The 117,592-nt window shown below is 29.4% G+C and overlaps 9 protein-coding genes across 10 annotated transcripts; 5 read left to right on the top strand and 4 right to left on the bottom strand.

Annotated features, from left to right (window-relative positions):
* Positions 1-26,233: 26,233 nt before the first annotated feature.
* Positions 26,234-29,153, top strand: LOC106679222 (uncharacterized). The gene is made up of 4 exons (XM_014418235.3): positions 26,234-26,285; positions 27,287-27,360; positions 27,443-27,546; positions 28,656-29,153. The coding sequence occupies exons 1-4, from the start codon at positions 26,277-26,279 to the stop codon at positions 28,844-28,846; spliced, it is 378 nt and encodes a 125-aa protein (XP_014273721.1). The 5' UTR covers positions 26,234-26,276; the 3' UTR covers positions 28,847-29,153.
* Positions 29,154-34,180: 5,027 nt separating this feature from the next.
* LOC106679216 (uncharacterized) lies at positions 34,181-39,829 on the top strand. Its single transcript, XM_014418230.2, has 5 exons — positions 34,181-34,265; positions 34,810-34,883; positions 36,346-36,551; positions 37,478-37,657; positions 39,641-39,829. The coding sequence occupies exons 1-5, from the start codon at positions 34,257-34,259 to the stop codon at positions 39,721-39,723; spliced, it is 552 nt and encodes a 183-aa protein (XP_014273716.1). The 5' UTR covers positions 34,181-34,256; the 3' UTR covers positions 39,724-39,829.
* A 1,610-nt stretch (positions 39,830-41,439) lies between these two features.
* Positions 41,440-63,819, top strand: LOC106679240 (uncharacterized). Its single transcript, XM_014418259.3, has 6 exons — positions 41,440-41,565; positions 43,023-43,105; positions 54,613-54,860; positions 57,826-58,005; positions 58,900-58,972; positions 63,320-63,819. The coding sequence occupies exons 1-5, from the start codon at positions 41,557-41,559 to the stop codon at positions 58,965-58,967; spliced, it is 588 nt and encodes a 195-aa protein (XP_014273745.1). The 5' UTR covers positions 41,440-41,556; the 3' UTR covers positions 58,968-58,972; positions 63,320-63,819.
* Positions 63,820-65,162: 1,343 nt separating this feature from the next.
* On the bottom strand, positions 65,163-72,253 carry LOC106679239 (uncharacterized). 2 transcript variants are annotated; one of them, XR_001342915.2, is made up of 6 exons: positions 70,471-70,521; positions 69,876-70,045; positions 68,574-68,653; positions 68,281-68,453; positions 67,474-67,641; positions 65,163-65,380 (listed from the first exon to the last, which is right to left on the bottom strand). XR_001342915.2 is itself a non-coding variant. In XM_014418258.3 (5 exons), the coding sequence occupies exons 1-4, from the start codon at positions 72,118-72,120 to the stop codon at positions 67,499-67,501; spliced, it is 456 nt and encodes a 151-aa protein (XP_014273744.1). In that variant the 5' UTR covers positions 72,121-72,253; the 3' UTR covers positions 65,163-65,380; positions 67,474-67,498. The 2 variants fall into 2 exon arrangements, 1 of the variants encoding a protein (XP_014273744.1); XM_014418258.3 differs by lacking the exons at positions 69,876-70,045; positions 70,471-70,521 and adding an exon at positions 72,061-72,253.
* Positions 72,254-73,721: 1,468 nt separating this feature from the next.
* On the bottom strand, positions 73,722-77,787 carry LOC106679238 (uncharacterized). The gene is made up of 3 exons (XM_014418257.3): positions 77,229-77,787; positions 74,438-74,558; positions 73,722-74,356 (listed from the first exon to the last, which is right to left on the bottom strand). The coding sequence occupies exons 1-3, from the start codon at positions 77,626-77,628 to the stop codon at positions 73,915-73,917; spliced, it is 963 nt and encodes a 320-aa protein (XP_014273743.1). The 5' UTR covers positions 77,629-77,787; the 3' UTR covers positions 73,722-73,914.
* A 6,708-nt stretch (positions 77,788-84,495) lies between these two features.
* LOC106679236 (histidine-rich glycoprotein) lies at positions 84,496-87,127 on the bottom strand. Its single transcript, XM_014418255.3, has 2 exons — positions 86,026-87,127; positions 84,496-84,792 (listed from the first exon to the last, which is right to left on the bottom strand). Exon 1 carries the CDS (start codon positions 87,044-87,046, stop codon positions 86,066-86,068), a length of 981 nt encoding a protein of 326 aa, XP_014273741.1. The 5' UTR covers positions 87,047-87,127; the 3' UTR covers positions 84,496-84,792; positions 86,026-86,065.
* An 8,383-nt stretch (positions 87,128-95,510) lies between these two features.
* Positions 95,511-97,452, top strand: LOC106679237 (uncharacterized). The gene is made up of 2 exons (XM_014418256.3): positions 95,511-96,097; positions 97,102-97,452. The coding sequence occupies exons 1-2, from the start codon at positions 95,728-95,730 to the stop codon at positions 97,116-97,118; spliced, it is 387 nt and encodes a 128-aa protein (XP_014273742.1). The 5' UTR covers positions 95,511-95,727; the 3' UTR covers positions 97,119-97,452.
* Positions 97,453-100,645: 3,193 nt separating this feature from the next.
* Positions 100,646-105,437, bottom strand: LOC106679219 (uncharacterized). The gene is made up of 2 exons (XM_014418231.3): positions 104,625-105,437; positions 100,646-100,774 (listed from the first exon to the last, which is right to left on the bottom strand). Exons 1-2 carry the CDS (start codon positions 104,986-104,988, stop codon positions 100,668-100,670), a joined length of 471 nt encoding a protein of 156 aa, XP_014273717.1. The 5' UTR covers positions 104,989-105,437; the 3' UTR covers positions 100,646-100,667.
* A 3,569-nt stretch (positions 105,438-109,006) lies between these two features.
* Positions 109,007-111,258, top strand: LOC106679220 (uncharacterized). The gene is made up of 2 exons (XM_014418232.2): positions 109,007-109,521; positions 111,080-111,258. The coding sequence occupies exons 1-2, from the start codon at positions 109,083-109,085 to the stop codon at positions 111,151-111,153; spliced, it is 513 nt and encodes a 170-aa protein (XP_014273718.1). The 5' UTR covers positions 109,007-109,082; the 3' UTR covers positions 111,154-111,258.
* Positions 111,259-117,592: the final 6,334 nt, after the last annotated feature.

Genomic DNA, 117,592 nt, shown 5'->3' with positions numbered 1-117,592 from the left:
GGATATTTGACTTATTGGATAAAAATGTTTTGACCTGGGCAGAATAGCCTGTATGAAGTGTTTGGAATGATTAAATAATATGTTTCATAGTGAATTAAGTAGATTGTCCCTGAAGATGGCCGAATTGGCCGAAACGTTGGACGTGTAAAAACAATAAAAGTTTTGAGACTATAATTTGGATAATGTTTTGAATTATTTAGTAAAAGATTTAATGGTTTATCAACTAATTCTTATAAATTAAAATTGAAAATTAAATATTATCATGGATTGATTATATAAAATATCCTCAAAAAATGTAATATATTCCCAATGTTTAATTATTACACTTTGAAGAATATATAAAATATTACAATTATGTCTATCATTATTATTCCTTCATTTATTTGGCTTACCATATTGATCTTTAATTTTATATTGTTTAATTCTGTTTATTCTGTGAACGTCAATATTTCTTTAAATAATCAACTACTTATGCTTGTTTTTGAGAATTAAAGCAATTAATATTATAAAGCTTAATTTGTTATAATGTTTGTGTAGGGATGTTCTAGGTAATTGCAATTTTTTTTTCTTGTTTCTTAACTCCTGGACAGTGAGAAATCTTGTGTGTCGGTCCACCCCTCCTCTTCTCATGAAGTCATGTAGTTGGTGATTTCTTGATTGGCTCAGATTTTTCAACACTTCGCCCTTTCTAATTAAATAGACTTCTTCCATATTTAATGATCATGGATATAATCGATAATGTCCCAATCCCTCGTTAACTCGTGGGACAATTTTTAATCTTGGACAAACTATGTCCATTTGATCCCATCACTTTAAAGTTAGACTTAATAAATACTTTTCCGAAATGGAGGTGCATACCTGCTAGTTAGAACAAAACCTTTTGAATAAACCTCCTTATTTTATTTAAATGGTTTAAATAAACCTAATTGTTTATACAATACTCTCTTTACATAATATTTGTTATGAAATAGCTGAAATAGCTAATGTAGGTTTATTATTGCAGCTTTAAAAAATATTTAATTCTCAGTTCGTGTGTGTGTGTGTGAGTGTAAGAAGCTAAGGATTGCTATTCGAACACATATTACCGAACACGAATTTTTCGAAAATTATGTTACTTCTACTAGATAACATATATCTGCTTACTAGTATTGTGTTAACGACAAACAGCTCCTAATCAAAACATCAGCGAAAAGCTGAATTCCTGTGTAACGAGATAAACTCTAAGAGTAGAGATGATCTCAGAGGTTCATTAATATTCCGCCCGCTCTTCTGGAATTCATATCGGCAACAGTAAAATAATTCGGCATCCTTTGGGCTATTAACATCAGATGGCCGTTATTGTAGGTGATAAAGAAGATAGGGTCGGTGCCGTATAATATAATATCACGAGCGGATGGAATTCGTGTCAGAAATATCAATGTCTGTAATAATGGTCATTATTCATTCATATCTCCAGGATCAGATAAGACAGGGGGTGTTCGAGAAGTTATTATTGGGTTTTACACCTGAAGTATTAATTACGCGCATTAACCAGTGGCCGAGAAAATAACCCCATTCACCAGGGGCTATACAGTCCGTGCTTCTTGTTGACCTGCAGTTTTGCGTCATACCCCTAACCTTTACATTAGAACCTGTTTTGACCTGTTTCTCAATATAAAGAACGGAAGGGCCATGGAACAAGGGAATACACCAAATAATAAAGTTGATAGTTTATTTAAATTAAGATAAGTTGCAGTTTATTAGAAATGTAATGCTAAAAGCAACCAATGATTCATCTGATTCCATTGACTCACTTATTCATTCAAAAAGTACGAAAAAATGACCAATATTTTTTTTTCTTTTTAAACAAATAGGAAATAGTGGATAGAACCTATATTTAACAATTATCAGCAATAAAACAAAAAAATAAACTTCACGATCCTCACTATAAATAAAATATAACAGAAATTGAAATTTAATTGACTAAGCTACTTCGGATGTACGATTCACAGACCTGAAGTATAGTGAAATTTAAAAATATTACAATCCGAAGTTCCAAAATTTTGATAAGTATAAGTACTGCACCACAATGTACAAGTAGAACAACACCACGTACCAACTCATATCTTTCAATGATCGTCGAGCTTATACAAAAACATTGCTTAAGATTTCATTATGAATAAAAAAAAACAAAATTAATGTCTCATCCGAAACCTGAAAAGAACTCTCAAATCTATTCCTCCTAGTTAAACCGTTTAGTCTGGGAAGCGGAGTGCCTTCACTAATTACCGAATCGAAGACACTACAACAATACATGATAATTATTTTTTTCAGAATTAAGTTTTTTCCTTAATACAATACACTAAAATTAAAATTTAAAATAGAAAAGTGGAACTTGATATATGAACCTAATGACGTAAACGAATTTGGACATCTGAATCACAGAATAGTTATTGCAAAAGTGGATTAAGAAATAAACCTTTCATTTCAATTACTTTAATAAAGTATACCACAAAAACCCATCATGACTTTAGTACTTCGCAAGTAGGAAATATTTCTTTAAAGATGTTTATACAAGGAAGTGATGTCAGTATTGTTGACCTATACCTTAATTTATATTTTTTAAAATTCCACCGTGTTACGTAAGCAATACACCATAATATTTCAATATTCTATAGTTGAGAAACATATATTGTACACCATTAACGACTACACGATACATTAAGTACAGAAGAATTATGAGAAAAAAAAAAGAAACGTAAAGAGAAATATCCAATTCTTATTAATGTGACTAAGCTTTCTTTTTATATGAAATCATATTTCTTTCTTTAATTTTCATAAATGCGTTTTTTTTTTTTTTTCAAATACACTTAGACTGTTGTAAGTGTATCTTGAAAATTAAATATAAACTAATAGGATATTAACATATTTGTGGCGAATAGAAATAATACAAGAAACTCCAATAGAATAACGATGATGTTCCGATGTTGGTATTTCAGCGGCACGAGTTCGTTAGTGGTATACAAAAACAACAGAAAACGCAGAGACAACAAAGTAAAGAGTGAAATACAGACCAGGATGGGCAATGGGAAATAGCTGTTATTTCTCATTGCAGAGGGCCTTGAAGTTTAGAGCACTCTCTAAAAAAATGAAAGTCGTCATCTACAAAACCATCATGAAGCCAGTGATTATGTATGGATGCAAAACAAGGTCCTTGTCAAGCAAATCAGATCCTTATTTCCTGGGAGTAAAAGGTATTGAGAAGAATGTGGGGGAAATTTACTAAGAATGGGATTTGGAGAAAATGGGATGAAGAACTGATGGAACTGTTTGGGGAATCCAACATTGTGGCATTTGTCAAAAGTGTCCAAATAATATGTATAACATATGTGAAGTGAGTGTCCGATCAAAGGATACATTCGTATGTAGAATCAGATGGCTTGATGATTGGAGGAGATATTCGAAGATTTCAGGTGAAGAGGAAAAGATCGTGGAGATTGGTTGGCTGTAGTGGAGGAGGCCTGGGTTCTTTTAGGATCCGTAGTTCCATGATTATAATACTGATATTAAACAAAAACCTAAAGAGAAATTAGCTTCTATTGAAGATCGTCTTTGAAAACATGTTATTCAATGCAAGAACGAGATTCCTGAATCCAATAAAAAATTTCAAAATTTCCTTATGCTCACAGTTGCTGAAACTTTTTAACATGATATTTGTACTATAAATCTAAAAAATTGAATCTCATTGTTTCTCCAGTGAGGCATTAAATAAAAAAATATTTTGAAGTACCGATAACAATAAACATTGAAGTGTTTTCATAGTGATGGAATTTAGAAACAGTTTATTGAGTTAAAAAAAAAAGAATTACTAACATCAAGGATAAGTAAAATAGAACAAAATGATTTAGAAACCCATTACCTGTTCACGATATTTACGAAAAAGTTTCAGATGATTAAATACGTTTTAATACTGCCAAGATCAAGGTGAACAACTACGCTATTTAAATGCCTTGCTCAAAGTCGTAATATCCCCAGATGCCGTAACCACGGTAAGGACACCGCAGGGAATTCCAATAAGTGCGATGGGCAACGGACGGAGCGTATATACAGATAATTGAGGGTACGGACAATGGAACTCTGTCCAGTGTTTTATTTGTAATTGGACAATAAACAAGGCCTCATCCACAGTGCCATCAATAACTCCCCGCTGTTCGTATTGTCCTCCCTCTACTTATACCATCGTTAAAGTCTCCCCGCTATCCTTTGATCTCTTCTATTGTTTAGATTGCTATCGGCAAATATGACTCACATCCGCCAAGTAGGTTCAAACTAAGTAATATTTCAAGGTGTAGGAGAAAATGTCAGCTGGAACAACTCTAAACAATCTTGACACATGAATACAATAGTATCTTGGTAAGTCGCATGCATTTGTCGCTTAAGAACAGATATAAAGAATAACATACTAACTTCTGATACAAGAGGAATCCTTACTCAAGACTAGAACAGAGTATTTTGTACAGTAAAACATTTTTCAAAAAAGTTTTTTTTTTCTTCAAAAAAATTTGACCATAATCAGCAATATTATTGAATGTTGTATTGCGGTATAAAACTGATCCAATACTTTCAATACTTAATTCTTCATAAAATTAAAAATGATCTATAAAATTAAGATGGAGTAAATATTATCTTAATATTGATATGATAGGACGAACCAAGTGTATGATTACGGGATTTTACTGGGTACGTGTATTTTTAATGAGGTGATTCCTTGAAGCCAGTTTTCTAGAGTTTAGTCGATTTCGGTAGAGCTGTGAAAAAAAAGTATAATATAGAGAGGTCAGTCGATTTTATCGAAAACATTGCTGTCTCACTCCAGCCTTAAGTATGTAATTTCAGTTTCGTACGACTTTTCGTATTTGAGCAAAGCGCTCTTTGTTTACACACACCACAAGCACGCACGCACGCACACATGCACGAACGCACACACGCATGCACACACAGGAAGAAGACCGGATTACCTTAATTCTTGAATCAATGAATGTATATGATTCATGCAAATCTCCGGTTTAATTTTCAATACATCAGCGCTAAATCCCGAAAACATCCCAATTGTCACGTTGTATGCCGAACATTAGAGATCCTAGTCGTAGAAGGTTTTTTTCTAGTGTTATCCCCTCAATTCAGTTCTACGAAGCTCCAATTCAGAAAAATGCGATACTTATTAAATCATATAGGAGACAGAGTTATTGAGGACAATAGGTGCGCTTCGAACTGTTTCTTATAAATAACTGGAAAATATGAGTTCTAACAATCTATCTAGCTAGATTTTTTACTCAAGTACTGACAGATTTCGGCAAGCACCTGCTATCCTCGGCTGACTTTTATTAACAGTGTTGAAGTTGAGAGAAAAGTGACGTCCAAAGTCCTGCCTTCGCATGTGGGGGACAAGATCTATTCGGAGTTCCCCAGGGTGAATGTAAATATTATAAATAGGAATACAAGTGTTTAAGATTATGTTGTTTGTTAGTTTTGAAAGGGCGTTTAACAGCCTGGTCATCAACGCCCTTTTATGTTATTAAGATTATGTTATTTTAGTCTAAGTTAAATTTTCTTTCATTTTTTTTCTATTCCTTCTTTTTTTATCCCTGTTACCGTTGTCTGTAAATGTATGACAGTACCTTATAGATATTACAAAATTAAATAATAATAATAAAAAATATGCATATAGGTAGTCTTATCATATCAATATTAAGATGCTATTACTCCATTACTCCTCTTCGTATATAAATGTCTTAAAGATGAGGTACAAGAACTAAATCGAATAAGGTCATAAAAGTTGAGAGAATCTAAGAGCTGGAGTAATAACTCGATGTAGCCGTTGGAGCGGGTAGCAAATTCTAGGTCTTGAACTGAATGGCCCTCGTAGTTATTCTTACTCTACCAACATCTCATTTCCTTTTTAACCACTAGAATATAACTCATTTCTTTTTTTGTTCTCTTTTTTTTTTCATGATACTTTCTATGAGATTATACATCCTTAGGTAGTTCGAGCAGTAGTCAGTTATAGGTTTTTGTGGTTTGAGGTTATTATTTTGCGCTGGGTGTCTTTACCGACAGTAAATGATACGAATGAGCGTTATAGAGCTAGATATTGAAACCATTTTACAGAAAAATAGTAATTAACTATATTTTGAGTATACAAATAGCAAATAAAACTGACATAAGTATAAATTAATATTATAATATTATAGTCATGTTTGATTTTACAAAAGTTTTTATTTTTAGAAAAATTGTTTAACAGATTTCATGTTTAACGTGAATTTTTTTTTCAATATTTAAAACTAGTGTTATAGAAGTGCCCAGAACAGGATAGCCCCCTAGCCCCCTAGCCCCCTAGTTACATACAAATATATATATATGTTTTTATTTGGTTTTAATTTTTATGGAATTGACAATTGTGAAGGAAATCATACTTTGGGGGTTTTAGTTTTAGGTGACTTACAATCAAGATAACAAGGAAAAACACTTAATTAACTCTCAATAATTCAAAAAACTTAAAATAACCTTTGACATTCATCCGAATAAAAAAACATTCACAAAGCTCAGGTTATTATACCATCTGTCGAAATAAATGATGAGCAGAATAATATTTCACGGGTAACTATTCCATAGGAACGTATAAACAGGTCCAAGCATAAACATGAGATGAGAGGAATATACGCTCAAAGCTGATCATATATTGTCAGTTTCTAGTTAGAAAATTAATAAACTTAAGTTAGAAGAAGATCGAAGCTTCATTGTGTAATGAATAAATCGTTAAATTAAGCAATGGAACTCAGTTAAAACCTACACCAGAGTGAACTGTCAACTGTCATCAACTGTCGGTAAATGATCTTTAATAATTTCATAAAATTTCTATGAGCTGAGTTGGTATCCGAGACTTCAAAATGCGGCTCCAACTTCACATATGCCCGTATTGGCTTATAGGGTGTACCTATTTTCTTTTTTATCTTAAGAGGAATTTCTTTAAAAGAAAAGTCTTTAAGGAAACCATTAGTGACTTTATTCAGAATAAGCACGTACCTACTTATATGATACTGTTTGTATTCACAGAAAAAAAAAAAAAAAAAAAAGAAATAACTTAAGGCTGTTCAATACAAGTTTACAACACAAAAATTCTAAAACTTGTAAATTATTTCTAAAAACGGAATATAACAGTAAATCAAAGATGACTTAACAATCAACTTTAACACCCTGAAAAACCTGATTGCTTCTTTGGCCACATTTTTTTTATGTATATTGTAGATAATTCAGGATATGGTCACTAAAATAATTATATGTTGATGGCTTAATCAACAATAACAATATTTCTACTCCAACACCAACCTACAATATCTTGTTTGCCTTGAATAGTTACCTGTTCGTACTGAACAGAGGTTTGATAAAAGGAGCAAGAAGTCACGAGAAAGACATTTCAACAGAAAAAAAAATTAGAGAAATGAACGAAAAATTAATTATTTACTGGACTTTTACAAAAATATTTTAGAAATGGATCGAATGGGTTTCTATCCCTATAATATTTTGTATTTGGCGCCTTAACATAATGTTATAAATTGCCGAGATAATCAATAAATTAATTACAAATCAATACCAGTTGTTTTTCTATTTTTTTCCACGACGTATTAACCATGCAAAAAAAAAATCTCTTTGGTTCGATCACATCCAGGATACTTTTCGAGATATAAAATATGTTTGAAACTAAAAATAATGATAATAAAAGAGGGTAAATATTAAAAAAAAAAAGGAGACAATATTTGTTATTTAGTATGTTGGGAAATTTCAAAAACAAGACGTTATGTTCCAAAAAAAATAAAAAAGAATTATAAATAATAATAAGTATATAACTTACCAGTCTAACCTTACATAAGATAAGCAAATATTTGAGATATAATTAAGTGGTGTTCTCTCTCTAATTAATGGGCACAATTAGACTGTTGATGTGAGATCTGCTGTACCAGGCAACATTTAAATTATATTGTGTTTTTCTACCATTATATTTCCCAATTTGGTGATACGTTCACTGGTAAGTTTTCTCTCCCTCTTTGTTTTTAGATATTTTTTTTTTAATCAATCAATTATATTTGTAACAGTTCATGTATGTTTTTTATTTTCGAGTATTTACTTCGTAATAACTGTTATTAATTGTATAATTAAAAGCTAAATTCACATTTTGAATAACACCATTAAGAAATATTTCAAATAATGAATAACTAGAGGACGCCAGGAGAACTGCTGCTGACGCCGATCTCTGCCAATTATCGAGATATCTTCAGAACCAGTCTAATCCGAGCAAAATCATCAAACAACTACTCAATCATTGAAAGTAGACTCTAGGTTCAATGGAGATCCCTTCTTGCCGGCGCCATATTCTATTAAAACCAAGAACAAAATCGTTCTTCACCATTAGAAGCAACGATATCATCACGCAAAACAATCGCATTATCCAGCAGTTACTTTAACCTAATGGGTCTTCTATTCACAGTGGTACTCTGTATTTCTATCAGTTTTATTCACTCTTTGTAAGGACATACAAGGATAAGCTCATAGAAACAATATTCATAATGCTCATATTGCAGAAGACCTTTAGAAGAATAAAAAGTATTTGAATAAAGAGGTTTACTTCTGTAATTTCTCTAAATATAAACTCAATGATACAGAAGAGCTCTGGCTTAATATTCGCTATTGTCAGATCTGAAATGCCATTATTACAGCGGCCAAGACGTCAGTCCATAAATTGAGGGTCAATTTTATTAAACCTACTGGTGGGTATGGATAGAGAAAAAAACATTATCAGCAATGTTTTTTCTATATCCTTTATGGATAACCAATAGGAAGCTATGTTGATCTTATCAAGGGAATGTACATGTGTATATATAACTAATCCTACATTTTTTATATAAAAAATGTCTACATATACCAGTTTTTTATTTTGTTTTGCTACTAGACTGCAATGTTAGTTTAGTGAAACAAATAAATTTAATTAAAAGGAATTAGAGTGAAGAAAAAAATTGAGAAAGTCAAAATGATCTCTGTTTATGTTATTTCGATTATTCTCAAACAATTATGTTTCAATAAGTGGGCGTCACTGTATATGCTTATTAAAAAATAAACAAATGAAATTTAATAAAATAAAAAAAAAGGAGCATTACATTAGGAATTGTCTGCATTATCTTATGTGCAATGAGATAATAATTTTGATCTGATAAAATATTTTTGCTTGTTTTATAAATTAAAGAAATGTTTTTTATAATTAGGAATTAAAACACGACTTAGCCCACCTTGAAGAGAACGCCGAACTGTAATGAGGGCTTGGTGGAACTCAGCCCCTTGGCAACTGGTAAAATACTCCTAATATTTTATTAATCTTAATACTAGACCATTATTACATTGTAATTATTATATTGATAAGATTTAATGGTAACCGAATAAATAAAATGGAGCAATGCTATAAGTTACATGCCTTTAAATATAATGCCTTTAAAAGCCTGAATTTTTTTTTAATAAAGTACTGTAATTTCACTAAAAAAAGAAAAAGAAAGAAAAGAAGAGTAATTTTCAAAATTTGGTTTTGATATGAAAAAGCATTTATTTTACCTTCATTACAACTTGCTCGCATACTTCAGCAGAAACTTCAAAAATCTTTGGTAAAATAATCATCAATAAACAATTTATGAAAATTTCGGATGAATCAAAAATATCATCTGACTATAATATTAAAATTCAATACTAAAAAAATTCATAGTATAAAATTTAAGAAAAAATACTTTATTAATATTTTCTAGCTTACGTAATTTTTAGATGTTTTTATGTTCACAAATAAAACATTATCCTTTTTCCTATTCTTCGATCGGCTGACGTCTTGAAGTATTCCAACAAGTGAAATCAGTCCATCTTGAGTGATACCAATCTAGTCTAGACAGTGTGTAGACGATTTGACTCATAAAATGACGAACATTTCATCAAAATTCATAGTTCAATGTGAGTTTATTGGATTTTCTCATCAATATGTTTCTTATTATCAGGTTTTCATTAATAAATAATTAGGAAACAAATTAATTAATTATTTTGACTGAAAAAATGCAACCTGCTAACAGCCCAACTTTAGGGATTATTCACCAAATGATGAACTTTTATTAGATATAAGTATCTGGACTCAATAGGTCTGCCGACTCACATCATAAAGCAACAGGGAAGAAGCTCTGAGAGCCAGACCTAGGAACCGAATCCTGTGGGAAATACAATCAGTTCCTGAAGGAGTTAATGAATGAGTCCGCGAACAAATGGAAGAGGCGTACAATAGTAGCCGACAAAGGTCCGCCCTCGGGGTATTGCATTGTTTTAAGGCCACCATCTGAATCATAATTATAGCAGAGCATCAATAATCTTTATAACCCATCTATGTTTTAACGCCCTCCTTGTCAGTATGAAGAGGAGTTTCTAAAAGAAGTCCGCCGCGTCAGGACGACAGACAAATAGATGATTCTGAAACGCAGTTCTGTGAGAGAAGTAAAAAGACTAAACAATAAGCATTTCCATGTCCGAACAAAGCCATATTTACCGAAAATAAAATGTTGAAAAAAATGAAATTCATACCTTATTTTTTGATACATGGCACTGTGTGGAATTTCAGTGACCAAGGATAAATTAAATATTTTCTCAACTACATATTAAATCATATGATCCTATATTATACCTTCCATTAATAGATTCTTTCACAGTTTTAGTCCTAGAAGGGTGTTCCCTCACATTTGGATAGTGGACATGTCTTGTATGAGTCACCAATTACGTCCAAGTAATTTGTCGTACAATCGTTTAAAGTGGGTTCTTATATAGTTGAAATGTTTAAGACACTAAACAAATGTTATGTTGCTGACGTGCGTATACGCTTGTATGATTGTTCATAATATTATCGAGAAATCCTATTTAACACACACAATTAGTAAAGTTTTGCTCCACTGAAAATACCCCTTCAGTTTTACAGTTAATATTCACTATACTTAAACTTATAATATTAGCTCTGAAACGTACTCACTGAGACGTCATAGCCGTATATAAACGGAAGTTTTAGGCGAGCTACGAATTTTTGGTAGGAACCTGTGGATCTCAATACTTCCAGACATAAAATTTGGAAATCAATTTTGCCGTTCGCTAAAAAAAAAAAAGTTCATATTTAGAAACAAACTAAACATACTTTTGAGCTTAAATATTTTTAAACATTCTTGGAATATCACTAAGCAATTCAATAAAAAAACAAAAAACAATGATCTTGTTAAGTTTTTGGCTCAAAATATTGTTATATAAGCACATATAGACAGGCTAAACAATTTTGATACAATAATTTTCAGGATCTTGAGCTTAACATAATCCAGAACATTCACCCCAGTTACCCAGTTGAATAATTTGAGCCATCAAAGATAAAAATCAGCTAAGCCGTTCATTCAATCTTCACGTGAGTATCTAATGGGAACCATGGATGGCGCTGCAGAATTTTGGCCCGTGCCTTATTCCAGTGCTATCCAAAAAATGATTTATTTTGGGGCTTTAAAACAAAGGCCCAACCTATGTACCATAAGATCGGTCTTGGACATTAATATCCGCGTCGAAATCTTTAAAATTCATTTATCACTGTCTAGATCCGCTAACTTCACTCTGACAGAGTTTTGAAACCTCTAACATTTTTTAATATCGTTTAAATTAAAGTTTCAGTGAGAATTTAAGAATTGAAATTGTAACTCAGTACTTCTCCAATAAATTTCCTTTCTTTTCATATCTCATTCGTAAAAATCCATCGCTCCTGAGAACCAGAACAAGAAGCAATACTACCGCATTATAAATATATTTCTGCTCAAAAAATAAAGTTTGAAATAGCTGGTCCTTAAATGTGTTTAAACTTTGGGATCTTCCCTCAATAAGTATTTATTGCGTATCGTTAGATAATCTAGGCGTTTCGTAATGTAAATACGCTAGTGCGAGCACAATAGTAAATTAAAATAAATTTCATACCAAATTTTACAGAAAAAGAGATTTGACATTTATACAATTTATCTATGAAAATCATCACAATTCAGCAGTGAATTTGTATGCTTCCACTTTTATCATTTCTTGAGGGTTCATATAAGTGAACCACAAATAACCATTCATTTGTTTCTGTGCTTATTAAAAATAAATAATTTATTCTACAACTTACCTCAGTCATCAGAGTAGTGTAATATAATATAAAACCTAAGTTTTTCGAAGAAATTTGAAATGACAAGGGCGGCAGTTTCCTGTAAGCCTTTTTGTCTTATCTCTATCTAGCTTCAAAATATGATGCTAGTAATTTGTAAACAGTCTAAAATTGAGAGAACCAAGGCATGCCATGCTGTCTCAGTTGTTTATAATTCAGAAATATTCAACACATCTCTCAGATCTGAACTATATTACTAACATGCCTATAAATGAGAGTGATATCTTTGCTTACAGGCGATTTAACTAGATTATAAACACTTCATGAAACATCATTAGATAGTTTCCATCTGGACCTATTTTTTTTCCTTTTCATTTATTGAAATTTATAATTGTATTTACATAAAAATACATTTAGTAAATGTGATATTATTCTATTACAATGGCGTGGTACAGATGTGTATAGAAACTACCCATTGGTAGAACTCTAAACCCGACCAATTTGGATATTTTGTTAACTTTAAATATTCCGGTTTAAATCCTGAAACTTTTTTTTTTTTTTTTTTTTTTTTTTTTAATATCTAAGTATCATTAAGGTTATATTTAAATAGATATGAACAAAATGTACTTTGAGCAAAAATTGTTTTCCTTACGTACTTTGGATAATATTTGGAATATTGAGAACTCAGTCAGTACCTACTTCAGTTGTTGATTGACCAATTCGAAAACTACTCTGCTCTGAGTTATTTAACTTTGAATATTTTCCTGAGTAATAGAGTACTTCATCCTACAAGAGTACAAGAGAGTACAATTCATTACATATTAAACACTGGTTTAAATTCTTGTAAAAGAAAGATACTAAGAGATAAAAAATATTAATTCATAGGTATAAAATTTAGATAACGTACTGAAAGTCTGATTAGATAAAAATTGCTGATCATTTTAGTGTTTATGAATGCACATAAACTCTGCTATTTATGTATTATAACTTTTTGGATTTATTCAAAATTAAGATATATTCTATGCTGTATTCCTAGTTTCACACTGAGTGAACTTAAAATCAATAGAGTTTTAAAAAAGAATTACCATTAATAGACCGTAATACCATAGAAATGTGTAAAGCTTAAGTAATGAAAAAAGCAAGTAAGCAATCTTAAAACCGATAATATTTTTAAAAATTTTGAACATTAAAATTTACCTTGACATGGTAGACATTTTTAAATGTTCAAATTAGTCGATACGCGAGCTCACTATTATAAAATTGTTGTGTATTAAACATTGTAATATTATTAAATAGGTTTCGGCTGAAACATCTTGAGGTGGTCTTAGACTATGGGAGACAGTAGTTCGTTAGAAAAACTATTGACACCTATTAACGCATAGGAACCTTGCGAGGCTTAATTGAATGGTATCACAGGTGTTGTCAGCCATGAGAGGGCTGCCTTCAAGCAAATCCCAGGAGAAGTCAATTATGGTTTATCACAAATACTTTTCGGAAAGTTTTTATCATATATTCTTTGAGGTGGAGCAACGAGAAGCCAATCAGAAGGACGAAAGCTGCAAGGATGACGCCCACTACGACAAAGCGGATAGCCTGACGAATGTGCTTGAAGATTAGCAGCTAGAGAGCTGAAGGAGAAGCAGGAGACATGACTGCCTCAAATAGGGATAGAAGGAAGAGATGACAGCCAACCACATCACTGCTTGAACATTACCTCATACCATGGTATACATCACCATCTACAGTTTCTACTCACCAAGAAGCAAATAAAATCAAGAGATATTTTATAGCAAGACCATCAATCTGAAACATTTCAATGTATTATATTATGCATGTGTTTATTAAACTGTTAATAAATACTTTGTAAATTTATAAAGCGTTGACGCTTATATTACCCACACCCTAATATATTACGTATTCAATGGTAATAATAATTTGTAAAGATATCTAATTCGTAAGTGGTAAACATGCTAAATGTCTTTGAAAAAAGTAATCAAATGATAATAATTTTTTAGGACTCAACTAATTTGAATTAATATAAATTATTTTGGATATTTACCTTTATATTTCTTATTACTTATTTCCTTTAAAAGTAGCTACTCAGGCCATGGAAGGTATCGACTACTGTCAATCTCTATATTTACAATATGTATAAAAATAAATATAAAAACTGTATATACATTAATTAAAGTATAATTAATTTTTGTCATATTTTTAAAACAGAGAAATAAAAGCTTAACATAAAGTTGACTGTTTCTTTTTCATAATTAAATTAATTAATTATGTTTATACTATTAATAATTTTTTATTTTAGAATAAATTTGGTTCTAGCGTTCACGGAGCCATATTTTTTAATAAACGGTGAAAACGACCAACCCCATGTACTTTATTGGCGGGCGAACCACAAAAAGGCAGCGAGATCTGAAGCCCATGAATAAGTGGTTAAGTCAGCACACAAAGCTTACTTACGAACATAACTTTTGTTTTACGACATTGTGTCAGGTTCACTTCCTTTTCCATATTTATTATTCTTCAAAGACTTTTTTTTTCTTGTCTTTAACTGGAACTGGAGATTAAATAATGTTGGTCTCTTGGAAGAGACTGACTAATGTTGAGCTCATTGGTTCCACGAATGTAACCCTCGCGCATCACATCATACTCACAAGTTCATTATAAATTCCAGTATTCTTCGTTTTAAATATTGATTAACTGTTTGAATTCATTTATTAGAATCTTAGTTTGTTGAGAAGGTAAAAAAAATGTAAAGCAAAAGACTTTATCATTTCTATTTTGGTAGAAATGCCAGATTTTAATAATACAATATTGATATATAATGTTGAACAGATTACAAAGATAAATTATTTAATTCTTAAATGACAAATTTTAATAATAATTAGTATGTTTTATTCTCTTTTTTCCTATCTTTATTTTACCCTCCTCCCCCACCTCTTTCTGTATTCTTTTCTCAATTTTCCTTACCCACATAATTAGTTATGTTCACCATATATTATTATTGTTACGTTTTCTATTTTTTCTAACTAAACTTCCTATTTTGTTTCTTTATCTAATATTATAATTACATATTTCAGTAGTTTCATATATTTTCTTTCTCTAAATTTTATTTTTTCTTTCCATAATTTTAATTTTTAAATTATTAATAAACTAAAATATTCATATTCCTTAGCATTATATAACTTCAAATTTTTATTTTATTTCCTTAATTATGTTATTTTTACTTTCTTATTAATTTCCTATATGTACATTTTATTTTCCACTACTTACATCACTTTAATTTCATTCTGTACAATTTCACCCCCCAAAATTTTCTCCTCATATGATTCATCCACAGTCAACTATCTCTCATCATTATAAATTATTCAATTACTATTAATAAGCTTAATATTTTCCATCATGAAGTAATTAGAGTAAAACATCGCTTAATGAAAATGCTTTCTCAAATACTTGTTCACTTACTCGATGAGTTGATTTATATTTATCTGTTTTGCTAAATATTTATTTTCTATTTAAACCTTTATTCCCTTTTGTTTTTCAAAATACCTATGATTTTCGATAAAATGAGGATTGTGCATGCAAAAATCGAAATAAATTGTCGAAGTAACAGCTTACAGGAGAGAAACAATTTATTTTTAAATCTTATTATTCATATTTAATAATAAAAAAAAAAAAATTCCCTCAAATAAAGTTAAGTAGTTAAGAAAAAAAAGTTTGTAATAATTTTTACACCAGTTCTAAGGGATTGTTGCATGATTAAAAAAATAAAATAAATACAACTTAGCATAACAAAAAAAACTTTGAAAACTTTATTTTGTTTCTAATACCGTAGAGGTGTTAACTAAATACACCAAAAAATTCACAATTTATCTGATTATTAACTTGAATAACGAAGAAAATAAAATAACACTTTAGACTGGTTTTTATTTACCGAATTATCATCATGCAACCCATCGTTAAGTATTAAAATCAGAATGAAGTACACTATTAATTCCATCACCAAAAATATCATTTTATTTAGAAAATTTTAGGCATTGACATGGTTATTTTTTCTTTCTGGTTTTAGAAGTAATAGGGCTGTCGGAATTATCTAATAAAGAGCGTTCTACATAGAAATTCAGGTAAACGAATAATTATTTATTTACAATTTTTTGAAATTTCACCAGTGTCATTTTATTAAGTAAAATAAGTTCCATAATATTCACTCAGTTCTTATGTGCATCTATGTCAAAAAAGAAAAATTTGCCTTTTCGTTTTCTTAAAAGACTATGTACAATAAAATCTATCCTTCAATAATTATTATATCAAATATTGATGATTGGTTTACATGATGACAGCTAAGCTTGATGTAGGACTAGACAGAAATGAACCCGGAAGGTATGTTCCATGTCTGCATCTTATGTTTACTGTTTACATATCGTAAATAGATCAAAGGCGTAACAGTTCCCAAATGGGGGACTATTAAACGACTGCAGTAAAGTACCTACTTATTAACATCACAGAAACCTATAAATCAGCGAGTATAAACACACAAAATTTTGAACCATTATTAATATTTACCTTTAGTAATAAAGATTCTTAAATCACAATTTCAATTTTAATGATTAAAACGGGCTAAGAAGGACAAAACCTTTATCATACAATATAAAAAGTTATTTATATCTTTATAAAAGGTCGAGGTGTAGGATTGACGATGATAAAAACCTAAAAGGTTGTATTTGTTAAGAGCCTGTTCTTAAATAAGTTATCTTAAAATTAAATTCCAAAATCATATTAAGCCCTAATATCTTAGAAATATTTATTCAGTTGCATGACCGAGCCAAAAACTTAATGGAAATTTTTAATTTTATTTATTTCAGAATTTGATTTCTTATTATGATATTATTATTTGCTAATAAAATTACATCACAAAAAATGTCTACCAAATTTGGCTTCCTCACCATTTCTGTATGGTACATAATTACTTGTATTTCTAGGTCAATAATTTGTGATTTGAGAATAAAAACTATGGAACAAGCAGTTTTTCAAGCATAGATGAAATGAAAATAGTTCGTTCATGTTTAAGGTAAAGAAGCGGATGCCTTTTGATAAAATTGTGATAGTATCATTTATACTACGACAGATAGCTTTCCTCCAGCTTAAGGAAAAATCCACTAGAAAGTTTCGATTTTGTCGATAGACATTTTTCACTTTCGGCCCGATGATAAAGGACCTACCTTCAGTTACGATCGATGCTCATGTTTGTTATTTCGAAAATTTATACTAATATTCTATTATCTAATATTATAGACAAAAACACCTATATTTTTCACTTCCTGCAAGAATACAAAGCTTCACTGTATTCGGTAATTAAGGTGTAAAATATATAAATAAATTAGATATAAATATTCAAAAATCTTTTTTCATTTATAAGACTGTCAATTAATGATTAATTTTCATTAAAAAAAAAATCTGGATACCTGATTAAGAAGAAAATTTGAGGCTTGTTATGAAGCACATTAGGTTTTTAGAAATTGTTCAAGTAGTAAAAACTATTTAATATTAACCAATGTTACACTCCACTTCACAGGGCTCTGTCAGCGCTAAATGAAAACAAGATACAAACATTGTAAAAAGTGACAGAGCATTAGAATAAATATACAAAGAAAGTAAGAAAATAGGCAAAAAAAAATTCTTTATATAAATATAATAGGCTTAAAGTTAAGGAAGTATAAATATAGGTGAATAGGAAGCTAATTACTAATAAATACAGCCAAGTGTGATAGAATTGTAAATAAAGAACTAGAGCAATAAATTGTTAAACAATATAACAATTAGCCTCCTATCCATCTATATTTATACTTCCCTAACTTAAGCTAATTTTTATTTTAAAAAATAATTTTTTTTGGCATATTTTCCTACTTCCTTTGTTTATTTATTCTCATGTTTTGTCACGTCTCACAATGTATCATGTTTTCATTTAGCCCTGACGAAGCCCTGCAAATTTTTTATCTTTATTGATACCTTCCACTTCTTCTTCTTGCTTCTTGTCACAATTTCATAACACTAGGTGATATATTTAAACATTTTAATAACCTTAACAAACCAGCTCTTTCTAAGCTTCTTTCTGAGCTCCTTTTGTTATATATCTCAGAAAGAATATTACATATTCTGAGATAAATGATACATAGTGGTAAGACTCTGAACCAAATAGTATTACTTCTAAGCCTTTTTTACCGAGCTTATATTGCATTTGATCCTATCAGGTTTCAGTGTCCACAATAGTGCTAGCTTATTGGCCTTCACGAGTTGTTTAAGGGCATAAAGAAAGGTCCAGACTAGCCACTTTCTGATTGTCTAGGAATTCATTGCTTTCATGGTAGCTATCTGAAATTGTGCAAATTGTCCTCTTACAGACCCATTAATACTGCCAATTGATATCAAATGTTCAAGCTAAAAATATATACATTATAAAGTTTTGCTAAATGTGTGAAATAATATTGGTTGGTGGTTTGGATATTAAGAAGTAAAACCTATTGATTATCAATACTTGAAAAAATATTATTCATGTGATTATTTTGAGGTAAACAAAATAAATGACCAAAACATCAATAAAAAGTAAACATTAAGGTTAAAAATTAAAATTGTAAATTAAAGTATTTTAAGTAATAATTATTACCTCATACCATGAAATGTTACATAACTTCCATTTATGTTTCTACTCCAAGTCACCTTTTATTTAAAATAATATTGAAATTTAAAAGTTTCTATTGGTATAAATATTTTTCAACTCGCGGAATAAAGTTGTTTAAATGTTTTAATTTGTTCAAGATATTTGAAATTTGAACAAAATTCTTACATCCTAAATTTTAATATTTGAATCAAATTACCAAAATGCCTCTGATATGTGTTATATATAAACTAACAAATTTAACAAGTAATGAATCAGTAAGAACATGTGTTGGCAAGGTAAAGTGATAATTAATAACTATTAATAATAACTAAAGTGATTTTTAGTAGTGTAAATAAAGGATTTCATTACATTGGCCAAGAGGGAGGGGCAGTAAATTACTGAAGTTATATCCCTGAAGTTATATAAGTGAAATAACTTCACTCAATTACTAAATCAATAAATTACTTTGCACATCATTTCTCCATTATCCAGAGTTTAAATATTACAAAATTCTCTCAACAATAATGGCACATTTAACTTTTAAAATAAGTCTTACTACACTACTATAAAATATCATTTAGAATTTACTCAAAAATGTATTAATTCTAATTAACAAGTAAATTACTATAAAAAGACCTTACTACTAAACTCATAAACTTTGATATTTACTCTAAAAGGGTACATTACTGTGTAAGGGGCTGAATATTTTCCTTCAAATGAACAGTTTGAGTCCTGTTTTCTTGTTAATTTCCAACATTCTGAGCCATAGATAGATTTACATAAGTCTGATCAGTTTCTTATTGATATTTACCTTTCTTCACTGGATACTCTTCTATTGAAATGCTTATAAAGACCAAAATTGCATTTATTAGCAGAAAGGAGTCTTCTCCAAGTTTCTCCATAAAATAGTTTCTGTTTGCTGTTATCATTCTTTTTTACATATTTTATTTTGTGTCATCACCATTGTCTAGAAGTGAACCGAAATATAAAATAACTTTAATATCAGAACATCCACCAACAGTGATTTTGAATGAAATTTATACTTCTAAAACTGATAGGTTAATAAAACAAATCCCAGGAGAACATTTAGGCCCAAATTTAAATAAATGATGATTCCTCAAACACTTTTTTCATATATTTTATGATCATATTTTTACGTTGGCTATTCCTTAAACTGTTACTAATTGAATTAAAATATATGTTGTAGAAAATTAAAAAGAGCTTCTAATTCCAAAAGAAAGTTGCTATCGATTTTTAAAGTAATTTAACTTTGTATATCTGTATAATTTAACTTTGTATAGCTGAACCATATTTTGTAGGTTTTCTAGCAACCTGAAGATGGGGGATAACCTATATATTTAAATAAGGAAGATTGTTTGTTTCACCAATTCCATATTAGTATATTTTTAAGTATATTTTACAAATGTAGTTGAAGCATATTTTTACAACTTGCAATCCTTCCTTAACTAAGCGGGAAGGATCTAATAAAGGAGGTCTTCGTCTAATGCCCTTGTTATCCATATAGTTGGTCTATTCTTTTGATGTTTAAGGGGGAAACATCTATGTGATTAGTTCTCAATCTAAAATGTCATTCAACAAAAGCCAACAAAAAATCACATTTTTCCGGTCCATATTTCACATATGTTTCAGTAAATTTGCCATAAGAAAAATATTACTTGATCAGCTCTTCTATAATCGTTTTTTAAGGCCATCAAAAGGTTCTGTAGTATCCCAATTTTGTTTTATTTATGATTGTATAATAAACATTTTTAAAGTTTTGACATATTTTCAGAGTATTACTGCAACTATAGTATCTTGTTGGTATATGTTTTGTGATTGGAATGAGTCGATTTTGAATTTCCAATCCTCCTTAGTCTTATTAGTATTTCAATTAAACAGAATTAAAAGAATTTTATGTCTAGCAGAATGTTAAATAATCTATTCTACATTTTCTTCATAGTAAATAAAGTTTTGCTAAACAAATTCCTAAAGCATTAAAAAACATTGCAAACAGATTGGATGACTCCATCTTTTCTTCAATCTATATAAATTGACAATTTGGACTTAGGGTTGTCTAACTTTCAAGTACTGATTTGTTTCTAATTACTTTTTTTAATGCTATAGAAATGTTTTTAGTAAAAGTTTATTTTATTTACTTTATTTTTTGTGTAGAAAATCTAAAATACATAAGTGAGCATTCTGCTAGATGTAAAATTATTTTTATACTACTAATTGAACTACGGCTTACTGGACTTTGGACTGTTAATTATTGTAGAACATAGATATTTGAATCAGGACATTTTCTGGTCTTCCTATTTTCCCAGGATTCTGGACTAAACAATATTAGTATGAGAATTTATTTTGAGTATTAGTAAGATTTAAAATAATTAACAAATGAGGGATTATATTTTCAAACTACAAGAAGAAGCATTCACAAGATTTGTTGTGATTAACTTATTATTGCAATCATAAAATTAAAAAATTATAATTAAGAAAACTACAATATTATTAATTTTGTTTTAAGTTGTACTAAGATGGTTTTCATTCTCTTCAGAAATGCCATGAATAGAAACCAGATTTTTAAGCAATTTCATATTTTATTCCATAGCTTCAAATTCCACCAAACCTCGATAGAAATTGAAATCATGGAAAAGACATTCAAATAACATTAATTTTATTTTACATAAAATTGCAAGTGTTGGAGTTTTTCCTCAAATTTGTATGTTTTATTTGTCTGCACAAAACAAAGCTCCTTTTGCTTTTTAACTAAATTTTTATTTTTGTTGCATCATGTTTAATACTTCATCAAAGTTTCTAATATTATACAAATTTAGGTGTATGTATGCTAATATTTATTCATTTATTTTTTTCCCTTATTTAATTTATACTTTAGAATTAACAAATTTGAGGAAAAACAATTCATTGATTTAATGTATCAAGAGTAGAATTCAATCTAAAAAAAAACAACAACTCATAAACACAACAGACGAATATTCTAGAAAGAAACCTGTGTCATCACATAGCTATGAAAAGTCTCCTTAGAAAAATCTTGTTATAGAGAACCTTCAGTGTTATTGTTTTTAACTTGAACTCCAAATCTGCCTCCAGCCCTTCATTCTTGTTTTAGAAAATAGGTTTTATCATTTTGTTTTATTATATTTTCTTCTAACTATTTCCCCTTCTACTGTAACATGTTACTGTTAGTTATTTGGTAAACCAAATGTGTATTCTTATGTAAATACACATTTAAAAAGCTAAGCATAAGAAAATGTTATGTGAAATTTTAGAGTGAAAAGGGCATTTTAGTTGGAAAAATATTTTTAAACATTCCTTTCTACATAGTGCTTTGCATGTTTTTTTCAAGAACTTACAATTAAAGGAGTTGAAAAATTGAATTTCAGTCTTTATAATAGGAATTTAAAACAATTATCTTACTCGTAGCCTTTCAATTATGGACAAAATTTTATTTTACTAAGGTTTTTATACTAGTTGTAATCAGTCAAGTTTAGTTTTTTATGCATGTTTGTATAAATGTATAGAGCATTTAGCAAGTTTAATTTGACCCAAACAAGGTTAAGTAAGCTTTCCATGTATTAATATTATAAATTAAGCAATAAAGTTATTCCAGGATTTGGATATTATATAAACATTTTGGATTTTTCTGTGCTATTTCTGGGTTGTTACTGCCCATATTTTTCATTTTTTACTTTCACTCTTCCTTTCATTTCTATCATACAGGATGCAGCAGCAGTGAGGTAGAACGCTTTAGTTATTTACTGTACAAAAATTTGATTTTTTGTCATAAAACAAGGCATCTGTTTTCAAATAATTAAAAAAAAATAATTATAACAACCCCCCAGAATCGCATCAGATTTTTATACTTCTCTTTGATAATTTCCCAAGTTAAATGTTTGATTGCTGGAATCATATTAGAAAGTTGAAACAATTTTCTCTTGTATCATTTAGTTCAAGTTCCTAGAAGTTATTGTTTAAAGTCCAACTTTTTCGATTAATAGCACTCATTGTCTGTTAAAAATGGAGTTACAAGGCAATCTTTCAAATCAGCAGTGAAAACAACACAATCATTAACTTTTTTTTTTTCGAGGAAGTTCTACAATAATGAGGAGTAAAAACAGATAAGATTATTATGGATTATAATCAAATTATTTTTTTTTTCAAAATTGCATTAAAAAATACTGCAAAAATATTCGATATGTCCATATTTTCTCCAATTTATATAAAATCGATAATTTGGACTAAAGATTGTCTGACTCTCAAGTAATGATTTGTTTCTGCTCAATCTTCAATAAATCTATTGACAATGTCTAACAAGTGCGATAAAATAACAAATGCAACACAAATAAGTAATACGATAAAATATTCAAGGCCATTTAAGTTACCTTAAAAGTTTTAGAGCCTCCTCTACCTACAAAGCTACTTCTTGTCCCGAATTACTAGCAGAATACAATGGCATTCACAGAAAAAAAGATAAAAACAAAGAGAAATGCCTAATGAGCTATTTGAAGATAATATATCTAAACATTCACAGGAAGAGTACTTCAAGATGTCCTGATTAGTAATAATTAAAAGAATGATATTGGAGTTAATACATTGAAGAAAGTTAGTGAAATGTTTGGTATTTTTACTAGTGCCCACATTCAAGAAATAGAAGTGAAAAAAATAAAGGCTAAAGCAGAGTTATTGACAGATATCTATATAAAAGATCTTAAAAAGAAAGATTTTCTTTTTGAAATTAAAAGCTTCAAATGATATGTGCTGGATATGGAGAGAGCCTGCCACTGCAGCACATGCATTAAGTTTATTTTACAAAAATAAAGTTGTAAAATGTTATACCAATGTAATTAATTCCTTCGCAAACCATTTCTGTTTCCTTTTTCAAGAATAGAGTTTCAGAAAGTATAAGTTAATTTTTGGAGATTATTTAAAATTTTATGGGTTTCCAATCTGTTGATATAGACACCTGTTTTGAGAGGACAAAATCATATATTTGAAGCATTTTCATTGTTTTATAGTGGTCACTATAATTTTGTTTTTCCCTCCAGAACTGTCCTAGTTTTACTTCATATTTGATTTGTTGTCATCACTTTCATTATCACCGATGGTTTTTATTATTATACTATTACTTTTATTTATATTTTATACTTTTTATCTCATTTCTACATTATATAACATTCTATCCCTTCTGATGTATAATCTGTCTTGATTGTATCACCTCTGTGTTAATTTTCTTATTTTTAAAAAAAATTTATTCTCTTTTGTATGTTTTATGTTTATAATATTATCTAATTATTATATACTTAAGATTGTACATAAATTTTTTATTTTTTATATATTCTTTCATATTTTTTATTAGTTTCATACTATTGTTTTAATCACCTATGTTCTTAATGCAAGGTGTCCATGTTAATCTCACTTAAATAAGGTGTCTTCCCCATTAATTTTGACATGTTCAGTGGTGAAATTTCGTTTTATTTTAAATAAGATCGTCAGTTATTTGTTGATGGATATTTTTTAAAGCCACATATATTACACCAAGAAATGATGTTTATTAAATATTCTAATAATGTATCGTAAATAAACGAAGTATGTTTGCCCTTATAAGTTTAAACCAGGTTGTTGTTTGGAGATCTTAATTCGATAGCGACTCCTTTAATTGCAAAGCTAAATAGGACTGAGTACGCTACTTTGTGCAACACTTCTTATATTCTTTTGAGACATTACCGAATCTTACATAAAATATTCTGTCTAAATTGAAACATTTCACCGGATATCCCGATTTCAAGATATATTTTTTTCCAACAGAATTGAAAGCTATTCCACTATACTGAAAAGTTCGTAACCAAGACGATTTTTTTTATTTAAAGGTTTCCATTATTCCAGTTTCTAGTTTAATTACCTAATGTGTCTTTACGACACATTTTCCAACCATCCTCACCGACTGGTTACAAAGGCAACTAGTTAGCGCGATTGGTCGGTAATTTGATGTTATTTCTTTTGTTTCATTTTTTTTATTTAAAACTAATCCTGATTTTTAATAGTAATTTTAATCATAAATTTACTGATGGATATTTCGTTATCGTAAAATAAATTTCTCAGTATAGTGCAAGCGATAAGATTTGATTCTGTGGACCATTCTTTGCCTGACTTAAGGGCTTTAAAGGGGCCTCTACATGTTGGCCAAGCCAAGGCGAACTCGGACATGCATGAGCATGTGGATAGGTGGCTTGTACGAGTTGGCCTAAGCTCGTTGCCGATCCGTCGAGAGTCGGTTTTTTGGACACAGATCAAAGGGGTTCGTGAGAGGGCTCGTGTAGCATCTCCACCATTGTTCTTTGTCTAGTTGCAACTGAGAGCTGTTAGGAGATCAAAGGTGTTTGTTGGTACTTTTTATGATAAGTTTTATATTTAATCTTATTCAGTTATATTTAATTTTCTTTTTTTGAAATAAAAATAATATAATCCCAGTTCAATAGCTGAAACCTCTTGTACGTCCGCCATGCTTGGCTCTCTGAATAACACTGACATGTGGATGGTCCACTCTTTGTTTACCGAGCATTTGTATAAGCCTCCGATTTGTGGCGAGCGGCCAACATGTGAATCCACCTTAACATATATTACTGGTGCAACTATAACTATAATTAAATATATTAATTTTTATAAAGTAAAGAAAGTAGAAACCTTGGATGAATGAAATTAACGTTTTAATACTTGTGACTTATTTCCAGTTAGAAGAAACATCTATTGTAAAATATAAGACGCTATGATAGTGCTATGTACAAATACGAAATAATGGATTTTTATAGTTTAAATTTGTTGTTCAGATTAAGTATTTATTCCTGAAAACAAAAAATCTGAAACATTTTCAATTTGAGTTTAAATCTGAGTTAAATAACACTGATTTTATACCAATTGTAAAAAAACTTCGTTAAAGGATAGTTTTCTTACTTCAGAAAAAAAAAATTATGAACCGTCTGTAACTTCCATGTTCTATTTAATATATAATAAAATCTTTAACATTGAATACATAATTGAATTATTTAAAAACAAAATAGAATGTAAAAGAAAAATTGTTTTGATTTTTTGGATAGAAGTTATTCTTAGAAGCGAGGAAAGAACCTTGGAAATTATTTGTAATTGGCCAATTAATTTATTGAAAACTCAGTTCTTATTTTGTGGCTACAAACACAATTTTTGAGAAATGTATTTATTCATAAAAGGATATGAAGCAGCTGATATTCTTAATACTGAATATAAGAGGGGGTCCACCTGAGTACAGAAGCTGCTATTAAATGTAAGAGGTAGGATAAATATTCAGAGGATAGGTCCGTTAGATGTTGGGACAGGTTTGATCGGTCAGTCGTCCGGTTGGCTTCTCCAAGAGTAGTCATGATTAAGGTAAGGCTTGAGTTTTACCTAATCATTTGTTTGAGTTTTATTTTATTCACATATTCTAATGTTTTTAATCCGTTGAAAAATATATCTATTTGTGCATGTGTAGAAAATTTCGCTTACGGCAAAAAACAAAAAAACATCACGGTACAGATTCCAAAAATATGATGCATGAGAATCATCGATTAACTGCATTCATCGTTTTAAAACATTCGTTTCGATCGTCGAACTATATTCAGTCGAACAAGTTTCAGAAAAATTATTAGTATTTTCTTTTACAAACTTTTCATGATTTTGATATTGCTGATACATTGGAGGTAGGATACCTCTTGCTAATAACAAAGCTCCCTCTTCCGTTTATCCAAATCATTGTAGTACTAATTCATGTTTATTGTACTGTATTTAAATGAAAGACAATTGTAGTTAAATCAAAATTAAGCGATGGAGTTCAAGAAGATATGGGTTTGAAATCGGCGAATTTCAGAAATTGTTACCACAAATCTTCAGTTGCTCAAAGTTGAAGAAAGAAAGTATCAGACAGCTCAAACGACAAAACAATGTTTGTATATTTTATAAGAAATATTTCGGTTATTTGCAACAATTTATTGCAGGGAAGAGATGTAAAACCATTTACCAACTTAGCGTAGGTATGGGAAGAAACCCCTGATATTCACCCTTTTTATTGTAAGCTCAACAGTGAAAATTTACAGTTCATTTTGGGGACGATCAAAACATCAACTGAAATAAGTAGATGTATGTACGTATTTTTTTAAGTATTTTATTTCAAACATGAAAATATTCAACCATGTACAAAAATTAATATTCTATTTTTGTAATTCACATTGAAGGTTTTCAAAAAATGCAATTATATATTACACCTACGAATAGGGTGTATAATAAAATGTATTTTTAGAACATATTTTTTCTATAGTCTGTGACATATATCTTGAGAGATAATTTAACAGAGTATTTTTATCACATGTAATCTCATTACAATTATATTTCAGGTCACAATATTACTGACCGCAGCCGTCGTGATATGTCATGGTAGGCCCCCTACGGAAGGCAGCCTCCACGTCGTGTAAATATTTTTTTAATCTTTATTTCAATTGTACATATTGTACAAATGGATAATATTTAAACAAAACTACTTGTCCATACAGGTACTCCAAGATGCTGAGTGAAGTGGGAACGTTGCAAGCAGAGCCCAGAAGTGGAGTAGCTTACGTATATTCCATCACAGCCTCTGAATCGCCTTCATTAATTGGTACTTTGTCATTTGTAATATTAAGCAGTCAATAATATAGTTATAATAACATTAAACGGTAAAATATGTGAAAATTGTCTCCAATAGTACTAAAATCTGTAAAGCAATGCAAACTTACGGAGAATCATGGGTGTACTAAGGGGCGTATGGTTCCCAAGGAACACCTTACTAAAAGTCTCCTTTAAACGTAAGGGTGAATTTAAAAATTTCCCAACAGTTTCGACTGAATTACTGAACTTACCGTTTGTCTGGGGAGTATTCACTGAAGTTTGTCCTAAACATTTAAAAAAAAAATGGCTTCATTGAATGACGTTTGTAAGAATTTTGAGTATAATAACCTCTTTGAATAAGTTTTACCACGATTGCAATATGTTTTACCACACACGGTTTCAAGAAGCTTCACATATATTCATATTCTATATATAATATATATATATTCACATATATGAACGTACATGTATTCATACATGTACGTTCATATATGTATCACAAATATGATATATCTCAAATTTCTTAGCTTTTAGTTTTCAAATTACTGGGGGAGATGAAACTTTTCGTTCCTTTAGACCTTTACTCCCTTGACAAAATTGTATTTAATAAATGATCCTATACGTTTTCTTAATATAACAACGAGGTACATAGTTCTTATAAAAAAAATTAACAAAATTTATGATAAACTATCATATATCGCTTTTCACAACATATATTGCCAACCACCAATATTAAGTTACGTGTACTTTACATATAGCACAGTCACAACGAAGGACAGAAAAAAATCAGAAGTGAAAGATACTATCTTGACCAAGCACTTCAAAACATTCTAATCTAGATTGACCAACCTGTTCTAATGATTCAGGATTATTGGTGATTAGGGTTCCCAGTTATGGTCAAGAATTTATGCAACTGGTCACTGATATCAGCAATAACCAGGTCAGGCTCAGCTGGAAAAGGTTATTAACCTCTATTGTAGAGAATATATTCTCTTTGTATCATTTGAACAATGATTATATAATTTATTTTTCTTGACGATTTATGAATAAGAAAATTTACACTACTGTTTCCTTTACGAAAACGTGTATTTTTCATTATACTTTAAATTTTTTTTTCAGAATCTGGCTCCTTAATATCTTCAGATATATTATTTCCTCAAAACATTGCCCCAAAAGATTTAGTGACTGGTCCAAAAGTGTTACAGTTTAAGGATAACCTGCCTTCTTCAAAACAACTGAGAGAGAAAAAAACTCCATTTCTAACCATTGATCCTCTAGACCCGAAAGTCAATGAATCAGGAATTAGCTAAAATTTATTATTTAGTTTTCAAAGCAGAAATAAATAGCCTGACTGAAGTTTTATAATTAAAATTATAATGTTAAGTTATTTTATAAATTTTAAAGTTATTTATTCTATAGTTAAGTATTTAACCTATTCCAGTTGTTGGAATAAATCTACTTAATAGTTGAATCATTAACATTTTGTAGTTAAAATATTGTATCAGTTTGGAACTACTGTGAAGTTTTTTATACAATCTTTTTATTAAAAAATAAAGATAAAAATTATTCAATCATTTATCTCCATAATTATCAAGTTATCAGTGTTGATAATTCAGTTTATATTTTTGGACCTTTTTAGTGCTTTAAGCTAGAATCAATACTTTATTTATCCAAAGAATAAATATTGTATTATAATTAAATCAATATTTTATAATTATAAGAATATGAATTGTGCTTTCATAGATATAACTATAATTATTTTTAAATGCATTAAATATTAATGTTTGTATTGATTAAAATAAAATTATTGTTTCTTCAAATTTATAAAATTAACCAAAACCAATAAAAGCATTATAACCACCTCTAACCAATAATATAAAAGCATTATATTAGTGAGTGAAATATTTTTTTCTTTATCTATGCTTGGCTTATTCATTAACATTTTCTCTAATCTTTTTTTTTATACATGACCATAGAATTTAGATGGTACCCTTACTACAGGTCAAGTTACCAAAGTCCAAAAATATTTCTGACTTTTACCTTTCAAATAACAAACCATTTGTAATTCATTAATACTTGTTTTAGTGTGTACCAAGTTTAGTCACATTAATGACAGAATTATATAGTTTATTAATAAATAAACTACATAAAAAAAAAGCACAATTTTTTTCAAAGATCCTTTACTATAGTTGGCAAAATAGTGGAAATGAAGGCTTTGTGGCATATAGTATTTTTAAATTTTCTTACGTATATATTTATCAAATATTCTCATGAAAATATTATCTTTAGACCCTAGAGAAAGATTCCCAAAAGATCCCAACCAATACCAGTGTGTAGAAAGAGATTTTATTAATTTTTTTTGAATGAAGGAATGAAAAAATAATTTTATTCTGGGACATATGTCCCCTAAGAATTGATACTTGGTTCATACATAATGATTTTTATCTAGCAAGCATTTAAAATTTTCCAGGAAGCAAAATGAAATTACATTGAGATCTTGGCTTAACTACTGTTTATATTGTTAATCAATATATACTTAATTATATTGTTTACATTGATGTGGAGGCTTGGTCATGCAATAAGTGATGGAATAGGTGTTGTTTAAAGGAAAGAATGGATGATGATCGGCGAATAGATATAGGGAGAGAATTCTAAAAGGAGGTTGCATGTATGACGAAGGATTTGCTGAAGAAGGCGATTCTATAGGAGGACACATATAAATCAATTGGTTGGGATCTGGTATTTAATGGGGATGGATGAACGAAGGATGAGGAGATCAAGGATATAGGTAGGTTTTTCTATTTTAAGAACTTGGAATAGGAAAACACCAAGGAGGTATTGCCTTCAGGAGGTTGGATAGAACCACTTCAACCAATGGGAGACATGAGAGTGTCTTGGAAACTCAAAGATAAACCTTACCAAGCAATTCATGAGTCTCTTTAGCCTCAACTCTAGACCTGCAGATAGCCCTCCATAGACCAAGGAACCATTGTTGAAGTGGGGGAAGATGAAAGAGGATACTAGGAGCTGAGGGGTGTTCTGAGGAATGGAATTATGGAATCTTAGGAATTGTAAATGTGGTGTGAGTAATGCTCTTGTTGGTTGCAAGTTGTCTTCTTGAGCCTATTCTCTTTAAGAACCCTAATGATGTTCATTAAACTTCATAGTTCCATTTTTTACCAAAATATATATATGTGATAAAAAAGGGTATCCTTCCCAGCCAGACCCGACAACTAAAATACCATGGCCCTACAAATGTATTGCAAGCAGAAGCAGGCGAATCACCTCTCAAATTAGAAGAAATTGGTTGGTAAAAAAATTTCTTTTAAAAGTGGTCTCTAGCAGTTACCACCCTCTATATCAAGCTATTCGAAATGGCACTTAATACATTCCAAAATTAGGAATAATAGCCAAGAAACAAAACATCTACTTAACACACTTGCCATCAACCCCGGACCACTAGACCTATGTACTCCCATTCCAAAGTCACAAATTAACATAAAGACCAATCCCAAACTATTCCAATCAGATTTGACCAAAATACACTATCCAACTTCAGTTGGACACAAACAGAAAACACTAGAAATATTGTATGAAAAGTATAAAAAAATTTATACAGACGCATCTAAAGATAATATTTTATAGGATTTAAAATTTCTGAAATACTCAAAATTTTCTCTATTTTTTACAGTTTTTTGGAAATTAGATTTACATGAAGATGCACTACTTATACCCTATTAACTTTCTAGATTTTTGTTTATCTTTTGAAAGTTAATAGGGTATAAGTAGTGCATCTTCATGTAAATCTAATTTCCAAAAAACTGTAAAAAATAGAGAAAATTTTGAGTATTTCAGAAATTTTAAATCCTATAAAATATTTATTTCATTTTAATTAATATTTAAAAAATATAAATATGATTAATAGTAAAAAAATATCCACAGAGGAGTTCACACAGATGACTCCTCAATGTACTATTTGGCATGGAGTGGTAGGACTGGAGTGATTGTCATTAGCTGCCTAAAAACCTGAAGAATTACAAAAAATCAAGCATATTTTATTTACACCTTCTAATATAAATATCATGACTTGTTGAGTAAGTAAGGTTATAGTCAGTTACAAAATTTCTTTCCAAGATGGAAAAGCAGCAGATGAAAGAAAAATTGTTAATTACAGCCTTTGAAAAGTTCATTATGTATGGTCCAATTAGTCATAAATAAAATGGTTAATAAGAAGCAGCTACCAAATTTTAGCATGAGATTTAAAACTTTTACAAAATATCAGTATTAAAATAATTACAAAATTAAATAATAAGATTCAATTAATAATAAACTTAATGGAATAAGGGATTAAAATTTCATCTTCTTTCTTAAAATTACACAAAATGAAATACTTGATTTTCTGATTAATTAAGTGCTTCATTTTGGATAATTTATAAGCTTTCAAGCATATTATATAAATTAATTAATATGAATTTATATTGAACATATGAAATAATTGGATCAAACTGTTATAAGACCAAAATAATCACGGTGAAAAAATATGTAACTCAATTTAGTATAAGTAAGTAAACATTTAACTTTGTAAAAGCCAAAGGTGAACCACATTTATGGTGTAAACCATTTAAATTGGAAGATAATGAGCACAAATGAACCTTATCTACCTATGTCTTAACAATAATTTAAATAGTTGTTAAATAATTGTAAATGCAACACAAAGTGTTTTCCAAATAAATCCTGTTTTAAATAAATTCATATATTATATATCTTACTGCATTTTGTATAATTTTTTCTCATCTAGTAAGGTTATTTCCCATAGATATTTTTTATTTGCCATTTACAAGTAGGCAATACTGAAAAAAATTAGTTAGTAGGCAATACTAAAAAACTTAAATTTCATTCATACCTAACTATTTTTAAAACTTTTTTTTTCAACCATAAATTTATATCTTTGACTATTATAAATTAACTCTACGCCAATACACATATTCACTTAAATAGGTAAATCATATAGCTAGGGGACATATCACAATTTCAAATCCTCCAACTGGTACTGGTACTGGTATTTGGTGGAGAGAACAAGTCCGGCAAGTGGGCCTAGTGGTCCTTGTTGCCGACCCCTGGTGACTACCTGAGTTGCCGCTGCGTACTAACCAAGGTGGGAGTGTCAAGATTCATTTTTCGGGACCGCTGAAAAATGGATGTTAAACTGCCCCAGATGGGAATCGAACCCACAACGTTCCGAACCGAGCGCACTGGGACCTGTGCCCCAACCCGCTCGGCCATCACATCCCAAATCCTCCTAACCGTATGTTTTACGTAATTAGGAACTTTTGGAATCCAAGTCACAATATTTTTGTTGGAATCCATATATTTATTGAAGAGAAATTCATTTTACTGATAGAGCTTACTACCGAACAGTAATATAAATTTATTCGTAATTTTTAGTGATATTTTCTTGTAACAGATACATTTATTCTTTGATATACCATTTAAAAATAGTTGTAATTTCAAGCTTTGAGAGAAATACTTAAGTCCATTTAACTTTGAATAGAGGGGATAAATGAATAAATTGATTAAAAGAATATTGTCCTTAATTGTTAGTGTTCATAAGAATTTAATGAAAAGAACAGGTAGACTTAACAAGCAGTAAATTACAACAACATACCTTTGTTTCCACATTGTTTAGAAGCTTCATTCATTCTCTCAATTCTTGACATTCAAATTTCATTGCTCATGATCAATGCATCAAGATGAGTTTCCAGTAGTTCTATATACTCTTCGTAGTAAAAGTTGCTTTGAAGTTATATGTTTCTTAACTGTAGTTATTCTATGGACCATTTGCTATTACTATAGACAAGCTGACCTGGCAATGTTATGACTATTGCTGGATTCGAGCATGTATGTATATTGATTAAATCAATACAACTGAAAGTTTGATATTAATTATTATATTTAGTTAGAATTAAATAACCACATACACTGTATTTTATGTTTTTATGCTTCAGTAAAATAATAAATTCAGTTTTAAGTTCATTTTGACACTCTTCAATATTCAATGTTTTTTGTAACTTTATTTGGCTTACATACAAACATATTCTTGGATTTTCCAAACATGGGATGTTGGTTAGTAATACTCAGTAACCATATTGGAACCACAAAACAAAGTTATTTCAAACTGTGTTCCTGAATAAGAGTAAAAGAGGCACCACAGAGAATTTTTATTATTGGAAATTAAATGATATATCCTATACCAACTCAGTACAATTGAGGATTACAATTTAAAGTTTACATTATTTGCATAAATAATGTACACTGTTATATATATATATAACTGTGTACAAAATACAGATGAATCCAAACTACTAATATTTGCTAATACGTTCCTATTAGATGATTTTAGTTTTGTATTGTATAGAGTTTCATTTTTACACACTTATCATTGATATTATATATAATGAACCTAAATTTTAATTTTTTTAAATATTATATCAACTTTAGTTGGTAAACTTTGGAGTTTTTTAAAAGACAGACGATTGTTGAGTAACATTTGATCCAAGTTGGTCTATTGACACAGTGACCAATGGTCTACCAATCGATTTTCTAATTTTCTAATTGGTTGGTATTTTTCTCTGATCATTGAGCTATATTAAGGCCCTTGGGACGTAGTGGGGTACCCAGTAGATCTTTAAGTAATTGACAGTTAAAGAACAGCCTCAGACCATGCTTTGGGTAAGATTTTAACATTGACATAATAATTGTGGTACTGTAACAAAATAATTAGTGTTTGCAACTGATGTGAGGCCAAAATATTATCAAATCATATGATATTTCATTAGGATTACTAACAATGTAGAACCTAAAATAGATTATCTCAAAAGAGACCCATATTCTCCTTTTCCGTGTCAGTAAACCAAAACCAGATACAGAAAATGTATTATTTCCTTCATTCAACAAAAACAATGTTTATTACTTTCAATATACTTACGAAATTTAATAATTTATTGAATTGCTGTAAATTAATTTAGCCTCATATCATCAAAATGAAAAGTTTAAATGTTGAGACTGTACCAGGGAATCATATAGCCAGAATTAGATAATAGAGTTAATATTGTATTAAAATTTATAAAATATCAATAGTCTTTACATTTTTCCAACATAAGTTTCTATCGCAGATGTTATACGTACACATATTTATAAGTTACATGAATGTTTGGAGTTTAAAACAAAAACCATAAGATGGTCAAAAAAAATTCAATGACTTGTTTTATTTCAGGTTTTAATGATCCTTCTTTCCACCATAATGGTTCTTATAGTTAGAAATAGTGATGCAGCAAGTATAAAAATCCCGTAAGTATTTTTATTCAGAAATAACCTTGACTATTTAGGATTTACATTTATAAAATTAATATTAATTTTTCAAAAATTCATAAAAGTGTTAATAATTTTTAAGTTCCATCAAGAAGCAATGGTAAATTGTAAAACATGGACCTTCTTCAATACAGGCTTTCTTAAACAACCCTTAACTCCATAATTAACTTATAACACCAATGATCTACAGTCTTCTTAAATATCATCCTAAAGTTATAAATGAAATTTTTATTTTTTTTTACTTTTTAGATGTATATTGTTATTTCTCTGTTATATAAATAAAAAAATATTTATATTTATAAAAAATCTACATATAACTTATTGGTGCTTTGCTTCAACATCTGACAAACATTTTTTTTTTTTATTTTGTGTTTAAAGTATTCCATAGATTTTACTGTAGACCAGAGTTAATTTGTAACAACTGTTATACTTCAAGAAAGTTTTCAGGACAACCTCAATAAAGTAAGTAACCGCAGTCTACGGTACTATTTTTGGAATATGTTCAATTCTAAATAAAATACATTTAAACACATTTTTTTTTTTTTTTTAAGATATTACATTATTCAAGCAAAGCAGCAATAGGTAAAAAAAGTACTTTTTACGTTGCTTTCTTGGCATAAATCATTAATATATTCACTTTTTTCTAACCGAAAAATGTAAGAAATATATATATGGGAATTTTATTATTTGTTGAGAAATAACAAAGCAAGAAGAGGTGTTTCACAGGGCAAAAGCTTTTCACTGAGATAGCTCTGACTGTTTTGAATAAATTTGAATTATTAATTATAAGAAAAAATATAAAAGTTTCATGCTCTTATGTTAAATTGCTCTGAATAAGGATTGGAGTCTACTTGTAACAATTAAGATCAATCAATGTGCATTGTGCAACATGGTACTGACTTCATCTTTCTATCTGTTGAATAGATTCAATTGGTTAACTAAGATTTATGTATAACAAGAATGATATGCACTTACTGAATTGTCTTGGAGGCTAGTGAATACATTAGTTTTCTACCAATGTGAACTGAAATAGCTTTTCCTTAAAAAAAGAATAAAATGGACATTGGTTCTTCTTTTACCAAGTTATAAAATTAAAGTTCATAATCTCTTGAGGTTAATGTTGAGAACTGATATTTATATTGAATTCCAGGAATATTCTTTTATCCTTAACAATTTAAAACAGGTATGTTTTTTTAAATTGTCTGTCACGTATTGAGTCTTGACTTCTTATTTTAAGTCTCTTTGTTCAGCTCTTTTTATCAGAACCACAATTTTTTTTTAATGTCCAGGCTATGTACAAGAACACCATTAAGAATTTTTTTAAAAATGATATTCATTTTGCTAGAAATCTCTAAACAGAAAAATAAAGTAATATAATAACTAGATGATATAATTTACATATTTTTATTATTAAAGTAAAGGTTATTAAATAACATTTCAGGATGAACACAACTTACATTTTGGATTCCACAACCCAATCTTCTTTGATGAATATCACCAAAGATGAACACTCAATTGGTATTATAGTAGGGGAATCAAACCAAACATATAATAACAACTATGGAAATGAAGGGTTTATGATTCCTGAAATTAGAGATCATGACCTTAACCTGAATATCTCCGATTCCATCGTGCCGAGTCCACCAAGTAACTTTTAATATGTAACTTTTCAAATAACATTACCCAATATTATATATTCTCTGTATAATGTTTTTAATTTCCATAATTTTATCTTATGGTAAGTTTCCATGCTCAACCATATGGTTGTTAACCAACCATTGGTTAGCCATCAGACTAGTTACTAATGATGTTTTCATGCTTATAACAGTACTTGTACCAGTATATAGATTTTGCAAGTAAATTCTAGGTATTATATCTTAACAGCATGCTTCATCTAGTTCCCTACTTAGACTTTTAATTTGTTAAATGAATAACAAATTAATTTTTTTTTTCGCTGCATCAGATAAAATATACTTGTTAATTATGTTTAACAACATTCTTTCTTAATATTGTTTTTTTTATAATATATTTTATATACAACTGACATTTTAGCGTTCTATGCCATCTTAAGGACCTCACTCTGTTCATTGTTACTCCCACTTTTCAAAACCTATTCTTATTACTTCATCATTAACTAATGGAATTTATTTTATATCTTGTAGAAGTGTGTAAATCTGAACTATTTTGTAATGTTACGAAATTAGGTAAAATTACAAAATTGTTCAAATGTAGATATTCCTCCAAAATGTGAAATAAAATATTAATTACCAATGATGAAATAATTGGAAGGAATTTTGATAAGTAGGAGTAATGATGATACGGAGTAGAACCCCAAAATTTCAGTTAAATAAGGAGTATATTATAAACAAGACAATATTAAGGAAAAACATAGTTTTCATACCTAATTAATATATAATAATATAAATATAAGATAACCTTTCAAAATAATTTTAAATAATACTAAAACATCAAAAAATTACTACTAGGAAAGCTAATTATTAGCTAATCATGTAGTCAGAAGTGCTTCTATTATTTTTTTATTACAATGAGTTTATTTTATTTTTTGACAACAGATATAACATGCATCAGGAGAGATTATGATGAAGATGTTGCAGCTGTCTTCAAAGAAGAAGTTGGTCCGATCAGTGATGCATTCATTGTCTTCAATACCACATACAATAAAATTTCTAATGGAAGGATATTCAATATCACAGAACTTCCTGAGTTGAAATTGCTAAATGAAACTACAGTCGGTCAGTATAAAAGTTCAAACATTACATATATATTAAAGATTTATTCTTCATAATATTTTAACGTGTCAGTTTTTAAGTGATTCAGTGTCCTCTCTTTTTGCATTCTCTGAAAATTTAAAGTGTATTCACTTTAACTGGGTCCCTAATAGTTTTGTATCTTTGCTAAGTAGTCCTTGGAACATTGTTTTCCTAATTATTCCTTTGAACATTGTTTTCCTAATTATTCCTTTGAACATTGTTTTCCTAATATGTAACATAATATGAAAAAAGTTGACACGAGACATCTTTCCTTGAAATCAATTTTATTAAAAACCATACAGAAATAAATTCTTATACTGGTGCACTTATCAACCAATCCAAAGTACTTTTTTTATGGATTCTGATAATAAATCAGATTTTAAGGCAAATTCATGTCAGACACTTTTTTAATCTAATGCGTCCAGAAGGCTTAAATTGCAAAAAAAAAAAAAAATGTAAAAAATGTTTTTTCAGTTCTCAACAGATAAAGAACTTAACCACGGAAAGAACTTAAAATAACTTTATTGGTACAAATGTTACAAACAAACACTACTACTACACTAATACTACAAATAACAAAATAACAACTCTAATGACTAAATGACTGCCTTAGATCTGTAACAGGAGGATATAAATACAATAATGGTGGATAATGGTGTCAGATCTATAGGGTTAGTGCACATTAACTGATGATTTGCGCAAGTTAAGGAACACTATTGTTATTAATAGTATTTAACAACTATTATTATAAACAGCCTACAATGGCTATCGTTATAAACTACATAGTTGTTCCTCTGAACATAAGGCCCATTTAGGTAAACTGAAATGACCACAAAGAAAGTGATCTTTTCTCACTCAAATCATATAATTCTACTTTATCTCTACTGAATGTAATGGCATTAGGCAAGATCAAAAATTTCATTCAACCTGACACTGATATCTCTCATACATCTTTATGTTCAACACATATGAACAAGCAAGGTTCCCACAACCTAACATTCCACCTCCAGGCTACGCCTTTATTCTTCTACTTGCCTAGATCTCATCGGTTAACCCCAATATTCTACCCCTGAATCTACACCAGATTTTAGGGTGTCCAATTAGATGAATTTTCTTTGTCCTCCAACTCTTGTCTACACAAAGTTCGATTGGACAAAATTTTCCCCTTTCAGTTTAGCATCCCCTTCCTATTCCTCTTTTTATGTATATATTTTGGCCTGAGGGCAGATGATTAGAATAGTTCTAGGCTTAAGAGATTAAGTACTTAGTCTTCAGGTGAGTTCTTCTTAGTTTGTAAGAAGTTGGCTTAAATGTTTATGTAACATTGTATTATACAATAAAAAGTAAATCTTCAAATGTTTATTCGATGTAATATCCTTTAATTTGCATATACGGTGTGGAAAATCAAGAAAGAACTACAGAACAAAATTATTTTAGAATCCCTCATCATGATTTGAGTATTTTTGACCAGCCAAAAAGACGAACTAAAATGACTGTCAAGGTCATGGTGATGGTGTATCAATTATGAAGACAGGTTCTTAAGAGAAATTGAATTCTGCAAAAATTTTGTTCTTTAGTTTGTCTATTTTCCATACTATTAAAAGCAGTAAAAATAATTTACAACGGTTTTTGGGAGGACCTTAAAAAGTCCTCAATACAAATTTGTCTTAAAATCTGATTTTCTATTAGAATAAGTAAAGAATGAACTCTATTGGGTTCATTTTTTTAAAGAATAAGAGGAGCCATTGCCAAGATGATTGGGAAAGCTATCTAATTTATTTATAAAAATAAGTTTTTAACTCGGTAATGGTATTGAGGAAGGAGAAAAAAAAAGGTGATTTAATTTATTTATAATGTTTTCATGGCTATAATAACTTTTAGAAAAAAATATTTTTTATAGTTATAAAAAAATAACAAATAATATGAAATATAAAGTTATCTATAATTAGTGATATTTATTTTCAGATTGCATGGAATATTTTTTCCCAACAATGAAAAGGCGGTTAAAATTACTGACCAAGCATAGTCTTATTGGAGGAAGAAAATGAATACACAATAGAAAAAATGTTTTCAATCACAATGTTCACAATTATTATCAATTTTTCTCCATAATAATTTGAAATAAAACTTATATTTTCTGATTCTTGAAACCAATATCTTGTATTATTTTTCATCAAATAAAATATTTGCAGATATTTATTTTACTGGCTGAATTTTCAGACGTTCTTGAATGTTTTTCAGAGACTCCTGCACAATGGAGAGAGAAAAGTGAAGGAAAACTCTCAACAGGTAGAATCAAGCAAATAAAAATCTTTTTCGCTATTTATCCTTTTTAATCCAGTTCACATCATTTTCCCACAAATATTAAATGAAATAACTCAAAAAACACATACAGTTCTTAAATTAAAGAAAAGTTATGTTAAGTTCTTCTTTTCTATTACATGTAAGTTATGAGGTATATTTGTTAGTGGGGTAGCTCATTGAGTAAGGCACTGTGCAGGTATTTTCTTCCTGGCAGCCGGTATGAATTCTGCTGTGACATATAATTATTTATTCTGTTGAATCATTCATTAACCCATCATTAGAGGAAGAACCAGTTGGTTGACCATTATTTGAAGAAATCACCTCCTTCGTCAACCTTTGTTCTAGAAATAGTACTTCTTTACACGGCATTGAACCCATGACAAAGGACATTATTTTTGTTTTAGTACAAGTATTATTTTTTACACACATTTCATCTAGTATGACCATAGGTTTAAATAGCACCAAGGTGATCATTTATCTATTAAGGTTAATTAGTTAAGATATTAAAAATTAATAAATAAATTAAATTACCTCAATATAATTCTGAGGAGAATATTTGAATGTAAAAATATTAGAATAATTATTGGTAAAAATATAGAAATATTTGTTGAAAGTAAATGAAAATGGAGATACAATAATAATAAAAGAATATTAGTATCTTTTCGTTCATAATCCTAGCTCATACAAACTATCATGTAACATTCTTCTAGTTTCTTTGTATTTCTGTCTGTCATTTGCCCTCCCTTCATGTCTTGTAGAATTGTTATGAACCACACCAAGTTATACTTTGAAGTAACAACTCGGGAAGAACAAGAAGAGAAATATCTCAAACTTGTTTAAAAAAGAAATTTGTAGAATAATTGTAGAGTCTGCTCAGGTTTCAGCTTAGCAAGCTTAAAACTGCAGCTACCCCAGTTCGATTCAAGCCTGGGCATTCTTATGTATAAGAAATGGACAGGAAGGGAGTAAACAAAAAAAATAATAGAATCTGTTCAAGGTATTTTTTCAGTTTAATTCTTTTGTTTCTAATCGTTTTAACTTACGCCATTGTCAATAAATATATTTATAACACTGCTTATAAGCCCATCATTGGGCATTAACAAAATAATTATAATTATCTTTTTACTACCTTAAAAAAGGAAACCTGCCCTACTCCCACCTCCCAAAAAAAATTATCTTATATAATTCAAAAATTAGAGATGTTGCATTCTACAAAATCAGAGAATGATAAAAGTACGAGATTTTATTAGTCATAGATTTTTTAGTTAAATGTTATTGGTCCCCTCTCTTGCCCCTCTATAACGCCGGACCTTCAATCCATACAAAAGTAAATATCAAGTCACTCCAGGGAATTGGTAGCATTTAGGCCCAATTAGAGCGGTCAGTTAATCATTGTTGGATCATTGAAAAGTGCTGCGCTGGACCGATAAATCTTGTTAACTTTCTCAGAAGAGACGCTGTACCGCTGTAAATGGTCCGGCAGTAGTGAAAGTTCAAGTATGTGACAACCATCGAAGGTAGTGGGGTACCGAGCTTAGCGCAGTGTCTGTTCTTAAGTCGTCGGGCGACAATCGGCCATGGACAAGGTTGGTATAGTTTGTCCTCATCTTAGTAATTTGTCCAAATAAACAATGTTTTTTATAATTTGTGACGATCAACCCTAGGTAATGTGAACTCTAATAATTCAAAATTCGATTAATTATCATTCACTAATTAATCGCATTTTTTTTTTAATGTTGTGATTTTTCATTCCTAGGTTTTGAAAATACGTTGAGGACATATGCAATTCAATCAAATATTCATCGCAAATATATATATATGTATTTACATATTAATCTCATTATATAAGGATACATTAATTATTTAAGACTCTGGCAGATTGTAATATTTATTAATTAATAAAAAGTTTCTAAAAAAAAATATTCAATTTATTCAGAAACTCCATAGAGATTCACTTCCCCTACAATATTAAGATTTATAGAGGATATATCTTTCCTAACAATGTTACCTTACAGCTGATAAAAACTAAGTTAGTAAGCAATTCCCGAATACCTTAAAAAGGATTTACCAATTTCCTCATTCATTTAAAATATTGAAATTAGTTCGGTACGAGTTAACATTCATTACATAGCCATCTTTGTAGGATATATGGTGTGGTCCTTCAATCTTGTTGACAAGCTAGGATATGTTCGTAATTTTTAGGATAACCCGCTCTTTATATTCTCACTCTTGTAAATAAGGGCATTATTTAGTAATGAAAAACAACAAATGCAATTTCTCAAAGCATTTAGGAAAGATATGTGGTTTGTTAAAAAAATAAAATAAATATTTGCATAAATTTTGGTTTGGACCGAAGAAATGTTTGTAATTGAAAACATGAGTGGATAGAGGTGTTTTGTTACAAATTTAAAGTATTAAAAAATATATAAATAAAGTTTTTATTTATTTTGGGATTGTGAATGTAACGCATAATGAGACAATATTTTGACCGAATTAACCGAAAAAATCAATTTTCGAAAATTCGCTTTATTGTCCTTTTTTTTCACTCAGGTATTTTATTTACAAAAATGAACTGAAAAGTTCTATTAAAAGTCTATTTACTATCACTTTTTTTGTTTTTCCTAAATGGTTTGTTGCTTTTACAAATCTCTAGAATTATGAAAAAAAAAAAGAAGTTCTTTAGCTCACTATCTACACTATTTTTTGATCAAAATTCCCTTTGCTACATTAAAAAAAATAGAATAAGTTGATGTATCATTAACTTCACTTCAGTGCTGGAGAAACAGTAATTGCAATTACTAACATGCAAATTCAGTCGTACTTAATTGCTATTACTTTGGTTCAACTACTAACTGTAATTTTGGAACATAATTACAATAACAGTGGTTCATCAAATAGTTCAAATTAGTAATCAAAATTGTAATTTCATTTACTTGTTTTTTTAATGAAATCAATTTTAACCCAACTCTGCTTGACTGGTTGTAATTTTTAGTACCTAATTTTACTATGATGTATCAATGCAAGTTATTTTAACGGTTTTCAGATATTACTACCTCTGTTGGTTGTTGCAGCAAGTACGTCTTCAGTGTGGTGTAATTCGACTAGAACTCCGAAACTAGAGATACTGTAAGTTTTTTGTTTTGTTTTTTAACAAGACTGGATTTATGAATGTTTTATTACTTTTTTTTTATTAACAGCGGATATGTATGCTCAGAAAAAAAAAATAGGTTTAAATATTTCTTTTTGTTTTGATTTTCATCCGAATTCGCTTGTAAAGTTTTAGCATTTTTTAGCTATGTCGAAAGCAATTGGCTTATAAACGAACACATTGCTTCCTGTGGCATGGTGCTAATGATCTCGATCACCTTGAAATGAAACTGAACAATTTATTATAGTTATGATTCATTCTTATTTGTTTTTATTTGTATAACAGTTATATTTTAATGTCACTATAACTTGTATTTACTTAAACAATTTATATTTACATATTAGATGATGTTGATAGCCACTTCAATGGTAATTTCCTATTTGAAAATGAATTTTCTGGTTCTACTGAACTATGTAGATATTTTACTAAGTAATGTTTTACTAAAATCCCATAATCTTAAAAATCATAGCTTCATATTTTATTGTGCAATAAAGCTTTTTAAAAACATTTTTAGATGGGAATATTATTTTTATGTACTGATAAACTGGGGTTACTGTGACCCTACTCAAGTTTGGGACAGACAGTTCTGAATGAATTTAAGTCCATATCACTACCACTATATTTAAGAAACAAGAGGCGTTACTCTTAAAACTTTTAGTTAAAGAGAGACAATCGCACTTTCCAATGGAAAGAAATATAAATATTATTAAATACATTATTCATTATCAATTATTATTCTTTGTTTTATAATGCTTCAAATTAAATATTCGGTAAAATAAAATGTTATCTGAAAATGTAAAGTTAAAAACAAAAAAAAAAAAGAAATATAATTTAAATATGTATTGAGTTGAACTTATGTTTTATTTACAGTATTAATAACGACATCATCCTTTATCTGAGTCTCTCGCCCGGGTAAAATGGCGGGGCCCATCCCATTATTTTCGTAATAACATTAAAATATAAATTTACTATACATTTTTTATTCAACTGTTTTATTGGGCATCTTGAATGCTAGGACCCAAAAAATTTTGACCCTTCTATTTCTTCCTGACGGTGGACCTATTAATAACTTTTATTTTTGTTTTAATCTATCATTGTTGTTAACTCGTCTTTTGGAAACATGTTTTTATTTTTAAGGGATAAGAGATAGGTGGAATTATTTTTAAAAATTTATGCCAAGGAGTAAAAACATTTGTTAATTTAAAAATAATACGAATTAAAAATATTATAGTAGTCATTACTTTCAGTTAGAAATTTCTTTCTTGCGCTTTCTTTCAACACGAAAGCCATATGAATCCCTACAAAGCGGAGGCGAAACGTTGCTAAATAAATAGAATAATAGAATAAAATTTCAAAGAAACTTTTCGTTTCTTCTTGATCGCACCCTCGACCATTACCTTGAGATTCACTTACGGTTATTCATTAATATTATATATAAAATGCATTTATGTTGTATCTAATAACAGAGTGATCTGTATGCTTTGCTTTGTAGCAGAGGTTGCCAACTTTTCTGTACATAAGATCTAATTTTTATCTTATAAGCGTGTCGCGATCGACTTGTTGTCATAGGCGTAGTCAAGGGGGAAGAAGGGATGTGAAAAGCATACTATGTTAATACACTGCGTTTCAGTATCAGATGCATTCCAGCGAGGTATAGGTGCATAAGTAATATATATGCTCAAAAATATTTTTTATTTTTATATCACTTATTAAGTTTCGAGATATAGGCTTATGAAGAAAATAAAGTTCCAGACCCAATTTTGATAGAAGCACTCCATACATTCGTTACCTAAAAAATTTGATTTTCCGACACTTTTTCAAGATAGATTTTTGCTAACTTAAAATGGAATTTAATTTTTTTTATGAAATGCAATATATAAGTTATTGTACTATTTGTTCGTAAATATGAAAATGTTTTTATAAAGCTGCAAAGTATGGCTGATAATTTGGTTTCAATATTTCACTTTGGCGATTTTTTTTTGGGGGGGGGAGGGGTCAGGAAAATGTATTATGAAAGAATAATATGATTACATTTTGCTAATCCATCAATAGCTCGCTGAGTATACATCGCACTGAAATACAGATAAACGGCTTATCTACCAACGTAAAAAACAACAATCATAATTGTTTAAAAGGCCAAAAAACTCACATCCAGGGAAATTAAAAGAATATGGATAATTAATAATTTTTGATCCATAACAAAAATAGGTCTGAAACTATTGCTAGAAAGTAATGTCTTCTACAATCGTTTCAAAGTCCATTGTACACGGAATTCCACCCCAGACATTGCGAGCGATCGACGATCAACCCAAATTGTTGGCCACCCCTGCTTTATAGCAAGTCAATATATTTGGGCAACCACTGCTGGCAAAACAAAGAATTTCTTTCTTCAATAACTTCATAAGTACATTTTTAACAATTACAGAAGTTCTATAGGAAATTAAATGTTCACAGACATTATACTAAGCCACCTGTAATCGTATGATATAAGCCTAGAATAATAAACGTATTCATATTAGTCCCGTCGGCTGGAAAACTTCGTAGCTTTTCATTTGATATTTTATGTTTCTAAGTTCCCTTAGTAATAGCGTTAATTTTTCATTGTAACTCTATACGTGTTTGTACATATGATAGGTACTGTTGTATGATATGTGGTGGATATGTTTGAGTAATTAGGCCGATTTATCAAATGAAATCCATTTTGTACTAGATTACGAATGTCATAAAATAATTTTTTAAATGAATATTAAAGACATTTGATATGAAGGTTGAATTTAGCAGTACCTTTGGCAACAAGGCTAGCTAGTTCATCCCACTCTTTTCCTCAATGCTTCTTTAACCAATTTGAATTAATTATTTTATCCAATTTCGAATAAATTATATCTACTTCCCTCAATAAGATGGTCGTGCTTATCTTTATGAATATGGAATTTATCAATATTTTATTGTCATGTGTCTGTACTCTATCCTTTTCAAAACTGCTAATTATTCTCCCTGAATCTTTGAGCAGTAGTAGTCTTGTTTGAATTTATTGTTGTTTTATCTATTACTTTATTATTTTAAATATTTTAATATTTGTTATATAGGGGGGATTTGTTGATAAAATGAAATAGGGGTTGTGAAATAGAAGGGGGAAAAAAAAAGGAATAAATTGAGAACTTATAGTTAGTTTGTAGACTGGTATTCATTGTAAAAGAAAAGTAAAAGAAAACTGTGAAAAAAAAATGTTATCTTTCTATTATATTATATCATATAAAAATATGTAATTTATACATATAACTTACATGTGTCCTGACACGGATTGATCAGTATGCTGTGTAATGTAGCAACCCGATGTATTTGGGCAGCATGAATGAATAAAGTATTTCTTTCTCTCTCTCTGTTCTCTAATGTTATCTTACACGAATATTTATATAATGAATAATATTTGTGAAAATATATTTAAAATATTAATAATATTTATTAATGAATATTTAGGCGCAATTTACAATTTTTAAAAGATCCTTCTATCCACTAGTATAAATTGTTAAGGTTATTCAATAAAATTATCCAGTGCAATAAAAAAATACATTTATATTAATATGAAACCTAAGAATATTCGATTTAACACAAAATAACTCATTCGGCACAACGACCGTATGCCTCACTCAGTGTTGCCTTCACATTTTTAACAATTATTATCAACTAATGTCACAATACGCTCATTATTAAATATAAATACAAATACTTATAGTATCTGTATTTATCCCCCCATCAGGGATATGAATTAAATAATTAGATTCTTAAAATAAATATATTTGGAGTTTGAGTGAATATGGTTATTATTTATATATTAAAATATGTGAAATGAAATTATAGATAAAAATGTGAAATGTAGCCAATTCTAGCATTTACAGTTCCTACAAGATACTTTTCGATGAATCATCTTTTTGCATTGTATTGTTTTTGGTATTGCTTCGAAAGCAAATCCAAACTTGTGAACGTTAATAGACTCGGATTCCTTCACGGTATATTCTGTACGGTTTAGTGCAAAACTAAAGGACGGAAAAGGAAATACTTGCCATTATTTGTCGACACGCCCTTGAGGAGGTTGCTGGAGGTGGACCAGGTATGTCGCTAACCTTGTTCAATAGGAGATTGCCCATACTAACGTTGCAGGTTTATGTTATTGCAATCGGCTATGTTACCTTATCGTCATTACGTAACTTCATCCGAGCATGGCGCTCATCTACACCATACCGGATTTTGTAAGTGCATCTCCAAACCACCAATTCTATTTCGAGGAGCATAGCTAACCAGCGATCAAGGTTAATGTTGTGAAGAGAGAGAAATGCTTTACATTACACACAATGCTGCCAAAATATTTTGGGTTGCTATAATACACAGTAATTCTACACTAATCAATCAGTTATTCAATATAATATAAATTAATTTTTCTAATTTTTTTCTTATAACTGAATATTACAATATAGTGTTATTTTTATAGCTACATATGATGTACTTTTTTTTTCTTTATCAATTTCTTTTTTTTTTTTTTTTTTTTTTCAAAATCGTTTATATTTTATCCCCTCACATTCCTCTCACTTTTCTCCCTTCTAGTGGCCCATCACAAATATTCAAATATTATTCAAGGTTTATTTAAATTTAATGATTGATCAAATTTTAAATATTATAGAACGTATACATAACAAAAACAAGAGCACAAAGTTATTAATGAAGTAATAATAAATTAAAATAAAATAGTAGATGGTTAAAAACAAATTAAAATACACTTAAAATAAATAAAAAAATTAAAAATACTTAACGGTTCATGACATAAAATCTTGAGTACATTACCATAACAGAGCAACGGCGATGCCTTGAAAAAATGGACCAATCCAGTAATTTGAATGAGTACATATATAAAAATTATAGTTGTTTGATATTCATCAGATCCTTGTCACATTTATTTCTTAAGTACCAAAGATCATGTCCCTTCTTTATGATTTTCTTTGGTTGGCTAAACATTCAAAAAGAGCTCACGAAAAAGATCAGTGTTGATTATCAATAAAACTTAATGTTTTAAATCCACTCTAATTTAAATGTCAATAAATTTTATTTATCTTAGGATTGACAATGATTTTAGAATAATTTACTGTAGCGTAGGTAAAGGAACCGGGAGCAAAGTTCTTGGAAATCCAACTCCACAAAAACAGTGGGAATGATAACGTCCGCAATCCACCGCCACTGTATGATACAAATATTTATATTTTTAAAAAATACATATGCTTTCAAAATTATGAATTTTATTTTAATGATATGCATAAACTTTTATTTAAAAATTAATCAGTTTTAGTTGTTTCTGCCCTGATGTGATGGATGTATATAATTTATCATTACCAATAAGCAATAAACCATCATTTTTCATGTCGACTTCGAACTCTAGTGTTTTAGAATATTACTACAAGATTCTAATCCACAACCGAAACACATAATGGAGCATCGAAGTATTTTTTGCCACAATCCTCTTTGCACTGGTATGTGTAATTATAAAGCTGGAGTTAGGCCACCAATATCCTCCTTTCACTTTAAATTGAGGACGTCTTTTTCATTATAAATTCAAAAATATTTCAAGGAACACGAGAAACGATAATGTGATTTCCGCTATCATTATTTATATTTTGTTTGTAGCTTGAAAATAGCAACTCTTTTATCTTAAGCATTACTCTCACTGTAAATAAATAAGATGTTTTCAATAATATCTTAGCTTTGAATGATATTTATGGGTAGAACACACCTCCCATTTTATCTCTTCTACATTTGTAGCTCATTGTTTGTATCAGTCATCAAAATAAGAATATTAATGTCATCTTATATATTTGAAAAATGGCATTTTGTTACAATTGGCACATTTTCATAGACCCAACTGCAGAAAAAGGGAAGATTGCTATAGCCACTACAATTTCCCTTGTGACACTGTTTATGCATGTGAAGGGCATTTCTATAAAGTAGTCACGATATTATCGCTTTGCTAAAGCTGCTACAAATACTAATTTCAAATAGGCAAGCGTATCAATTAGGATGAATGCAATTCAATAGCGACTAAACTCAAGTTTCATGATTAGGAGCCTTTGCATAAAGAATTGCTGCTACGAAAGCAGCTTCAGTGCTCCCTTTCATGTCATTGTGGATTCAAATCCTGCGCTAATACCCAAAAATTGAATTCAACATGGAAAAGACGATTCAGAAGTTATACTGCATGGTGTTCCAAGATATAAATTGTATACATTTTTAACTGGGTCAAATAAACAAGACCTGATGAAATTGTGATATAGATCGTTAAAATAAAATTCAAGATCAATTTTCAAATTATATTTTATTGAATTAAAATATTTTTAAATTGGACAATCTGTGTTTTTTTTTTTTCTTAAATTCCTCCACCCCATTTAGGAACAATAGGTACTTATTCCACAATAGTATTTCTCCATTAATTTGGGGTTTTGAGTTATCTTCATAATCGTATTCTTTAGGATCTGTCCCTAGAGCAGTAATTAATGCTACGAAATTGATAATTTACTAATCAATAGTATCTTTTTTTTTAAATTCTTTTTTATTTACTTTTTTATTACCCTCTTACTGGTCATAAATATATACATTATTATATACGAGGAGGAGGGGTTATTTACAGGTTACCACCATTTAGAATAGGTTATAACCGTGTTGGGGGGTCAAATTTATATTTCGTAGGACCACCTGAAATAGAAGTCAACCTCAACTCAAACTCTTATCAAAGTTGGTACTCCCTCGGCTATGAACAGCCCTAATCAATAGTATCGTATCCCAGATAATTCAACAGCTATTATTTAATATAACTAATAAGAATAACATTTTCCCTGTTAAAAGCAAAAATATTAGTATTTTCCTTTTCACAATAATAAAAAAATATTATTTTTTCATATAATAATCAATAAAAAGAGAAATAAATAGCATACAATGAGAATAAAAGATAATCATTATTCACAAACAGTTTCTGGACCCAGGGACGAAGATGATCAAGTTTCTTAATTAGGGGGGGTGGAAAGAGACGGAATATAAGTACGAAAAGAGCTGGAGCGTTGCAAATAAGGGTTTGAATAGAATTCTATATCCACTTGAAGTGTAGATAATGAAAGATTTTCAATGTGCAGCAGGTTTATGAAAAGATATCAATTTCGAAAAAGTGTAAGCATATGATGAAGTATTGTACTGCGGAACATCCTATATCTTTGTCATTTATGCATTTACCACTGTGTTCATTGATGGAATATCATCATCCATAGGCCCAGGAAGCTTCTTCCAACCATGTAATTTTTTTTCTCTTTTTTGTGAACTTTCCTTCTTCTGTGGTGAACAAAGAACGAAAAGTATACTGTGAATTTTAATAGAACACGTTATTGATACATCTATTGTTACAAAAAGCGACTCTTTAGAGTCTCTAAAAAAGACTTTCTCTCTTCTAGAAATTAAAAAAAGGCCTACCAACCAAAGGAAGTAGCTGTTACATCACACCTTAAAATAAATTTTATTTCTGACTACTCAGTGAAAATAAGTGTTATTATGATCGAATTGCAACTGGTAAGTAATGAAGGTTAATCAGGTACTACAGGTAATGAAGGTTAATCAGGTACTACAGGTAATGAAGGTTAATCAGGTACCTTCATAGGAAATTATGTATTAGTAAAAAAAGCTGTTTTCATTTTTGCCCAATAGATTAGATAGGTGAACTTTAAATAAAAAAGATTGAATTTTTCTATAGTAATCATCAGAATTTGCTTCTCTAAGGACAATTACATACAAATTTTGTTACAGGATTGCATTTTTATAAAGTGTATACGACAAATCCAAACCAAAACCAAACAAAAAAAAATCGCACAAAAATAAATACATATTTACAATATGCTTAAGAATCGTACAAGAGCCGGGAAGAAAAAAAGGCAGTTATTTCACCCCAATTATTGATTACTTTAATGAAAAGTATGTATAACTACTAGCCAAAACTGATGAGTCTGCCAAGTATAGATAGGGGAATAAAAAATTATGGCTGTTTCAAAACTTTAAAAACAATAATTAATTCGGAGCTCTACATCCTAAAAACTACCAACACTAGAAATTCTAAAAGAACATTATTTAAAGGAGAGTAAATTTGCTGAAGAAAAAAACTGCTTTTTTTTCTTCCCGGCTCTTGTACTACTACCACTATAATGAAGAAACAAAAGGCGATACTCCAAAATCTTTTAGTTAAAGAGAGACAAACGCACTGTTCAATGGAAAGAAACATAAATATTATTAAATGCCTTATTCATTATCTATTATTATTTTTTGTTTTATAATGCTTTAAATTAAATATTCGGTAAAATAAGATGTTATCTGAAAATGTAAAGTTAAAAAAAGAAAGAAATATAATTTAAATATGTATTGAGTTGAACTTTTGTTTTATTTACAGTATTAATAACGACATCCGCCTTTATCTGAGTCCCTCGCTAGGGTAAAATGGCGGGGCCATCCCACTCTTTATTTTATTTTTTATTTTTGTTAATGGCATTAAAATATAGTTATAAAATATAAGTTTATTATAGATTTTTTATTCAACTGTTTTATTGGGCACGTTGAGTGCTCAGACCCCGAAAATTTTGACCCTTCCTATTAATAACTTTATTTTTGTTTTAGTCTATCATTGTTGTTAACTCGTCTTTTGGAACCATATTTTCATTGTTAAGGAATAAGAGATTGGTGAAATCATTTTTAAAAATTTATGCCAAGGAGTAAAAATATTTGTTATTTTTTAAAATTTATTTATTGACATTTATAACTGTATATAAAATACAGCAAACAAATTTGAAGTAAGATCATAATGATATAATACAGCATACAGAGAAACTATCCAGTAGTAGACCTCTAAAAACATTTTACAATATAAGGTCAGGAGGCCATCTTCTTTTCAGGCGCCTCGGAGGATTGCCAGGAATAGAAGAGGAAGCAAGGTTAGAAATTAGTGGGTTTAGGTGGTTAGGGAGTTTATAATGGAGGGAATGATATCGGGTTCGGGCTAGATCGGTTACATAAGGAACATTCAAGTCTTTATGGATTGTTTTATTAGTAACAAAATAAGGAGCATTGCGGATCTTACGAAGGATTTTGGAGTGTAGGGATTGGATACGAGAGGAATTCTTTTATTAAAGTAATAAAAAATTGGGGTGAAATAACTGACTTTTTTTTTCTCTTGGGCTCTTGTACTAGAATGACCGGAACAAGCTTATCTCTCCTTCCCTCTCCTAATATATTAAGATGAAAATTGAACCCAAGGAGATCTCAACGATTCTCATCGATCAAAGGGTGATTGATTAATTAATTTTTTGAAGCCAGAGAGCGCAATAGCTGTGAATGAGTAGGATTAAACAATTTTGACAGTTAAAATGTTCCATTATCCCTTTAAGCCTTAATTGTGGGCCCATGAAATATTGATATTAACATATTAATATTCCATCATCTTGTTGGAAATGCATTCTGTATTTTCTGTTTTCTCATTGAAATCTTTCTCCTCATATATTTTGTATTTACAAAATTTTCCCAAGAAATATTTTATGCAAGGTTTTCATGTCTCATATCGCCTGCGTTTTTGAAAAGAGCAAAGCGAATACTTTTCTGGATAGCATATTTTTTATTTCACCAAATCTGTAAAATTCTTTTTGGATCTAGAAATACTAGAAAACGGAGAGAAACTATCTTTTCAAGTATAAAACGTCTAAACTAAAAGAAAGGATAGAATTTTCCACCATTCTGATATCGCTGTGCAATCATTGGGAAACTGTTATTTGCAAAGATGCTTTGCGCGTAGCGAAACTGATACTTTATGGATCTCCCAAGTCATATTCGACAAGAAGGTAGAAATTCTAATCATTTCTAGCTTTCGTTTTCATGATACAAATCACCGCGGTGAGTGTGTTGTTTGTTCTTTCAATGAGTTAAGAGTGTATTATTAGAAAGCAAATATTGGGAGGGAAAGTTTCAAACAAAACGAATTCTCATACTTTGTTGAAAGGAAAAAAATATTTTGAAGTAAGTACGATGAATTACAAAGAAAATTAAAGTTTTTGACGGGAAAAAAATAAACTTTTTGGTACTGCATGGGAGAGATAGTGAACATGTATCAGACAGGAAGTCACCCGAAAACTAGAAATCTTTTTTTTTTTTTAATATTTATTTATTGCTATTTACAACTATACATTATAATACATTTAGTAAATCTGATCTAAGTTAAATTGGAGTGTTACAGATGTGTAGAGAAACTACCTATTGGTAGCACTCTAATGACATTTTACATTAGCTGGTCTTGTGGCCATATTCTTTTCAGGCGCCTCGGAAGATTGTCTGGAATGGAAGAGGATGCAAGGTTAGAAACTAGGGGGTTAGATCGGTGTGGGGTAGAGTGGGGTTCGGGCTAGATCGATTACATAAGGAACATTAAGGTCTTTATGTATGATTTTATTTGTGACAAAGTAAGGAGCATTGAGAATTTTACGAAGGATTTTGGATTTTAAGAAATAATTTTAAAGTTACATATATACATTTATGGTAAATAGTCATCAATAATTTACAAAAATGTCAGAAATTTCCGTCTAATACTTTACACTAATAAGAAAGTATTCAGATTTTACAATTATGTTAACAAAATGCGTAAATGGAACTTATTTATAAAATATTCACAGTTTAAGCAGAAAAAAAATCATAAACAGCTTCCTGACAAGGTTCTCATTTTCTCCTAATTTTTGTTTAGAATGCTCAAAGCAATGTAATTGTTTCTTTAATTGTCATATCCGTTAAAGTAATGATATGAATAGGGAGGGGAGGGAGGGATGTAAAATTTGTTATTCAGTTGTTGGGCCAAGGTTTCCCGATCCATCATAAAAAAAAAAATTGATTGCATTCTTCAATTTGAATCGCAAATGAAATTTTCTTTTCTTCATACATTTTTTTTTTTTGTTTTTTTTCTGTCAGGGATAAATTCTATGTAGAAAATCTTAAAAATCTTTAATGCGAACACTTCAGACAAGTATTTTAAAAATCCGTTTTGGCGGATGATGAATCGTTTTGAAGAAGATGAAGCCGTTTTGGCACTATATAGTGATAGTTATTTCTCTGCAAGACACTTCGAAAGCTTGGAACGTCGTCTTAATATAGATGTTTGTTATTGATTGAACCTCAAAACCCTACAAAACAGACATTATTAACTGTTAACAAAAAATTTATGTATATTTTTTAAGAGAAAAGAAGAACTTATTTATTTTTTTCACAACTGATTTCGATTTTCAACATACTTGCTCATTTCATTAATCCATTTTAAGAAATTTTATTTTGAAAATTTTGTTATAATATGCATTCATATTATCTTTTGATAAATTATAGTTTAGGAATATACCTTCTGTATCAGTCAACCCAACAAAGTTACACTAACGTACTATACTTTCAGGAGAAGCCCAACGAAAGTTGCAGTTTGGAAGCCAGATCCTTACCCAATCCTAAGGAGCTATGGTGACGAATTGCCAGCAGCCACTGTCTTGACAAACAGTACCTCTTTGCCGAGAAATGTAACAGAGGAAGAAGTTACAAAATCCGAAAACGAAACTATCAGTGAGTCTAGTAACAGCACTGCTATACTTAACACAACTGAAATCAACAACTCTACGAAAGAAGAAGTGTTGGACTCATCACTAGCCAGTAATTTTTTACTCATTTATTTAATTTTAATATATAATTTAACCTTGAAGAATAAATAAAACGTAGGAACTACTACTTATTTACTTATTCCATATTAGAATTACCTACGTGCTTAGCTACTTATTAATTTTAATAATTATTTTTATTAATATAAAATAATTTGAACTTTAAAAAATAATTCTCGATTCTTTTAAAAAATTAAAAACTTCAACTAAGTAAAAAATTCAAACTTTTATCATGCACTAGTTTTAAACAAAGGTTATATGATTCACTTTATATTTTCGTTGAAGATTGCTGTACGAATTTCCAGCGGGCTTATTTCATTAATTTATTAAAAATAGTTTTTATACGATTTTCGTAACAAGATCTGTAAATATTGTAAAAACCATATCATTGTTTTTGATTTAATACAATTGTGTTTAAGTCATTTTGAGCTACTTTTTTTCAACATCACTTGTTCACTTTTACGATGTTTCTATTTTTTAAAAGATACCGCAGGATATACATTTGATGATTAGCAAATTAGACTTCTAAAATTATATGAGAATTAATTTTGTCAACTATGGGTGAGAGCCTCCTCACACCATAACATTATGTAAGGTGTCTCCTTAGTCAAGCAGTTGATGGTATTCTACTTACGTACGAGGGTGAATTTTTTTTTGTTTTATGAATAAATTATTTATTTATTTTTCATAACACATGATGAAAGTTATTTAACCTCTAAAATAAAATCGCCGGAACTCTTGCATTGAGGGCCACGTAGTGTTACAATAATGATAACTCTTAAGTATGAGATTTTTCTATTTATGTTTTAGAGTAAATCCAATAAAAAGAAATAAACAATCTAAAAACAATAATTATAAGAAATCAGGTTTTCTCCTCTTTAATGTAAATTATTTAATGAAGTATATATGGTTTATGTTCAGACCTCGATTTACTTTAGAAAATTTAAATATTAAAGAAATTGAGACATGGGGCAGGAGGGGGCAGCTGGCCCCCTCTCCTCCCCAGAAGTGGAAAAAATTATTAATTTAATAAAAATTAATTTGTTTTCAATAAAATACTAATTGTAATAGCTAATAAAGTACTGCGACTATTATACATAATTATCTTTAATTTTTGATTTCATTCGCCTTTTCAGCGCTGAAATGTCGCAATCTGATTGACTATGGCTTTTTTCACCTAGTTTTGTTCCTGGATACGCTGTTGAGTAGAAAAGCAAATAGTTGTATGGGCGTTGATGACCAATGGGTTTTACGTCCTAAAGTCCCAACGAACAACAGCAACAAATAGTTACATTTACATACATGTAAATTGATTCAAACAAAAAATAGAATAGAGAAAAATAATTGTTTATAAACTTTTCAGTTAAACTTTGCTAGCAGGTAGAAAAGTAAATGTGATATTGCATTTCTTGGCTGTGAAATTTGATATAATAATCACATATAGTGTCAAAGTATATAAATAAGAATATTTGAAAGTTTATTACTATATTATAGTATACTCATAACTCATAACTTTTTTAAATGATTTTTGTGACAACAGTCGTTCGATTTTATATCTCCACAGATTTATTCTGGATCAGCAAAACTCTCTTTTACAATTCGCTAAACCCAAATCGCAGTTATTTCATAAGTAAATAAGCGAACGAATCGTAAAATACAGCCATTATTCAAAAGAAATACTTAATTTTCAGTTCTTACGCTTTTACCTGACAGGTGGTTACGCCAAGATGTCAGAAGTGGGTCAGAACTGTCATCGAAATCATAATATACATTGAATTTAGTAGGAGGTGAAATGTATAAAAAGTTATATGTTTTTCCTTCTTCTCTTAATTCATTCAAAAACATAAGCGATATCATGCCCATACTCATAAAAAATATAAAATTATCAAGAAAGTCTACTCAACACACACAATTGGTAAAGCTACATATTTTATTATGGCTACCTACAAGTAAAAGTGTACGTAATAAGTAATGACGTTAGTCCAATGGAAAATTCAACTACAGTTTATGGTTAAGATTAAGTTATCCGTAAACTTATACTAATCCTTAATTGTACCCACTAAGACCTCGTATCTAGGCCGTACATGAACGAATGTTTTAGGGAGGCTACGAATATTTGGTGGAAAACCATAGATCTGAATAATTTAAGACATGAAAATCGGAAATTGGTTGAACCATCCACTCAAAAAAAAGTTACATATTCAGAAATGAACAGACTAAAAATATTTTTTCAATCTTTTTAGCTCTAGGAATATCAATGTGTAATTTGAGCAATAAAATCTATGAATTGGTTTAATCTTTAGCTAAAAAACAGACATACTGTACACATTTGATATATAATTTTGAGGATCTTGAGCTGGACTTGATCCAAAACATTCACGGTACCTAGTTAAATAATTTGAGCCATTTAAGGTAAAAATCCTACGAGCTCATCGTCGGTTAGATAATAATTACTACTTAAACACTTTATTAACTCTGTTTGTGGCTAAAAGCTGGGTAAAATTTTCAAGAAGATCTGTAAAATTAATTTTATAATGTTTATTGATGACAATACCTTAGTAAGTTAATAGCATCTCATTGAATAATTAACAGCCAAGATCCAACGAAAAAAGACCAATTGGAAAGGTAAAGAACGTAGGATAAGGATCCCATGGCAACCATGGTGCTGTGGAAACTGAACTAAGAATAATGTTTGACCCATGCCTAGTTCAAGGGCTGTCTCAAAAACACAGGGCCCAATCAAGATTCTAAATGGACGTACATGGGATTTAATATTCCCGTCAAAACCTTCTAAACCAAAATCCGCCAACTTAACTTACAGTTTTGAAGCTACTTACTTTGTCAATAAATTTTATTAAACATCCAGTAAGAATTCAAAGGTCGAAATTGAGATTCGTCACTTCTCCATAAAATTATCTTTCTTTCGATACTTCATTATAATTTTTTATATTATTCCATAGAGAACAATACGTGTGTGAGGCGAGATTACGAGGAAGATGTTGCTGCAGTATTTAAGGAAGAAGCTGGACCCTTGGAATCTGCATCACTCGTCTTCAATTCTACCTTTCAGTTCTTGGATGGGAAAATATCCAACGTTACAGAGCTTGTTAATCTACGAGTCCTCAATGAAACGGTAGTGGGTAAGTGTATTATGAAATAAATGTTATAACATAGAAGGTTAGTTTAAATTATCTTAACGTTTGTGAATAAATACGTAGCACAGAAGGAGGAAGCTGGCAGCAATAAACAACGGTATTATAGCGACTGCCTTGTTGCTGTCCTTCAAGGAGGGCGAGAAAAAGAAAAAAAAACCTTATAAATTATTATTATTATTATTTTATTTATTGACATTTACAACTGTATATAAAATATAACAAGCAAATTTGAAGTAAGATCAAAATGATATAATATAGCATGTAGAGAAACTAGAACTCAAAATTTACATTATAAATTAATACTATAAATCAAAAACCCACAACGAGCATTCCTTTATGTTATTTACTTGAAATCTTTTTATTTAAATTATTTTTAAAATTGGGAAAATTTATATAACATAATTATATAATATATATCATCTATGATTTAATTTCTAGACAAAAAATTGTATTTATATGAAATCCAATATTGTCTTTTTTAAAATAAAATATGGATGTTTCGCTGTCCTTCGTTTTCAGGGTTTTATTATCTTGTACAAAAACAAATTATTATTTCACATATTTTCGTTGGTCCCTGTTTCTAATCCATATATTTTGTCACTTTTATAAAACACCTCATCTTGAGCTATCTTCATCGGAAATTGTTGTTTTAAGACGAATGAGGACTAGGAAACGTTGGTTTTCTTATATAAAAACGGATAATAGTGGAGCTCATTTTATAAAAAAACTGTTTTAGAAAGTACATTTCACCGAATATATATATTAAAAAAATTGAGCCTATCCGGTATAGGATTGTAGTACGTAATTCGAAAAATAATGAAAATTATTTTCGATCTTGGTTAACTTATTTTGCTTATACAGTAATTTTTTGTCTAACAGATTGTGGAGCGTATTTGAACCTAAATGAGACGACGGAAACCACGACCAGTACTGACATCAAGACGTAAATAAGGTGAGTTTAATATGAAATGAATATAAGTCAAAATAAAATTTAGTAGCGATTGTTGTTGACGGTTTATTTTGTGTGCTTTTTGTGACTAATTATTATTTAATCTCCACTTGTACCTTTGTACTTATTTATAACTTTCGTTTTAAAAAATGATAATTGTCTAAAGGTCTAAAACTTGGAACAAAAATACAAATTCATATATTTATCCTCTTCTTGGACTTCTCGGGGATACTCAGTTCCCCTGTTCAGTATAATATAACTCACTGTTTGTTTTAAAACACTGTTCCCTGTTTGCTTTTTTGAATTATAATTTTTAACAATATTGGTCATAAAATTAATAAATTTTCATTCAACTTTTACTATAATAGACGATATGGAATCTTAATTTTTCCAGTTCCAGCTTAGGATAATTGGGTAAAGTAATACAGGGTAGTATCGTTTATGGTATGCTCTAGGCTGGTAACTACTTGTTGATCAGTTTTTACTGATTTTATTTTTTATGAAATGATCCTTACAAGTTTTTATATGGGCTATAACCATATAAAGAGTATATGATTACATTCGTTATACTAGAATGTGAATTTTAATGAGTTTTAGAAGAGAGAAGGTATGGGGGGGTAATCACTACTTTTGAACAGTGAGTCTTATTATCTAAGATTTCTCCCATGTGCAGAAGTGAAATGACGGATGAGTAACGACTATCTAAGCCCCTTCGTTGCCTCAATACTTTCCTGGAAACTAATTCAAGGTATAGGTGTACCATTTCTTATTATGGCAACTTATTCAACAGGTTAATAAATCTACAGCAAAATATAACTTCCAGCTGTTTCGAGGTACCAAATGTCGATTGTTTTTGGCCTCCAACTATAGGTAATTTATGCCTTATGTTCACTGAGGTAAAAATGGTACATACTTTCTCGACACCACAGTCAACAGTTCATCCCTTTCCAAAGGAAATGCATTATAGACCAAATAATGCAATTCCTCTTCCTGTTAATGTCTACCGTAGCTTTCAAAAATGGAAACAGTTAGTTTCCTGTACGCCAATTTCATTCTGTGTGGATGATAGGAACCAACTTTGTTTTGGTCATTTCTGACATACGGGAAGATTATCTATAGGTAACCAACGTATTCTAAACTAAGTGAAAGGGAAAAAGAAGATTAATCCCTCCCGGCTGAATTCGAATCGGTGCTGCTATAGTTAGTACCGCTGCTGTAAGTAGACGTCTCGACTGGGCTCGACCTACATTGGATGATGTCTACTAATACATAAATGGAATAAGTGAATAAAAGACAATATGTGAAAGAATAAAGGGATTAGGGAGTAAAATAAGTCATAAACTCTGTTACCGCTCAGTTTCGATACCTCATGGAACACTAGCGGATTGCACCGTCTCATTAGAAGCTCCGAGAAACTGCGTTTACATTAGAAGCCGTGAACACAAAAAAAATCTGGAAGCTGCCGAGGACGATCACGAAAAAGAGAACCTTGGTGATACTCCTGGACGCAGAAAATCTTATGACGCCAGAGGAGCAGGTCACAAAGTTATCAGATCACGTTACAACTTACTTTGCGGTTTTTCTTACTTGCTGTTATTGTCAAGTTGGATCTTCAAGGTCTTTGCCGTCCCTAGGAAGTGCTGCTGGTTGCAAGGTCACTGACTACACGGTATGGGTTGTGTGTTTTCTGTTTCTTAGTTGATTATTTCCCCCCAACAACTCAAGTTAGTCCAGAAATCATTTAATTAAGTATAAGAGCACTATTATTTAAAACAGTAATAAAAAAAATAATCGTGATCGCCTCCTAAGTATTTTAGAAAAAAGCATTCTCCTCGCGATCTAATGTTTTTCGTGTGAAGTTTATTTACATTTCTTCAAAAGGCTTATTCAGTTTAAACCGGTTTGGTAATCCCAAAGAATGTAGAACTGAATAATCAATGACTCTCTCCCATATACAACTCTTCAAGCCGACTGTTCGAACACTGACATCACCCCATTCCTGTCATTACATAATCTGGACACAGCGAAAGTTCAAGAAATCTTCGGGTTATTATAAATACAGGTCAAGGGAGACTGGTCTAGCTGTGAAGCTTCACTGTTCAAATCCTAGTGGGAAGGACTAGAGCCAGGATTTGATTTCCATAACTGCATTTTTATGTTTCTTTCTTGGTTCTTTTTGAGCTACCTAAATTAGTTAATACCATCTTTATGACCAATGTTATCTGTTTAAATTGTGTTATCCTCTATAAGCATGATGTATAATATAATAATAGGATTTCATATATTTTGATTTTGAATGCTGACTTAGTACAGGGTGTAGTCTTGTTATCTTTAATCCAAAGAGGTAAATAAAAGTTTCTACTTCTATTAAAACCAGAATCTTTTTAGCTTTCTTTATAATTTATCTCTTGTACATTAGTTATTTCTTTTGCTAATGTTCAAAAATATAATTTTGTTGTTTTCACGATAATACAGTAAATAAGTAAATATATTTCTTGTCTCATTCGTTCTAGAAGGTCTCTTTCATAAGGGTTGCGAATTTCGGTATTTTGGTATACATAAAGGGTATTCAAGACTCAGTTGTCAGTGAATTTTAGAATTTAGGAATTAAACTCGATATGTCTTAGTATTTGTGAACGAATTTTCTTTTGGTGACGTCAAGTATATAACCTCTAACAGCTCACATAACTCTGAAATCTTCAGCAAAAAGAGGTATTTTCAATGAACAATTTTATATAAATGATTTTTCAGATCTAGGGCGTCATGAAGTTGTAAAAAATATTATGCTAAACGGTGCATAAATTTGAACAAACAAAATCTTTTGAGAATTCATTTTCTTGCAAGAATCCATCATCGTAATTATTTATCCTGGCAGGTACGCGATAGGTCGGCCAAGGATACTCAAAGTATGAGGTATAATTTCAATCTCAAATGTTTTTTGTTTTCAAAAAAGCTGTCAAAAAGCCAGAAAATGTTTGTTTGAGGAATTTGATAATTTACGCCAAAGTGATACAAAATTAGATTCTCATTGATGAATGAACCTCTTTCTAGTAACAATTCCAGGATCAGGGGCGCTTATGAAGAACTTACAACATTGGGCATGAATACCTACCTAGTTTCATTTAGGAATTTTCTGAACTGTTGAAACAAAGGCGTGTTAATCGAGTTTTGTTGTTGTTGATTTTTGCTTAAAGGCGTAAAACCCTTTGGTCATCAACGCCTATGGCATGATAAAATTAATCGAGTTTTAGACACCCCGTATATGTATGTTATATCTTTTTCTTTCCAACTTCCAAACATGATATTTAATACACTAGCTTGTTTTGTATATATTTATACTAAAACATAATAACTGAAGATTTTCTTTCTTTTAACGTGCTAATTTTAGGAACTATTAGTCTGATTTCAACATTTCTTTTCTTATATTGAAGATTATCGCAGTCTAGGCTTTATAGTTAGAAAACATAAATTCTTCTCAATAATTGTCCATTATTTTTTTTTATTCACGATCATTGACTGAATAGTCCCTCCCATTTTCCGGCGTCCTTTAAGAAATATGTTGAAGTAGTCCTTTATAATCTTCCACCTGTGGTATATATGCTTCAGTTCTCGTACGTTTTTGTAATTACTGATGGAACTCTTCAGCTGTCAGAATATAAAATTCTGTTTCCCTCAAAAAAGCGGCCATTCACACTTTCTTTCACTCACACATGCTTCGCTCGTCCTACGAGGCTGAAACACCGTTCAACACCTTGTTTTAATAGAGCTCTACTGTCGGTGGCAACCCCGACAGCCAGTTCATCTACGTAAGCAATTACAACAGATTCAGTCCTCCCCACCTCTGCTCCTCACTTACTCTATCCTTTTAATCAAAGATAAACTCCGACTGTGCGAGCCTGAGGGCATAGCCTAGGGGATAGCCCCTCTCATTGCAGACAACATAAGGATTTTTACAGTGAAACCTGTAGGACTATCTACCTTCAGGACCGTCTGCTAATAAGAGTAGTACCTTTCCTGCAAGTATTTAAGGTGAATAACCCTAAAACTCGCCAATCTTTCAGTCAATTCATCTCCCATCCAGCTTACTTTACCTATTAAGTGCATTGTCATGGCCTTCTGATGTTAAAGTTCCTCACCTTTTAAATTGTTGCTAGTACCTCAACAGATTGATTTTTTTCTATCTTTATTCCAGTAATCAGTCAGATAAGGTAAAAAAGTACTTTTCAAAATGAAAAATCGTTTTGTTAAATTTCTTAGAAGTGTTTTATTGGAGCCCTTCAAGTATTCATCTTCAAGTAAACCATGGGAAAAAAGTCAAGGCATTATATTATTAATATTCTAATTTTTCAGGACCAAGATTAATTTGCAACTGCCTGGAAGCTATCTCTGTTTGAAGATAAGATTTTTGTAATAGTAATTAGATATAACTTTATTGTCCAAAGATGAATTTTCACTACTGAATATGAGATTTAGATGATAATTTCATTGGATTTCAGAAGAAGTATTTAGATTGTTATTAATATTTTACTAAAGACTGTAAAAGTAGATATCCATTATTAATTAATTAAGTAAATAAAGCCACTGCCATAGTTGTGAATTTTGTATCATGTTAAGGTTTAGTATCTTACAGTACTTAATATAGAACTTATTATTATTATTTTTTTTTTTTAATCAATAAATAAAACTAAAATAAGTTCATTTAAATTATGTAAATATAGTTGTAAATATTAAATAGTATAAGTTAATAATGAAATGAAATAGCCTTTTTTTTAAAGTTAATAATGTATATTTATAAAAATGTTAAGAAGCTATAGTCAACATTTTGTATATTCAGTCTCTATAGTTAGTATAGCTATCAACATTTTTTGTATGTTATTCTCTCATATAAAATAAAAAGTAATGATCTAGAACCTCTTTTGTCTCGCATTTACTATCTTTTAGATTTTCACTGAATAGAACACAGGTGAGGAAGTAGCAGGGCCTGTCTCCATAGGCAGGTATCAGAGCAGTTTATTTTCTAGCCAATAATTGGTGAGTACAGGCTGGCAGACTGCTTTGCACACATTATTTCGTCATTTAATATTTAACTATGTGTTGTATTTCCTGTTTTTTTTTCTAGTTTTTCCTCAAAGACTGTTTAATTTAATACATAGCATTTACTCTTATCATAGTTCTAAGAGTATACATAACAGTATATTTCCATCCATTTCTTAAAAGGATCCTTCTAAAGTTGATAGTAGTCTTTTGTACAAAGATCAATACCTTCAACTCAAGGCGAAACATTGAACCCTTTTGAATATACTAGTAATTAGTGTGTCTGGACTGTTAAATCAGAATATGAGGAAAGCAAAACAGGAAGAACGCTAGAGGCTCTCCTTTTTAATTCAGTGGTATATCTATATATATTCTACAGGTTTGGCAAAGAATACCTGAGCAAATCTTTCAAAAGAAATATTATAGGAGTAGATGAAATATTGTAATAAGAATCCAGTATAAACTCCTCTCCCACATTAGGGACTCCTATATCACTTTTAAAACATTTACTTACTGCAAGTAAACAAGTATATCAAACAGAATTCACATTTTTTAACCACATATTTTATTAATAACCCTTCATAAAACCTTCAGCCTCTAAGGCAGTGGTTCCCAACCGGAGTTCCAGATAATTTTTAAAATAATTTAGGAATGGGTCATCCCACGTGAACTCGATACAGTTTTGAACCTCATCATCTAAGATTTTTTTTCAATTTTGCATATGTTTTATGTAGGTATCCTAGTCCTAAGCATTTGTTGAAAATAAGGCATTTGACACTGTATTTGTATAAAATGATAATTTAAGGGTTACCCCATTTATCTACTTCTACCAAAAGGGTTCCACCATTTTTCTACTAGTATCAAGTGGTTTCCAAGAAATTAATTTCCTAGTAGGTAATTTGTATCTTTTCTTTTCTTTTTTTAATTATTGCAAGGAAATATTTGGAGCTAAATTATTCCAGAAGAATTTCAACAATTAGAACTTCAATTTTGAAATTTAAAGCCTAGAGTTTCTTCACGTTCCTTCTCAAAATTGATAATCAATAATTGTAACAGTTTGAGTTTTCATTTCAATATTAAACATTGAACATAGAACTTTAAACAATGTTCAACTTTAAATAATAATTGTTGATTAAGGAATTAATAATCGATTATTAAATATGTTCAAAATTTATTAATACAAAATATGGCAACAGAAATATTGCAACCAGATGCTTAAATTTCTATGTAAGAAACTGCTTTGAAGAATTTCTTTACTTATAATAAAAATCAAGAACTTGGCCACCTTTTCATTTCAAGAAAATGAACCTCTTCTTATCATACCAACTTTAAGGAGAGACAACAGAAATTGGTCTAATGAAGAAAAAGGATCCCTTTCTGAAATAGACACAAGATAAAATAAATCGAAAACAAAATTGAACAAACTCCAAAAAAAGTTTCCATTGGTATGTATGTATGAGGCAATTTGTTTGAAAATGTTTTTACTTTAATGCACTACACCACCTGGCAAAACCACATTGCGTCACAATTCAGTGTAAAAGTGTCTCAATTTAAACCCCCAAGAAGTTACCTAGGCCAAATAGGACACAATCATTTGTTTTTAGTGTCACTTGTAAAATGTTCGAGCCTCTATAACTAATCGTATCATTTGAGCCGTTGAGAGTAAAAGTAGTGTACTGTTTTCATCAAAATTGATTTTTGTAAAAAAAAAAAAAATGATTATTTAATTAATTACTGAGTGCATTAATTTAAAATGCTTCTAAATATTTAGAAATGCTTTTGACCGACCAATTCTAAAAGAAAAAAAGCTGTTGTTTTTTTAATTGCATTTTATTGAACTTCTCCTTAAGTTTTAAATATCTACAGGTTTGAATTACACCACTTTTGTACTCAGGGGCTTGTATAATATTAGATCTATTTCATTAGTACACAATGATTTTTGAAATTCTTTTAAACTACTGTAGAAAGTACGTCAAAATTAGCTAATACCCCAAAACAGGCACTAGTATAATGTTTCAAATTAAAAAAAAAAAACAAAAAAAAAAACATAAGGTACAGTAAGATATGAGACTAAATGTATAAACATGAAATAATATAGAATTGATAACCTAAAATATTAGTTCAAAAGAATGTGAAAAAAAAGTATAATTAATATTGGAAGATTATTAATTGACCGTATAATTATTTACTACAAAAAAAAAGAGTATAATTATTTACTACAAAAAAAAAAAAAAAAAAAATTCCTGTGAAGGTTTTGACCAAAAAAAAAAAAAAAAATAGGCTCAATAAAAATAGTATAATTACTTACTATTTGAGTTTTTTTTACTGCACCCGGACCATATTCCATTCATATAATTAATATTATTTTCTCTTTGTGAATATGTGAGACATATAACTATTTTGGATAGCATGATTTGTTTACACTATCATCAGTACTCTTGTAAAACAAAACTACTTTCATTCTAGTGCTCATTGGTAAATAAAATAATTAAAAATTATAATTAAATATACAGTATTAGAAAAAAGGAGGTATCCAACCCAGCCCTCAGACAATAAACATTTTTAGAATTGTGAAGGGGGTTTTTTTTCGAATACTTAAGTGATGTGATTGAAGGTGGCTAAAGAAAGCTTGGGTATAAGGGCTCCTCAGAGAACCTTAGTCAAATCCAGGCATCTCCACCAAACAGTGGAAAACATCTGAGATGGGTATTTTGTTGCATTAGGAGCATAGCTCAAAACTCAGGGGCAGTTTAATGGTGATTTATCAATACTGAAAATGTGTAAATTGATCATCAGATTGAGTTGTGGCCATCAGTCGGCAATCAGCCAGTCCTCAGCTCGTTGTTACTTGTCTTCCAGAATTGTTGGTGTGTATCACAAATAGTGGGCTTGCTGCTATCCTAATAACTCCAAGGGTTGGTACAATGTATCTCATGTTCCATCCTTCTCTAAGTCTAGCCTTAATACAGATGAACCATTATCTATGACTAGAATTGATTAAGGACCTTAGTTGATGACAACAAAGTGTAGTTGAAATATTAAAAATGTTAAGAGGTACAAAAACCTATTAACAGTGGAGGAAAGGCAAGTTCAGTAAAGCAGTCTCATGACAAATGAGCAATTATTTCCTCCTCTTTTGATCCTGAAGGGAGTATTTGAATACAAATAGTCCCTGCCTACACTGGACTAGTCAAATTATCCATGCAAACAGACATATTATTCATAATCGGCCTTTAAAAACAGAAATATCAAGTGTCCATTTTATTTATTTAGTTTTTTTTTTGTTTTTTTGCTGTTAAGTGCATAAGTTAAAGTAATAAATAGTCAGTGTTGGTAGGGCAGAAGATACAAGATTGGAATTAAAAATTAATACTGATAAGATTTAAAATTAAAAGAAGGGCATTAAAGATAATAGTAAAGATAACAGATAACTACTGTTACAGTTGTCAATATAGTAACTAAACATTTACCTTTATCTTTATTTTCCTTTTTTCCCTATCCATTAGTACTCCTTCCATTTTCAAGATCATCCATTTCACAAATATCTCCTGAAATTGTGAAAATATCTTTTGAAGATGCTGGTTTACTACGGAATAATAAAAAGATTCGGGAATAAGAAATTTTCTTCCTCTGTTGTTCTGTAAAATCATTAATTAAAATAATAGCATATTTACAAAGTGGTCTATTAGGCAAATGGACTAATAAGTAATGAATATATTTATAATTTTAATAGTAAATTTTGTTTGTAGAATATATATGTTTTTATATTACTTAGTTATAAAATGGTTTATTACTTTTTATGCATTATTGTATATTTATTATACAAATGTTCTTAAAATGTTGATTGATATCATTTTTTGGTCTCTACCAAAAATTTTCAAATAAAATCATAGAAATAATGGAAGAATAATGAATCAGAATAATGAATGTTTAACAAAATCTCTTGAATAAATTCTTCAAAATGTCCTTGGAAATCAAAGTGTTATAAAATGAAAATTTATGATAGCATATATTATTTTACACTGACAAATAAAAAATTGATATAACCATTGAGAAGGGGACAGCAGACAGCAGACATAAAAAAAATAGCTTATGTTTGAATTTGAAAGTTCTGTTTATTTAAGTATACACCTATTTGCACAAGAATGTTTTATTTGAATTTGATGAAACAATAATTATCATGATTTATTGAGAATGAGCATATGTTTTTCCCAACCAACTGATCATTTTTTTTAACACAACTACCAAGTAAAAATTATTTTACTTTTTTGCTTTACCTTTTTTTGCTAATGTAAAGTCTCTAATACAGACTGCTGTTTCATCAATCGATGATTGTGTTCCAAACATTTCTTCTGATGACATTATTTTTTTTATAAATGAGATTCTATGCCGCTCCTTTTTTTTTTTCTTTTTCATTCCTGACATAAGCAGTGGAACAAAACCAAGCAAACTAAAAACAAAAATCATTTAAATTTTTAAGATCTATACTTATTTTTTAATATTTAAGAGCATCTTATATCAAACTTTAAAAAATACATATGCAAAGTTCAAAGATATAATTTAATAATACCTCATGATGGCACCCTGGCTGAGCCCACCATATATAACAAATACTGTTGCAATCACAAGCAGAAATAAGACTACTGCAATCTGTAAATTAGAATTATGTATTTCACAAAAATATATGTATAATATATACAACATATAAAAATATTTTTCAACATTTTATTAATAGCAAATATTCTTTTTATTGTAATGAATTTTGTTTGTTTATTTTTTTAATAGCAGACCTTTGGTGTAAAATAATTTTACACCATTTGGAGTTCAAAAACTATTTTTTAAATTTAAATCATTAAAAGTTTAACACTAATTAAAATCTGACTCATAGTAATAACAGGGAATTTAAAATTATCAATTTCTAATCCTTAATAATTCATGGGTAGTTCTTCAAGTTTTATTCAGTTGCAGAGTTTCTTAAGAATGAACGACCATTCATTCTCACATTAACCTTCTAATTATTAATTGCTATATAATTATAAAATATATCGATGGTACTGGTTTTTATGCAATAAGTCTAAAACAAAAGGTGACTACCATTTTCTGAGTATCTTTTAAATATTGGTGTAAAAGATAATTTGAATTTTAGATGAAACATACCAATCACTATAACATTTTTTACCTTTGTTACACAATTTCTAGTCACTCCCTTGCCCATTTAAAAAATGCCCACCAATATACTCTCACAAAAGAATATTTTGTGCTGAATAGTAATCAGGATAAACTAGAAGGAAGGAGGAAACAGGTAATATCTTTTGTTACCTCCTTTAACCAGTTGGCTCCAGGACATGAAAAAGAATGTAAAGTATGTGAGCATTTTTATTGACCCCTGGGTTTTACAGCTTCTTAATAGGTATGTATTGTTAGTTATTTTTATCACTAAATGTCTCTGATGTTTCTGAGTAAAGTATGTGATAACATTTATAATTTGATCTTGAGGGAGGAGGAAAGAAGCGCCAAAGAGGCCAGCAGATAAGGAAGAAACTGAAGAGGTCGGTTACATTTCCGGACACTAGTTGAAATAAGAATTAGAATAAGTATGGATATGTAGCGACACGCTACCTGCTTGTCTATACTGTAAGTACAGCCACCAAAATCCACCAAGGCTCGGCATGGCGCCAACCTACCACCTAACATGGGAACTACCACTAGTGACAAGCAAAGCCGTATATTAAAATGTATGCTATTCATTGCAAATACCTTAATTGTAACATGTATATAACTATATCAGAGATAGTAATATATATATAAATGTATCATTTGAATAAATAAAGATTCCAATAGAATCTACTGAAAGCTAACATCTTACACATACCTCTCGAAGGCGTTTAGTGACTCAGAGACAAGAGTAGGCAAAATTTGAAAATCTTCGCGTTGAAGCTCGCTTCACTTTAACCCTAATGCCTATTAAAGGAATATATGATATCTTTAAGGAGGATCCTCACCCCTAAGTGTTCATAATCAAATCCACATTGAACCAACACACTAGAACACCAGATAAGAATCTCAAGGTTCACCTTCAAGTTCCGTTGGTAGATAAACATAGTTACCACATCGAATAATGTAACCATACATAGAATATTTTAATTTAATTTGTTTTGTGTTATAGAGAGTTCAGAAAATAAAAAATATAGTATCTTTAGATTAATGATTTATTATAGTGATTGTTTGAGAATGGTTTATTTCTTTATTAACACATACAATTTTGATCCAAATATACTCTCAATTTTTATTTTAAAAAACTCTTCAACGGTTTTGCCCTCAGACCATTTTCAAGGAGACAACCTAGAATATTGATGTCATATTCTTTAAAATCTTTTCTACAGGCTATTTGCCCATGTCATATATAACTTTTTATATTTTAAATCTAAAACTTTTTTAAATAAATAATCTTCTCTTTTTCCACTTACAAACATCATTTATAGCAGTAATCTTTAGAAGATAAGGGCATTTTAGTGCCTAATGTTTGGAAATGTATATTGATTATACTTTCTCTGCCTTCTATGCAATTCTCCTCTTTCCTCAACCTTTAATCCTTTCGCAGGACTCAGCCAATGGCTACCCTCTGGGCCTACATACCCCTTTGTATCCTCAGATATAGTTCCCGGTAGAACGAAAGTTACCCGATGGCTGGCAACCCTCCCGGCTTATATTCTTTTTTGTACCTACAGGAATAGTACCCTGCAAGACGAGGTTACCATTACTGGAGAAATTACAGCCGCATTCGTAAGTATCTCCCTAAACAACAACCTTATCTTAATTGAACAAGCATTGTCGAGGTCTTCTGGTCTAGAGTAGGGATGGGATATCGATATCGATATCCTAGAGTGCATAATATTATCAATTGGAGTCGGATACAATACAACCACCTCGATAAACAGAATAAAAGGAATTAATAAAGTACTGTAATTGAAGTAGTGATAGTCAATACCTAAAAAAAAGGTAAGGTGAAAATAAAATAATAATACACTTAATTTATTAGTATAGATGTATCTGCACTATTTTTTTTTATTGGATTCAAAATTGTTTTAGAGAACATTTTAATTATACTCCAACATCATACAACGACCTCCCTACTGGAGTTATAGCGTGGGGTTTCATCCATAAATGGTGCGTAGTAAAGTTCTTTCACTAAAAAAAAATTGCTAGAAACGTGGTAAAAATGCTTTCAAGTATGTGACTTTGTTACAAAATCTACGTGCCCAGGTCCTCCATAAAATTTTCTGTCATTTATATACTAGCTTTAATTTACTTTATTAAAATGTATTTCCTCCGTTTAGTTTGTTTGTTTAATTAAATTAAGGAGTTATAGTTTTGGTATTTAAGTTAACTTTTAATTTATATTTAATTTTTAATATATAGAATTATATTTTCCGTTTTATTAGTAAAGCAATATTTATTCATTTTTACAAATTAATTAACATTCTAAGCTACCTTAATAACTTAGAAGTTAATATCAATATATTTTAAATCATCGCTGAGGATCAAGTCCATTCAGTTACTTTGAAACGTAATTCAATCATTATTAGATCCTTTGCCCTACTATTATTTCAATATTCATCGTCTACTGAACATGTAGGAATAACGTTTTTACATGTTACTTATTTTTCAAAAAGGCGAGACGTATAGGTTTTATTGTTTATGTGAAATTAATTTTTGTTTGCTTTGTTCATTGAATGTTTGCAGCTACCTTTGTAAATTGTAGTTAGTTTCATAGACTGTAAAAAAGGATGTCAGAAGTTAGATCATAACGAAACAGGCGTGTGGTTGACTATCATTTTACAATTTAGTTAGAGTGACTATGAATATATAGTGTAGGTCTAATGAAAGTTTTAGTCAAGCACAATCGTTTCGAAAAAATTGAAACTGTAACTGAAGTATTCTTAATCAAACATACGATTACTTTTTCGATTTCAATCTCCATCAATTGGTATCTTTTACTTTTGTATAACTAATATTGATTGCTATATCAATAATGCTAAAGAAAAGTTTAGAATTACTTGGCATTGAGACGGAATATCGCCGGCAGGCCACCTCTCGTATCCCATTCTAGTTCCCATTTTGCAATAATGTCTTTCTAAAAGTAACCTCACTGTTTTCAGCCACTATTTTGTATAGTACTGCCAGGCTCACTAAAAGAAGTTTATGCTAATAGCTGGAAAGAAATACTGAGATATCCTCCAAGGAACGTCCTTGAACTCACTACCTGATTGCTTAAAAAGATAGCTTGGAGCACATCCTTGATTTTGTGGTATGGGTTTCGATTATTCTGAGGTCACGGGTTAAGGTCATTGAAGAAGTTTTCATGACCAATCGTTTAACTTTTTTTTTTTTTAACTTCACGTTAAATTTAACAAACTTAAGAACTAACTTCAGTTGTGGATGGCTCCAAATTGTGTGAAATAGGAACACCTGAAATTCCTTTATAAGGAGAAGTCACAATTGGCTCCGAGTTTTTTGACCAAGTAATTTGATATTTTTCTCTCTAGAAAGGCCTCATGAAGTAGGGATAAGATAAATTTAATTATTCGATGAATAAATAATATTTGTCTCTCTACAACTACATTACATTGCTGAAGAATTCTCTTGAAGTTGGAAAATTTCAATGAAACCATATGAATCATTTTAAATGCATGCGTTAACGAATATGAAAATGAGATGGAAGGAATTCAGTAAATTTTGACAAAAACTAATGATAAATTCCTATCTCATGTTCAGAGCCAATGAGACTAACGGATTGGATAATTTTATCAAGATGGGGATAAATAGAATATCTTGCCTATACAAATTATTAAAAGAATAGTAACAACAGTTTAAAACTCTAAGTAAGCCTGTTTTAAATAGTTCATTCTATGGGGTCTATTAAATACTTAATCAGTAGGGCCAGCACAAAATCCTTTCTAAATTTCAGTAAAAATTTTGGTCAAGCTGGATATATATTACATATAATATACTTTCGGGGAGTTTATAAGAGGTAGTTGACCCATAAAAATTGCTAAATTGCATTTTTATTTATTATTATTATTGTAAAAATCTTTCATTCATGCCATTTTTCAATATTCATTCAGGCGCTTTATAAATATTGCTCGATTATCTTAAAGTCTCCTCTTCCCGTTTTAAGCTAATATTTCAAATGAGGTATAGGACCATCACTCTCCAGGGGTCTTAGCGGGGCAGGTCCAGCGGGGAAGGATTGCCTTTATGTTTGTGTTATGATCTCCTCTTACTTAGTTTCAATTTTAAAAATTATATAAAATTCAAAAAGATATGAAATATTATTCATAAAAAGAAATTAAATTTTTAAACGAAAAAGAAACCTACCTACAGAGATGCTAGGGGAATATATCTGGGAAAATAAAGTAACAAAGATGAGTTGATGACTGTTTGGTTTTACGCCCTGAAGCTCTAACAAACAACAACCTACCTACATTCAATTTCAACTCCCATTTTCTATCTTATATTAAATTTATTGGAACTGTAAGCTGTGATATTCTGTTAAATATTCTCATTTCCTTCAAAAAACTTACCTCAATAGTGAGTTCATCAGTGAACTTCATCTTTTTGTACAGAAATTTATATAATAAAATTTTATTTATAATATTATTTTATATAAAATAAACTAGTGAATAAGATAGGTGGTTAGGAATGCAAATCAAGTAAACATGATTGTATATATAATATATTTTTCTTTTGTATATAATATATGTGAATAAATAAAGTGTAAATAGTTACATCAAATGTTATATTATTGTAATTCTTTTAAAACAAATAAATCATATTGCTCAGTGTATATTAATGATCCCAGCAACCGATTATTACACTAAAATTATTTAAAACCATGTTCCATTTAGAGATTATGATGCAGATTGAGTTTCTGGTTGTGGTTCTTGGGGACGTTCATTTTCTACATTCATGTTTTCAGCTTCAATGTTTGGTTCTGAAGCAACATCCAATTGCATATCATTCACTACCTCCAATATTTTCAATTTAGCTTCCGCAATCTTGGCTTCTGGTAGTTTTTTTATTTGTTCAGCAATGCTTTGCATGAAATAATCAACACTATCACCGCGTCTTTGACCACGTCCTAGTGGATGTTGGCCCACAATTTTTGATTTCTTATGGCCAGCTACCTCATCAAATCGTGCCTGGCGAATGGTTTCTTCAGGAGCATTTTGTTCAGTCTCGACCCTACCTTCTTCGATATCAGGGCTGGTTTCTGGGGGCGGCAGGTGAAATATTCCTTTATTGTACCTTGAATCTCTACATGGTTGTTCTCTCCTAGGATTAAAGTGCATCCTTAAAAAAAAAAAACTGTTAGTATGAATGAAATATAGTAAATTAAAATTAAATGCTTAAAAATGAATATTAAATACGTACCAATATGGACTACAGGCATCCTTACGCATCTTTTTAAAGCAATGTTTGCACTTTTCTTTATTACCCTTGGATTTAAAATGTTTTCCCTTTTTACATTTGAATTTTTCCTTGCACATCCCACCTGCAAAATAAATCCTATTTTAATAAAGTTATATAGAACATAAAACTGTATTAAAATATTTAAAACTAAATTTTAATATTAGTATTAAATCTTGACATAACTATAGTCAATTTACAAATAATAATAATTATAATAAAAATTGTCCATTAGATCACATAAATTAGTTTGATAATCAAATAACAATAACACCAAGCAGAATGGATAAATGAACTTTGAGATCTTAATGAGATTTCAGCAAATCAATATTCATACTTGAACAATAAATTACCTTTGTTATTTTATCAGCCATATATGTTATGTTGCAATCAGATTAATTTTTAATCAAAATTGAGCTTATTTTCATCCTAAATTATTTTGTAATGAAGTGTAGATAGTTGACCACAGATTAAGAATTGGAGAAGTTTGTCGGGGGTGCAGTCAGCAAAGAAAAACATAAATAAACAAAATAATATTTATATATTTTATGCCGACGTTTCAACCTGAGTTTCAGGTCTTCATCAGGGCTGTAGAACAAAAGAGATAACATCAACATTTAGAGAAACATAAAATTCAAAAGGAATAGTATAAAAACAAATTTGGAATTATACAAAATATTGAATTGAATCATAAATGATAAAAAATTGATAACTGATAATTGAATAGGTCAACTATCTACACCTCATTATAAATATCTTCTTACCTACATGATATTATATTTCATCTTTCACTGTTTTCAATCTATTACCGTCTAATTCCACGATTATCAATCAATTTTTTTTTCTATTCAATTATCAGTTATCAATTTTTTATCATTTATGATTCAATTCAATATTTTTTATAATTCCAAATTTGTTTGTATACTATTCCTTTTCAATTTTATGTTCCTCTAAATGTTGGTGTTATCTCTTTTGTTCTACAGCCCTGATGAAGACCTGAAACTCAGGTCGAAACGTCGGCATAAAATAAATAAATATTGTTTTGTTTATTTATGTTGTTCTTTGCTGACCGCACCCCATGACAAAGTTCTCCGATCATTAATAAATTATTTTGTGCCTGCATAGCTGATAATCATGTTACTAAAATACTAAGTATAAATTTTATTAGTACATTTCATATTTTATTTGATAAAGATGCAATTATGTCTTCAAAAAAGCAAAAAATTAGCAGAAAATAATTAATTAAAAATATATATTTCGCACATCTCCAATGAAAGAGGCACAACTCAAAATTTTTAATGCTAAAATTTGTAATAGTTAAACCCCTCTAACCCTTGGGCATACCCAAGATCAAAACTACAAAGAAGCAAGCCATAGTCAATCATGTTGTGACTTTTCAGCACAAAAAAGGTGAATGAAACCAAAATTTTAAGAAAATAACATATAATTGTCACATAGCATTATTAGTTATTTTATTTACAAGTATTATATGCTAGAAAAATAATTATTAAATTAATAATTTTTTCACTTCTAGGGGGGGGGTGGCAGCTGTCATCTCCTGCCCCCCGCTGAGTATGCCCATGCCCGTAACAGCCCAAAGAGCACCCCAAGCTACCCTCAAATATTAGTCAATAGGCACAATAGTTGAAAATAATTAATTTAAAATATACATTTTGCACATCCACAATGAAAAAGGCACAACTCAAACATTTTAATGTTAAAAGCTTTAATAGTTGAACCCACCAACACAATATTTGTCCTACCACCATTTGCTAAAGGAAACATTAACATCATTCTATGTAGAAGTAGCATGTATGTAAAGTTAATATTAACAACAAAATATTTTTAAATAGTGTTCCTTTCATTCTGGATGTGTGCATTCAAATTTGTGAATGTGCGTTTTAATTTATTGATAAAAACATTCCATAATAGTTTATTAACATAAATAAAGACTGAAAAAGTCTCTTTTCCTTAAATGACAAAAATTGTATTCAAGAAAATAAATATTTCAAAACTAGACAACTTAAACATATTTCTAGTAACAATGTAGATTTTTGAATAGCGGTTCAAGATTTGAAAAGGAATGCCCCTTATTCACATAGTTCTTTATTTATTTATTTTTTTAAGACTGAAATAAATTTATCACTATTATTGTTCTTATATTAACTGCGAGAAATTTTTATTTCTAATAACAGAAATAATGTTTTGTTTTTTTTTATGAGGAGAAAGGAGATTCGCCAACAAAAAGATAAAAGTTGGTAGGAGGGAGAGATGTGGGGATAGCTGATGTAGCTTCAGTGCAAGGTCTTACCACTGCTCAGTAGGCAAAGTGGGGATTTGCAGTTCATTATATAACTTGGTGGTCATTACTTCAAATCATAAATTTTTAACCGCAGGCTATTTCAGAGTTATGAAAGAGTTTATCCTCTTAAGTTAACAATTCGATTAGTTTTAAATTCATAATTGATAATATAGAAATTTCTTGATGTTCATTTCATTAATAATTCTGGTGAATATTTTGAGAATAATTACTGGATAGAAATTATATAAAAATACCCCCATTTTTGTTATCAAATAGTTTTATCTTCAACGTAAATGAGATAGATCATGTATGTTAAGAAAACAAATGGACTGTTGCAATTATTTCTTAACAGCTATCTTATATAGAAAAAAATTCTTAGGTCGGTATTGTAGTTGAAAATTATGTTTTCCAAATCAAGTATTACTAATTTAAAAAAAAAAAATCATAACATACCATCACGGGGTGGTGCTGGGGTTTCATCGCCAGGATTCGCTGTAGCCTCCTGTTCATCACCGATCTGAACTTTGTCGATACCTTCGACCAGAGATTCGTCTTCGCTTTCGCTGGAACTGGAAGAAGAAGAAGAGGAAGACCGTCCATGATGTTTCTTGTGCTTTTTGTGCCCATGATGCATCTTATGGTGCATTTTGTGAAACATATGAGGGTGAATTTTGTGATGTCCCATCTTGTGTGGCATATGTGGCCACATTTCATGCGGCTTAGGCATGTGGTGCCACATTTCGTGCGGTTTAGGCATCATGTGGTGCCACATTCCATGCATCCCATGAAACATTGGTGGAGGAGGCCCCCCGTGTTTCTTGTGCATTCTCTTAAACATTTTGTGGATATGCATGATTCACACTGGAGAGGTTTCTGGAGCGCTTCGTGTCCTTCTTCAGTCGTGTTGCTGCCAGAACTGTCGACCGCAGCGGTGAGAAAGTGCGGTCGCTGACTACAGCGCATGCGCGGCCGACCGCGCGGTTCGCTGCGGCGTAGAAGGTTGACCTCGATGTATTGTTCGAGATTATTTACCTCTTAGTGCTTGCAGCAACATGGTGCAATATTGCGAAAAGTTTTGAAATATTACAATATTTATCGAAAATTAATGCAAAACTGCTAAGTAATTTTAGAGGCATATGTTCTACATTGTTGGATAATTATCCACTATTTTAATAGATATTCATTTTAGGAGATTCTTACTTCTATTGCTAAATTGCTTTGAATTGAGTGCATCCACTTTTTTCCTTCAATTTTCAAATACTTTGATTGGAATTTAATTTTTTTATTTTGTTTATTTCATTCATAACAAATATTTTGAAACATAAACTTGCCTCCCCTGTTATGACTGAGCTACTTCTTGAAATAAACTTCAAGATAATGTTATTCTGTCGATTTATATAGAACTAATCGTTGCCTAGTCGTTTTCTTATAATTACGGAGAGATCGTAGGTAGAATAATTTTAATTATGAAAATATAACAGATAAATATCCTATTAATTTTTTTATTTTTTAAGGTTAAAACAAACTTCCAAATATAATATAAACTATTCTTTACTTTGCTTGTACGACATTTCGAGACAATTATCCCAAACTCAAGCACCATTGCATTCACAAATTTGTCATTTTTTCAATTTCCATTTTGAAATCATTCCATCTATACACTTATTAAAATTCTAATAACTAGTAAAGAGTTTAAAATTGTTTTATAACTGCATTATTTAAATTGTTGTCTTTCATATAATTATGTTAAATCATATTTTTTATGCTGTTTAGCAATATTGTGCTTTATTTTCTCTCCACCAAAAATAAAAATAAAAATTTACATTTTAACGGCTTGTCATTGTTTTTATTTTTCAATGGTATTGGCTTTTGAGATAATAATATTAATAGAAGATGAGGAAAAAAAAATTAATTTGTCAATTTCATTGATAATACCAATTTTCGTTTCCAGCAATAAATAAAATAAAGGTTCTAGAAAGCTTGGTTGTTCTTCAAGGACAGATTATAGCGAAAATGTTTGCCCCTTAATTAGTACTAATGATTATCACCTCATCTTCAAAACCCCAGGCAATCGTTCCATCTTGTTTATCGGAAAAATTATTTACTTTAAAGGAATTTCTATTTTCCAGGAAAGCTCAATACATCAATTTGGTTTTGATGTGCAAGTATGATTATCATATATTCATTTCAATAAAATAATGTTCTATTAAAAACGGTTAGTTACATATGCTAATAAACTGCCTATAATAATTTACTTAGTTATATTGAAATATGAAATATTTTACATCAGAAAAATTCTCCTTTTGAAAACAATGTCCATAGCCACTCCAACCGGACCGTGTTGCTCCCTTGACATTTTATGCCTTATAACTACTTTTCATTATCAGTACAGTGAAACATTCATATAACAGAGAGCTATGGGGAATAATATTTTTCATAAGGGAAGATTATTCTCTAAAAGGATAAAAACAGAATTTAGGTGAAAAAAAGCACTTCGTTATACCTAGATGACTGTACACGTTTGATAATAGTATTTTGCAGAACATAAAAATATATAAGTAATAAAATATGTACCTCTAGTTTTAATTAAACTATTTACAAAACAAAAAAATGTTGACAAAAATAATTATATCCATGCATGTATGCACATAAAAATGCTTCAATATTAACTAGGGGAGATTAGGAACGTAGAAACATCGATTTTAATGAAACTCCTTTATAGCTGTAAAAATATTTATTTACAAAAATATTAAACAGGCGAGTAAAAAACATGTCGTATATAATGGTAATTATATACCAATCGAATCGTGTTTTTCATGCAGATTAAGAGCAAAACATAGTTAATCGAATTAAATGAGTTAAAATCTACAAAAAAATTACATAATCCAAAAGACATTTCCCGTACAGTAAACCAAATAAAATTTTTAGAGGAAAAATCAAGTAAGATTCACATATAAATACTTTTTTTAGATTTGAATTAAAAAAATATCTTTTGTTCACCGATGATCGGCTTTCACAAAAAAAACTTCTCACAATTTTATCCAAATCCATAGTTATCAAAATTTTTGGAAATCTGAATTTCCGCTCTTCCAACCAATATCAATATCATTTATACTTTATCATTTATAAGTAAGAAAAAGAAGTTTCAAATAAAAAAAAAATTTTCAAGCATTTATTTTATATCCCCGGTTCTAATTTCTTTACTAAAGACTAGTTAATAGCATTTCGTGCAGTTTAGATGATCCACTTTTGTTGGGCTGTTCTCTTTTCTTTTTGGAAAAGAGGAATATGGAGTAAATGGAGGTGGAATAGAAATTAAAAAAGACGCGAGGAAAAAAAATAAATAGTGTAATTGTTAGCTAAGTTATGATAATAATATTGTATTTAGTTACACTAGAAAATAAAACAAAGAAAAATAATTACAATCCATTAATATTATAACAAATGATAGACTGACTAATAAGCTGTCTCATGTTGCTATCCAATATATTTGGGCACTATTTCTTAAAGTATTTCTTTATAGTATATTTATTATATAGTAATAATATTACTTTCACTTACCTATATTATAAAGAAAGAAAAAGTATGGTGATCGTGCAAAATTTCGAATTTGAGTTTTCAACGGAAATACCCTGAGTCCAAAGATCTAGTTTCGCAAAACGGTCTGTGAACAGCTTCATAAACCTGATGTACGAAACTCAAATTACATATTTAAGGCGGGTATATGCGTGGAATGTGATAGTAACTTTTATAATCGATAGATTGATAGTAACGATATAATCAACTGACCGGAAGTGCTATTTTATAGAATCGATTAAAGAGTTTTTCCGATTTTCTCAAAAACAAATAACGATATTGATTAAACTCATCGTGTCTTTCTATAATTAAACCGTATTTAATATCAGCTAGGTCTTATCCTCATCGAAATACTCTGACAGGCTTTAAGTAACGAATTTTTAATAAATCTTCCTTTAAAGTACATTTTACTTTGTTTCTTTGAAAACAATTAACAGTTGTTAGCAATGATAAGCAATGAATAAATACAAAATATTAAGGAATCTTATGAATAAATTAAAGAGAAAGAAGGAAAAAAATAGAAATATCAGATTCTAATGAGAAACTCCCAGACTACCAGATTGCGTTAAATCTTAGTTATCATTTTTTAAACAGTTTTATTTAAAAAAAAAAAAATTATATTCGTTATTCCCACCTCGAGAAATCCTAATATATGAATTTTTATTATAACAGAAAAATAAAAATGTTTTGTTCATGATTTTCGCCTTTCTTGGTCTTTATTTATTTTTTTTTCGAAAATCACAAAAATAGAAAAACACAACCCCACAAATTTAAACAAAATTGTAAGTGAAAGTTGTGTGATGCGCGTACCGTACCAAACTGTCTTTGTTATGTCTCGCTGGTCGTTTCATCCTGGTCAATAGATTCCTGATATAAATTCTTTCCTTGAATCAAAATGTCTGAAATTTTGTCAATTCATAATTTATTTTAAAGTATTTTAGGAAGAAATTGTTTTCTTGACTAATTATTGATACGATGCCAGCACAAAATATATTATTTTGTGCTAGAAAATGGAAATTATAAAATAACATTCTGTATCTCGTCGGAAAAAGTTAGAAACAACTTAACCCGATTTTTTATAATTTAGAGTAACTTTATTTTTGAGTACATTTTATTCACAATAATTATTTGTTATTTTTCTGTTGTAGTTGATTGCTTTATATATATTTTAAAAATTCAATACGACTAAGATGTAATTTTTTTATCTTATTTTTTATTCATTTTCTGATAAGTTGGAATTTCACACTTTTCTAGACTATATTATGACTTAAAAAATAGAGATTTTTACTGGAGACTAAAAGCTCAGATAAAGTAGATTCTGACGTGTAAATACTAATAATCTCAGACCTCCCCCAAAAATATTTTTTAAAAAATAATACTACAAACAAATTTATTAACAATTTTTAGTCATTAGAGAGTTGAAATAATCATCACCAACAGAGCAATGAACTGATTCCTATAAGCGTGTCCTAAGCACAAATATTTTACAAACTATAATGGATTTTTCAAGTTGTCATGAAGAACATCTGCCAAAACTAGATAGTACTATCAGTATCTCGTCTCTGTTTTATTTCCTTTGATAATATCGGCCCTGGCAGTTGTGCCCATATTCCGGTACACGCTTTGCGAAAATTATATCGAAAAAATTAAGTTACATTTTTTTTCGAGAGTCAAGTTAGAACCAAATCCACTATGTTACTTTTTATTTGGTTTTTCAATAGTACATATAATTTATAAATAGCTTTCGCAGATTAATCTATGGAGTTGAAAATAATGACTATTTCGTGTTACTTTACGATCTTAAGATTATATTTACGATTCCAGAATTCAAGATACATGAAACAAATATTTCAATCACGATGATTTCATTGGATAACATCCTAGATGACTTTTAGCCGGAATTTATTTATTTTTTAATGTTTGATCGAAAACCACTTAGTCTGCTAGATCTATGGCTAAAAAATCGCTGAAATCACATTCAGGGAATTTCTACCAATTTTTAGCCACAGAGTAATCGGATAGGAGATAAGCAATCAGATTAAAAAAATAACATGAATTATTGTAATAAAATATAGTAACTTGGTTAGTCACCTATTTCCGAAAATCACACAAAATTAAATAATTAAATACCATTCGTTTTTTGAAATGAATTCGACTCATATGAGACCAACAATAGTACTTAACAGATGACTAGAGAACCATTATTACCTTCTGTGTAATTATTAAATAAATAAGAACACAATTACTTTTTATCTATCCTTTATGATCATGTATAAATATATAAATTAACGATAACCACTAAAAAGTCAGTCAAATACATAGGGCAGTACAGCTTCCTCATCATTTCTGTTGTGTAAGTCAATACATAATTACCTAAATTTCAAAATTTCAGAATTAATTTTAATACTTTTATATTTTAATAAATTTGATTTATCAATTTAGAATAAAATATACGGGAGGAGCTGGGTTTGGAACATAAGTGTACTGAAAAATGCTTTAGTGCATGATAGAGCTTAAGTAGTCAGCAGAATTTAATAAAATTAATACTTATCCTCAACTTCAATCCTAATTTAAGCTAAATTGTGACTTGCATAAGCGAATTTAACGTAATCTTTAAAAATTGATACCAACTAGATACCAAACAACACTCCCTGAAAATTTGATCAAATTTGGATCCACAGTTCAATTATACCCGAAACCAACTTAGGCAACATACGCGCAACCGAATTTGGTCCTTGATGTCAAAAACGTATCTTGTGAAAATTTTCGATTGTGAGGTATGCTTTTCATTTTTTGCATGAATACAAAAATGCAAAAGATATCTTTTTCTTCCTATAAAGTATCTTTCTTTTTTTCATCTTATTTTTATTTAACTTACATGGGATAAACAGTAATTTCAATTTAAAAAATAACTTTGTCGATTTTTTTATTTTATACCTCTGGTTTTAATTTACTTATAAAGGTCCGTTTTGTACCATTTCGTGTTCGACCTAAACCATTCCTACGTTTCCTAGATTAAAGTAATGGGGTCTTGTTGACGTTTTTATAATTTTCGGTGTTTCAGAAAAAAAAAAAAAAAAAATGAATACCAAATTATTTTAATAATGTGCTCTTTTTATTTCATAGTTGGGTAATGATATATTGATAAATTCACTTTCTTCCGTGAAATAACGAAAAAATATAGTTGGTTGTATTAAATGAATTTAAATATACACAAAGACCGAAAATTGCTTTCTGCAAAGTTGGCCAATTTATTTATTTCTATAGCAAGTAATATTTGTCTTCATTGCTCTCAAAAACCTTTAAATATGAATTTTCACAAAAAAAAAAATTTCACAAGGCTCACTTGGTAAAAGTTGTGTGCCCATATCTTAGGTATTTGCTGAATACATTTTTCTGAACCAACTTGGACATCTTTAGTTTTTTAAGAGAATTCATATTTAAGCGTCTTTGAGGATACTAAAAACGAATCTGGCTTGCTTTATCTTAAGAGATTTTGGTCATCATTACTAGAACCGTTTTTTTGTTTTTTTTATTTTTCAAACACTTATATTGATTTAATATGATCAATAATCTTTTGTTCTTAATATGGAAAAAAAGGATTCGATTGGTATAAAATAAGCATCAAATACAAGCAGAGCAAAGGCGGAATACGATTATAGAAACAATTTCCAAAATTATGTAAAATTTCCGCATTGGTTTTTTAGAACTTTTAACAATTTATCTTAACTTATCTATTTATTTTTGGAATTTGGAATGATCATTTAAAAAATTTACTTTTTCGTTCCTTTTTTTAAGATTTTTTTATGATAGAAGTTAAACAATAATTCTTACATCATATCTTTTATTATTATTATTTTATTTTTTTTATAGAAACTGAATAGCTTTGTCAAACCCTGGTGACAACAAAAAGAGTATTAGTGCAAGTTAAAAATAAAAAAAAAACTTAATCGTTAACAAATGCAGAATTATTTGTCAAATAATTGTAGGGTGTTTTGACAAGAATTTATTGATTATGTGATTTTAAAAATGATTTAGTTTTCAAAAAATATATGAATATTTCACAGAAGCTTCAAAGTAGGAATAACATTAAGTTCAATATATACAAAACTGAAACATGAGGGATATGATAAATAAGTCATAATTTTAAAAAATAACATTTATTTTTTCTTAATATAATACAATTCTTAGAAATACAAATAATAAATAAATAATAAAAATAACAATTTATAATTTCAGCAACCAATTAATTCAATAATGACAGATTTTTTTAAATTTCTTTCCCGTCGTTTTCCTCCATTTTTCTTTCCTTTGACCAAGTGATGTTTTGTTGCTGGTTTGATGTCAATGATAGTTCTACATCTGCTACCGCAAGTGTATTACTTCAACCCTTCTTGATGTCCGAAAATTTGTTCCTTTCTACCATTCCTTCTGTATTGACCTGAAAAAAAAACCGGTAATATTAGAATAGATAAACTGATGTATGTTAATTAAGTTAAGTTAATATAATTGTTTACTAAAACTACAGATTAGACATATGTTTAGAGTTATTTGAAGGGCTCCGTCTAAAAAGATTATATCTCCAGAATTTAACAAACCTATATTTTAGCATAAAAAACTTTTTTACTATCTAACCTAACTGTTCTTAACGAAGGATCGTATGTGCCAAAAACGAATATATGTTAATTGAGTAAAAGTAAAACTTTTTTTTCATAGGCCTAAAACGTTTGAAGAATTATTTATAACATTCTTAGTGGGAGCTGTTCATTTATTATCGTGGTAAATTTCCCAAGCACATATCCATAATATTAAAATAATTATCAACAACTGCTGTTCAATAATATTATCGAATATAATGTAAAATCACTGTTAACACGTGTACTTGTTCCATTTATGATATAAAATTCAGAACGGTATTTTTTAACCTAAAAAAAATGAAAGGTAATTTTATGTATATTTTCTATTCTATCCTGAATATAAAATATTATTTCTATAGTGACTAAAAATAATATTTTTTCTCGAGATAACTGATAAGGAGCACTACTAAAGTTGAATTTGCTATCAGCAGTCAGTGAAGTAGAATCGTCACAGTTCGTTATGCAATCGTTTGTTATGGAAATGTTCAGAATATATATCATAAATAAGGTTCTTTTAAAGTTTGCGTTGATTATCTCAAATAACAAAATCAAAAAAATTCAATTTAATTTGGAATTATCTTCTATAAGTCTTAAGAAATAATGTTCGCAGTTAAGTAAAATACATAGCGTTCTTAAAGGTAGTACTGCTTTATTTTGCAAATAATGTCACCCCATTGGATTAAGTTATTGAATATTATTTTATTTATATTTGTCTAGATGAATTCAACAAAATAGAAAAATATATTTTTTTATTAAATACGTATTATATACAAAAAGTTTTAAGTAGAAATGATTCGGCACTTTATAAAAAAAATTTAGTTCACGTCGATAATGTTGATAAGCATAAGTACTATTCTTAACAGTAGAAACCAGTAATATATTTTATTTTATGACGTAAAAATACACATACATTTTCCAAAACTGAAATACAGCTGGTGTAGATAAAAATATGATATACCCTTTACATGACTAATAATATATAAATATTAACTCAAATACTTAATATGATAAACACAATATTTAGTGCGTCAAGTTACCTGCAGTTTCAGAAGCCTGCGCCTTTATCGTCCATTTAGTCTACTCTGTTCTGGGCTGAATTCTGAAGATACTAACTGGAGCCTCATCCTCGCTTTCACTGGAGCTTGAAGACGATCCATCACTCAGGTGATGTTTTTTATGCATCATGTCGTGATGCATTCTTCTTAGATTATGCCTCATATGCGGTCCCATTCCATGTATTTTGTGAAACTTTTTAGGATGCATTCTGTGAGGACCAATTTTATGTTTTTTGTGCCTCATATGAAATGGTCCGTGATGTATAGGCTTCATGAAAGGCAATACTTCTCCAGGCTCCGGCATATCATCCATCATGAAATGAGGCCTTCCATGTGGTCCGTGAGGTGGCCTTCCGTGTGGTCCGTGAGGTGGCCTTCCGTGTGGTCCGTGAGGTGGCCTTCCGTGTGGTCCGTGAGGTGGCCTTCCATGTGGTCCGTGAGGTGGCCATCCGTGCGGTCCTTGAGGTGGCCTCCCGTGTCGTTTGTGCATCATGTGAAACATATCAGGAGGAGGATGACCTGGAGCTGGGGTTTCTTCATCATCACTTCCACTAGAACTCGAGGAGGAAGAGGAAAACCTCCTGTGATGTCTCATGAAATGGTGCTTTCCATGCTTCTCATGGTGCATTTTGTGAAACATAGGTGGACCCATTCCGTGAAACATGGGTGGACCCATTCCGTGAAACATGGGTGGATGCATTCCATGAAACATATGGGGGTGCATTCCGTGAAACATAGGTGGAGGAGGACCCATCTCATGAGGCATATGAGGACCCATATCATGCGGCTTATGTGGCATATGAGGACCTATCTCGTGTGGCTTGTGTCCCGGTTTGTGTGGCATATGAGGACCCATTTCATGCGGCTTATGTCCCGGTTTGTGTGGCATATGAGGGCCCATCTCATGCGGCTTAGGCATCATGTGGTGACCATGTCTTCCATGAAACATTCCGGATGGAGGGGGCCCTCTATGTATTTCCATGAACCTCTCTTGCATAAGCATGGTGTTCAATAAGATAGCTTCAACTGAAGTTCTTATCACTCTCAGCGGTCGAACTGCTGCCAAAACAGCCGACCGCAGCGGTAAATAGTTGCGGTCGATGTTAACAGCGCTTGCGCGGTGGCGTGATCGGCGACCGCGCGGTTGGCCGCAACATAACTCTTGACCTTGTTGTCAAGTACTTTATTTACGAAGAATGGTGCAATATTCAATATATGATGAAATATTGTGAAATAATAAAGTTCATCATAAAAATAATAGAACTTACAGACTACTATAAAAAATGTTAATTGGCTGATGTTATTTTTAATTATATTATTTTACAGACTTAAACTAAGTTAATGTGATATGTAGAATGATGTCAGATTCTTTTGTTGACTTGGTACTTATAGATTATATTATAACGTAATGACTGAAATTAATAAATGAATAAATAACAATATCACGTAACGAATTAACCATTTAACAATAACCGAGAATTATATTACGTATTAAGAAGCTCTAAAAACTATGTCTTACATTCCTAACAGTTGAATAGCTCCCTCTAAAGAGGTTCTAATTAACATTTCTTCAAACCTTTCAGGCATTTGAAAAAAAAAATACCTTTGACCAAACAAATATATTTTCAATTTTGGCGCATACTAAGGATTAAATACTTTTCCATTGCAATTATTAGCCAGGTTAAATAAGAAAGAAGCTTTTTAGAAATAAGTTTGTTTTTTTTATTTACTTATTATATCAGATCGGTCTGGTGGGACCTAAATGGTTGATATAACTGTTACATTAGAAATAGTTTTGTTAAACGTAGTTGTTAAAAAAATGTAGAAGGAATCCTTCAATCATCCTTCATTCAAGGAACCTTCTACTAAGTCAAAATATGACTAAAAATAAATCATAAACCTCAAGAGAGAAATGATTGATACTTTGTTTAAAAGAATCAATTGTTCATGACGCATGACAAATCTACCACGAACCCTCAAGTCATTTTTCCATTGAAGTTAATACGGTGAGCGAAATATTTCTGCAATGAACATTAAAGATTTGTTTTATCCGAAGCAATTTTGCAGTTACCAAATTCATTTTTAAGCTTACCAGCTATCATTTGAGTTTTGATAAAAATAAATTAATGATTCTCATGAAGCATATTAGAGTATTTTTAGAATTACCAAAGATCATTAAATGCAAATTTGCAAATTATGAGTTAACGAAATATTATTGTCCCTTAAAAATGACTCCTTGTCCTGCAGGAAAGATCAAACCCTCTACTTGCACGTTCATACTGTCTATGAAATGATTATGATAATACAACCGTGAATAAGAATCCGTACCAAAAATTTTATTGCAAAATAGTAATTTTGCAATAAGTCCTTCAATATAATGTTGGTTAGTGCAGTTAATTTTATTGCTGAAGATTAAAGATTGAAGTACAGATGACTAATGTGCTCTAAGAGATGGGCTAGTTGTTTTCTGAACTTCAAGCTATAATAACAAAAAATTAATATTTTACAACACCACCCTTCTATTTCGAAGAGTTCCGATTCCTTGGCTCGATTAATTTGTTAAATTATACAAACTGGTAGCTAAATAAAATATATTAAAAATCACAAATGGGCAAATATTTTGTACGATTATAGGTAATACAAACTTTTACGTAAAAACCATAATCGTTTTCAATTTTCACCATTTTTTGATGAACATAGAATTTCATTTATTTCCGAATATAAGAAGTCACAGTAAATTCCATATTTTCAAAAATGTTTACTTGACACTCATACTAACACCACAAGATGTCTGCTATATGGTTACGTAAGAAGCACTTCGAACACATGCTTTCAGAGAGTGATGCATGATAAGAGATTCATCACTGTTCATACGATTTTTTTTTTCAAACAATCTCACAACAATATTTGTGAACATTGGTACATCAAAAGGTTTTCATGCATTATTTCAGAGTTTATATACCAGATATTCTGTGAAAGTTTATCGTTACATATTTATATAGTATTAATTATATGATAATGTAGTTAAAGGACTTTTCTTTTCAACAAATCTTTTTCAAATTTGAAATACAGTATAAGTTTGAAGGTTTCGAAAAATGTAATAACTCTTAGTAAGAGGTAATTGTTTTTATCTTAAACAAATAATGAATTTTCGCTAAGTCAAATACCGTACTGACATGAACATTTATAGAAAGAAAAATAATAATAATAAAATTCAGAACTATAAGCATTGGGCCAGGTATGTACGATTTATTATCATATTTGATTTTGGATTGACAGTATAAATCCAAATTTTTGACCTCAATAAGCCACCACTATGTTTTGTTTTTTAAGAAAAAAAAGTTTCTTTCTTCTTTCATTTGTCTCTCAATATTTTTTGAAGTATTAACCTTCACTAAAACATTTACAGTATTTATAATAAATTAGCTAAGTATGAGCCCGAGGTATGACTTTCCAAAATCAATCTTCTTTTTAAAAAATCGAGAAATCACCATTTTTTTTCATTATTTTGACAAGTATTCGAGAAACAGTTAATCCAGCATAAAAGATTATAAGTAGCTGTTCATTTTATTAGCTTCAATCTGAAGCCTATAAATATTTATAAGTCGTTTATTTTTTAAATATATGGTTTTGAATTGGAGTTAAAATTTTAGCAAATTTAATGTCTAAACGTGCTTTTATATATATTTTTTGTACAGTAATGATTTCAATAGGTAAGACATTAAAAAAAAAAATTAAACGAAAAATTTATGTTTTTCTTGAATAACCTCGAGGTGGTGTGCCGCGTTCGAGAATGTGATTTATTGTAGCCAATCCAAATATATACACATAGGCAAGGGTTTGTAATTGATAAGGATTGAAGGGGAGGGCAATAGTTATAAAACTCATAAATAGATGCGACGTAACCCATTGTTTTTTAATAGTTGTTAAGTGATATGATATGCTTTTCCATAAGCACCGCATGCCAATTTTGAATTGTAAATTTTTGACTTTGCCATTTTATATATTGTTTCGCTGCATGATACGAGGAGGAGCAAATTCCTTGGATAAAAATTCAAGTAGTAATAAATTCATTACTATAGAGTATAAAAAAAAATCAGAATAACTCAATCTTCTTACAATTCAAAATTTTATTATCAGATCATTTACTACTTCACAATATTCTTAGATTTTTCTAAGGCATTTGATATGGTCGATCACTCCATTATTATTAATAAGATTTCTCGTTTGGATATCCGTGTTCCTCTTTTAACCTGGCTTTGGTTTAATTCAACAAGTAGGCTGTTATCTTTTTCTCCAACATTTCTTCTGTTCCTACAAGCATTTTCTAGGGTTCAATTCTTGATCTTTTTCTCTTCTAAATGTATATAAATGATGAACTGCTTGTAACTTCATCGTTTTCACTATTTGCTGATAATTTCACAATATTTAAGATTAATAAGTTACTAGAAGATTGTAAACAACTTCAACAAAATTTTAAGATCTTGAAAACTGGTAATATCACAATAAAATGAATTTGAGTAGAGATAAATGCAAAGTATCTATATTCAATTTACAATATAAGTATCAATCTATATTCAATGCAATTTTCAATATAAATTATGCTAATTTTTTTTTTAATATCAACCATCCAACTTACCCCTAAGTAGTGTGCAATTAATCAAATGTTTAGGAGTACTTTTTGCTTGTAATTTAAATTTTAAAAATCATATTTTATCCATATTAATGGTAATTTTAACTATTTCCACGTTCTAAAAAAGTTATATATGAAATTATCCATGACGAATATAACATGTATTCTATCTTTATATGATCTTAGAAAACTGTTACATGAAGCAGATTTTTTTAACTACCATTAATCCTAAAGTTCGCATAATGACCATTAATCATTTCTTTCAAATAAACACTCCTACGGAAATAAACAATTTACAAAATAAAATTTTATTCAAATACCCACTCGGGTGTACCTTCAATATGTTTTAATACATTATTAGGAGTCTAGTCCTTATCATAAAAAGTAGATTTTAGACATGTAAGCATAAATATAAGTAATATAATAAAAAACACAGCTATAAAAAACAAAATAAAAATGAGGAGTCGTAATAATAATAATAAATTCATTTTTTCCTTGTAAAACCGCAGCCAAATATAACCTTCATAAGAGTGAGATAACTCTTATTATTATTTTTTTAAATTTATTTATTGATATTTACAACTGTACATTATAATACATTTAGAAAATTTGATCTCTGTTCAACTGGAGTGTTACAGGTGTGTAGAGAAACTACCCATTGTTAGCACTTTAACTCTTTTTATTATAAATAATGTAGCGGCCTATAATTTTTTTGAGGTAGTAATAATTAATTTAATTGGGTCCATTTTCTCTATAAGGTCAATTGACACATCATTGCAAGGTGTCGACTTCTTTGATGATGTCTTTCAAGTCATTGCCACAGATTGCTAAACGCCTAGGCCTTTTATCACATGGAAGTCCGCTTGTATCTGTGAATCAGTAGAGAGCAGTATACAGCAATACATTATAAGTCATATAACGTTCGCCATCCTCCTTAGATATGTACATCCTGTAGTCAAGTATTCAATCAGAATTGTAAAATAAAAAGTCAGAGAACTTCTGGGCAGAAAAACCAGCTTTATTGATATGCAGGCAACCAGAACACTGACACAATAGAATTAGATTCCATTATTTTACAAATTGCTTTGTCACATCCTGTGGCCATTTGCACCTGTTTGGTGTTGACTCGAATAATCATTTTCAGTTTTAATGTTAATTTTTATTTTTAATCTTATTTTATATATGGAAATATTATTTATAGAAAGTTGATTGGTGAAAAAATGAATGAATTGATTGAATTAAATAGGAGAATTGGTGGAAATAATTAAATCTAGTTATTAAACAATACCTAGTGTTTTGCCTCTAATGTCAAAATGACCTTTTTATATTTTTCCTGCATTATAGGATTTTTCAAAGTTAGAAGATAAAACCTTAACACCTTTAAAATGAAATGTGTGTTAGTTACAATTGGCACCAACCAAAAATGAAATTCCGCTAGACTTTAGAAGTATATAAAAGCAGCATGTAATTACTGTGTAAATTAATCGCCAAAAATTAATGAAATTCCTTCAATGATTTAAGAAAGGTAGTAACGCAGATAAGATTTTTGATTTTATGGATTTGTGAAGACGAAACCAAAGTTTAACTAAAATTGCATGAATCAAGAGGTACTATAAGGTATATACTATAAGGTAAGAGATCATTTTTTAATTAAAATATTAAACCAAAAAAATACATCAAAGTTCCTAAAAATAAATGAAGTGACGAAGGGAGAAAAAATCATGCATTTTTATTTAGTCCTCTTTCTCACCAATTCTGGCATACGAGGTGAGGCATCAGTGGGGTAGTGCGTTAGGCTTGCATATGCCACTGCTGCCAATAATCCATTCTTTATTTTTATATTTTCTTATTATATAATTCTTTAGGGGTTCCATAATTTTTTTTTTCGGAACAATATTTGAGCATTACTGTACAGCGCCTAACTGATGGGGCTACACTTAGTCCTTTGCATCCATCCGGATCTCCTGGTCTCCAGTCTGGGTCAGCTTCCTCTTATTCCGGTGGCACGTCGATGTCGGATGGTAAAGCCGTTTCCAACGTGAAATGCCTAAAGCCCACAACCTCTTTTCACTCGTAAACGAACTCCCGAGAAGAGATAATTCTCTTCTTCCATCAAACGGAGATAGTCCGACTGAGCGAGGACGAAGTTAATCACGTTTAATGCTTCCTAAGTTAATCATAAACCTCTGTTAATAGTGCGTTGATTTTTTTATGATTTCTCAATTCCTGAAGTTGAATCTTATACGTATTTCTGAAGATAAAATTAATCCTGTCCGAGAATGTCTTGAATTGCCATAAAAATTAGAGTGTTAGACCAATGCAGTTGGAGATACTTGGAAAAAATAAGGAAAAGTTTAGAAATTTAGGGATCTTTAAATATGGTGGTGGGTTGTGGTGCTAGAAGAAACTAGAAAACACGGATTTCTGGACACATTCCACCAATCCAGGCAAGGGGTGCATAACAAAAAAAGTGAAGATATCTTAATTTTTGTAACCAGTTAAGACAATTTGACTAAACTATATACCAACTGGAAATATGCATAGTACTCATTGAAACGTGCATTAATTTAATCCATTTGTAGAATTACATACATTTTTTGTTCAACATCAATTTTGAAACCCACATTCTCGCCTGGTACTCATACTGCGACGGTAATCGGATGAAATATCAATTATTTGTTATATATTTTTAATCAGAATCATTTTAGCTACCCTGTAAAATTGTGATGTGTTGGTCGCTCTGGGTTTTCTTAAGTCTAGTTATTTATTTTTGTCTGATTTTTAAGATTGGTTGTTTTTGTAGAAGAAATCGGAAAAACCCTTACTCGATGGCTTAGACTTAGTGTTACTGTTTGATATGTTTTATGGTGATTTGAAAGTAATAATTGGCTTTCAGCCATTTTATTCGCCTTACAAATATAATCGAAAATTTAAAGAATCTGTCCATTTGCATGAATGCACTCTAGCTTTACAATCAGAGCTCTTGGGATGATTGTTATAATTATCAGTTAAAATCCAAGATATAACACAATTTAACTATTTTTGAAACGTGCTGTTAAACATATTCAGGAGCTATTTATTAATACTCAAAATAAATTATCAGAAATTTTCTAGATTCATTAAAAATTAGCAAAACGAAATGACTCTACAAAACCTTCAGAAAATCGATACGCTATACAAATAATAATTGAAAAATAAATTAAATAAAATAGGTACAAAAAAAAACAACAGAAAATATACCAATATTAGGTCCGGGAAAACAAAAGCTCCATTATACGTGGACGACATTGCATCTGGAAAAATAAAATAATAAATCCATTTTAGCCATTCCTCATTTTACAATACGTTAATTTCTTTTATTGATTTCAACTTTTTAAAAGCTTTATCAATAGTGAAATTTTCATTTAATTTTGTATTAACTACTAGTATCAATTACATAATTTTTAATTTCTTCTGTGATTACGCTTTGTATGCGGATGGCAATAATATAAAAAAAAAACTATAAATAAATAAAATGCAAAGCTGGGAGTATTTCTCAATACTACTATAAATTTCAGTTCAAAATATCTGTTTCTGAAAATTAGGTTATAATAATCAGCAGAGCTGAATTATACTTTTTCTGTTATCAGATGTTTTTGTATTTAGAATTCCTATTGTCACGTTGTTAGATAGATGATGGTTTTTAATCGAGATAAAACATGTACGAGTATCCATTACATCTATCTTAAATGTTAAATAGAATCTAGCTAGTTTTTAATTCCGTATTCGTTATTGTGGTATATTTTGAATGAAATTATTTAACCAATCAGGTTAAAACTTGAAAATTATTTATTTTTAATTATTGGAGAAGTTTGTCGGGGGGTGCGGTCAGCAAAGAACAACATAAATAAACAAAACCATATTTATTTATTTTATGCCGACGTTTCGACCTGAGTTTCAGTCTGTATTTATAGTTGTTTTTTATCAGGGGTTATGGCGTAGAAGGTAGGCCTGCAACTGTCAGTTGTACTGTATACTATTCCTTTTCAATTTTATGTTTCTCTAAATGTTGGTGTTATCACTTTTGTTCTATAGCCCTAATGAAGACCTGAAACTCAGGTCGAAACGTCGGCATAAAATAAATAAATATGGTTTTGTTTATTTAGGTTGTTCTTTGCTGACCGCACCCCCCGACAAACTTCTCCAATCATTAATCTACGGTAAACTATCTACACCTCATTATTTATTTTTTAACAACTTTTCGAAAGAAATAACATTAGAAAAAGATGATCTGGATCTGTAAATATATTTATTGTCTAATCATTAATAAAATTAATATCAGAGTATTATTGTGGAAAATCCCACTACTCATTTCACTAGTGTTACTTTCAGTCATTCCCATCTTGTTAGGATAAAAAAGTTTAATCATGGATGATCAATAACGTTCCAAACTCAATTGTAAAGGAAAAAAAAAATCATAGATGAGACACTTGCCTAGGTTTTTTTTTTCCTATCCCTCTAAAACAGAAAAGAAACAGTGAATTATTGAGTGCTTTACTGTGAAAAAAAAGAAGGCATAAATCGTGTTGGGTGTTACCTTTTACTACCTTTGGTATTTTAAGGTTACCTGTAATGTTTATTTGTTACTTATGAAATATTCATTCTAAATGGTACTATTTTAAAATCCGGGGGTGAGGGGCCTCCTCGTACAGGCTGTGAGTCTGAGACTCTTGGGATGGGATATTTCCTAAAATAGTTGGGACTTACTTCTTTACTTACTTTACATATTTAGAATTAACATATCAGTAATATTTTAGCAAGATTCGCAATATTGCACCACATGTTGCAAAGAAAAATATTTGTGACGAAAGCTCTAGTGTTACGAAACATCAAGGTCAACATATTGCGTTGCAGCCAACCGCGCGGTCGGCAACTGAGCATTGCGCCGGCGCGGTGGGCAACGACCGCAGCTACTAACCGCAGCCACCAGCCGCTGCGTTCACAGTTCTGGCAGTAGCGTATTCGAGGTAGGACCAGCTCTTCTGTAGCCTTGAATCTTTCTCCAGTAGACCATGCATATGCACAAGATGTTCAAGCGTATGGGTCATCCGCACAAGATGCCTTTCCCGATGATGTTCGGAATGATGCACGGACCACATGGAAGGAAGCACCACATGATGCATTTAATGAACAAAATGGGCCCCCTTATGATGCACAAAATGCGACATCATATGCATAAACCTCATGGACCTCACCATCATATGATGAAGAAGCATAAATTTGGTCATCACGGAATGCATCCACACAAGATGCCTGGAATGGGACGCCATATGATGCATAAGAGTCATGGGGCGTGGGCTGGATTTGAAATGGGCCATCACAAGATGGGTCCCCACAAAATGCACCATCGCATGAGAAAAGACCGATCTCCGTCTATGGGATGTAAGTTGACACCGAGAACATTAGTATTCTGAAATAGTAAAAGATTGAAATAAGATAACATTTATAATTAATAATTAATAATAAAAGCTTAATAAAGATAAGCTACTGGCTCAATGAAAAACAATATTTACTTTAACTTGTAAATTATTTCGTTAAAAGAAATTGAAATGTTATATTCTTCAAGTTTTGATGTTTTTCGTTTTCTCATATGATAATTCCAATTAAAATCGTTGATAGACCAATTAATATAAAAAAAAATCATTAAATACATGGCTATTTTAGTAATCATTTAAATTTCGAATTCCTCATGACAAACTTGAAATCAAGAACAAAACTATCGATTCTATCTCTCTCGAATTTCTGACATTTTTAAAATCTTGGGATATATGCTAGAAATTTAATTATTTTATGATATGAACAGATCAACAGAGTTTGAAAACTTGGATCGTTTTATATAAGGCATAAAATTAAATATTTCTCTCATAAATATTAATGTGCTCCCTCTCTCTCACACACAACCACCTCTGATCATGGACATAACTACACTGGCAGATAAACTCAAATTTAACCTTGAGGTTAGAACCCCTCCATTGTGGCTTGCTGTCATTCATTTTATTATCAAAGAACTCGAGAAAAGTTATAAACATATTATTTTAGTCATTTAAAAAAATTAATTTTTTTAGCAATTAGAGATCTAAAACGTCCTTCAAAGGTTTATAAAATCCCACCTTCGAATGTTTTTGGAATTAAATTTCTAATTCTCCTGAAAATAATAACTGAAGCTCATAATTTGTATCTAAAGAAAAGAAAATGTAAAAAAAGAAAACTGAAAGTAATGATGATCATAGATTTAATGATACATTTTCTATGAAGTAGTTCTAAAAAAAAATTTTTAATGGTGACCCTCATTCAGGTCAAATACAATTAATTTTTTTTTAATTTGCATTAGAAAATATCCTTGGTGCTATTTTTTTTAACCACTGTTTTTTGTTTTTTTTTTACAGGTAAAGCCTGCATGTAGAAGGAGATAAAAAAAAATGAGGAAGTGAATTTATCGGAGTGCAATGTCACCTATAAAAGCTGCAGAATCTCCAACATAACTGGTTATTGATGAGCTGGCTCTGGGGCAAGACATTCCAACTCAAAAAAGACGCTGATTGAAAATTTAAAAAAAAGAAAAATTAATTTAGATACTAAAATATTAAATGGTGTAATAATAAATTAATTGAACTTTTTTCTTAAAATTGTATTAATAATAAATTAATTTTAATTGTTACATTAAAAAAAAGAAGATATTTTTGCAAGGTTTTGTACGTGTATAATAAAGATGGAATAAATATGATTTTGTAAAATTATGTGTGGTTTATAAATTTCCTCTCTTACCCCCAACCAGCAACATGAGACCCCCAACCAAATCATGAGAGCTTATATTATAGACATCTGTATGTCACATGGTTTCAGAGATACAGATTTCCCACAATATATTCACTAACTACTGATTTTTCAGTATATATTTTATGAAATGGTATATTTTTAAAAAACTGCATCTCAGGAATTATTTAACATAAACAGCTCTACTAGGACTTATATTTTAGCAAATGTACTCTACTTTAAATGATGCTCTATTATTGTAGGTAGTTTCAAAGATATGGAGCTCGGAATGAAAAATAATTTTCTTTAAACAATTTGAAACAGCCACCATTTTGTATTCCTCCTAACTATGCTTATTAATTCTGAATAGTAATTATAGGTAGTATTCATTAAAATAAACAAAAAAAAAATTAGGTCGAATAAGAGACACTTTTTCTCCAGACTCTTGTTATGCAACCCAGAATATAGTCAAATTGTGATTCAAATAAAACAACAATTTAAACTGTGAGTCAAAATTAACAAATCGAATAATTAAAAGATAATACCAAATTTTTATTATTCTGTTTTTTACTCCTCCTAGAAACATAGAAAGACTGCAATATGATTCTGTCCAACTGAGCCTATCGTTGGAGGAAAGTATTCTTTGTCAGAATACTATGTATATCTAGATATTTGACACGAATGCCATTGTACTTTTTATATTCAGTGATCACGTGAAAAGGATCCTCCACAGAGTGCTGCATCTGCAGTGGCATCTGGAGCATTTATTGGTCTTTCTAACTCCAATCAATGTAAGTCCATGATTTGTACAACCATGGTTAATCCTCAGTCTTGTTAATACTGATATAATTTTCCTATTTAGCACTGTATTAACATTAGAGAACCATTGTTTTAGGCTAACAATGGGTTGTAGAATAAAGTGGTCCTTGCCATTTGATCCTGACTCCCAGGCATATCTGTCTTGTCATTTGCCAACTTGCTTTTGTTTGTTCCATCCAAATTAAAGGATCCTCCCTTCCTCAAAAAATGCTAGGATCTTTTTGTATTTAATTATGTACTTTACTTAGACAAAAAATACAATTTAATAAACGTTAAAAAAATAAAACTTGGCCATATCTGATTCAAACAAGTACAAAATAAGTTTTATTGAATCTAGTTCCATTATTTAAGATAATGAAAAATTTCTAGGTAAAATAAAAAATTATCCTGCTGGGTGCCAACAATGTTTATTTGAGTTATATTTACTAAAACGTTAAACTTTTTCACCAAGAAATAGACAATCATGGACTAAAAGGGAATATGTAAATACAGCATAGATATTCTATTTTTAATTAGCATTTGCTTTCTTTCCAAATCACAACTCTATAAAAATGTTAAATACTTATTTCCCATGTTGTTATTTTCTTTTATTGGATAATGAAAATACTCATGGTGCTTTTAAAATGCTCTGTAATATATTATCCATTTCTATTGGATTCTATTATTCATAAGCTCAAAAAAAAAGTAATAAATAAAAAACTTTATCCTTCCCAAATATATAACTTTTAAGCTAAACATTAATTATTACTGTATTCTGTTAACACCATATGTCTATGATAATACCTTTTTATCAGCAATGCAATACTAAGAACCTTTTAATCCATTTCTTCCCTGAGATGTGTTTATGCATCAATAATGCTAATTTTTCCTTTTTTTTTTTTGTTTGTTTCCGAAGGATAATAATTTATCAAACCTATGATGACATTTTTTTTTGCAATTTATATGTTAATGTATGTATATGTGAACACAATACTAGGAATACTTGAACAAAAAACAAACCACAATCAATTAGGCTATCATATTTAAGTTAGGGTGCACAAGGATAAGAAGGAATTTTTAAACTTTTAAGTTAATAAACATCGAACTAAGTTCAAATGAAACGTATTAAAAAACTTAAAATATTGATCATAAACTCATTATTGAAAAAAGGTAACAGACATTAAATTTAACCTTACTGCAAAACTGAAAATTTACAAGTATGTCTCTTTATTTATTTATTTTTTAATTACTTTAAATTTCAAATTAGTGGAAATTATTTTAGATAGGAAGAAAACTGTTTTAAAATTTCAGTAGTATCATATTTAATAATGTCAGTAACATGATACTCCAATATATAATTAACTTGTTTAATGCTTGGATTATCAACTAAAGAATTTATAAGAAAGGTTAAAGATTGCCCAGTTTAGATAATAATTGGCACTTTCCTTTAAAATACTCTTTCCTCACACTTCCCATTCTCCATTGTTAATTTAATTCTAAATTCATCAATGAGATGCTTCCAATCTGACCTATCCCTAGCTTTCTTGAACACTGCACCTTTCCAACAATCCTTTCTTGCTTGAGCTTCTTAACCTTCAAATGTCTTTCCGCTAATCTTACCAGAATTGAAATTTTCTTTTTTTTCCATTTAATAGTCCATAAGTCAGATTTACAGAAAAAGAAGTGGAGTATGAAAGATATAATTAAATATAAGGAAGCAAAACTAATGCTTATTAGTTATTCATCTTTTATCTACTATTATATTAAACATTATCAATTGAGTGTATTACTTCTTAATATTTTCTTTTCCTTTAATTCTGTATCCCAAATTATTATTTCTTTTGTGATTTAATATTTAATGGCTACTTAATAAATATTTAAGCAGAGTTTACAATGACCAGATTATTCAATTCGATCAAATTTTTAATGTTATACTGGTATATAAAAGGGGTAACTAAACTATATTCATTCCTTTCCCATAATTATTCTCGGAAGATAATAACAAAAAAATGGAGATGATTTTCATATTCTTTCTCTCTATTTTGTAAATTCCTTAAAGTTTCTCACTAAACTACTTGGTCAATTTTGTATAAGTACTTTTAAAACCTAACTAATTAGAATGGTCATTACACATTTATTTATAACCAAGAATAAGGATTGAAGAAAGAAGAATTTATAAAAAAATTACAAATATTTATTTTGAAGTATTTCAAACATTTGTTACACTAAAGTTATTAATTAATAAAAAATCACAATTATAGTACAATCACATAGAAGTTATTTCAATACATCACTTTTTCTATAAATACAAATTTTATACAACATTGCTTAACATATGAAACAAAAAAATAAAATTAAAAAAAATAAATAAATAAAAAATAGTATAAATAAATTCTTTAATTTAATATATATTTGAATGAAGACTTTGTTTTTCAAAAAAATATTCGGGATTAGGATATCTTTGTTGTTCATTTTTGCCTCCAGGTGAGAACTTTCTCCAGCAAAAACCTGAAAAATATAATTCGATTAGTTTTGAATATATAATTTAATATATATTAAACAAAAATAAATTGTTTTATAATATAAGTATAAATGAATTACATTTTTATTTAGATACCTAATTCATTTAAACTATCGGAGGGCTTAAAGAAAAATGTTGTTGCTTCATCCTGAGGGAAATTGAACTTACATATAATATATTATATGGTAAAAAAATAAAAATTTCCTTTCATACAAGAAATCTATTGCTCCAATGATTACTTCTCATGTTATTCAGTAGAAGGCACCAGTATTTCTCATTGTTTAATTTAATTATTTTTGTGAGTCAAAAAAAATTAAAACTCATTCAATCATGGAAACATGATTAAAAAAAAAAAAGGTGTTATGCTAATAAAAGTGTTTTAATTTGAATTCATCAGTAATATGCTTAAGATCATCACTTTATATCTCCTTCCATCCTAATCAGCTTTTTAGAATTGTTATGAAGTAAACTGTGCTGTGATATTGAATGTTTTGGGGAAGAATGTATGTAAGTTGTTATGAAGAACAATTGAGTTATTTGCAATTACACTGAAACTTCACACACCCCGAGAGAAGATGATCTTGTCAGTTAAATGAAGATATCTAGTCATAAGAAGGTGTTACTATAAAAAATACACAATAATAGAATTATGTTCAAATGGACACTTAAAGTTCCAAACAAAATTATTAGTGGATTTTCTGAGAAAATTAAGGGAAGATACAGAATAAAACAATTTAAAAACAAACTATAAAGCTTACTTTTTAAGTACTTTAATACAAAATGTTATGAAATTAAAATATATTGCATATTTTCTCAGTAATTTGACACAAGAATGAATTAGTAAATAAATAACTATATACTTATGTACATAAAATATGTAATACATACTTTTTATTTAATAATTTTTTGTTATTCTAATATATTAGGTAAATAACAGTATTATGTAGACATAATTTTTCCCAAAATAAATTACCTAACAATTTATTTCTAGAATTGTGATTTTGTACAAACATATTTTATGATATTTTCCCGTTATAGTGGAGTGAAAAGTACTGATGGAGAATATTATACTGAAAACTTCACCTGCTATGACATACAACAATTTTTTGGGGGGTATGTATGCATACTCTTTCACTTAAAGTTTTTAATAAATAAATTATTAGTTTTTTAAATTAGTCTTTTTAATTATATAGGAACAACTGTGAAAATTGATGAATTAAATTAATGATTCATTTGAAAAACTTGAATATTTAATTTTTACAATTTTCTTAAAACTTTTCAAAGGGAAGCTATTTTTTTCTTTTAATATTTTCAAACTTATTTTATTTATCATTTAATACTGTTCCATGGAAGTATGTATTGTGATATCTTTAAAATATACCTCATTTTACCAATGATAACAAACTTGTCTAGTTTGTGAATACTCGATCTACAAATTCATTTACTAATACTTATTAAAAGCTGAATGTAAATTAATTAATTAAAATCAATCAAATTTAAGATTATATCTGGGTAAAAATGTATTTGGTTGGTATCTATATTACTAAAAGTATATTAAAATTCTATTATGATTCATCATTTGCAGTTTACTTTTCTCATGCAGTTTGTATATCTATAAAAGGCAACAAATTATAAAACAGAGTAAGGCGATGTTTGTACATCATATGAAGAGTATTTAAATAAACTAAACGTATAATAAATACTTTTTAATTAGCTAACTTCAATTGTATTATGAGATTTACACAGAGAAGGGGTGTAAACAGTACCATGTTAAATTCCAAAAGGATCAATGGAATTTAAATGTGATAGTTCAAAAATTTAAAATATGATAACAAGCATTTTAGGATTTTATGATTAAGGTAAATTATAACTGAATGTTTACCTAATTTTAGTGAAATAGATATAAACCAAGCATAATTTAAAATTATATTTGTCACCAAGATATAATTTAAAACTGAATTTAGTTTAAGTTTAATTCTGTTTTTAATAATTATTAATTTATAAATGTTTAAAATATTTATTTTCCAACATGAAAACATTGACATAAAATTTTGTTACAAATTTTATTAATACATCTATTTTTTTTTTTTTTGGATTATATACGGTTCTTGGTTTATATTAAATTAATTCAAAAATTATTAATTTATTAAAATATTCGTTTTAATGCCTTAAATGTGTAAAGAACATTTTGTAATAAAGCTAAATTTGTACTGATACATTGTATCGAGTAAAATATTTAATGCTTATGGCATGTAAACTATTCAGTTATTCCAGAAACTCAAGAAAACTTTATATATTTACTAAACATAATTTAGGAAAAGAATATTTTATATTATTTAATATATTTTAATATATTTAAGAAAATTTTATATTAAAAACCTAATAATGGAAAATACATTTTGTAGAAAAAGATCAATTAATTTATTTAAAAAAGGAATTAGTTTGCTAACAGTTCTATTTATTCACATTAGAAACAAATTAATTTTTTGGCCAAAATCCTAATGCCATAATTTTAATAAGTTCTTAAGAAATTTTCTTTGGTCTGTACTACAGATAAAGTTTACAGTTTTCAGCTCTGTATCTATTTTGAGATATAAATAAACTGAAGGCTGGAATGCCCTACAGACTAAATATTTCTTACAGTAGAGCAGTTTTGTATAATCTTATTCACACAGCTGATATCACAGCAAAGAAAATTAAGATGCAACTAGATCATTCCAATTTTCCGTATATGGATAAATATCAAATTCGAATTACCTCATGATAATCAAGGAAAAGTTAAAAGTGTTAAAAAAGACCAGATTATTAACTTAGTTTTTCTCATAAGTGTTGAATGAAAAACGTATATATATAAAATTGCTATTGGAAGGACAATCAAAGAAATTGGGAATAAAAGGATTATTGTGGGTAGTGGAAATTTGAATGATTTCTGAAGAACCAGTTAGATAATTATTACTAATTTTGAAAATAACAAAATACATAAAGAGAATTTTTTTTTTATCAATTTCATAGTTTGTTATTACAAAACGTTATTAAATAAATAAATTTAATAGGACACCATGAGTGTTCATTTGGTTCTAATTATATGATATGAATGGAGTTCAGCGTCACTAAATGGTTAAAAAATCTGGGTATAATAATTAGCAATGTGAATTTCAAAATCCTAATTTTTGAGTGAGAAAAGTTTAGGCTGACCAAACCATAATCAAATGTTTGACAAATAATTTTTTTTGTCCATTGTGGAGCATTAATATATCTTTTTTTACATTAGAAAGTACTTATAGGTGATGTATATGTTATATTAATTGTCTTAAATATGAGGTTCACATTTAAATTAAGTCATTTACTTATTTTAAAAAAAAATTCAAAATCCAAAGTAGTCTTTAAATAAGAGATAAAAAACTTTGTTAGGCACTGGAAGAATTTTGGTAAGCCAATGGAAGTTATTTAAAATACAAATTATATTGTTAAAATGTTTTTTTTCCCTCATACTCAAGGAACTGACATGTTCCAGCCCAATACATTTTGAAAATCTGCTATTGCCTCAGAACTTTATATAAAATTGTTTATAAATTTTTGTATGCTATTAAAAAGTAAGACGTTTCACTTTGAAAATTGTTAATAGGAAAATAATAAATAAACTATTATTAACATCATTTATGACTGCTAATTTCTTTTCAATTTTTTTATGGAATAAATTATTTATTCTAAAGCTACTGTATCATAAAAATTAACGCCTTCATATTTATGCATAAATGCATTGATTGTAATGATAAATAACTAAATGTATAAATTCAAACATTATAAAAAACTTTCACCAAGAAAAAGTTTACATACCATGCCTGTGAGGGGCTGGAATGCCACTAACTAAGCCATCTGAATTCATTTTGGAGTGTTCTTCCTGCATCTTTTGAAACATTTCGGGAAACTTCTGAGGATTCATTTCATGATTGTCCATTTTATGTTTCCAATGCTTCCTACCATGGCACCCCCAATGAGACTTATGCTCCTTTTGGTGCCACTTTTCATCCATCATGGGCACCATGTGGAACCACATTTGGTGTGGATTAGGACCCATGTGGTGTCGCTTTTCGTATGGATTAGGACTCCCGTTGTGTGGATTCATATACATCACTCCATACGTTCCGTTGAACATCTCGGGTGAAGGCTTTCGACTATCTTCTTGCTTCTTGAAAAACATTGTACTCTCTAAAAATTGAAGCTGTGTTGTCCTATCTCGACCGTGTTGCTATGAGAACTGCCAACCGCAGCGGTGAGCGCCGTTTATATGCGATCGCGATGATGACCATGATGCAATATCTCTACTGGTTAAGCGTACTGTTAGGAAGGGCTACTGTACGGTGAACTATAATCCACTAATCACATAAAAGTGTTGTAATATTATGTTCTATACATTTTTTAAGCACTTTTTTTCAGATATAAAATAAATACGAAACTCACATCTCTATAATAAAAACGGGCTGTACATGCCTGTACCATCTCTCTCTCTCACGTATTGATCAGTGTACCTCAAAAACGACAATACCTATAAAGGTGAAATTATAAATGTTTTTTATCTCAACATATAAACGTTGGCAAAGAGCAAAAAATCCTGAATATAAGTCGTTCAAAAAAATCACTTCTTAAACCTAAAAGCAATAGTTTTTCAAATAAAACATCTGCTGGAAGATTATAGCCACGCATTTGATAGATAATGAAATTCCCTACTAACATAAACCGAAAAATATTATAAAAATCTGTTTATTGTTATTAGCAAAGATATGCTTCATTTAAAAGTGTATTAATGTTTTTAAAAGTATTGTTGGGCAGGTGCCCTTTGCATTCTGTTCTCTATTGTAAGAACAAACACTGAATAAAAACCCATCTTTTTTTCTATAATACATGTTGGTAAAATATGTTTTGTAAACATATGCTAAATTATGTTCATTTAGCATATGTATATGCTCAAATCTAGCAATAGCAAAGCATTGCTGAGTCAGCTGGTTCAGTTATGAAATCCGTTGTACGCGCATCACACATATTTCACTTACCACTCTACTTTGAGTTTAATTAAACATTTCTCGATTCGAATCAACAATTTCTAATTTTTCCAAATCGAAACGCTGATTAATTTTCTTTCACTAAGTTTACTAACACATATGCATGAGACTTTCTAAAAAATGAAATTATTTCTTATTCAAAGTTTTTAGTTTTCAAGTATTTACTATTCTGTATTATATATCGCTGTTTTTTTTTTTTACACAAAGCTGCTGGTTGATTAGTTACAATGGATTTATGAATGCCTTGATGAAATATTTTATCACGTAACATCTTTTTTGCATTGTTTATTCCGTGTTGTTGTTTTTTTTTTGTTTTGTTTTTAGTTAGTTTATATGTACTTGCATTATTAAAAACCATTCTTCGAATTTTGATTTAATTTATTATATTAAGTACGGATCTTCAGGAGAAAAAAAAAGATTATTTAATGCTTCACTGCAGTTCTTGTTCATTAGTATTATATAATAACTATCTCCAGATGTGACAGAGTTTGATATGAGGAATTATACTTGGATTGACCAAATAAAATACCCAGTTGAAATAAATATACTAGCACCATTCATCGATCAATTGACAACTTACTTCTGGTTTCTAACACTATCCACAGACGTGCCAGACTTGAAAACTTTTGGACAAGAACCGCTGCGGACATAAAATAGTACCGGCCTTTTAGGACAGAGTAAACTGGACACAGTGGAGATACTGATCTAGTAGGATACCCGCGACTAGTTTATAAAATTTAATTTATAAAAATTATATTTTATAAAATCTCATGTAAAAAAAAAAATAAGACTTTAGATCATTTCCGAAATAATAATTAGATTTTGCTACTATCAAATCTAAAGAACAAAACAATATATATAGTCTGACCGCACATGTAAAAACCCAGGTGCCAAGGAACAAATTATTTTCCCTGTCCGTCTGTAATCAAATTTGTATTCGAGCATGATCGATCTAAAAGTCTTATTCTGATGAAATTTTCAGGAATTGTGAATCTGCATATTGTCCTATATTAATTTTACCTGATTACCTCCTCTTTCATCGCTTTCGCATGTGTAAACCTATTTCTCGCCATGCCTGCATTTAGAAATCGGCTCGTACAATTTAGCTCAACTTAAGAGAGGTTAAGATTAGGTTAGTGTTTGATGGTCTAATATAAATTTCATCGAATTACATCCACTTCTTTCGCATCAAAAAACACATAACTTATATAATTGGTATTTTTTTTTTTTTTTGAACAATTCAATAAAATTTCATTGGTTAAAATTTAGTAGAAAAAGATTCACGAAATCATAAAAATTATTCGTAGAAAAATTAATACTTGATTAAAAATATTTAAATTTTAATAAAACGTCCGCAATAAAATTATTTAATATTTCAATCATATAACTTATTGGCGTCTTTAAAAATTAACAAACGTTTCTTCAAATGTAAAATAAATTTAACGGATCAAATTAGAATAAATCATCCAAATATCTCTTCTGGGCTAGTTTAGCTAGTTTAGTTAAGGAATCGCATAGGTAAAACATATATTTTTATTAATTTCATGTCGTTAATTATATCCCGAGCAGAAAAAATAAAAATATACAATTAAAATTCTTGCTACACATCTGCAATGTGGATCATAAAAAAAACATCCATGGAAAATCGAGATTAGAAAGAAAATTACAGAATGATGCAACAACCACCATGAACATAAATCATTTATGTGATATTCCTTATAGCTGTTTACATTGTACTTTATAAATAGCCCTTTTTTTTGTTTACCTCTTTATCTAAATTTTCGGTAGAGGAGTTTACATACCAAGTACTAAATTACAATTGGCTCAACATTGTTGCACTTATCTGATGAAATTTTGTAGAGAGCTCGCAAGCTATCCACTCAGTTACATCATTTACTTTTTAGTTTACATAATACAATTAATTTATATTTATGATTAGTTATTTAACAGTTATTTAATATATTAAAGAATAGTCGTTGAATTATATTGTACAGTTAATTTTGGTTGGAGACAATGACCTTTAACAATAATCATAGAGTAAAAACGGAACGAAAGATAGATTTATAAAATTCTAGCTAAACATAAGTTTCAATTAAACAGGAATAAATAGCGATTTGAACCACAGGAGTAATTGTCTGTGCCTTTTACTTCTTTGGCTCCCAAGAATTAATATAATCGGTCGTTCTTTGAGGAAGTAATAAGAGGTCGTTTTTATTTCTTTTAACTGTCTCTATTATGACTAATAAACTTCTTGAAAGTTTTCGATTCACGTTTAGAGGTATGAAGCGGTTGGCACCAATCTCTTGTAAAAGGCCAAATTTACAAAAAAAAGAAAAAAAAAAGATTATTCTTTATATTTATATATAGGGATACAAAAATTAATAAATTTTATGATGATAATCAGAGTCAGGATTTTTATAAACTAGCATATTTTGTTATATGTATTTTTCAATCAGCTGATCAAAAATATCCGTAACGAATTTGTGTACTCGTAGGTTCTTTTTCAATGTTTAAAGCAATCAGAAATCAACGAAACAAAGCAGTTGTATTGTTTATTAAAAAATATTATTAAAAAATATTTTAAACGTTAGGTTCCGTATAAACAAATTTTGAAATCTTGTAATTAATATTATGACAAAATATGTCACCGAATGATTCATTTACATTTTATATATTACGCTAATGCTAATAGTTATTATGATGTGGGACACTTTTATATACAAATAAAAGTGTCCCACATCATATTTATGAATATTAATTTAGAAATATATATATTAGCAACTTTACTGTATTTTTAGTATGTACAAAAATGTGGTTATTTCGATATTCATTGGTTTATTTTTTAATCCCTCCACAATTTCTTTTTTTATAGGTAAGAAATTATTGCATGCACATTAGTATGTTTTAATCGTCTTATGGCAACTTTAAATGCTTTTTGCTTTTTATTTTTTCTATTTCTTATTTAACTGTATTTTTTGTATTGCTTATTAAATGATTATGCTCTGCAGGTTTTCGCAGCATAAAAATCAAATTTTAGATGCAACAATTCTACATAATACATGAATCTTATTTACAATACAATGATTCATTTAAAACAATAAGTAAAAGTAAACGAGATATTGCGTCAACCGCGCGGTCGGCAGATAAAACCAGCACCCACCGCTGCGGTCGGCAGTTCTTACAGCTTCACGGTCGAGAGAGAACAACGACTCAAGAAATTTCTCTAGAGAGTACAATGCTGTTCAATAACTACGAAAATCAACCGAAGCCTTCACCCGAGATGTTTTCCGGAACATATGGTGTTTGGTACATGAATCCACACCACAGGGGTCCTAACCCGTTCGAAAAGCGGCACCACAAGGATCCTAATCCACATCAAATGGGGTTCTACATCGTTCCAATGATGGGTGAAAAGTGGCACCATAAGGATAATAAGCCGCATGGAGGTTGTCCTGGTAGGAACCATTGGAGACATGGATTAGGTCACCATGGACATGGAGTAGGTCACCATGGACATGGAGTAGGTCATCATGGACATGGAGTAGGTCACCATGGACATGGATTAGGTCACCACGAAATGAATCCTCAGAAGTTCCACGAAATGTTCTATAAAATGCAGAAACAGCAGTCTAAAGAGCAATCTGCCTGTGGTACTTCAGCCTCTCACAGACATGGTAAGTTTATAAATAACTTTTTCATCATAACAATTGATTTTAATAATTGAAATTAATGAGCAATGTTGAATGTATTCATAATTGTTAACAAATTTAAATGATTAAAGGAAATTTATTATATTTATAATATTAAACACTTTTTGAGACTGGTGGTTAATGATGTTTAAATAAATAATTTAATTTTTATCCATTTATGTCTCAACACAATTTATTTTTCTTACAAGTCCGACGTTTCGGCCAATCCGGCCATCCTCAGGGACAATCTTAATACAATTTTGGAATAAAATGATTTTAAAAACTCAACTTCATGTGCTGAGACTTAAATGGATAAAAATTAAATTATTTATTTAAACATCACTAACCAGTCTGAAGAAAGTGTTTAATATTATAAATAAAATAAGATATAACTGTATCCAGTATGAAGTGGTTCGAAACAGCTTTCAATAAGATAAAAGAAGAATTTTTATTGTTATTTTTAGAAATTAGCACTAATGTTATGTCAAAACTTTTATCATTAATTATTAAACTAATTAAAGCAGAAGGAAAATTTTTTTACATTAAAGAATAAATTGTTGTTTTGACCTGCATGAAGTTGAGTTTATAAAATCATTTAGTTCCAAAATTGTATTAAGATTGTCCCTGAGGATGGCTGGATTGGCCAAAACGTCGGACTAACGAAATAAATTGTGTTGAGACTTAAATGGATAAAAATTAAATTATTATTTAAAGAAATGTATTATTTTATGAGAAAAAATAAGGCAGAAATAATGTTGATAGTATTTCCTTGGCTGTTTTAACATTTTTCAAATTTCAAATAATGCAATTTATTAACAATTATTGAGCCTGAATTTAAAAGACACAATACAAATGTTTTAGTAGTTTTTGTTTTTTTTTGGATAAAGTTTACAATACTGATTGAGTTTAATCATCATCCCCAAGAGAAGTTATTTCACCCTAATTTTTTATAGACCAAAAGTTTTTTCTGAACAATGAGGAATCAATATTTGCAAATTTATTTTGGCGAATACAATGGAAACTTGTATGTAGTATGTCGTTCGTAAGAGCAGTACTTTTCATGATATTTGCCGATGTCAATTCACTGAATATAGAATTTTCGCCATTTGGGAAAAAATTACTTCTACTATAAAACTGTATCTCAGAAACTATTAATCGTAAAAGCTCTATTAGGGCTCATACTTTAGCAAATTTACTCTACTTTAACTGTTGTAATAGGTTTTAAAGATATGGAGCTCTGAATGATTTTTTTTTTTTAACGTCTTGAAACACCCGCCTTTTTTTTCCAACCCAATTATGGTTGATAATGGTTAATTGATGGCAGGGTCATGTAACTGGTAGCAACATAATTTTCATTAAAGTGATGAAAAATTATAATATTTAAAATTATAAAAATCCCATTCCTATATATATCATCATTGATAAATAAATGTTGCTCTGTTATTTATGATTTAAATATACAAATTTTTCACATTACATAAAAAAACATTAAATTTAGTAAATAATATATAATTTATTTAGAACTAATTAATTGTATTTTTAGGTTTTTGTATGAGGAGGTTCGCAGCTGAAAACAAGAAAGAACAGCAGCAAAATCCCATTCCTCCAGCAAAATAAACTTGAAATATTTAATTATAAATCATCATTCCTAGTAGAAATATAAGTATCTGGTACTACAATAAATGTATTCTGATAAAATAAAATAGATGTAAAAATTCTTTATTAAGATGTATATTTCATTAAAAATGTAGTTGATTTTTTTTTTTTGTACTGACAATAAACTAAGTTTTTTCCTTAGTAAAAAGGTTTCATGTATTGGCCAGAAACAAACGAGAACCCATAGACTACAATATTAATGTAAGTCCTTTGGCTTTAATGTATTTAAGATTTTTAATATTATTCTTTTGAAAATCAGAATGATTTTAAAAATATTTTTATAAGTATTAGCTAGCCAACCTTCATTTTAATAAATTAAATTAATGTTTCTCAATTATGCCCTCTGATTCCCTTGTTCATATCTTAACAAGGTGTAACAATGAAAAAGGTTTAGTAGATGCACAAAATAAGGACATGGCTATCATTAAAAAACAGGAAAATATTTTTTTTATTTATGACTGAAAACCAAAATATCAAGAGCTCAGCACCATTACGACTACAATGAATTTGGTTGTTTTCGAGCTATAAAGTCAATTGGGAATGGCTTTCTGATGATGACCTATAAACAAAAATGAATATAAGTAAATCTGTACCTAAGAGGTATAGGACAATATGTCACATATCCTTAGGTTATAGGAAAGCAGTTCAAACAGATGTTCTCCTCCAAATAAAATTAAGACTCAGATAAATAATGAAGCCTGCCTCACTTTCTTTTTTATTTTGTATCTATATTAAAATATGTCTAGAACCTGCAGTCAAATCTTGCATTGGATAAAAATAGGGTTGAGTTCTAAGCAAAAACAGATATAGAGCCTGAATAGGATTTACAAGGTTGAAAATGTTTTCAGATTTAAAATACCAGTTACGTTTTATTTACCCTTTATATGTGTTATTTTACCTAATACATGCATTATAGGAAAAAATAACTGATTTCATAAATTATAGCAACTTTTTATTTTGAAATCAACTTACTCTTCAAGGGTACTCGTAACTACAATTTTCTCACATTATATTTTCAATGAAAGCTTTATTTTAAGCTTTAATTTTCAAACCATTATACATCTATTGAAAAAAATATAGCAGTAAAAATGGTAGAAAATAAAAAGGTAACTAATTTAGATTGAGTATTCCCTTAGTACTCTCTAAATATTTGTAGAACAATTTTACTTCAAATAAATATGGAATAAAACACTCATTAGAAATTCACTGAATCATTACTGAAAAAAAAATTAAAAATTATCAAAGTACTCTATTATTCATGTAGCTAATGGCTGTTTTTTTTTTTTTACAATAAATGCAATTTATAAAAAAAAAAAAAATTAACTTTTTTATTTACATTACAATTCATAAATTATCGAGTTTTCTGATCACAAAAGAATTCAAAGTTCATTTTAATTCTTTGAAATTATCCGATTTTTTTATTAGTTCCTTGTTTACAGCCTCCATCATTACAGACTGCTCTGTAGATTCTACAAATGATTTGACTTCCGAACCTAGTGAGAGCCAGTTTCTGAGTTTTAGGAAGTGTGTTGCATTTCACTCTGTTAGTCAGCAGGGGTCTGATAAATCATAAAAATACACCTTAGCGGTTCTGGATACATCTCTTCTCTTAGGGCATCTATTTTTTTTTTTTTTTTTTTGAATGGGAAAATGTTGAGTAACACGTACAAATATAAAAATATATACAATAAATGCTCAACCTTTCTTATACCCTGAGGTATTCTAAGCTGAGTTTGTGTACGTCCACTGTGTGTGGAGAGTCGTAGACACAAATATGCACTTTAGTTATATGTTAAGCGGGGAGAGTCCGCTTTGCTGATGTAGGGGATCTATGAAGTCTATCACAAGAGCTATTTGCAGCCAGAAATTTAGTTTCTATGATTATAAAGCCTTCAATATATCTATTTTTATGACAATATTTGGTATTATTTGTTTACTAGAAATTATAATTAATTATTTGAAAATAAAATATTTTCGCACATTGAAAAATAACATGTTTACAAATTACCAAAAATGAGGTAAGTAAAGTTTCAAAATTCTCAACATTTATTTATTTTGGAATGAAATTGATGGAAGTATAATTATAAATTCAAAGTTTCAAATTAATCATAATATTCTATTTTTGTAAGAAGATAGTTTTAGGATGAAATTATTAATGGAAACAGTAAACTTGTCTGATAGTAGGAATTGCTAAACCTAACATTTTATAATCACATCTTTTTATTATGTCATCTGCTAAAAAAAAAAATCTCAAAACTGGAATAATTCAACTTTTATTAAGACTATATGTCAAGAAAAAATTATAATGATTTTAATCATTTCCATAACTCTCAGTAAGATAAATGAAACTATGATTGTGTTAATTATATAAATTTATATTTATAGGTAGAAATTAAGATACTTATGTTTACTAGGGAATATATATTTGTATTTTTTGTTTATTACCACTTCCATTTTTTTCAACCATTTGTATTTAAGAAATGAAAAGTTTAGCTCGGAGCTACAACATTCAATATCCCAATTCTAAATTCAGAATAAGGAATATTAATGGTAGATATGGAAAGTCTTAAGAAAATAAAATGTTTAAATGTTATTGTGGGGGAAAAAAGTAATAATCATAGACTTTTTTGATGATATTATTTTTTAATGTAAAAATTTAATACAATAAAAACCTAAAAAAATTAACATTGGTTGTTCTTCTAAGCCACAGAATTTTATCTTGTTATAATATTTTATCTTAAAGAAATTGAATTTTTTCCAATTACTTCTTTCTCATATACATGATACTAAGATCATTTTGGTATAAACAAGAAATTTTAAATGCTCCTGAACTGTTTAATACTGATTAGTTTTAACAGTGTTTTTATGATTTTGGTTTATAATTATTTAGCCATTGTGATAAATTACTGGTACAATAATATAATAATAAATAATCATACACAGTAAGACAGTAAAGTTTAAGTTGAATGATGTGGTTTACTCTCCGAGTACTACCAATCTCATGAAAAATCTAAGTATTACAGTGATTCTTTTGGAAGCTCAATCCAGTTTTTCAGTTCCAACCCAGGAAGTTAAAACTTGGTACTTCAACATGATTTGGGTTCCTGATGAGGAATATCGCCATTAAGTTTTTATGCCCAAAGATAAATAATTATTGCATCTTATTTTTGTTCTTAAATTCTGAGTTCTTTGACCAAAATAATGCATTTAACGGTTCAACAGCAAAACTCAGATTCTCCACTTGAGCAATTTTTTAAATATTCATGAAAATCTTTAATTTCGATAAAACAATGTTTTTAAACTTATCATAAAAAATTTAGTATTGCTCAACATTACTTTAAAGAAAAAAGAAAAAAATTCGAAATTTAAAAACCTTTTTTAATAAAATTATAAGTTTTCTATTCACAGAAGTAGGAAATGTGAATCTTTTCTGTTAAACCATTGAAATCTCTTCAATCTAGAATCTAGAAACTAGAAAATAAAGAGGATATGTATGTATAAACAATAAATAAAAATAAAATAAATAAACACTGACAATTTACCAAACAGTTTTATTGTAAAAACAAAACAGGCAAAATGAAATAAAGGAAGTATTCAATCACATTACTTTTTAAATCTACTCACTTAACAAAATAAAATATCCATTTATTGAAAAAAATATTAACTTAAGTATAGTATACTATTGCACATATTCTTATTCCAGTGCTGATGTAATTTTGAAAAATTTTAGTTTGACATAATATTATCCAGATTTTTTTTTTTAACTGGTTATCACTGCAATCTTTACACAATGGACCCACTGAGCCCGGATCCAGGGCCCCAAAGTCCATATAGCACCCAAATTACAGTAAACAGTAAGTTTGAATAATAAAAAATGAACTACTATTGCTTCAAGATCAGTTTGGGAGTTAATCAATGATGTTAAAAACAAAATAAAAAAAAAAAGGCTTTGAAGAAATAATTCTGTTTTATGCAGATATTTGCTAAACAAAAATCAAGAAAGTACCTCTTGTAAATGTTTAAATTTTCTGTTTCTTTTTAAGTGAACATTCAGTATGTACCTAAAATAATAAAATTGTCAACAAAAGCTAGAACCTAAAAAGTTTCACTTCTAACACATCTGAGTTCCACACACATATTTATCTTTTATTGTTAATTACCTTCTTAATATTATGTAAAATATCAGTTTTAACAAATTAGTTAGTAGTTTATTTCAGACATTTTATTTTAATAAGCTAGAGTTGTTGAAAATATATTCTTTAATCTGGTTATTTGTAAAAAAAAAAATACTATGAAAATATTTTGTATACAACAAAGTTGTTTATAAATTTGCCATAAAGTATTTTTTAAATAAAGAAACAAAACCAAAAACAAATCATATATTTATGGAAAAGAACCTGTAATATTTTATTTTCTGAATAGCCCAGATATTTTCATAAAATTTATTGAACGTGAGTGCCTTCAATTTCTTTTTCAATTGTTATATAAAAAAATCAAAAATATGTGGGGTCCTAACAGGACTCTGAAGGAATCGGAGGGTTAATACATTCTCTCATAGATCGCAGCCTATGCATGACGCAAAAGGGAACAGTTTTTTATATAACCTATCCTTGAGACAAATTAGCACAAGTTAACACTATTTAAGCGTTTTCATTGTTCATGGAAGAGGTATTTTTAAAAATTATTTTTATACAGCTATCCTGTTAGTTGTTATGTATCTCCAACAATGCTCTTAACCTTTGCCGACTTTCAAATGGTTTCTAACTATTTTTAATAAACTTCATAGTACAATAAATCAAATCATCCAATCCTGCAATCACTTTATCCCTAACCATCCCTAATTACTTGCGGGTATTCGCTGAATACTCGCTGCCTAAGCTCCCTTCTAGGCGAGTAAGGTAATAAGCATTGCCTAGTAAACCATCATGGCTTGTCGATAGCCTGTATGGCAAGGGTTCAATGCTTATATTGAACAGCGGTGCTGCAGGATTAAGCGCATTGATTTGTATCATTGCTGCCTATCTTGAGTACCGCTACATTAATTAAACCAATGATTAAAGTTTAGTTCTTTCAAGGCTTTTCTATTCCGAGCCCAACGTATTTTAACTTTTTTTATTGCGGTAGCTTTGATATGAATATTTATTTAATTCATATATTTAAATGCCAATTTAATAATTTGAATTAATCAGAAGTATAATTAGAATACAAGACAATGTAAACTAATTTAAATAAATATGGAAAAAAATAATGGAGTACACTAACATTGAAAGTGAAACTGTACATCGTCAAAAAATGATGTTTCTGAAACAAATTTTTCTTTTATCTATCAGGCAATTTACAATTTTTTTTTATTGATTTATCCCCCAATTAAAAATAAAATAATCTAACAATTTTTGATATAGCATAGAGAATAACATTTTTTTTAATTCTCTAAAAACCAAAAAAAAAGTTAAATTCTTGTTTTTATCAGTTATTCCCAAAAATAAACTAAGGTTGAAAGAGACCCATCCCACTTTTTTTAAATTATATAATTGGGTTAAGTTTTCGGTATCTAATTTTCGGCAGATATTTTATTACGTTTCAGCAGTGTCTTCTGTACACTAACGGCCTACAGCCCTTATGACCTTCTAACTCCTATGATGGATAAATTAAAACTAATAAAATATGAATAACTAATTAGATAACGTAAAAAAAAAATAATAATAAAATAAGTGACATATCTCTGAATTTAGAAACTGATTTGGTTAAAAAAAATGTACTGAAGAAGTAATTCATTGTTTTTCTGGTAAATAATAAAGAAAAGTAATTCCTAGTAAATTATTGATTTTTTTTCTCAAACGTTGCTTAACTTTCAAATATTAGATAAACAAAGATTTCATTTGATATGCCGTTCAATTCTATTGATTACCCAAAGTAGTTTAGAAAATAATATAGTGGCCACATATCCTAAAGTGGCCGAGACTACTAATTTAAAGAAAATTCTGTTTCAGAGACCTATAAGTACAATTAAAGCATTATCAGCCATGGATCTGTGGCGAGACTAAAGCTGCTGTTACACGTTGGTATGAACATATTAACCAACTTTGCTTGGAATGTTCGAAAAGACGTTATCGGTGAACTCCTAGTTAAACACAACTCGATGCGTACTTTATGTATATATTATACATTGTACATTTATATATTTATATTAGAGCTTCTAACGCGCGTGCCAGAAACCGCCTCATGTCCGCAATAGTGAAAAATCAGTTGATATAAAGAATGCTGCACCTAAACAGCTCTAACGATTTTGAAAAAACCTTACCTAACATTTTTTTCTTAAAGCCCTTAAATTTTTTATTTAATTTGAAAGATGAAATAATTATATTTATTCATAAATCAAAAAGTATATATAAACAACCAA

The sequence above is a fragment of the Halyomorpha halys genome, unplaced genomic scaffold (genome assembly GCF_000696795.3).
Source record: "Halyomorpha halys isolate HHAL.00 unplaced genomic scaffold, Hhal_1.1 Scaffold185.1, whole genome shotgun sequence".
Taxonomy (NCBI): Eukaryota; Metazoa; Arthropoda; class Insecta; order Hemiptera; family Pentatomidae; genus Halyomorpha; species Halyomorpha halys.
This window is presented reverse-complemented; position numbering and strand designations above follow the sequence as displayed.

What these genes read in the sequence shown, in the direction of transcription:
- LOC106679222 (XM_014418235.3), top strand. An exon ending in GAAGGCAGCCTCCACGTCGT is followed by an intron (nt 27,361 to 27,442) that starts GTAAATATTTTT and finishes TTGTCCATACAG; the next exon opens with GTACTCCAAGATGCTGAGTG. An exon ending in TGAATCGCCTTCATTAATTG is followed by an intron (nt 27,547 to 28,655) that starts GTACTTTGTCAT and finishes TTTTTTTTTCAG; the next exon opens with AATCTGGCTCCTTAATATCT.
- LOC106679240 (XM_014418259.3), top strand. An exon ending in GTTGGACTCATCACTAGCCA is followed by an intron (nt 54,861 to 57,825) that starts GTAATTTTTTAC and finishes ATTATTCCATAG; the next exon opens with AGAACAATACGTGTGTGAGG. An exon ending in CCTCAATGAAACGGTAGTGG is followed by an intron (nt 58,006 to 58,899) that starts GTAAGTGTATTA and finishes TTTGTCTAACAG; the next exon opens with ATTGTGGAGCGTATTTGAAC.
- LOC106679238 (XM_014418257.3), bottom strand. Translation starts at nt 77,628, where the DNA reads ATGCATATCCACAAAATGTTTAAGAGAATGCACAAGAAACACGGGGGG. An exon ending in CCCAGCACCACCCCGTGATG is followed by an intron (nt 74,559 to 77,228) that starts GTATGTTATGAT and finishes TTTATTTTGCAG; the next exon opens with GTGGGATGTGCAAGGAAAAA. An exon ending in GATGCCTGTAGTCCATATTG is followed by an intron (nt 74,357 to 74,437) that starts GTACGTATTTAA and finishes TTTTTTTTTAAG; the next exon opens with GATGCACTTTAATCCTAGGA.
- LOC106679216 (XM_014418230.2), top strand. An exon ending in GCAGCAAGTATAAAAATCCC is followed by an intron (nt 34,884 to 36,345) that starts GTAAGTATTTTT and finishes ATAACATTTCAG; the next exon opens with GATGAACACAACTTACATTT. An exon ending in GCTAAATGAAACTACAGTCG is followed by an intron (nt 37,658 to 39,640) that starts GTCAGTATAAAA and finishes ATTTATTTTCAG; the next exon opens with ATTGCATGGAATATTTTTTC.
- LOC106679239 (XM_014418258.3), bottom strand. Translation starts at nt 72,120, where the DNA reads ATGGGAACTAGAATGGGATACGAGAGGTGGCCTGCCGGCGATATTCCG. An exon ending in ATATTCCGTCTCAATGCCAA is followed by an intron (nt 68,654 to 72,060) that starts GTAATTCTAAAC and finishes TCTAATTTACAG; the next exon opens with ATTGCAGTAGTCTTATTTCT. An exon ending in CTTTACATTAGCAAAAAAAG is followed by an intron (nt 67,642 to 68,280) that starts GTAAAGCAAAAA and finishes ATGATTTTACAG; the next exon opens with AACAACAGAGGAAGAAAATT.
- LOC106679237 (XM_014418256.3), top strand. Translation starts at nt 95,728, where the DNA reads ATGCATATGCACAAGATGTTCAAGCGTATGGGTCATCCGCACAAGATG.
- LOC106679236 (XM_014418255.3), bottom strand. Translation starts at nt 87,046, where the DNA reads ATGCTTATGCAAGAGAGGTTCATGGAAATACATAGAGGGCCCCCTCCA.
- LOC106679219 (XM_014418231.3), bottom strand. Translation starts at nt 104,988, where the DNA reads ATGTTTTTCAAGAAGCAAGAAGATAGTCGAAAGCCTTCACCCGAGATG. An exon ending in TCCAGCCCCTCACAGGCATG is followed by an intron (nt 100,775 to 104,624) that starts GTATGTAAACTT and finishes TATATTTTTCAG; the next exon opens with GTTTTTGCTGGAGAAAGTTC.
- LOC106679220 (XM_014418232.2), top strand. Translation starts at nt 109,083, where the DNA reads ATGCTGTTCAATAACTACGAAAATCAACCGAAGCCTTCACCCGAGATG. An exon ending in TTCAGCCTCTCACAGACATG is followed by an intron (nt 109,522 to 111,079) that starts GTAAGTTTATAA and finishes TTGTATTTTTAG; the next exon opens with GTTTTTGTATGAGGAGGTTC.